The 123,782-nt window shown below is 35.4% G+C and overlaps 1 protein-coding gene across 1 annotated transcript; it reads left to right on the forward strand.

Annotated features, from left to right (window-relative positions):
• Positions 1-51,797: 51,797 nt before the first annotated feature.
• Positions 51,798-120,634, forward strand: LOC309879845 (sodium channel protein type 1 subunit alpha; the record flags this gene model as incomplete). The annotated part of the gene is made up of 26 exons (XM_082764111.1): positions 51,798-52,064; positions 59,461-59,594; positions 63,763-63,843; positions 64,703-64,831; positions 65,537-65,628; positions 66,584-66,856; positions 72,073-72,136; positions 72,813-72,954; positions 73,104-73,310; positions 73,751-74,056; positions 74,813-75,193; positions 76,371-76,503; positions 77,248-77,486; positions 80,004-80,177; positions 80,809-81,165; positions 81,972-82,454; positions 85,702-85,819; positions 86,424-86,578; positions 89,047-89,220; positions 90,310-90,432; positions 102,978-103,259; positions 109,826-109,879; positions 110,248-110,389; positions 117,786-117,910; positions 118,826-119,096; positions 119,466-120,634. 26 exons carry the CDS (start codon positions 51,798-51,800, stop codon positions 120,632-120,634), a joined length of 6,075 nt encoding a protein of 2,024 aa, XP_082620237.1.
• Positions 120,635-123,782: the final 3,148 nt, after the last annotated feature.

The raw sequence follows: 123,782 nt of genomic DNA on the forward strand, positions 1-123,782 counted from the left end.
TTTTAGGATTAATTAGATAATTGGTCACAAGGAATATTGTGTTTGTTCCACATAAAGCTGTAGACCTATGTATGTATTATTCAAAAAAAAACAAATACACAGCACTCAGCCCTCCCCCAAAGGGGTAGAAGACACTCTCAAAGTGATTTAGAACAATTCCGAAACATGATAAAAGTACTGTCTAAAAATGTCCTGTTTACCTGTAAGCAGAAACAGGTAATAGTTCATTCTTAGAGACCAATAAACAACTTACTTCCTACTTGCACTAATACTGTTTTTTTTGTTTTGTTTTGTTTTTATTTTTTGTAAAGAAGTTAGTTCTATTCTTCTAAAACATATACCATCTGACAAAAGTGATAAAGGGTTTTAGACAGTATCTAGCTCATTCATAACCCCTGTGAGAGTTTGTTTATGTTTGGCTGCATTTTGCTAGCAGTTTCTAGAGTGTAGTTAAATTTCAGGATAATTTCAGCTATGATCTTCTCTAACACTTCAAAAATTCTCTTGTGGTGCCAAATAACTTTTCTAAAATCTTGCTGATCACTAAGAGCATGCTCTGAATTTCTGGCTTGTCTGAGTACAGCTGGGATGCTGGTCAGGAAAGCCTTTCTTTGGAGACTACTGGTTGCTGGCCATTCCCATGATGAGGAACCCTGAGGCACCTGTAATGCCAAAAAGCTGCCATATATATATTACCAAGCTAAACTGAAGCTTAGCTGATTCCCTGGATGAGAGTCCAGCTGATTACTTCCTTACTATTCCCAGCCTGTTCATTGAAGTTGCACAGGGTAAGTTATGGCAGCTACCAAGCAGGCAGAGAATTCTGTCTTTCAGCATACCACAAAGAGCACAGCATCTTAATCCTTCATTACATCTGTTTGTTACACAACATTATTAACACAACGGTTAACAACTCATTCCTCCATTCTGCCCACTGTGGTGGAAATCTTGGGTGCAGAACTGGTCAGCTCTGTTGGATAAGGCAGGTTTCTCCATCGTGGTTTTCCTATCTTTACCATTTACCAGGGTATGAGGTGAAGGGAGAAAAAAAAGGTAAGACATGAAAAGGAGGAGAAGCAGCTCCTCAGTTCAGAAAGCTTACAAGGAGGTGGGTGGAGTAGGCATAGACACAAAGGAACAAAATGAAGTGGGGCAGTAACTTCTGTTCCAGACTGTCAAAGACTGAATTAGCTGAACTGGTTTATGACTAGCATTATAGGCAACCCACTGTTTAATTTAGCATTAAGAAAAAAAGAAGCAATAAAATCATGAGTCCACCAGAAAGATGAAAAATTTTCAGCTTCATTTTAAGTAAGGGGATTCTGTAGGACAAGGTCTATTGAGCCATTGCATGTCTCTCCCTTTGTATTTATAAAGCACATATACTTAAGAGTTTCTGGATGCATCTGATCAGATTCTGTATGATTAAGGGATTACTGTAAATTCCCTTAAAATAATCTAGATTGGCAATAATACTGACACATACCATAGACATGATTAATTGCTACCATCACAGATAGTTCAGTGTATTTCCATTAATCTTTCATATCACTACCTTTTCCTAATCTTGGTTGTTCTTACCTGGGAGAGGTGTTGGGTCACCTCACTGATTTTAGCAATGCTCACCCCTATCAATACAAAATTATGCTCTTATTTTATAGACTTGCATCAAATTATTTTCAAGTATTCCAGCTTCCTTCCTTGAAGCTTCATACATTTATCTTGAATCTCCAGATTGTATGAATACAGTATGAACAATACTGATAGCCATAACTTTTATAAAACTAGTTTTCCTACAATCACTGTTTCATTTAAGTGGGTATATTTTATGTACCTGGGGTTTCCTTTACATTCCTTCTTTACATTCTTGAGACCTGTTTAGTGAGTAAGATCTGGTTCTGGTGACTCATTGTGATTTTTGCTTCAGTAGCACTTTTGACAGCTGATTTCTCTGGAAGTATCTCATCCTAACTAATTGTCAAGTAGAAGGCCTAAATTAGGCCGTAGTTTCACAAACATATTTAACTGCCATGATGTAAGTGAAAGAAGCCATGCTCTTCCCTTTCCCCTAGGTTAGCACTACCATTTGTGTTGCTCTGCAACAAACTAGCTTGAAGAACTGAAAACTCTGTGAGAACAGAAGTTGGTATTTAACCTAGATAATTTTCCTACGTAGTTCATCATATGGCCGTAGAAATGCTTTTGACAGGCAAAAGGGAGGTGAGCTGTAGCAGGCAGTGCTGTTTTCGCAAATACCAAATTATTGCAAACTATAGTTCTGGATATCTCCTGGTGGTCCCTCAAGTTTAAGCCTTGGTGTTTTGCTTCCCTGGTAGAAAAGAAAGGAAAGGACAGAGTCAAGAGGGGAAAAAATATCTATGAATTCTCTATTAAGAAAATTAAAAATGACAAATTGGAGCTTATAGTACCCTATACTAAAATAGAAATGCCAATCTAAGGCAAACACAAAGTACTGTGTATGTTCAGTTTACAATGCTACATAGTCTGTTCCTAAAGACTGGAAATCATTAATTAAAATTGGTATCTTTTCACTTTTGTAATATAGATGAAAAATCTGTTTGTCATTCCATTGAACATCATTTGCTGCATAAAATTCATTTTCCCAAAACAGAAATTTTTCCATATCAACAGCCTGATATTCATCAGAATTCTCAAAATACAATACGTTTTGAAATTAGGATATAATTAATTTATTTTCAGTTCATTTATTTAAGATAGTATTCAGTCACTAATCAAATGCACTAGTAGAAAGTAGGATGCAGAAGGTGCTGCAAAGCAATGTTCTCCAAATTCAGTCAAAATATTTAAAATATATTCAGAAGTAGCTTTAGCTTACATAGCTTTATTTTGCATGCCTCCTGTGGTAACTCATTTTATGGCATCAACTGCATGATGCAAAATATTTAAAGTATTTTCTTCAAAGTTTTGTCTAGACAGGAAACTTCTCTTGATCTTTCAGCATCTTAATCCCAATAATCCATACATTTGTCACTTCCAAAATGGACTACTGCATATGTAGCTGCAGATTTATCAGCAAGTAATTTGTCTGCCCATAAGAGAAATAAAAATTGCATAGTCTATCAACTTCATTGACTTCTGAGAGATGTATTTTTGAACCTGGATCCTTTATGGCCCTTCTTGGAAATGACCTCTCCTTACCCAATCTTGCCACAAACAATTAGACAGATGTATGACTGCAGTGAGGTCCATAACTAATTGAGTCTCATAAACATTCAAGTTCAGCGTCATCTTATCTGGAAGCATTTATAATAGACAGTCAATTTGATATGTTTGGTATGTGGTAGTTGTACAAAATTTAGGATGTTATAAGAGGTCATCCATTCAGTGAATTTAATTTACTTTCATGTCAACTTTCATCTTTTGGTTGCATCTTACTGTGTTATCTCCTGACATTCTGTGAATGTTTAGTTATTTAAAAACAAAAAAACAAACAAACAAAGCCTTAGGTTTTCTTTCTGCATTTTAGGCATGCATGAGAAATGATTAGTGAAGACTGCATAGAATCAGGAAATTAATACGATTTCCTCTTTCCTCTTCAGGATTTACATAATTTGGAAGTGCATCATGCATAAGTATATATCACAGCCAGGTTTTCTAGGGATCAGAAGAGATTTTTTTTTTAAAGAGTTTTTATTCAATTAAAGATAAAGACTTTGGATTCTCGAAATCTTATATAGAGCTAAATGTCTCCATGTTTTTTGTTGTTGTTGTTGTTTTGTTTTTTCTTTTTTAAACAAAAGATGTTGTAAACACATTTGTTACGATGCAGTTTGTTTTTATATTTCTCCACTAATTGTTCTTAAGGTATATATAATCAAAAATGTGATTAATCACATCTTAATGCCTGCCAGGTTGTACAATATTATTAAGACAATGTCCAATGGGGGTTATTTTTTTATTATTATTAATTTTTTTACCATCTTGCCACCCCACCTCTAATGGTGGGAGTTTTTATTGCTTTTCACTGCCTCAATTTACCAAGCTGGGAAGTACCACTAGGAAGTAGATTGTACCTAAGCTAAATGCATAGATGCCCAGATAGTGAGTCAACTCAATAGAGATGTATTTTGTTTCACTTTGTTCTTTTGCTCTATGATGAGGAGTCATTTGGTTTCTTCCTTTAACTGAAGAATTAAAATGGCAGTCTGTAGGCAGATCTATATAGTGGCCACTACCATCTAAATCCAACTAGAAAAGTAACATATAACTATCTTACATTTATTAGCAAGGCAGAAATTGTTCCTCCTTCAAAATTCCCCTCAATCATTAAATTTAACAAATTCAGCTTTTTGTAGCAATAAACCTTTTGATAAAGAACATGCAGAAGTCTACTTTGAATAATCATAATTTCTGGTATTCATATCTTAGCCATGCATCTGAATGTATGCATGAGTCTAATATGAATCTAATGATATGAATCTAATAATTACATATGCCCCTTAAAGCAGTAAGAGAATAAAAATATAAAAATAATGTAAATAATATAAAATATAAAAATATATTTTAAATATTAAAATATAAATATAAAAACATTAAAATAAACATAATATAAAATATAAAAATATATATTCTAAGCTTTAAAAAATTTAATCAAAGCAATACTCCCCTACAAATTAATAGAATCATCCTCCCTCATCTTTCAGCTCTCTGCCAAGATTTCTGAGTATGACAAAGAATTAGACTGAAGGCTTTAAAATTAGATCTCACCTGTCTCTCCACAAATGCTAATTAAATAAAAAAAGAAAAAAAGAAAACCACCTCTTTTTCAATGGTATAATCAGTAAATGTATCAAGGCTTTGCAAGCTAAAATGGAGAGTGAGTGGATTAATTCTGCAGCATGTCTGCCAAGCAGGGGTTAAATTTCTGAAGCAGACAGCCAGCATACTCTGCAGTAGTTTGCAGGTGTAGTTAGGACAGCAGCCTTTTGCGGTTGGAGCTCTCAGAAACCCAGTGATTTTGCTGACGCCTTTTAAGGGAATATTGAGAAATTCAATAAAATCCTGGTTCCTTAGAGGCTTATGAGCATAAATGAACAGTATGAAATCGAGAGGCATGGACTGGCTAAAAAGATGTCTTTCTTCTGCACTATACAGATTCAGAAAAGTGTCTGTTATTGTAATAAATAATAAAAAACCTGCTAGTGTTACTGTGTATGTTTGTAGGAACAGAGAATGGTATTAACTTTTTAGCTTTTGTGAGTTTTGTTCCAAGTGCAAAATGTAAACTGATCTAATAATGAATTTCAACTTTAAAAAAAAATGCTAATTTTGTTCACTGTGACAATATTTTGGGGAACTGAGGGGAGCAAAACAGAAACTGTTTTTAGTGTCTGTGAATTTATTTCAAGTTGAATTTTTGATATGTGTTTATTGCATTTTGATTAATTTTTTTAGGTTAAAATTGATGGACTGAAGTGTGATCAAATGAATTGCTAATGTATTGTGACCTGAGGAACAGCCAAGAATGGTAGGAAAAAACTGCAAGCTGATGGCCAGTGACACATGTGAAGTCAGTACTACAGCGGTGTTTGTGCATGACTTTTAAGCCAGCTGCTAACCTCCCAGCCTATAAACAAATCAGTCAGAAGGTACTTTGATCTTTTTTTTTTTTTTATCAACAATTAAAAAAGCAAATCAAATCTAGTTGATTTCTAGAACTCAACTCTAGTTGAGTTCATTTCTATATGCCATATGGTGAGAGAGGCAGGCAGGGTTCAGGAAGCCTAAAAGCCGAAGACTGTGGTAGAGAAAAGGACCCGTTCTTTGGACGGGGCAGCTACTGAAAGGTAGCAAGCAGTGCAAGATTTTTCCTAAAAGCCTTGGTGTCTAGACAAGCACCTTAAACATCTGGTGGTGTAGTTAGACCTAAAAGCGTTTGTGCTATACTATGCCTGAACCCAGAGCCTTCAGAATACACACATGTAGGTCTGCAGGAGTTTGTTGCAGTCAGATTGATGTTATTTACTGCCTCAATATCAGCCCTGTGCCATTTGTTCTCAAAGCAAAAGCAGATGGGTGCCTTCACAGACTGGTATCCTCCTACCCCTGGTTTTTGTTTCATTCTGTTTGTTTGTGTTTTTTTGTTTGTTTGTTTGTTTTTTTTGGTGTGTGTGGTGTTTTGTTTTGTTTTCTTCTCCATTATTTGGATACAGAGAAAGACTTTGATTTTGGCAGGTGTAATGGAGATGAGCCTGATTTGCTGCTGCTGAACTAATTGCAAAGTAACTGATGCAGAGGAAAACCTGTTGTTCATGAAATTTCTTTTTGTTTTCTTCTACACATCATGAAGAAACTCCTAACGTTCCCTAGGTCCAGCAAAGAATTACTGGTAAGTACAATACTGAATGAAATTGCCTTCTGCTTTGTTCAGGATGTCTTTATAAAGCATCAAGTACCAGTATTTTTAATGGGAAGCTCAAGAAGAATAATTAGATATTACCTAAGAATGTTGCCAATTCTCTACCACTTATAGTATAACACTGTGTCTCAGCATTTCAGAAAATGGCAAGACATCCTAACTAAAAATTGTGGGGCTAAAATGCAAATAACTTACTTTTAACTCATATATTAAGAAAACATTATGGTACATAAACAGATGTCTGGCAAATAGTGCTTCCTCTAATGTTAAAATTTAATTTTGCAGTATTTTGGGTTTTATTATTAACCACCAAAATTATCCACTAAAAAAAACAACCTGTGTTTATTGGAGTAGTGTCATTCCAATGGGGAAAAAACAAAACAAAACAAAACAAAAAAAAAAAACAACACTTAATTCTGGTGGTTGATAATAAGATACAAGCCCTGTTTCTGCTTTACGATATGAAGACAGCAGTCTAGATCTCTCTAGGATTTTAGTGACTGTGAGCAGTTACCATTTGATGGCTGTTCAGCACCCTACGTGAAATGCAACGTAAACAAGCCTGTGTAGCCACTCTGCATGTTCTTTGTATAAATAGACAGGAAAATTCTCCAGAGATGTCAGTCTGGCACTTCTCACAAGCTTTGAATTTACTTACGATTTATTATTAATTGTTAAGTGCTTCGACCACACTTGATACTGTGAAAAGTAGAAATATACAGTCTTACCCTGAGCAGCTTACTTTAGAAGATGAGCAAAACCAACTCATTCTTCTTCTGTGCAACAAATACTGTTTTCTTTCTGTTTTGTTGAAATTCTCTAAAACTTTGATAATATGGGCTTCAAAGCAGGTTATATAACATTGCTTTACTGACTTTCAGATTACCAGCTCAGAGAAAGAACAAAACAAAACTATCAGACCATACTTGGCTATGTGCATTGTGACAGGTTTCACTGTTCTTTACAATTAGTCCCAGCTACTCTCATTTCTTATTCAAGGTTTCAAACCATTTTTGAAAGCTATCAAATTACATGTTAAACTCAAATTACATGTTAAGAGAAAGAACAAATCTCTGGGTGGGAAGACAAGCGAGAGTCATCAGATACTGAATAGCAGAAGAGGCATGATACTATCTGTAAGTCTCTGACTTGTGTGTGTTCCCTTCTCCGTAAGGGAAAAGGTTTTGTGATTTTCCTGGGAATAAAAATAAATAAATAAATAAAAAAGAATTAATAGGTTAAGCAAAGGTGGTATTTACTTGAAAAAACAGAAGTATGTACGCTGCCCTATATATGCTGTATTTTGAAACTAGAATGCATATGATTTTATTTTTATAAATTCTCCTCTGTATTAAGGGTACAAGACATATTTGGTATTTTGTGCCTACAGTTATGTTTGCTCAGTCCCATTTATTTCAGAGTCACAAAATTAGTGACCAGTTTTTGGAAGGCTTCACAACTAGTAACAAAGTGCTAAATGTTAATGTGTGGGCCGATGAGAGGGAATTTTGTAACTGAAATGAAAGGACTAAATGGGAACAAATTACAGGAGGTAGGAAAAGGGTGACCTGAAGCATGCATAAAAGAGATGAATAAAAATATTCAAGAAAAAAAGAGAGGTAGAAGAAAAAATGTGATTCAATCATGACAAACATAAAGCATCTCTGTAATATTTTCTGTATTCTATGCGCTCTACTTTTATTGCGCTGGTCTATGAATGAGTTGGTTGCTTTAATTGGACAAGCAGTTATAATGGGGGGAAAAAAAAGTGGGAATTGAAAGCAGTTAGTCTGTGGGCTTCGGACTGGAGGACTGTTAAGGTACCAAGTCAGAACAGATGAGTGAGTGGACTCCTGGCTCAGCTGTTTAAAGCTGTCCCACCAAAGCTAGTGCCTGGAACTTGTTAGGACTACAGGAGCACTGCCTGCAGTGGTAGACTGTCTTTTAAGAGGGGTGGTAGGTGTTTGCAGCTATTCAATTTCCTGTTCAATATATAGAAACCTAGGGCATCTTCAGTTAGTAAGTGTTAGCTAAACAGATACTCTATATAGACTGTTCTGAATATTTTCCCTGTTGGTACCTGATTGTTTCTGTTAAATCAGAGTCATCTGATTTGATGACAGTCTGGTCATCGTCCACTCATGAAATTTCCAACTAGAGGATCTGTAGGTGCCAGTCTTAACTGGAAAAAAAGTAATAAGAATTCAGAAAAATTGGTGGGATAGCTCGCTATCACTTTTTAGGTTAGGATACAACCAGACACTCCTTATTAACATTACAACCCATCCATAAAATCAAGAACCTTTTAAATAGAGGTATTCACGTCAGTATTCAATATCAGTAGTCTATTCTAAATAATCTAAAACCATCACAAATATCAACATATACTTTGCAATAAGTGTGGCCCAAAGGGATCTTGACAAACTCATATTTGTTTTAAACAACAGGCTGAAAGAATACCAAGCTGATCTTGTATAGCTTCTCTCAAAATGTGGATAATGGGAGGTGATCAACAGATGAAAAAGGCCAACTGAACTCTGAAAGTGCATTAGAACAGGCCACAGAAGCAAATAACAGGTTGAGGATCAATATTTCAGACACTTATCAGTAAATTCAAGCAAAACTAACTTAGACACTAAAGACAGCTTCAATGTAATGACACAAACAGAGATAATTGAAAGTATTCTTTGTGTTTGAAGCTCTTGACTACGTGGTCAATTCTGAAATTAAGTATTCTGGATAGCATCTGAGCACAATAAATGGAGAGCAAGGGGAATTAATCTTTAGTTCTAAACATTTAGACAGAGCACTGAAAGGCAATCAACAGCTAAAGAATGCTGGCCAAAAAAAAAAGTTTTGAATTCTTTAGAAGGCGACAATATGTAAAATTAGGCCCAGGCTTAGTTCCAACAAACAAAAATGTTTTTTGTTTTGTTTTGTTTTTTAATTTCCACAGATATTTATGTTGCAAAATGGTTGGAGAAAATAACTTTGGGCATGATGCTCTACCAACAAATTACTTTGTATTTGCTGACTGAGATTTTAAGTAACAATAGTCTAAAATCTTCTGAAACTTCATTTGTTTGGATATTCATATTACAGGGATATACAATGCTTCAATCTTCCTGAAAATAGAAATATTAGATACTAGGCACATTTGAAAAAATAAGAGGTTATTATTACAAAACAGCATATCATGCATATATACTTTCCATTAGAGACTCTTCTGTATAGAAGAGTCTCTAATGGAAAGTATATATGCATGATATGCTTCTGTATAGAAGAGTCTCTATACATGCACAAAATTTCTGTCTCTGATCAGTTCTTATTTCTCGTGATCAAACAAGTTGCCATTCCCAGCATATCTGCTATGCTGGCTTATCCAGATATGGCTTAGACTGGTTTTATCTCCATATCATTTGGGTACAAGCAGCAAGAGATAAGCTGGTAGAAATGCTTTTACTGTTCTTGTGTTGCTACCCTACAGCATCTGCAGGGAAGCCAGGCCTTGCAAGGTTGAACTACAGCATGTAAGCATACAACAGAGAAATGCCTGTTTTTGTTTTGTTTGTTTGTTTGTTTTGTTTTGTTTTGTTTTCCAGTATAATTTGTCCAGTTTGAAATTTCTGCTTGTGGTAGGTATCCATCTCTACTGGTTAAAAAAAATTGTTAATGTAAGCAAAGAAGCATATTTCATTTTGCTTTCTCTGCCAAATTGAAAAAAAATAATTTTAAAAAATTGTGATTGCAATCACTTTATATTTTAGGATGTAAATGCAATCTAATTTCAGCAGTAAAAGCAGTGAAGTAGGCAGCTTCACATGGGTGCATACTATGAATACCTTAAGAAGCAGTTAACATTTCAGTAGCAAAAACTTTGAACCACAGATGAAAACTGAGCCACAGCAATAGAGGAAAAATTCGTACATAGTATTATGCATTTTTTTTTTCAATAGTAAGCTTGGGAATCTTAGTTTACCAAAACCAATAAAATTCTAAGGTTTGTATATCAATAAAAACAAAATCATGTTTTCGTACTGTATTATATATTGCATTTTATTAAACTATTCTATTTTATTTATTATTATTATTATTTAGGGAGGAAAACTAATTCCCCCTAAGTGTTTCAATGAGCAAGATAATGTTCTAGATGAAAGGTTTTATTATCTTTTTTAAAAAAATCATTAGTTTTCTTTCACAAAATTAATCATTTGTTTAACAATATACTTGCAGGATTTTGGTCAAAATTATCTAAGTCAGCTTTAGTAATTATTTTTCTTGTTGTTATTACAAGCTTAAGATCCCTTGGGAGACTGTCACATTATATGTCTATATTTATTTCAATTCCCTCTTGTTTCTTTTCAATAAGAAGCTAAGATCAATAGCTCTTGGCCTGCAATAGCTCTGCAGGCAAGAAATCTCAACCTATATAAACAATGAATTCTTATCACCACAAAAAATGCAGAAAACGCTTTATTCTCCATTTATCCTGTGATTCTGTGATTAATCTTTCCCTAATACTGATATATTCATAGCAGGTAGACTGCAAAGATATATGGAAATAGGAAGGTTATATTCTGGGGAAAATGATGATGGAATCTTGGAAATGTTCCTTAAGTTTAATGTATTCTAGTGACTATTCCTAGTCAAAGAAAATCGTGATTCTAAGACTTCAGGATTCTGTTGGATATAAAGTATGAAAAGCAAGATAGACAAGCATTTGAATTAATGTAAGCATTACCAATGCATCCTAAATAGCTGGAACTGTACTTTTCAGTGTGATGCCATTTAGGAAAGACCATTTTTCATACCGCTCTTGAGTTGTTCCATGAGTTTCAGGCATCTTTGTGGCGCCCTCTGGTTGTGTTTTGGATGTGAAGAGATTCAAAAAATGCTGCTGTTCTGCATCTCCTGGGAGGCACCAAAACCAACCAACCCACCCCTCATTTCATTTATAATTTTATTGCATTGAAAAGCAAATCACAAAAATGAATTTTCTTTCAGACACTTCATCTGCTGCTTATGATGGCAATGTCCAGAACATTAGCTTTCAAGGGTTTATAATAGGACCAGAAAAATATATTTGCATAGTTTTTATGAAAGTAAAACCAGAAGAGAACTTTTCAATTCCAAAAAAAAAAAAAAAATCTTTGCAATTAAAATTTTAAAAGATTTGAAACATTAACAGAATCATTAATACAATTTGGAGAGTAGAGGATCCTTCAGCTCCAAAGTCAGGAGTCACATCTCAGTCGTGTCTGACTTGCGTAGGCCTGCTGCTTCTCCTTGTTTTCATTTTCAGATCTCAATTAAAAGATTGCTAAAAATACAGAAAATGCTTTCCTACTATTGACATTTTAAGAAACTGACATGTTTCACTAAAGGCAATTATGCTATTCCAAATGGGGTGGCATTCAGTGAGCACTCCTGTGACTCACAGAAGGTTTCCTCTATAGATATGTGCCCAAATGATACCAAAAATAAAGTCTGTGATTCCCAAAGACATTTGTGAGCATTTTCAGTGTGGTTCAAAAGTAAGTGTACACTAACAGTAATCCTTGTGAATGTTACGGGCAGATTACATTTTACCGGAATAGCAGAATGCAGTTAAGCAACACATCCTTAACACAAATGAGAAGAAAAGGAGAGCAATATTAAATAATTTTATCTTTGGTATTCTGGACGCTGAATGTTGACATATCAGGTATGGACTCCATTTTATGACTGTATATCAAAAGCTGAAATAAAGAAGATTAAGCACTGAAGGCTTGAAGAACAATATTATTATTCATTAATTATAGCAAGCCCCAGTAACTGTGAAATTTGGAACTACCAATGCAGGATCACCAATCTTACTCCAAATTTATACATTTTAAAAATTACATTTGAAAGAACTGTTGATTAGTTACATGCACATCAATTCTAGGTAAAATACTGAAGAATTTTGGACTTGAGCAAGAAAAAATGTTTAGAGGCTAAAGCTGTAACTACAGTAATCAACATAAAGATAAATCTTGTCAAATTATTATTTTTTGACTAGATCATAGATGTGTTTAAACAGGAAAATGTAGAAGGATAGTTGTTGTTGTTGTTTTAAGGCTCTAAGTATTACCTTGTTAAGCACTTACTTTATTTGAAAATAATAGAGAATATATTATGTGTGCTAAGCCTGGACTGATAAATTTTAAATATTAGTAATGAGAAGATGTAATTAAGTGGTATTTCTAGGAAGGATCCCCCTATGAATAAGTTCTTGATTTGGTTTATTTAGTACTTTTGTCAGTTATATAAACAATGCTGTAATGTTTTTGGTGGTAAAGTTTATAGATGACATGAAAGAAGAACAAGGTCAACCAGGTTGCTATTTCAGAGCAAGCTGGGTAGTCTGCTTTAACAATTTAAGTTAACCACTACGTTTGTGTTTAGCCAAGTGTAAGATACAACAATTGGGACTTCAGAAAGCAGAATAGAAAATTTCATTTTCAAATGGAATGAATAAATAAATAAATAAAATATTCAAAAGACAAAAATGGACTTAAAGTAAATGGTCTGGGAAAGAAGGTTGATGTGATCCTGCGATGAACAGAATGGGAAGCAGTGAGTGGAAGCGGGGACATGAGCATGGTATCAGGTATCAGGCATCCCATCAGGTCTCCTCAGAATATTCTGCATTTTGTTCAAGAAACATTTTGGAGTTCTAATATTTTATGGGGGAGCCACAAAAATGTTTTGAGGTAGTAGCAACGAGATTTATCCAGGATTAAGGAATTAAAATTATGAATTTTCTGAAGAGAAAATTAAAAAGCCCATGTGACTGCTGGAGAATATATTATGCTGGGACTTCTCAGCATGTCTGTCAACGAAGTAATATATAACATAACAGCCAGCAGTTCATTGTAGATATATCCACCTTGTAAAATGCAATTTATTGTAAATAAGTTTTGGAACAGCTTAACACAAAAGGAAATACCACTGGTCTGGGACTTTAATTCACATTCAAAGAAAATAAGGCTTAAGCTGTTCAATTCCACTTTGAAATTTGTTAGCTTAACAATTTTTCAATTCATTTCAACTTAAAAGAATATTTTCTTACAACTAATATGGATAGTTCTGTTTTAAGATGACTGTAATCAAATTGTGTCCTTTAGAGGTCATAAAAGAACTTCTCCCTGATGCACATATTAGTCAGCTGTATTCTATTTTTTCCTTTTTCTCTGAATTCCTTTGAGGCAATATAAATTTGCCACTGGGATTTAGTTTTTGGAATGCACCTGTAGTCTGAAGGAATAGCAGGAATTAGCCAGCTGTACCTTGTTCATGAAATCAGCTTTAAAGTGATTGTCAGGCTTGAAGCTGCAGCTCAGCAGATAAAAGTTTTCAAGGGCATTTCTCTTCCTATCCTGCAGCATAGGACATCTTGATGCCTTTGACCTAGCAATCACTTGCCCTTGGAGGCATTGGCAACATTTCTTTTGCTTCTACTCTGTACCCTGTGTCACACAATTATTTCGTCTCCTCCTGATTTCAGTCAAAAGAAATAAATCCATGGTTTCAGTAGAGAAGTAACTGGGCTAAATCTAGTGGAGTGAAGCTCAGACTAAGCATTCTAGCCTGTGAGGACTGCAGTTCTATGAAACAATGCTGCTTTTATATTTTCAACTTTTATTTTGCTTAAAATAATTTAACTATCTGAAAGTTACTGAAAGTGAGTGAAATCATGAGGAAATAGCATTAATTTCTAGGTTCCTATTAAAAATAATTAAGATTATCTCTTGGTAATGGCAGATTTAAACATATTGTTCCAGTTCCAGACTGGCCTTACTCTACTCTAGCAGACTCTGAGACACACAAGGAGAGGGAAGAAGGAAAACGTCTGTAGACCCTTACAACCAATATCAGAGTAACCCTGCTTAGGCAAGCAGCTACTGCATAGTTAGCATCCTTACAGAAGTCCTATGTTTAAGAAAAAAAAAAGGGGGAGAGGGCAAGAAAAAATGAGTTGATCCTGGTCTCTGAGTGTTGGAGTAGGTTTGTGGAAAATTTAGTGGGAAACCCACTATTTCCAGAAAGACAGTAAATCAAAATAGAAATCCTGGAGGAAGGTTTGAGACCACAGAACTGTGGTTATAGGCAGAGAGTTCTATTAACTTTTCTATTTAAGTATACCACAGGAATCCTCACATCTCTTGTGGGATAGAGCTCAATCTCCTTCCCAAGTGACTCCATTTAGACTTGGAGCTTTTAGCTGGCTTCAGTCAGTTCTTCTGAGATAAGAGAGCAGACAGGTTTGCATTGCTTTACTTCCACCTTTAGACACAAGGATACCAAAATTTGCATTTTGGAAGAAAATGACCCAGAACTGATGTAAATTGAGATACTGGTTTTCAGGAGGAACGTGGTCTCTGACAGGGCTGTAATAGGCACCCTAGTACTGCAATGTGAAGGATGAAGAGGAGAAACTTGTTTTCTCAAGGTCACATTACCACAGGTGCCAATAAAAATAATAAAAAAAAATAATAATAATAATAAAGTTGAAGAACTAACTATGCAATAAATAATTTTGTTTTATTAAAGTGTCATAAATAATAGAAATTGCTGAATTCAGCTGAGGTGATCTGGAAAAAGTAGGCAAAGCATTTTCCTTCGCTGACCTCTAGTTAGTGATTTGAGTATAGCTATAGCTGAATCTTGAAGAGCCACTCAGTAGAAGTGGCTGAGGAAAGGGGAATTTCTGCAACAGATTTTTGTGAGATCTCATTGTTTGAGGGAGTGTTGAATCAATCCAAAAGAGACAAACATAGAATTCTAATGTCGTTAAAACACACAGCTATTTACGTACTGCTTTGGTCAATTTGTTGTTAATTTTATTTTTAGTCTGCCTGACAGCAAACCAAACAGTGGCTCACAAGGACATTCAGTTTACTTTTAAACAAGAGGGAATGAAAAAGAGACAGCTGTGTCAAAAAGATGAGCAAGATAAGCAAAATAATTTAGCTGTCCAAAAATAACACAGAGTTACATGACTCTTTGTCCTGTAAGATTCAAAATACTATTGATGATTATACAATTATCATGTTGATTTTAGTTTAGCATTTACATAAATGGAGGTATTATTCAGGTAACAAAGGTTTAAAAAAGAAGGCGTTCTAGGAGTAACTGAATTTTCTTTAGATTAAACAGAGTTGAAATCCTTCTTAAAGCTTATATGTAGTGCTCATAAGCACAAGACATGGGGCCATTTAAGCTGTAAGTGAAATGTGTATACAAGCCTGACTCTATAAAGAAATGTCATGCTATATAAATAAATAATACAATGCATATAGGTCAGCCAAGGACTGACCTCAGAACCTGGGCTTTGCAGGGTATAACAGCACCCTAAATCCTCCTGCTCTGGAAGGCTTTCTCACAACTTACAAAGATTTGGAATATCTGGCATTTTGGATCATTATCTCTTGGTATGGATACAGGTTTCATGTTTAGGCAAAAGGTTTTTACCTGAAAGACTTGTCTTGTTCTTACTAGTCTTTTTCTCTGGGTTGATGGAGAAGAACTAAAGACAGAGTCATGCTCTGACCTAGAGACCTGTACATCATCTGCATTTATCCTTTTTATCCATTTAACCTTTTTATCACTGGATAAAAAGGCTGAATGGTAACTGCAGTGTGCATGTTGAAAGTTTGGATGTGGAATATACATCCTGAAAAGCTCTGATTAGTGCTCAGTAAGTCCTCTATTGAAAACAGCTGCAGATGCCAGAGACACAGGCTTTTTAAGGCAATTTTGAGCTATTATAGATTGAGCTATGCTCAATTAACTATCAATCTCCTGGGATTAAAAGAAAGAAATCAAAGAGAATTCATCTTCTGGCAGCATCCAAATGATGGATATAGGAGGAACAGAATCCAGGAGTAGGAACATCATCTTTGGTGGGAACATTTACATATTTTGAAAGCACATGACTAGTCACCCACACCCTTGCTACCTTATTAACTACAGTTAATAAGCAGATTTCTAAAATCTCAGGCAAAGTACAACACAAAAAGTATCACTTTTCTATAAAGAACCAGATATGAATTCTACTCTTTTTTTTCTAGAACTGTAAGTATTTCTAAGAACTAAAAGAGATTAAAACCTAACACAGGCCTAAATATAGTTTCCTTGACAGGCCTTCCCTGTCAACTGAAGAACTTTAAAAATTAGCTACTTGGATTCAGAATTACATTGATCTTTCTATGTCTTTTGCAGTTTGCATGTTGATAGAGGGTATGGCCTTTCTTGTGAACTTGTTCATGTATAGAAAAGTTTTTGTGGATGACTTACAATTTTTAGTTTCCAAAACTACATGTGTATTATTACTTACTATTCAGCTTACAGGAACTAGTTTAGGGAGTTTTATTTAAAAACAAAACAAAACAAAACAAACAAACAAAACATAAAAATGCAAAACAGCAGAGGGGTTTTTTTGTGTGTGTCTGTGTGTGTTTTGTTTTTGTTTTGGTTTGGTTTTTAATGAGTTAAGTACAAAAACAGTGGCCTTGGAAATCAGTGCATATATATACTTTCGGGGGTATAATAAACAGCCCTATAAATCTTACCAAAATCTGGGAAAGAAATTTAAAAGGCTATCATACCTAGTCTTATTGGCAGAGCAAAAGATGCTGAAGAGAAGTCAAAGAATAATGTGTGACCATTAAGATTACAGTGACCTTGACCTACTCAATGCTCATAGCACTGAATTTTTGAACTTTTTTATTTATTATTATTTGGTTTATATTTTATTCAGTTATATTTTAGGATTATGTATAATGTTAAATATCTGAAACTGCATGTATGTAGAAAATTATATTATTGGTGATACCTATTTGAAGAATTTGCACTGAATATGGGGATTCAGTTTTCACCTATTATTCACCAGAATACTCAAACATTTGGAGGAAAATCAGGGATCTTTTTGTAAATATGTAGAATACTAAACAAACAGAATAGTCCAGAAAGGAGACTTGAAAACATTAACACATTTCATATTTAAAACGTAGTAGTTAATATGTCTGGAAATATTAGTGCTTTTTAAAATACTTTGTAATATAGTCTCAAGAATGGTAAGGTATCTGAGGAAAAAAAAAATATATATATATTTAAAATTGTACTTCTGCCTATTCAGGTACTGGTTCTAGTCAGACCCTCCATGAAGTTTAGTCAAGTAATGGAGAAGAAACTTCCTTTTTCATTAGCCTGCCAATGATCGTTATTGTGATATGACTGGATCAAATCATAAAAAGTATATGCAAAGTAGATTTAGCATGCTGTTTGATGGTCTTGACCTGTTAGGTACTGTTCAAAGAAACAAATTAAAAGCTTTTGCTACCTAGTTCAAAAAAACAAGTGCATTTATTGTTTTTGTTTGTTTGTTTGTTTTTGTTTGTTTTGTTTTGTTTTGTTTTTTCTAACTGAAGTAGCACATACATTAAAATAAAATTTCCAATGATATCAGAGAGACTGGGATAATGGACTATTGTATACGGAAAAAAAAAATCAGTCTATTGATAAGAGTACATGAGATCAGGTCTAAATACAGTTTCATTGTGGTATTGGGTTTTATTTTTTGAAAACTATGATCCACTGTTTACACATTTCAGCTTGAATCACTTGTGAAAGTTGTTCAAAAACACAAGGGAGAAATTATTTTGAGAAAAGAAAGCAAGGTCAGTGAAGGATAGTGGTGGTGGTGGAGAACCAAAAAACTGCACCTCAAGATATTGTAGAAGTCTCTCCAGTCAGTGATACTGGAGCATTTTAATGTTTTACCAAATCCCAAAGGGAATCTATCTTAGTATGAGCAAACCTCAAGTAATGATTTATTTATGCACCAAGCATCTTAAAAGCAAGGTGTCTAAAAAAAATCGTCCTGTTTACTCAAGGTTGTTGGCAGGAATAATGTCTGTGAGATACTGCTTCCCTCATTTCAGCATGCAATAGAACCCTGTTGAAGTAAACTCAGCCAGTAAGGATAATGTTAGAGATGAGCATTGTTAACTTCTGACAAATTTTACATAAAAGGAAAAATCCTGAATTTATTCCGTAAGGTTACAGTTTTCTGTGATACTAGCAGTATCTTTATAAGACGTGCTATAGCTGAAGTTAAGATTGTTTTGTACCTACAACTCATATGTTACACTCTCAAACATTTATATTTTTATCTCTGCTCATGCATGATAGGCAATCTAATCCATTCTTTTCCAATCTAACCATTTTACAAATGACTGTCCTACAGTCATTTGTATCCTTTTGCAGAATACAATTTAGAAAATATTTTTTTCCTTTTAAACTGTTCTTACTTACTTTGACAGAAATCTTTCTGGTACTGAGACACTAGAATAATGTAGTTTGGAGACTGATATAAAAGACTTATTTTCTTGCTGCTGTCAAGCATTACACTCTACCACTCACATTATCAGTGCAGCTGGCTCAGAAAGAGTTGTTCATTAACAGCCCTATATGAAAGCAGTTATTGTATTAATTTGTATTAAGATATTCTTGACTTGCCAGCACAAGATCAGGCCAAGTTAATCCAGAGCAAAAATGCTTGTAAGAACTATTATAAATCAAGAAGTTTTGTAGCCCAATAGCAGAACAACTTAGATAAATCCTGAGTGAGGTAAATGATTTTTATGCTTCAGACAGAAACTATGGTTTGCAGGTGAATTATAATAATTTAATTTTTACGAGTGATTGCTTTGTATTTTACTTGTCCTTGTTATGAAGAAGTATGATGAATCTAAGTAATCGTTCTGCAATTAGATATATAGGTTGTAGGCAATATCATGGAAAATAATTCTGGAAAAGCTTTATCTGATACATCATTTTGCCAGAGATGGAATCAGCTGTATCAACCTTGTCTAACAGATATTTGCCTAAACTGGAACATCAAACAAACTACTTATTGTTTTTGTAATGCTGACAGTCAAGTTTGCTAGTCTGTTCATTTAGATAGCATGATTGCAATTCCTGTGCGTTGGGTTTGTTTACCTATAATTTATTCCATAAAATTTATTTATTTTTCTATCTGATGCAGTCAACTTTTCATTTTCTGTAGGCAGATAACTGGGTTGATATCTTAACTATGCCATGGCTGTGGAGGCATCTGAGCTGTCTTTTGTAGAGTAGTTTGGCTGCTTTGTAGTTCTGAGTGCCATGATCAGCGAACTCACCAAGTTTTGCAGTTCAAGGAAGCCCTCATTCTATGTTCCCATAGCCTAATACAGGTCTTGATATTTTGATCTCTTGATTAACCTGGGTCCAATGTGTAAACAGTTTTCTTGTTTTTCTAGTACACTTTTCTAACAAATGCAACACTAAAAGTAATGGCTTTTGAATTTATAAAAAGTTTTAATAGGTAACCCTCAGAAGCCAATACTAATGCATGAAAGAATAAATACACCAAAGTATTTTTGATATTATTTGCTGATATGGTTAGATAAAAAGTTACTGATTTCAAATACGACAATGATTGTTTAAAAAATCAGTCTCAAATGATATGTCCCTTGCTTTTCTTTTTGTTTGTTTCCAAATAATAATTTAGCTGCACAGTTAGTATATTGAGTGATCTATCTTTACTGATTTTCCTTTTTTTTTTTTTTTTTTTTTTGATATTCTCAAGAAAGCAAAGAAAATCATATTACACAATGGACTAATGAAAGATATATTTCAAGAAAAAAAAAATGTTTAACTTGATCACATTTGGTGGAAAAGCTATAGTATGCTTATTTAGAAAAGAGAAATTATAATTAAAATAGATCTTTTTAATTTATTTATTTTTATCCCTTTCACCTTCACCTTGCTTTTCCCATTTCAGATGAAATCGTGTTTACTCTGCTAATGGCATAACTACGTGTAATACTCCCTGTACCTAAACTAACTTCTGCAAATTCCAGTCAGTGTTCCCCATCTTATTATTTTAAGGCAGGAATAATTTTATACGGGTGCTTTGTGATATTACAACTTTTGCTGAGTTCAGCAATGTGTCTTTTGGTGTTGCCACAATGTTGTTGCTGAGCTCCTTTCTCTAGCATTTAATGAAGCCTGTGGCAAGTTTCAGAGCTTTATGGAAAATTATGTCCATTATTTAATCAATTCACCCCAATCACATCTACTTTAAAAAAGGAGGCGCATCAAATTTGCTTTCATAAGTACTGTTTCATGGAAAGTACTTTCATAAAATGACATTAAGTATTATTAAGTCATACTTTCTTTTATTCTGCAGGTAACATATTCTTTGTCAACACCATACTGATCTGTGATTTTAGAAATTTACATCCAGTTTCAATTACTTTTGATCATGCCTAATACAACTGTTTCAAATATAACTAGAAAATATAAGATGTACTATCCTAGTGAAACCTTTCCCTCTTTTATGAGGACAAACTATACCACTCAAACTATTCATTCAACAATAATTTATATATGCATTATTAGAGTTTAAGGCTCTTTACTTACTATTAAAATATTCAAACAAAATATGAAATACAAGTTATAAGCAATGATTTTCGTTAATATAAAGCTGCTTTTTCTAGACAACAAAGTTGTGTAGGTTTCTAACTGCTGGCTAAGCCTGGATACTTTTTTCTCCTCTTGTGCCCACCACAGAGGAAGTACTAATATGTTTCAAGCAATAATAAACTAGAAAATATCCCAGGATTTCTTCCTGGAAAATATATAAAAGAACTGTAAACATCTTCACAATCAGGAATGTATCTTACCCATCATTTTCTTGAACACATCAAAATCTCTCTAGAGTAAGCAGTTTAACCTCTGTAACACCAGGTGAAACAGATATCAAATGGCTGTTTCCCCAGAAACTAACTTACTTGCATGCAGATAGATTTATGTAAAGGAACAGAACTTCCTATTGGAAATTTATCCTAGTACTTTATCTTATACCAATACTTTTCTTTTACTCACCACAATGAGTAATATACAGACAAACGTCTGCAGCAGCAGTCTGTGTCTCTCCTCTCTCCTTTCTTATTTTGCCTTGCTGTTGCTCTCCTATTAGCTGTAGCTATGCAATCCTGTAGACAACGTGAGAGGAGCTCTGTTACCTTGATAGTAAGTACAGATGCAGCTTTTGCACTTGCTCTCTGCCTCACATTTGTAACACCCTCAGTCCTTCCGGTCATTCGTTCCAGGGGAGGAATGACACCAGCATTTCTGAGCTGTTCCTGTGCTTTCTTCCAGAGCAGTCAGGGAAAGCAGACTTCGTGATCTCCATGCTAACTACCAGCCTGCCTGCTGCCAGTTCTCCCTACTTCTGCCAGTGATGACATTCAGCTTGCTCCTCCACACAGGATACAGCACTGATTCCTCATTATGTAAGGCAGTCTAGGTCAAGTGTAGGAGAGACACTGCTGGCCCGAGCAAGCTAGTGGATTGTTCTCTCAGCTTCATGCTTCATGGGGTCTGGAAGCTGGATCCTGATCTTTGCTACATCTTCTTGGGTAAATGTTTTTGCATGATTTAAATGGTTACTGTGCTATTTTTCTATGCAGATAGCTGTCAGCCATACTGTGAATTGCAGAGAGAATTTGCTAGGTGAAACCAGCTCTGTCAGCATGATTGAATTATCAGAATAGTAGCTCTTCTAAGCATCTCAGCTTTAAGACAATTTACAAATAAATAAATCATAAATTAGGTTTCTTTAACAAACATCTTTTCTAGCCATATGGGGATTATTGTTGATTTCACTGATTAAACAGTGAATGAAAGCCATTTGCTTAAAGGTGGTGTTTGGAACCATTATTGGATACAGCTATCAGCTCTGAGAGCTTTACTGCAGTTCTTGGCTATTGCATTGTTTTACACTTCAAAATAAAAATACGCTTTTATTTATTAAACGAAAAGGAAAAAATGCATTAAATTTTCTTGCACTCTTTGGTTATTTTTGAATGTAGTAGTTAAATCCAGGATTCTGTTTCCTATTTACTGCATTAATGCACGAACCTATATGCCTCTGAAATGCATAAGACAAATACTGCAGATAAAATTACATCAAGTGACTGCTCTGCAGAATGCCAGGATAGTATGTTAGCTAGATTTATGTTAGAGGGTAGCTTTTTCACATGTACCATACAGAATTCAAAGATCTATATATATTTACATGTAGTTGAATACTAGTCTGTAGTGAAAGATTTTTTTCAGACGGATTATACATACAGAGCATTGCTGGGTGCTGGAACGTGTGATTATACTGGAATGCAGCAGAAGAGGCCCTGGAAAGTAACAGCATAGCACTGATACTGCAGTATTATGTAGGGAATTTCAACAAGGATAGCTTGCTTGCTAAGGACACTTAGAATTAAATACATTCAAAAATATTTTTGATGTATTTGAAAGAGTAATTAGAAAATTCATGTTTTTGTACAGTACCTTGGACAGCAACTTTTTTCCTCCCCTAGTACTGCAGAAGCTTCTTCATGGCAGCTGGGAACTTGTAAAAATTAAACATTACAAATGTAAGACTCATTAAGGAACTCTGAAATATAGGGAAATAATACAGTTACCTGAGATGAAGTTTAGTCAATATGTATATCAGTTATATTAACAGTTTGCTAACAAGATTTCATTTATTATGTTAATGGCTGTCAAAACAGAAAAATAAAAAAAAATAATAAAAAAAAAATATTTTCTATCGACTACATGGTATTTACAGAATTTTCATGTCTAATAGGTACTTGTTCATTCTAGGAATAAATATGAAGGTCTTTTCTTAAATTGAAATGAGGTTGAATATTAATATAAGATTATATGAATATAAGATTTCAATGGGAACAGTGGAATTAATTTAAATACGCCATGTTGTCCCGCTCACTCTAACCTCCACCCCTCCCCCCCCAAAAAAAAGTGGTTCTTCATATTGTTCTAGAAATAACTGATAGAATTCAATTTTAGCACTTGTTTATAAATAATTTTTATTTAATTATTACAAAATAATATTTTATTTTTTAATCATTTGCTAATCATATTTAAGAGCTTTCTTTTTCTGGAAGAGAACTGCCATTTCTGATAAAGAGAACTTTCTCTTCATCAGTTACTTAATCACTTTTTACTTTTTTGTTTTTTTAGTAACAGGTAGATCTATTTTGTGATTTAGTAGAAACACCAGGCCAGTTTATAAACTACTCTCAGAGAGAAGTTAGCTTCAAGAAAATATGATATCCTTTTGGTATTTTGAAATTTATATTATATATATTTATTATAATATACATATATATATAATATATGTATTTATATATATATATGTATTATAATATATTGCAATGCAATATATTACACCAGATAATATTTTATAGACAACATTTTATAGTTCAGAATACAGAAGTATGTCTTGCAAACAAACTCAAAATAAAAGTATATTATAGGAGCTTAGAACAAAACTGGTAGGCACTATGCGTTATTGTAATGATGTACTTCACGTTCTTTGTTTCTTGCTGCCTGAAGTGTTTTAAAATAGTTTTCTATTGTATTTTAGTATGTTGTCCTGTTTCAAGAGTGGGAGCTTTTTCTTATTTGTTTAAAGAATCTATTTAAAACAAACAAACAAACAAAACCACAAAACATTGTCTTTAAATGTATGGTGTTTTTCTGGAAATGTTATTTTTATTTTTTGCACAGTTCATATCAGGACAGGCAAAGTGTCTCTCAGCACAAAAAGCTTCAGGTGCTGGAACTGGGATACTAAGAAAATGGTGTTTCCTGCGTGTACTTAAGTATACTATATTCTGGTATATCACTTTATGGCTGAAAAATTGATTCTGATCTGTATGGTATGTTATGAACCCACTATTATACAGGATATGGACCATTAGTGGTCACTGCCTCCTCCTGGTATTTTCCTGTGGTTTTATGGTATTGCCCAATTCATGGCTACATCAGTAGCTTGCTTTTGATATCTTGCATATTCCTGCACATGACAATATGCAGCTGGAGTTTCTAACAAACGTTTATCTCCACTTTTCCTCACAGTACCAGTGTTTTCTGATCTACAAGGGACTGTACTTCCTTCATAGTCATGGAAATGCCACTTAAACTGAGGAGCATGGAAACAATATGGAGGAGTGTGAATTAAAGTATTTTAGAAATGTGTTTAGCATAAACAATGGGAATACCACTTTTTTATGATCCACCACATAGGCAAATTAGACTATTAGTTTCTATAAATAAATTTATATCTCAGACGATTTCTGCCTACTTTGAGTAGTTGATATATATATATATATATGTTGTGATGACAAATGTATGTCGTTAGTGCTAATTTGAAAAAGAAAGACTGCAAACTGCATTTATCTGATGTAACATCTAAATTTAAGTCTGTAACACTATGATTCACAAGCTTTCCATGTAAGTTTGAACTCTCAGAAATTCAGATACTTCACGGTCCAAAAGTGCCCACTTTTATTTGAATTTAGTAGAGAAAAACATTAGAATTGTGACAAAAACCAGTTGCTATAGAAATGGACTGTATTTATCTCTTTTGAAGATCCTTTTTCAGCATCTGACAGATGTGCTCTCTTACTTTGGCAAACAGCTATTAGTCTTTAATTAAAATAATTTCTCTAGTTTTCATTGAAATAAGTTGGAAGCAATCTTCTATTCAGTACTGCTATAATCTGTATAATTTTTGCAGATACTGGCTCTCTATGACTGGCTCTCTATGACAATATTCTTGATTGTATCACAGCTTTTCTGTGATTGCAGTACATTGCGTTCACATAGTTTTGAAACAACAAAAGCCTCCTGGATCATCCTGTTCACCTGCTTCTCTATGGAGGATCTTGGATGGCTCTTTCCTTATATATTAGATGGATTACTCCATTACCCAATTTCTACATACACTGCAATTTCCAGAAATCATTCCCAGAAATAGAAACAGTTACTGTGAATACTGTGAAGAATCGAGGGAAATTTCTTAATGCATAGGCAAATAAAATGTTCCTCAGACATTGTTATTTCAGAAAGAAAATATTGCTCCTAGCCCTTTATTAACTATGTATATAGAACACACTTTTGCTTTGTTGATTTCATGGTTTGCCACCATGGTTGCACACCTAAGCTTTTAAAAGTTAATTTTAAAGATTTCTTTATGTTAAAAAGAACTGTAATTGTTGCAACATAGAAGCTGAAATAGGATAGTCTCAAAAAAAACTATATTCTTTTATTTTAATCTGGACTTCGTATGTCCGTGTCAGAGAGGAAGAAGAAAACAAACAAACAAACAAACAAAAAACTGTGCTGCGAAGGATAACCAGAGAAGGACTTCCAGATGAATCCTTTCATCTGCTGAAGTAAACCAGAATGCCCCATTGCCTGGTGATCACTAAGGTTGGGCACTTTGTGGCACTTGAGCCAAAACCTTACTGTGCTGTTCTTCACCAGTTCTGTTAAATATTTGCACATTTGAGGGAGAACCAAGAGTAGAACTGGTCAAAACTTGTAGGAGGGTATGTGAACCACAAACCTGCATTAAAGCAAAGTTATCAGTTCTGCAGAACCTGAAATCTCCAAGATTGCAAACTCAAGGCTGAAGTAATGGAAATTTGCCTGACAACCATGTCCATGCTCTGCAGGTTGTGTAGGTGCTCTCCTTTGGTTCTGTTGGGTGGCCGCTTCAGCCCATGTCCATTAAGGTGATTGCTTCTACTGTACTCAGAACAGAAGAAATTGTAACAGTACCTGCAGGGAGAAGTGATCAAAAGTTTATGAAGTAAATGCAATTATCGTAGACTTTCTTAGTTTAGAAAATTGTTTTATTTTACTAGCTATCTAATGTCTTATTTGTTCAGACAGTAAAAACGGCAGAATCACAGAATCACAGAATTTCTAGGTTGGAAGAGACCTCAAGATCATCGAGTCCAACCTCTGACCTAACGCTAGCAGTCCCCACTAAACCATATCCCTAAGCTCTACATCTAAACAGGTTGCATTTCGAGGGGAAGAGGGCAGGGAGATCATGTTTATTAATTTTCACTTTATCGTAGAGTCAAAGCAGCTAATGTGATAGAGAAATCTATACTTTTCATTTGATTATTTTCTGCAATTGTGGTATAACATGTAAGTTTAAAACATTAAAATTATAAGCGATCAAGGGATTTAGCACTTTAGCTGTTAGAAGGAAGATGCTGTTGTGTTGATAAACTCTTCTGACTCTCTCAAACCCTGTATCAGATGACTTGCTGTGGTTCAAGGAGCCATGAAAGGATCTTTTTAAGATAACCACAAATATTAATTTTCCTGACACCAAATACTGGTGGAGCTGAACCTGAGCACTTGGTAATACCAGTGTGTCCAGTGAAATCTGAGCTGAAGGAAATGTTACCTGAAAAAGCCTTCAGTATTTTTGCTAAAGATATTTGAAGATTTCTTGAAGTCAGTGGCTATATTAAGCATCTTATTCTGCACCTCTAGTGATACTTAAAGAAGGTCCTTTTAGGACTTCTGTAAACTGCATGCTTTCATGATACACGGAAATTATTATTAAGCTGGAGAGAAACTTAATATGTTCAGTGTTATGTTCAGGACTAAACCTGTAGACACCTAAGTGTACCTAAAAGACTTTTACTACACTATATTTATTGTTTAAGCTATCCAGATTCTAGTTTTTTTTTTTTTTTTCATTTTGGTGTTCAGCTGATTTCAAAAGGGAACATCTTGCAGGAGCTATGCCTGTAAAATATCAAATATGCCCAAACTGTAGCCAATACTGGAGGAATTCATATTAAAATTCCAAGCTGAGGTGTAACTATTCTGCCTTTTAACCTAGTGATAAGTCTGTATTTATAAGCATCTAACAATTCACCATTTCCAGAAATATCCTCCATGAATGGAAAGATTTCTGGGAATGATCAGTTGGAATCAGCAATGATTTCTTAACATCTCTTTAGTATTTCAAATTTTAAGGATGATTTTGAGTCAGAAGTGCTACTGTCACTACCAAGTAATTTGTCACCTGCAAGTAATTTGTCACCTGTCTTTGTGAACCTGAAGAACTTTGCAAGGATATGAAAAAATATATATATTGCACAGCTTTTATAATTATATCCAACTAAGAATTCAAGAGCCTGTTGGCTGATAATAATAATAAGATAAAGGTTTATGACTCTTCATACCTTAGGGTCATAGAATGGAATCACACATAGGTAGTGGGGACGTGCCTGTACTATTTAGTAGCCTACCAGTACTGCCAGCATGAAAGCTAAATTCAAAACTGGTGATAGCATGACAGCAGTGCTGGAAAGCATGTAAAGTCTTTCTAGATCAGTGGTAAGACACATTTAAAGGATAAAAGCTGCATGGTTGTTTACAGCTTGGTCTTTTTCTGTGCAGAGGACATATGAAAGGTGATAAGTTTTCATAGCATGCTTTATAAAAATGCAAAAATATCGCCCACCACACCACCACATTTTTTTTCTATTGATATTAACCTTTTCAGAAACGATAGTATTTTTATTAAACTTGCCGTTAGAGATGTAGGCTATACAACTTTTTTCTCAGTATCTGACTGTTACTGGATGTATGATGGTGTATTTTAACTAAATATTTAGTGTCTTGAGGTTGCTTGCTGTGTTCTTTTAATCACTGTAATATTTGCACAGAAAATATTTAAAAATTTTTGAGATTAGACTTCATTGTTCTTGTTAGAACGACATTTCTATTGATAAACCTAAATTGCAAGTTAGGTTTATCAAACCTACTTGCAAATTAGTTATTATACTAAGAGACTCCAAGTGTTTGTGGTAAAGGGCCAAGAGTGTCAAGCCACAACCTGGAGTTAGAGAAATTTACATAATTTAGATTCAGACAAAATTTAAGCAATCAAAACTTCAAGATATACAAATACTTAAAATGAACAAATCAGAACAATACTGAATCTGAATCTATGGGATCAAATTCACAATATCTGCCTGGATCACTGAACTGCAGGTTATGTTATAATATCTGTAAGTATCTGTTATATCACAGATGACAGCCTTGTTGCATGAAGGTATTAATTTGTTTTATTTTGTTCTATCTTTACATTCCAAAAATGAAATAATGAAAAATTGTCTTTTTATTTTTGGCCCCTCTACTGTGCACCTTCCACCTTCTCAGTGACTGCCCAGCATCTTTTTCCAGCATGAGTGAATCTATGGTTTTCAAGTGCTTTCTGAAAGCCATCCCAGTTCCACTTTTTGTCAAGGAAGAAAAGCTGGAAATGTATAATGCTGTCTGATTTAGCTCAAAACTGAGACTGATCCAGCACAGCTGCAGTTTGCTGTATTAGTATTTACTGTTATTTAGGAGTCTGAATTTTAAAAAGAAGCCTTTTTTGTTTAGATTCCAGATCTGGCTGCCCAGCTGCCATCTGAAAACACTGTAATGTATAGATCTGATACTGACAAGGTAGTCATGTACCAGGCTGGGAAACTGGCAATGCAGTCTGTAATAGATGGAAATATCATATGACTCTACCAAAAGAACCTTTTTCCTTTTTATTTATTTATTTATGTATTGGGTTGAAACCATGACTAAACATGTTGAATCTACCTCTGCTACTCTGTGGAGAACTGTAGAATAAGACAAGGATAAGTAGCACTTAGCGGTGGCAGAGGCTGGTCTGAAAAGTTTTTTGGTGCTTTTGTAATGGAATACCTGTACCCAATTTCCATCTCACATTTCAGAGGCAAATAATTAACGGAAAAGAATGAAAACTAGTAAGAATTTTTACTTGTTTAACAGTAGATGAGGAAATCTACTTCTCAGCACAATCCTTGCCCCCTTGCTGAAAGAACACAGAGCTGTAGATTTTGTTAGCCACTTAAAAAGCTGCTGGTAACAGCCGATTCACGGCTTTTGCCGGTAGATGGGGCTGTCCTTCAAGGTGATGTCTCTATCCCCTGACGGTCTCTCTCCATCCTCCCCCTATCCACCACCCCCCCCTTTTTTTTTTTTTTTTTTTTTTTTTTTTTTTTTTTTTTTTTTTTTATTCTGGCCTGCTATTTGCTGATTTGTATTAGGTATAACAGAGTGAGTGAGCCAAGAACAGGAAGCTGAGGATGAAGCAGAGAGGATACTGCAGAGTGTTTTTTTTTTTTTTTTTTTTTCTCTTCCCAGTGCGAGTGCAATGCAGCAATTTGTGAATACTTGGTAATCTTTTGGAACTGGGAATCTGAACACGTTTATTAGAGAGAATTTCATCACTGCTATATCTTGGGGTTTTATTTTTCTTTTTCCTCATAATACATTTGAAATTCATGTTTTATCAGGTAAGCCAGCAGGACATGAAATCCTAGACCTCAGTTTACTTACATTGTCTGTTCATATGGGGTCCACCCAACTTTTTTTTTTTTTATTTTAATATCATATTCAAATGTTTGCTTTGTAGTTAATGCTAAGCATATAAGTAAGGAGCAATACAGTTTGGTGGTTTTAAAAATGATTTTAAAGCTGCAGTCAGGTGTGTTTAGCAGTACAATATTCTGTTACAAGATGGATTTCACTGGACTTATGTATTTGAATTCTTGCCGTTTTGTTTGTTTGTGTTTTTTTTTGTTTGTTTTTTTGCCTGTTTGTTTTTTGAATTTTATTATTCAAGATTTTTCCCCTAAACTGTTTAGAAGTTACAGAGGTTATGTTGTTCCTTCACATGGAAAACATACAAAGGGCTGACCTTAGCTTTGCAGGAGTGTACAGCTTTCCTTCCCATGGAGAAGCTCTTCTTTAAGGCTAAATCCAAATGGTTGGGGTTTATTGAAGGTGGAAGGGGCTCCCTCCTCTTCCCCCCCCCCACCCCCCCTTCTTTCCACATCTACCTCTTCCTCCAGCCTTTCTGATTCTGTACTTTGCTAGAAAACCTTGTTTTTATTTACATACAGATCAAGACTGATTGTACTGCTATAAATATAATTCGGTTCATAATCTGAACCGTCTTGCTTTTTCAAACAGCACAAGAAATTTGCCAGGTGGACATCAAGCTCTTTCAGCATCTTTTCTAAAATGGATTTCTTCTCTGCTGCTTGTCTGAGGTATGTGCTTAACACACTCCCACTGAATTAATTTCTTTTGGATTGGGCTGGCTGCTGCATCCCCTCTTTGAAAAAGTTGTGGTTGCTCATTCTGCAGCATTTGAAAATGGATTTGTGTTTTGCTGTCACTGTTAAAAATCTATCCAAACTTACTTATCACAGAAATGCTTATTTTGTAGTTATGATGTTGAACTTGTGAGTTGTATTGCCTGATGTTAGTACTGCATTCTTGAAACACACCTGCTTTTTCTATGTTTTTCAAGCTTGACCCTTCTGTTAATATAAAGTACAAAGGAAAAAAGACTAAAATTGTGCTAAAAATGACTCAGAGAATTAATGTGAAGCAATAACAGGATGATTGTTGTCAAGACTGACACCCTGTTAGTTTATTCTTTTGAGCCTAATTTGTGTGATCTTGAATATTTGCTGAAATATTTAGACAGAAGAAAACAAGTTAGAGGAAGTCAGCCTTAATCTGATTGTCCTCAGTTAGTCAAGTAGAGTCACAAATAGTTTTCATTATGTTAAAGGAAGTAAACATGATGGGAGGGAAGGGGAAAAGTCAAGTTTTTATTTTATAAGGAACCAGAATCATATAATCTAAACAATTCTAGGGAAATTTTAGGTAAACGAGCAATTTGCATGGTATCGTTTTAGAAAAAAATACATATATGAAGCATGACTATAATGACTTTCAGGAAAATGGTGTAGATGTGTATAATAGAATCCTATATCCTAAAAGCTGTTAGCAACACTACTTTATATCAATGGTAAGAGTACTTTACTATGGATCATTGAAATCTATATTTAAATTGTTATATTAGAACCTTAACTTGCTTTGAAGTTTCTGGAGTTAAGAATCTTCAAGATCTGTCAAGAGTTGGGAAGCTAAAGCAAATGATCGATTATTGCATTTTAAAAACTAAGGTGGCCTTGAAGTAGAAAGCCTTTTGAATGTCAGTGAATATGACTCTTCTCAATGCATTATCCCAATGCCAAGGACTTTAAAGGACAGGTGATTGTTGACTTTTAAAGGTGATATCACTGCTACTATCTGTATCACACCACAGCCTGCCCTCTTTTCAACATTTGGGCTCCTATTCTAGAAGTTTTATATGTTACTAAGAGAAGCAAATGCGTTCAGGTAGAAAAGCCTAGTACTGAATGGAAAAGCTTAGTACTGGATTTTTTCCCTTAAATGGTATTTTTTGATCCGTTTGGCTAACTTAAATTGAAGAACTAAGATTAAATTGTGAAGATTGCTCTGCTCTTGGTTATGAGAAATTGTCTGGCAGTACTAGGAAGAAGTGGGTACTTCTTTGCAAATATTTTTTGAAAAGTGGCACATGCTTGGTCTAATTTTGTGTATGTAGTTAGAACTGTGTTCGATACTCCTCTAGATATATATGTTTTTTTCATTTTATTCATTTTCTCGAATCCAGTACCAATTTACCTGCGGGAAAACATGCTGGGTCTTTTGGGCAAAATATTATGAATAGATTTGTTGATTCTCTTGCAATTGCAGAAGCAAATCCTTCTGTTTCTCCAATGAAGACAGATGATACATATCGGAGGCAGTAGGATTCCACAAGAGTAAGAGAGAGCTGTATTTGGCCTGTAGACTTTGTGTTGATGCCAGAAGAAACACAGCAAAACACAAACCAAACTTCCTTTGCTGGCAGATGTATTAAAAATTGAACAATATATATCCACACTTGTAAACTGAGAAAAAATATGATGGCATCAGTAAGACATATTAGATAAGGAATACCATTAGACTTTTTCTAGCAGAATAATTCAGAACACTTAAGAGACCAAGTTGCTCAAAGGGAAAAATTGTAAAGCTGGACTATGTTAAAATGGAAAAAAGAACCTTTGGGTAACTTTTACCCATTAAAAGCTACAGATGATGTTTCCGAGTGAGCTGATTATTGTAGGGAGATTGGCGGTATCATGCAAAATCTCCAAATGTTTTTCCCAAAGGTGAATAGTTCTGGTATATGTCACTTCCATTTTTTCTAGTTGTAGGTTTATTCTCAATGGATTTCATTCAATGAAAACTTCCAAAAGTTTTATGGAAACATTTGAAAATTTGGTATAGGTGATGTAATCAGTTAAATTTCAAATACAGACTGAGAAAATGTAGTGTGTTCTGTAGCCAGGTTAGTCCAATTTCTGTAAAATATACTGATCATTTTTATTCAATTAGTAATATTTATTTAAAGAATTACAGTAATGTCTTAATGAATACATGGGTGTTCAATCTTTTCATGTCCCCTGTCTCTTACAGATTTTTGTGTCACCTTTTCTCTCTCTTCCATTTCCACCATTGTGTGTCATTCCAGGGCCCCTTTCAGTCTTCTAATGTGCTATTTAGCACTGGAAAAAATATAATTGATTTTATTTTAAGCCTATTACCAAAATTCTGGGTAGCACCCAGCCATATTAAATATCACTTGAAATACCACATTTCTGACTCAGATCCCATTTTACTTATTGTCTGCATTTATCAGCCCCAGAAGCTTTCTGTCTCCTTCCTCTGTGCTTGGAAATTCTGATTATATTGCTTTTTCTATACATAAGTTTTTATCACTTTCTGTCTCAGCAGTGCATTTCTGTCTTTCCAGTGTTCTATTTTAAAGTGTCTCTATCCTCCTTTTTTACTTGTTTCCCCATTTTTTTACAAGTCTCTGAGAAAAAGAGGACATGACCCCTCCATTTTTGGTCTCAAAAACATCCAGATCAGTTTGTGCTTTTCCCCATCTCATTCCATCTATCTTGCTAACAAGGTATTGAAATAAATTATCATGTGGATCAATCTCCTTCATCTTACTTCTACTCCTTAAACAGATTCTCTAATTTGCTTATAGAATTTTCTTTTTAAAAATTACTTCATAATGCAATTCATAACACTAAAGATCATCATGCTAAACAACAACAACAAACAAATCCTGTCAAGGTCAGCAAGAAAAAAATAGGAATAAATCTTGTGGGACTCTAATAGGCTTTTTTAATAGTGGTTTTGGTCAAAGATGACAAAGCTAAGCAGCAACTATGCTACTTTTTAACTGAAGTAATGGATTTGAAGGAAGCTTTCAAATGTTTGGTTATTTACATGTAAGTGCATTTTAAGCAAGTGACTTGATGGTGTTCCAGATGTACTGGCCTGCAACGCTTCCATCCTCTCATCCCTCCCTGGACTCCATTTTCTACTTAGTCTTTAATAGCGTTTCCTTCAGAGGTTTTTCATTTTATTTAATGTTTTAAAGTATCTGACTGTTTTGTTTCAAAGTATTATCACATTTACTTGCCAATAGGAAATCATGACTGAGATCTTTCTGAGGAAGATGAGAGGTGCTGCTTGAAAGAATGCCTCAATAGGGCTCTTATGGAAGCTTGGAAAGGATTTCTTGAGTAAGTCTAGAAATGAAAATGGAATGAAAGAGGCAAGTGGGTGGTTAAAAGCTGAATATTGGAGGTGATTTTTGTTCTCTGCATCCATAGCAGGTAGGACAAGAAAGAAAGACTGCAGAAATAGACTCATCCAGATGAGATACTGTGAGGAATTTTGTAAGAGTGAGGATGGCAAACAGTTCTAAGAGAGTGTCAGGGGAAGCTCTGAAATCAGTCATGAAGGTCTGTAGGAAGAGGCTAGATGAAACATATGTCGGGAAATAGGTTTAGTGATTTGACTTGGGCAGGGAGGTGTAGTAGAGGGGCCTCTGATAATTGTTTCTGACCTTATTTTTCTGTAAATCTACAAAGAGGTAGATACCCAAGGAACAACACCCTTCCAGAAAGATACAAAAAATATTTCAGAAACAGACATCCTAAAGATATCTTAATTAAGATTTAATTTAGGATCTTAAAGTACGTAAGCCACTGATACTAAATGGAAAAAATAAGTTATCCTCAATTAAAATAAACAAATAAATGCATTCTTAAAGCTTAACTATGTGATCCAGATGTTATATGGAAATCTTACCTCAAAATAATAATGCTTTCAGATCAACTTATTTTCTCTTTAGACACACCAGGGGAGATGGATCAGAAAGGATGACCCTTTACCATATTTTCAGGACTTCATACTGTCTCAAAACAGGAATACTTACAGACCTACTATTCTGAATTATCAATGATACCTGCACTTCAAGGAAAATGGTCTGATTTTATTAGATATTTTGGCTCCCTCTATGCCAAGACAAAGTGACACGAGATACTCTGTTTCTTCAAAGTGTCTTGTCCTTAAAAATCTAGTGACCATATGCACCCTGTCTACAGGGAATGACTTCTCATGTGAGCATAACTCATGTAAGTTATGTCCTGAAATTCTTTGGGAAACTACCAACTAAAATGAGTGAAATCTGTGCCAGGGTCAGCTGTATTTAATGAGAGGTGCTTGTGTCTCAGGATCCAGGAGTATTTCTTTCCATTGATTAATGGCTCTTAAGCTACAGAGGAAACAAAAGAAATATTTTTATATAAATATGTATATTAATATATATATATATATATATATTTAGGAAGAGGTAATAAGATTTTATTGTGCAGAATAATTATTTAGAGTATAACTTTAAAATAGCCTAAATAAATTCACAAACTGGAATAACATGGTAATAAGGTAGAGATACAATATTTTAACTTTTGAATTAACTATTGAAAAGGAAACAAAACAATATTGTCTGGAATGTCCTTTAGAAACTTTATACTTACAAACAAATAAATTTGAACTGTATAGCTTCCCTTTTTTTTTTTTTTTTTTTTTTTTAATCTATGACAGTTATAGAGGGACACATCTTCACATAGATTGCTTAATACTAATTTTAAAAAATAAATTGAAGTCTGGAAGATTGTTAATCAATGCTTATAAGAAATGCAAGACCAATTTAGAAAGTATCTAGTGAAATCAGATGCCTAACTGGACTAAATCAACCCCAGACCTGTTTTATTTCTTTTTATTAATTCTGAAAACTTACATGAAAAAGTGTACACAAATACATTTCCGTTTAGTGGCAAAATAAATTGATTTTGTTTAACTTTATTGATTAATCTTGTTTTTTAACTGTTTTGATATTGATTTTGTTTTACGTTATAAGTAAGACTTATGCAGGGTGTGAGAAAAGAAAGCTACACTCAATATACATAAAACATGATGGAAAATACTTCAGCTCCTGTTACTATTTCCTGGTACTGGGGAGCTTTACAAAACTTTTGCTGACACACATAGATAGGGAAGGCTTGCAAGATATCACTTCAGGATGTTGTGTTGTCTGCTTTTTGATGGGCAAGTGCAAAACTTGTTGTAGAATTGTACAGAAACAGAATTTATGTTTGGGCTATAAAAGTGTAAGAAAATTTTCTGAAATAACTTTATTATACTACAAAAGCATATTTTGAAAGAAAAAAAATAAAATTTGTAAGTCTGGTAAAGATAATGAAAACAAACAAGTGATTTGCAATAGTAGTGTCAGGTTTCCATACTATTCCTGGTAGAGTAGGAAACTTAATGATCTTATATACTTCAAAGGACCACTAATTTTTCAAAATTACACTGTAACTAATTCTATCTGGCAATTCAAAGGGTATTTCATATCAAAGAGTTTCTGAACAGTTACAGATAAATCTTGTATACTGTGCGACAGTTAACCTTTAAAAAATGAGGAAAACAGAGACATGTTTGTTCCAGTCACTGGGCAAAGTTCTCCAGGTAGAGAGTCTCCATTGATGGACATACTCAAAGCTTGATTGCATGTAGCCCTGAGCAACATGCCCAGGGTGGGTTGGGGTGGCCAATCTCCAGAGGTGACTTCCTACCTCAGCCAGTCTCTGAGTCTAATACAAAAGCAACATTTTAGGAGTGTACAGTGGAAGATGTCCATAGCCTAGCCACCTGTAATAAGTGGCAACTATACAATAAAATATAAGAAAGTAGGCTACAAACACAGTCTTGTGTTATCAGGTATGAGGACTGTCCCTGCTTTGAAGTTTCATAAATGGGACATAAAGTAGACAGTAGTTTGCAGTTTCATTGATATATTTATGAGCAATGATGCTATCAAAATAAAATAAAATAAGACTTAATTACTTTAAGTACCTTTTAAGTAGAATTTCAATCAAAAAATATTTTATTCAAATGATGTTTTTAGTCTTTTCATTCTTAATTATTTGAAAGTGGTATTTTGCAACACTGACCATACAAACTAGAAGGAACCATAGCATCCTTTGGTTTGCTAACAGCAACATCTGCTTTAGTTATCACTAAAGTTGAAAAGGAGTAACAGTTTAGAAAGGCCTACACATTTTGGACTTCTTTAAAAAACCTCTACTTATTATATCTAATGCCAGTCCAGGAATTCTTACAGTTTATGGGAGTCCTACATCTGCAGTCTGGTAGAAGATTCTCATATCTCTTAGATAGTATGTCTGGTAATTTTGACTCTAGGTTATATCCTGTCTAGCCTGTCTGTGAGTCTGTCAGTCACTTATGGGCATTGACTTCAGACATGCCCTCTTCTTTCCCCTTAAGAGGTTTCTGTACATCTGTGAAGCCTAAGTTCAGGTTAACCCTGAACCAATACTAAGTAATATTTAATGGCTCTGCTGGGAGAGACTAAAATGCATACTTCTCAATAGCAGGAAATAATAAATTACCAGACATGCTACCACAGTAAAAGTAAATTAGGTGATAGAGTACCCCCGTCTTATGTCCATCTGCCTAATTCCTAGCCAATAGCTAGCACTGTCTTGACCAAAAAAAAAAAAAAAAAAAAAAAAAAAAAAGACAAAAAAAATGTTGTCCATCAATTAATAAAAAAAAAAATGCAGTGGAGTAATAAATATTCATTTTTATTTTTAAAAGCTACTTCTCTGTTCCAAAACAGATAAACACATCTCTCTTCAGTACATGTCTTCTAGTAGTAAATGTCTTTTAATAAAGATTTTATCTCCCATTTTCCCATTCTCTTTGGCCTCTTTGACCATAGGATTTCTATGGGCATCTCATCAGTGACATTTTTTCAGGGTCATATGCTTAGCAGGATTCTGAAATGCTGGTTATGGTCTATTTTGGCTTTTTTTTTTCTTCTCCAGTGACTAAAGATTGACTATGAGCTAGAGCTAAAATTTCATAAGATAGGTCAAAGCTTACATGTCTACGTCTATATTTATGTGCTTAGACAGGAAAATACAATGTCCAAAACAGTGTGACAAGAATTTCTTATTGACTTCTGTGTGAATTCTTGATTGCTTAGCATTTTGGAAAAGAATGGCTTATGCCTTTTGCTGTCTGTTCAGAAAAATTCCTGATATGAAATATGAGCCATTTGTTCTCTTTCGTGTGAAAGATTGTGAATGGCTAAATAATGACTGTGGGTAGTAAAATTGTGATTAGCACTTTTCTGAAATCTACAAAATAAGCAAGTTACCCTTCTCTTTAGTGGTCTGCAGGTCTGATTTCTCTGCATAATGATTCTGATTCAGGTGGCTCTCCCAAAGCAGTAATTATCTTTAACTTTCAGGGATCATAAATATATAAATATATATATATTTTTATATATATTATTTTTGTTTCTTGAGATGTTGATGAGTTATCTCAATTCAAATTCTGCATTGAAGATATGTAGGGCATATTTTTACCTCTGGAATTTTCAGAGACTTTGTTCTTAAAAACTTTGTGCTTTCTGGCTGTCAGGCTCTGCTACTGAATGCAGTCCATCATATCGATTCTCCAAACTACACAATTTTAATACTTCTTAAATTCCAGATTCTTACCTGGAAATTCTTCTACCTCAGTTTGCGCCCATGTTACCTGTTGTCTTGCATACATATGGATATTTTTGTGTAGCTATTAAAAGTAAGGGTTCTTCCATGGAATCTAAGAAACAAATCTGTATGTACTACTCGAATATGGGAAGAAAGTGAATTACTGCCCAACACAGCATGTTATATAAGTGCACTGAAAAATGTTATATGGCACAGACAGAAATAAGACATTTAAGGTGAAGTTGTTTTGGTAGGTGATCAGCCAAATCACAAGAGAGTTTTGGAAGATATCTTGAAATATAATAGATTAAGAAGACAATAATGAGAAAGCTTTGCAGATATTTTTTTCTGCTAAATGTGACTGGGAGCCTTCTTCAAAAGCACAGTGTTAATGTAAATTGAAAATTGACCAATGGAGTTGACATCTAAAAAAGGTATTTGTCATAATGAAGAAACAGGCTGCAAAGACCCTCTGAGAAGGGGTCCTATATTTTCTGAGAATGGATACAGCAGGATGACATGACCTAAAGTCACCCTGCATCTCGTTTGATAAGGCCAAGGAAACTTTCATTCTCCTAAGCTTAATAGAAAACAAAGAGAGACTTAGACATTTATTACCTTGTGGATGTATAAGAAAGATTCTGTCTCAGATATGTATGGAAAAAAATACATTAAGATTTAGGTATAGTCTGGCTCCAAAACTTAGACAAGGACTCATGAAACATATAAGAGTTGGTTTTATTGTGAGTGCTAGTAGTATAGACACCACTAACCTTGGCAGCCTTTAGGTTTGGTTGCTCACCTTTCATGTGCCAAGCTACTGCATTAAGTATTGGTAGACTGGGACGTATCACTACACATAGAATTTGCAAACACTTTGTACCTGCAGAGGTGGTGTAAAGAAGTCTCAGGTAATTAAAACATGGGTCAGCAGGGCTTCATATATGCTGCTGAATAGGATGTTTCTGAACGGAGCTTGGAGACTAAAATAGCTACATCTGTATATTCTGCCTGCATTCTTCAGTATGACTGCATCTTGGCTGTCTGCTGTTCAGGTACAAAAGCACAATTGTACCCTGAACAGGGTACATCTGCCTAAAGGTACTTGCTGCTGCAAACTTGAAGATCTGCAAGCAACCAGCTTCCCAAATCCAGATGGAGTTCCTATAAAAGGCAATATAGACAGATACGTATTTTGTCAGGAGAAGCTTGTGACAGAATGCAGATTCGGCTGCACTCTGTAAAATATAGTACAGAAGTAGCCTGAGAAAAATAAGTTGAAAAATTAAATATATTTTAAAAATAAGCATATTAAGATTTGATGCTGTAATATAGCCCACATTTTCACCGAGGTCCCTTCTTAGAGGTCATAGTTTCTTCAGTTTCTGGGACAGGCTGTGTAAGGTACCTATTCACATTCTTGTGCTTTGGCCATCTGTTATGTATCAGACCATCGTGTTCTCACTGAAAAAATACCTCCTGTTCTACACTCTCATAACCACCACTATTACCTTTAATAGTTACTAAAACATGTAAGGATTATGCAGGTGTTTATTCAGCAGCTTTTTTTCCCCACTCCCTCTTCTAGTTTCACTAAATTCAGTATCAGGTTTATATTATTACAAAGGTACCTGAACTTGGAGATGTATTCTATCTTTTTAGTCTTGGAATGTGCTGATGAGCAGTAGGATGGTAGCAGAGACCATGCTGAGAGAGCACAGTTCAGCCAGTGCACTATTTATTCAGCATTTTGGACACCACAGTTCCATAAAAGAATTTGTGATGTACTGAGTGTTCTATCACGCAGTACAGGCTCAGCATTGGTTTTAGACATGTTGGTAGACAGCTTTGCCAAATATCACAGTCCTGTGGCCTATTTTGTGTGAACAGCTCTATCACAACAAAAGTGAAAAAGACTGAGAATTACTACCTCCTCTCCTTTCACATAATTATTAAGCAATCATGGTAAACCATGAAGTCTTTTACAATGGTGGTAGTTTTGATCTTGGCCTTTATTGGTTTGGGAATATTTTGGCTACATTCAACTCTGTCCCCACTTTCTGGCTTTCTCCAAGCTTCTGCTGTCAACCTGTAGTTCACTCAAGAACTCCCTTGCCACCCAGCCCAGTGGAAAACCTATCTTCAGAACCTGAAAACCCTGAACTGCTCCTCACAAGCCCCAAATTACCCCCACCTAGCATTCGGCTTCCAGAAAGCCTGGCTACCTGGGAAGATGAAAGTAGACAGGGAGTGAGGGAGCACAGCTACACCTCACTCCCTAGAACCTGTTTACTTAAAGAAAATATTTGTTTCAAGATCCTCATGGACTTGACAGAAAGGTGAAAAAAAAAAAAATCAGGAGGTGAGAGGGAGAGTTTGATTTAAAAAAAAAAAAAAAAAAAAAAAAAAAGAAGAAGAGGAAAAAGGGAGAGAGAAAATTTAGATACAGTTTTCATATATTTTCTTATGACTTTCCCCAGACTAAATCCATGCCACCATCCTCAAGCTTTCCCACTCTGACAATCACTTTTACAAAATCTATTTCCATTGACATTGTATGTCATATGGCTTCTAACGTCATATGTGAAAAGCATTTTACCAACCCACAACTTAAAGCCTGAGAACTAATTCACACTAGAAAGAGGACCTCCACGATAATGATTTTATAAACACTAAATTTTACTAAAAAGTTACTAAATGATGGGTATGTATATTTACGTAATTTGCAATAGTGCTTTTATCAATACAAGTATCTTGCAATTATTTTTAATCCCTTAGTCCTACAGCACTGAAATATCAAAATACGTTCAGAAAAAGAAACTGCATTGTATCAAATATAAATGTCTGGTGGTAAAATTTCGTTATGTAAAAGAAAGCTAAAGGGAGGTATTGCTACAGGTTAATGTGCATCTACTTTAAGGTAAGTCAAAGAGTTTGAATTGAAATAACATTTTTATATAGCATAAATCAGAATTTTTCTTCAAGATAAAATTTAAATATATCAATCAGGTGATAAAACTTAGTTGCATGAATGAAGTCAATAGAATGTTTTGAGAACAGCTTCAATAGGATCAAGAGTTCATCTGTTATCTCATAAAAATGAGAATGTTAAGAGCAATAAATATGGAAAAGTGGATAAAAAGGAGTAACAAACCAACTCTTATTCAAAATTTCTGAACCCAGAGAAATCTGTTTTATCTATAACTTTTAATGACTTTTTCCTCAAAAATAGATTGTTTGATGTAATTTCCACTTATTAATATATGCATATAATAGTATATGAAGTCCCCCATTAATCCCAGCCTCAGTCAAGGTAACAAGATCATTTCTTATCTTCTTAATTGTACCTGTTTCCCTCAGCCTTAAATGCCCTTCCATTCTTTAGGGCCATGACCTACACGTGCATTCATTTCTTCTCTGACAGTGTTCATTGTTCACATACCAAAGACTTTATCTTCATAACTGGATATTATCATTTATGTAATGAATTTATTTCCATTATTTTTCCTGATCTTAAACACATGTAGAAATTCTTTAAAACAAACAAACAAACAAACAACAACAAAACCCACCTTTGGCTTCTCACTGGTTTATACACATGCAACAAGGTGGTATCTGTGACATCTGCAGAAACATTATTCAACTCTGTGTCTGGCACAAAATTGCGCTCTGCCTTCAAATGCATTGATCAGGCAGCAAGAATGACATGCTGAGGAATGCCTCCAGGCATTGTTTCTCAGCTGGCTGTATTGTAAATCGATACCTTACCCTGGGAATGGCTGAAGCTTTCTCTCATCTAGGCAGACTAGAATTAGCTTTCATGCTGTTAGCAGAGTAAAGAGTTCTGGGAGAACAATGACAAATCCTCTCATTTACATGTATCTTAAAACCATTTAAGATATTGAATGACCATAAGATATTATAACTCGCTATGCTAACTTAAAAATCACTATTTAGAAAAAAAAAAAAATATATATATATTCCAAAACACTGTAACCTCAATTACAACATTAAAAAATAGTTTAGAAACAGCAAGAAGCTGTTTAAATCACAAATGCAGCAGTTAATTAAAATCATTAAAAAGACAAATGTTTATTTGGAATTATAAGAAAAGCTGAAAAGCATTTTAATCATCAATCTCAAATCCTTTAAAACGGGTAGTGTGTCATTTCCCCCAACAGAAAAGCTGAATTTGTGAGATGTAGTTGCCTTTAGTTAGAGCTGCCATTGTGTGCAATGTTCTCCACTGTACCATGTCACTGCTCTTATCTGAGCTCTTATTCACATGAGCAGAAAAACATGAAACAGGTCTTATATCAATTTCAGTTCAACGGCAACAATTTTTATTACTTCATTAGTTTCTTTTAAATAATTTGACTGCACAATTTATGTGCATTGAATTGTATTTATAGGAACTGCAGATCTTTCCTATTTCTGTACCTATATTTGAGAAGGGTTTCTTTGCAAAATAATCACTAAATATGCACTACAACCATATTTTTAACCACACAGTTAAGAACTTATTTGATAAAGTAAGTGTAGCCTGCTTTTTAGTAGATGATCTGGTCTTTCTGGAAGTAGCAGAAATGGTTCAGAATTTCAATGACTGAGTGTGTTGCTCCAAAATTTAGTGTAATTTATGCTATTTTTAAGTATCTAGCTGTATTCCAGAACTTTCTAATTAATGGTCTTCTGCTTTGAGTATTGTATCACATTTTGGTATAATGTGGTATTTACTCATTTCTGCTTTTTTTTTTTTTTTTTTTTTTTTTTTTAACTCTTTTGTCACCCTCAATATACATTTTGCCTGTTTTCTCAGTACACTTATTGCAAAATTAATGAATTTAATACTACTTTTCTGTGCTGCTAAACATTTAATGCCTCTGTACTGCACATATACATTATGATTTATTTTAAAGAAGAACATTTCTCTAATTTTAGGATTAACTTTAGGATTAAAAAATAGCAAAAAAAAAAAAAAAAAAAAAAAAAAAAAAAGATACAAATACCAGTAGATTTCATAGTCTATAATTGTATCACTTGCAGCTTCTGACTGTATTATTATTTATCTTTAAATTTTAAATTTTCAAAATAAAATTAGCATCCTGAATATTTATTGAAGGGTTAGAATATAAAATATTAAATCACTGGAAACTCACCAGCACCTTAAAAGAAAAAAAGGTGAAATCTTTGCTTTTAAATAAAAGTCAGTGTGGCTAACAGTCTTCATACAATGGGTTTCAAACCACTGCTTCTGCAGAAATACTAGTTCCCAGGCTCTGCCTTTCTTTGCAAGTCTAATGCTTTTCATAATAAGGCTTTGTTCAAAGGGTGTGGCGGAGGCAGCAGATGCTGTTGCTGCTGCCTGTAGTTAACCATTTAATAGCAAAAGAGATTTCATTGCTGCTAGTAATTTTTGAGATTTTTTTTCCTTTATGAAACTGAAATTATCATGAGTACAGAATAGGGTCTTTTCAGATCTCACAGAAGCTTAACACTGGAGGAAATAAATGAGAATTAAAAAACAACAACAACAAAACTGGGAAATAAATCTTGAGAAATGATTGGAGAATGTTAATACACAAAGCCCAGTGCAGCTGGGTTTCTTAAACCCAACTGTGATTATTTGGAGTCATGTGTTACAGCCAGTAATTCCTATATAGTTCCTTCTCTGTGTGCCTCAAACCTTATAATTATTACAAGCATATTCTAATGCATGCTTCTTGGGCTAAGATACTTCACGTCTATGCAAAACACCCTCACAAATTATGATGAGTCAGCTTCTATGGGAGATGGCAGTTTGTAGGTGAATGATAGTACTGACCAAGACTATTGATCTGAATTCAGGCTTCTTGCAAATCCCTAGGCATCTTCTGGGAATTAATGTAGGCCTTTCTCTCTCTCTTCAACACCAGCTTCATGGAATATCACAAGAGCAGATATGGATGGATGGGGTGAGTTAAATATGCTCAGGACCCATCCACACAGGAAGTCAACTTACCATTTCATGTCACCTAGACTTAACTCATTTTCAGTAATTCTTTCTGTGGGTACACCAGATGGCTCACCCCACCATCAGCTTCCTGGTTGCTGCACAGGGAAGCTGCACAAGCAGAAAGCAAATCTGACCTTTAGCCTTGGATTTAGTATTGCTTCAGTAAAAAAATCAAGATGTAATCACAGGATGACAATTGGCACGTTAGTGAAAGGGAGATGACCAAGAAAATTCATTCTGGTAAGTGGGATGATAACTAAACAGCAGATTAGTGGATGGATTTTAATGAGCTGATGGCAATGACCAGGTGGTCTCCTGATGCAGGAGCTGGGAGTAATAAAACCAAAGGTTTATTTATTACCTGGCCATTTTGAGAAAAGCTGTGTGCAAGAGAGAGAGCTTGAATGAGTCAGGCCAAAGCGCAAAATTTAAGCTAAGAGTCAGTAAGAAATTCAGAGAGATAGCAGTGGAGGTCTGTTTTACTTTTTCTATTTTTGTTTTTCTCTTGTTTACTCTCTTCAGAGTAAAGCATAATGGTATTAATGACTTCTGCAAAGTCTCCGTGTCTCTTGCTTTGAATGCTGTTTTTTTCTGAATCACATGGCTCAGCTGCTGTTTTCCCGAGTGAGCTGCACACCAGTGTCAGAAGTATGGTGTTTTGGGATGAATCTGTTAAGACACAAGTGAGTGTGGGAATAAGCACTGGTGCTGGGATTTTATGAGGCCTGTTGAAACATAGGTGCCATTTGTAGTAAAGGAAGCAGACAGGCTTTGTCTAGAAGGTGTGCCAGAGGGACTTATCAAGGAAATGCGTAGCCTGGAGGGAGTACATCATATCAATTGCAACACAAAGTTGAGCTACAGAAACCAGCTCTAAACGTGTACAATTGCTTGTGTACTAGCTGCAATAATTCATAGTTGTTAGTGTAAATAATTTATTTAATATTCACTAGGGTAGATTAACTGCACAGTTATACTGCTTCTAGGGCACAGGATGGTAGGGCTTGAGTGATGTCAGGTCTTAAGACTACTGACCTGTGTAGGGGTGCCTGGACATAAGACTGAGACATAGTGGTCTGATGAATGTCCGTTTGATGGGAGCTTGTGCAAAATGGCATTAGACTAGCATTGTTAACTCAAATTCTATTGGAAAACTATTCAAAACTAATCAGAAAACAGGTGAGATTTTCTTACTTTTTTATCTTTGACCTAGCCTATGTACTGAAAAAAGTTTGTTTCTTTTTTTTAAAGTCACAATGATGAGATAATTTTTTATTAATTGTAAGAAATTTTCAGAGATGCAAATCATCTGAAAAAAAAAGGAAACTGTGACATTTATATAACTTGTACTGCATAGCCTACATTGCTTTGTTTATTTATTTTTTTAACCAAAGAAAGGCACTATTATGTTTGCTACGATAAATGGAGGAAAACATTTCATACATTGCTTGAGAAAATTATTATTAAAATGGTGATGTTGATTCTCAATAGGAGGGAGTCCCTTTACTGATCAAATGAAAAAAAGCAGAAAGGCCGCTTCTCTGCACTCTGTACTGCAGCTATTTGTTGCACAAGGTACACTGCAGGAACAAAATACACATGGAATTCATTCAGCTTGGTAGCACTCCAGTAGTTCTAAACTATTAAATGTATTTGCTCTGATGGAGTAGTAATCCAGATGCCCTGTGATTTGTCCCTTTAATTATTTTTTTCTTTCTATGGATCTGCATAACCAATTTTTTTCAGCTTTCTAAAATAGAAATGACTCTGTTGCAGTTAATGGAATTAAGCTATCAAAGCAGAAAGCAGAAGCAAGCTCTTTATTTTTAATCTAAAGCAAAGCACAGTAGCTATAGAGATACATTGCTTAAATTTAAAAATGTAATGAGAAGTCCAATGGCAATCAAACCAATGCATACACGTATATAAAATTAACAGTGATGAACAAAATGCTGTGTCCACATCATGTGGTCATTTGATTTACTCTAAATGACAAACATGGATAAGGACTAACAATATACATGTTTGAGGGGAGGTAGGAGTGGAGGAGTGAAAACTGCAACTAAACCCTCTTTTCTATTAGATATTCTTAATTTTTTTCTCAACTATTATTCTCACCTCCAGCAATATTAAACCAATTTCTCAAGTGAATTTATTGGATACAATAGGGAAATAGCTTTGGGAGCAGGGATCAGAAGCCATGACTGCCTTCCCAAATGAAGGCTTACCATTAAGTTGCCAAGTTCATGTTTTCTTGAGGGCTTCCTTTCTGTACCAGTAAATCTTGATTTCATCCTGCATAGTGATGGCACTATGAGTACTGCAAAGACAGATCAGATGGTCTGCTGCCTGTGGTAGTGTAAGTGTTTTGCTGATTGGTGGAAAATCGTGGCTCTGAATTCTGAGAGCTGATGGGGGAGTTAAATATAAATACTCATGTAATGAGATGTAAACTAAGCAATTATACAAAAGTGTGGATATCACAGACATTAACTGCATTTCCTCTCTTTGTCTTCTGCTTTCTGGCTGTTGGGCAGTCTAGACTGAGGCACTAAACTGCCTTCCTAAATCACATAGCTACCCTTAATTATTTGCAACTCTGTGGCAAATAGTGATCCACTCTGCTCATTGCTCCCCTTCTATGTTTCTTTTCCTGTGCCAGTATCTTTGCTGGGTATCAGCTTATATAATGGAAATACCTAGCTGCAAAGCACAGATGTTTACTTGAGCAAATATATGTTATTTTATTGCTTTCAGTATTTCAGATAATTCGCTTATTTGTCAATGCATAAGTATGTGCCTTGTTCTGATACCATTCTACTTCTGATACTATACTAGAATACTATTATCAGACTGATAATATGCATGTTTCCTTTATAAATCTGTTCATTAGAATTGAATTTAATTTTATATATGAGCTACAGGGAGTCATAAAAAATTGTGCAGTCTTAAGAACCTAATCTGATTTCTGTTCTTCTGCTAAGTGTGTTGCTTTGGATAAGCTACCTAATTTCAGAGCTACCTGTAGTAGCCCTAAAATGGAGATAAACAGGCCAGATATAGGCTCGTCTTCTGTGAAGACAGGAAGAAGGTCTACTCCTCAGCTCTACTCCTCGCATATAAAGCCATAATAGTTGGCAACACGTCCCCACTTCTCCTCCCAAAAATCTACACTTTGCGGAAGGTTATTCAATTTTATTCTGTGTTCTGAAGGCATGAATCATAATGACTAGTTGATAATTCAGAAATACAGAGAAACTCTGCCAATAAACAATAAGAAGCAAAGTTCCATAGAGATTTGTGCTGTGTGAATTCACATGTAGATTCACTTATCTACCTTGATTTGTAGTAGCTGTGATTTGTTATGTTGTGCCTTGAATCAGCCAGGTGACAATACCTGTGCATATCACTGATAACCTTACTAATATACTGATAGTTGAAATGAAAGTGAAGTTACCAATGTCATCTTATTGCAATTCAAAGTATTAATGCTAGTCTTTATGATGATGCTTTTTTTTTTTAATAGTAAAATGTATGATTTTTTTAAAAAATTGATTTGTTAGTTTATGCCAAAAGCAAAAACATAATGTATGTCACAAGGCAAGGGCAAAGTGAACGGCAAAGATTAAATTCTGCTTAGTCTAGCAGAATGCTCTTGTCTGTTTTCCCTTAGCAATCAGTTTCACAGTACTGGATAGTATGAGGAAACAGCAGTGTGTACAGACATTTAAGGGTAGCTTTCTGAAATTCAAAGGAAGGTTAACCAGACAATGAAACAGTCCAGTTTCATTTGCTAATCACTTAATATTTCATTTGATGCTATTTTTATTTTCTATTAGTGGTGATAGATTACTTGTTTCTTACATCACTAAGTGTAAAAAATCTTATTTTGGGGTGTATATAATGAAGAGTCCTGTGAGTCATTAATTCTGCAAGTAACAGTGCAAAAGAGTATGTGATGCATTTGTTGAAAGACTCAAGTACCTTTCCTTTTGCACTCATCTTTCCGCTTCATCTTGGAAATACATTCACCCATGATGAACTAGAGCTGCACCATCTCATATTGCACTGTGGAAGGGTACAAATCTAGTCTCACCATCAGTTCACCCAAACTGAGAAACTGGAGAATACAGCTGAATATAGTAGGGTGGGGGAGGCAGAGGTATTAATCCACTGGTACTTCAGATGCATGCAATGTTTTACCCCCAAAAGGTACATAAGTTATTCTCTAATTCATGCTTGCTTGCTGCATGTTCCGTTGTGCCTGACATGGCTATGTCAACTGAAAAACAAAAATACCATTCTTGTCTGTTCACCGTGTCTACACACCTGCAGCATTAACCATGGGAGAAAGTTAATATCTATGTAGTTCTAGATATGTATGTAGATAAGCATGGCACACAGCACATTGCTATACAGTAAATCTGAGAAGCTACAGCTTTTTTAAAGTTAATCATACTTCTATGCTTATTGAGTAAAATTAATGCTAACTAATATTAAAAGTTATATTGCTGAGAATTTTGGCACCTCAAAGGGTGGGAGAAGCAGGAAGAGTTTTTGTTTGGTTTTGTTAGAGGTTAGGTTTCATCTCAGCATTCTGACAGAAAAGTGATCGTGGAAGACTTTATGTAGGTGTTTCTGTAGGTGAAAGTATGAATGAAACCTGTTGTATCATAAGTGTTGTTTAAACTTGTCTGTTACGATCAAAATCCTACATTTCTATCACATAGGGTCCACTGGAACTTCAACGTCTCAACATTCATTAAATTATATGGCAAATGGATGATGAATTTAAATGTAGGGGTGTCGTCACAGAAGATCAAATATAGAAGCACACTATTATGGCTCATAAATCAATTACAGAAATAAATTAGCTTACTAAAGTTCAGGTATTTGCAGTATTGCAGTATGCCAAGATCATCCTGAGCAAATTCTCTGGAAACTTTTGTTACTGTTAGTTATTACGGCAATGAAGATCATGAAAGCAGCTAATGGCAAACAGCTAATGTTTTTCAGATTAGAAAAAAAACCTTGTCAAAACCTGCCTCTTTTTCAGAGAGTTAAGTATAGTCTAATTGACTTCCACATAGGCCAGCATGCAACTGTTTTGGCATCACTTTTAGATGAGACACCATTTCTCCATCTATCTGCTGACAAGTCCCTTCATTTTGCCTAGTAAATTTACCTAGGTGAAACTTAAAGACTAGATTTTTTTAAAGCTCTGTGGATATTTGATCTGGAGTTATTCCATAAGCATGCATAGATTTATGACTATGTAAGGTGTACAGTAAATCAGATCCATCATGGAAGTGCTGAATTAATTGCATGTATATTGCCCAGATGGTCGTTGTGTGAGTAGCTAATCCAGTGCAGCTCTAGATGCTTCAGACTTAATATGCATGGGCAGATCAACATTGTGCAATAGCACAGATGCAACTGAACAACTTCAGACTTCTGAATGTGGTTTACAGATGGTCTGTGCACAGAGTATATTGAGTGTGCTCTGGAATTAACTGTCTTAAAACAATCCATACACTGCAAAGTATATACAAATATATGTCACCGGGGAAAATTCAGAAGAAACACAATGATTCTATTCTATAAAAATTCCAAGTACCTTGTTTTACAGAATTTGAAATGTTTTGCCTACCAATACATTGCACATCAGAAAGTCAATGAAACACAAATGAAGATGTAGAAGAGAAAAAAAAAAATCTCTGATACATCATTCACTCCAGAGGGAGAGAAGTTGGTAAGAAATCCGTCCCTTTGTCCCTTCCTTTTTAAAATAAACTGAGAAGAGAAAAGCCTGATTGTAGGTTTTTATGTTTCTTTCTCAATAGCAACAGTGTGTTTCTGAATATTAGAAACTAATCACAGAGCATGCAAACTGTATGTCTGTAATTGTTCAGTAATTAGGGGCTTGAATTTTTGATTCCCAGAAGTAAACCTAACCATAAAACGGGGAGCTGAGGAATATCTGGAGAATGGCTGGAGAATGCTATTTATGTAGAGGAAGAGAAGGTTTTAAATCCTTATTGCTTCAGGTACACTTGTATCCATTTTACCCTTAATGGAGAAAGAAGAAGGAAGATGCTGATTCCTTCTAGGATTAGAAATGAGGTTCAGAGGTTTAAAGAGGTTAGGTCTTTTAGGTTTAGAGAACTGATTCTGGATACAGTCTGCATGGGTTAATACCTTGGGTTCGAGTAGATCAGCACCTTTTTAATTTTTTTACAAAGACAAATCTTATTTCTTTAGAATCTCTTCCTCTGATTGTGGCTAATGATTGTATACACCTCGGTAAAATATGGGTTGCAGATTCCATAACTATTTTGACCCCTCTTTCATAATTTATCTACTGCGTTCCACTGCTGAATACATCTGTTCTGTGTGTTTAAGATGGTTGTGCTCACCCTGGCATTAATGATCTACAGGATTTGGGGGCTTATTACTTACTACTTGACAATTTTTCTTTGTTTTCATCTCTACATTTTTTTTATACTTATTATCTTCCATTCTCCCTAATTTTTCCATTGCACATTCTTCACTCTCCTAATTCTTTCTACACTGATATGCTGTCTCCTCTTTTTTCCATTTATGTCCTATTTTCTTTTTTTTTTTTTTCAGCTTCTTTCTCTAACTTCTGTTTTTATTTATCTTGTTTTTATTTGTGTCAATATGAACCCCTCCCAGCCACATCTTTTATTCTTACTTCTCTGTCATTCTACATCCCTTGCTTATTTTGAAGTGTACTGACCTGCATTGATCCTTCACTCTCCTGAAAGGTTGACTAATCATTTTTCAAACACCCCAGCAATGGGTAGAGAGTGAAGTCACCTCATGAAATTCAGGCATGAGAAATATACTCCATTGTGTGCCCAAATACGCATTTCATCTCTATGTCTGATGTCATCAGAAAATTTTCAGCAGCATGAAAGATGTTGGATCTGTTATTTTTAACAGGATTTTTTTTTTCTCTCATCAGGTTTATTCTTTTCAGCTGCAATGTATTTCAGCTGCAATGTACACATCACCCTCTGAGTAAAGAATTTCTCCTTAATATCTAATCTAAGCCTCCCTTTTTTTAGTTTAAAACCATTCTCCCTTACAGGCCCAGCTTTCCTGTAGGGCCCCTTTAGGTGTGCTGGAAGGCCACTGTAAAGTCTTCCCAGAGTCTTCCCTTTTCCAGGCTGAACAGCCCCAACTCACTCAGCCTGTTTCCACAGGATAGATGCTCCAGCCCTCCGATCATCTTTGTGGCTTCATTGGCCACGTTCAAACACATTCTGGACTCATTCAAACTGGTTCATGTCATTCTTTTACTGGGGGGTTCATGAGAGTGAAGTAGAGAGGGAGAAACACCTCTCTCACCCTGCTGGCCGTGCTTCTTTTGATGCAGCCCCAGATACAGTCAGCTTTCTGGGCTACAAGCACACATTGCATAAACAAAAGCATTTCAAAATAAATGTAATATCTTTCTTACTCAGTGATTGTAACATGTTTGTTTAAATTTTATTTTCTGCCTTCTTTTAGAATTTTCCTATGCAGAAGAGTGAATGCTAATTAAAATGTGCAGGATGAAAAGATGGAGCAGCCAGTGCTTGTACCACCAGGACCAGACAGCTTCCAATACTTCACTAGAGAGTCTCTTGCAGCTATTGAACAACGTATTGCTGCAGAAAAAGCTAAGAATTCCAAACAAGATCGTAAAGACAATGATGATGAAAATGGGCCAAAGCCAAACAGTGACTTGGAAGCAGGAAAAACACTTCCATTTATATATGGTGACATACCTCCAGGAATGGTGTCAGAGCCCTTGGAAGACATGGACCCATATTATATCAATAAAAAAGTGAGTCTAATATCAATCCTGTTCATATGACAATGTTTGGAATGCTTCATCATGTTTATTTCATTTACTTACAGTGGATAATACAGTTTGTTTCTTCATCTGTTAACTGACAACCATGTAGGAAAATGCCATTCTAATAATGCAGAAACAGCTGAGCATTGTTAAAAGGGCTAGATATACAATAGCAGAAAGTGTTAGATGCCAGTGGCATATACATGTTCCACCTTCCAGAAAGGTGGTAATAAATATTTAATATCTTGTTATACAAAGTTGTTTTAGCTAATGCATGCTTTAGAACAAATTTAGCCTCATGTGCCCTTCATGCATGAGTCCTCTACAGAAGGATGCATTTTAAAAAGTATGATTTTTAACATCGAATTTATCAAATGGCACTAAATGTAACATGATGACTGACTGCATAATTTGGTTAAACAATAGGGTATAAATAAATAGAATTTAAATCTATTCTCCTGTACACTGATCTCTAAATCAGTAGCAAAGTGCCCACTGTCCCCTATGGCACAGGACACAACCCATCTCCTTAGTGGTTATTAACCATTCATTGTTTTCTTTTAGTTTACATCAAAATTTATACAGATTTATATCCTTTGATATAATTGAATTAATATGAACATCAAAACTGAAACATACTAAATAGTCTTTGGTTTTGAATAAATGTAAGGATTCTAAGTGTAATAATATAGTATGTACAAAAAAGTGCATATATTATAAATGAAATACTTTGCAAACTTAAAAAAAAGTAAGGAGTTATTTAAACTAAGTACAGGGTTACACACTTTCTCTGAGGTTCTTTATATTTAAAAATGACAGCATGAACCAATCTATAATACAATTTGGTCCCAGGATTCTGCTTTGGTAGCAAATTCTAGGGAAATATATGGAATCAGAGAAGTGCAAGGATAAGTGGGAAATATCATAAGGAGAATGTAAAGCTGCTTTTAAAGTTTCTGTTGTAACTGGCCTTGAACAACTCTGCAGTCCTTCCAGGATGATTCTGTTACAGTCTGTGTACAGCAGAAAAGCTTTACAGCTCATAGTGATAGCTAGCTTGGGTGATAGTTTAATTATTAGATACTGTGGTTATGAAAACTCTATAAATATCAAGACAGGAGTTATTTTGATTTGCACAGTGTGCTGTATTCTAAGTGTCTTTTAGCGTGCTAAATTTTATGTGATTTATGAGTCCTGTTTTGACAAGAGAGAAAATACTATGTGAAAGAACAATATTTTTATCTTTATTATTTGATGCCTCTGAAAGTGCCTTTATCTGCCATTCACAGTGTACGAAGTTTTATCTTTAAATCACAGCTCTACTTTTACAAAGATAAAAGATCTGTTTCTGTAAAAGCAGGCCTTGTGGAGTTCCATACTAATTGTGTCTGACTGTTTATGATACAAAAATCATGCATCATTATATCCCTACCTGCCCACAGTGCATCCTGGACCTTTACAGTCAAATCAACCAGTCCTCTGTGTCTTACACAGGGGAAGACATGCTTGGTATGACCAACAGGTATGTCTCTTGAGCCCTTAGAAACTGAAGACCTGTTCAGTCCTTTCATGGATGGAGGTGAAAAGCTATTGTATTAGGCAGGTCTGACAGGGTGCAAGAAATGAAGCAAAACTATCTGAACATATTCAATCAAGTTTCTAGATCTTGCCTATGTGGAATGAAGAATCTTTTAATTTGCACACTAAATAAATTTTGTCAGCAAATAACACATACAGTAATTCCTGCTGGGATTCTCTCATTCTGGTCTGCACATCCACTTCCACTAGGCACATTCCACTATGTGCTTCAGTCTTCTATCGTATAGGAAAAGAAACAGATCTTTCATTCAAAGACATGAAAAAACTTTCTCACCCACTAGAAATTCCTCCCTTCCTCCTTCCTTCAATAGGAGGAAAATAGATTTTCCTAACAAAAATTCCAACAGCTATTTCAATTTTACATCAATAATTTGATTTTAAAATATCTACTTCCTGTATTTTCTTACATAGTTATATGTGAATTCTGGAAAGACTTTTGTCTTGCTTCACTTGTCTTTTGAGAGTCTTGGTAGCAGCTGATGCTCCTCCAAGCCTCAGAAGGAGAAATAGTTTGAGAAAAGCCTGAAGCAGTAGGGAACATCTCCATGAAGAATCAAAAGACTCTTAATGCACAGTGCATTCACCTTCATACCATTTTACAGATTTCTTTTTACCCCTCTCTGAATTCCATCTTCTAAAGCCAAGGAGTCAGTCAGCACAAAGTATGCCAATGTAACAGTCTGACAGCTGCTGCCTGATGATTAGAGATTAGAAACTGCTGCCTGGGGAAGCTATCTGAAATTATAATGGTCTAAAGAGAAACTAGAGAATGAAGGAAATATGTATTTGCAAGAAATATTTAAGACAAGTGTATGGATTAGCAGATGCCACTGTTGCTTCACAACTCTGTTAACATATATCATATACAATATCTGATTTATCTGCAGAACCTATATAAGTTTGGCTTCCAAACTTGCAAATAGGGTATAAAAATGGTTAACTACAGCGGGGGAGGGGGGTTGGTTTCTTGTTTGCTTTTGTTTATTTGTTTCTTGGGTTTTGGGTTGTTGGTTGTTTTTTGCTTGTTTGTTTGTTGTTTTTTTCCTGTTTTCAGGATATCATGGGCCAGCAGAGCTGAGCTGTTGCCAAAAGCTCTAAGTTCTGTGGAATCACCACTTTTTTTCCAATGTCAGTGGAATGTTTTTTTTTTTTTTTTCAAAAATGAGTGTCCCTCCTTACTTAATGTTGAAAGCTGCCATTTGAAAATGCATTCTTCCAGATCATCTCCTTACACTGTAAGAGTAGTGAGGTTCAAATGTGTCAACAGCAATTTTCAATTTTGTAGCAAGATTGAACAAATTCACTATTATTTTTTTCATGCATTGGAATTTGAAGCATCTAGAATGTTTCACATTTCATCTTTGGGACTCTTTTCTTAAGCAATAGGTTTGTACATGTCATGATTTTATATAAGCTAATCCACAATTAGACAGGAATAAATAACTGTGTTGAGCTGGTATGAGAGCCTTAATTTTTGGATAAGGTAGTCTTTGATTAGAAATGGGAAAACCTGTTAATAGAAATAAACAGATAGGTGTGCTAGCATTCTGTTTGGGTATGTAAAACCTACAACCAAAGAGGATGTATTCATGCCCAATATTAATTTGAAGTTGAAAGGCAAAAACAAAAAATCTGTCAAAACAGACAACCTCTGTTTGACAACAGAACAGCCTATTATAGCAATGTCACACACCTGATAGTAGTATAGATTTACACTGTATTCCAGATAGCCTGAATGTCAGCAACTGTACCCTGGGAACATAATTCTTCTATTATAATATAATATCTGTTCTTATATTCTTATGATTTTACTATAATTAAACGCTATTGACCATGGTGCTCAGTAATGCCTATTGTTAGAACTGTTAAGTTTAGCATTCTAAGTCATTGCAATACTCTTTATTTTGTCTAAAATAGAGCAAAAATGAACCTGAGTTTTACCTGCTTTTTACATTCCTCTTCTGTTTAAGAGCAAATCTGTGTGTTCCTGGTACAATGGTGACTGCCTGTCCATGCTCAAGCTGCCATCACAAAGGATCAAGGAGGTTCACACTGCTATCTATAGAGAAAAGATCAGCTGGAATCCCTGAAGATCTGACCAACAGGCATGCATCAAAATCTGGTCCACTTAGTTCCCTACTTTAAGGGCAGGCTATTTTGTCTTTAAGCTAGGCTGACACATTAAAGAGGAGGGAAATGATAGTTGGAATTAAATGGGAATTACTTCACTTTCTTCCTTCTGTAATGTAGATTTAGCATTGCTGCTGATTGCCACTGCATGCCCTGCCTCTTGCCGGAAGGATGTTGATTGATATCTGTCAGAAGAGGTGTCGCCTTTTGTCCTGGCACTTGGTGATATCAGTCACCTAATCTGATCAAACCACTAGCTCCTGGGAGTCCCAGACTTGTCTTGACTTGCAGAATCAAAGAACCTGTAAAACCACTTAACTTCATTACGTCAGAAAATGTGAAAGCACTAATGATTTTAGATATTGTAGATGGCTTTAATTGAAATAATTTTGAATTGAAAAGTTCTAGCAAAGCAAAAAATAAAAATAAAATAAGGTCTATATAGAATAAAATTGTTTGAAAAGATAAAAACAAAACAAGAAAATGCCAATTTCAAATATGCCATGAGTCTTTTGTTCTAGCTGTCCCTAGGGCTTTCCCCAGGAAACCATTTGCTGTGAATCTAAGTTACCAGCACAACAATATGTCACCACTTGCCTTTCAGAAGGTGCTATGAGTTTTTAGATGGTGTTTATCTAACCGTGGGAAGTGGAAATGCAATGCATTAGCACTCAGCCTTTCAGAAACTACTTTTGAAGTCAACCAGGGGGAAGGAAAGGAGAAATAAGGTTTAAAGAACTCTCTGTCCTGAAAGGTTCTCAGAGTCTATGTTTTTGTTCAGTGTGGATTCTTTCCTCTTAGCTGTATCTTGTCAAAATACTCTTCCTCTTTCTTTGCCCTGCAAAGAATGCAGTGTCTGGGTTCAGATCAAATATGACAGAAGTTACAGAGCTGGGGCCCAGGTTACAGACACAAAAGCTGCATATTGGACACTTCTCTTTAGGGATTTCACTGAATTAATATCCACACTGGCATACTTTGAGTGTGAGCAGGCTCTCTGCCTTTATAAAATCATTAAAGCACTTTATAAAACCTAAGCCCTAGAAAGTATACATAATCCTTAATGTACGGATCTTAATCTTATAATTTATTTAGAATTTATTTAGCTTTTCTCGGTATATGCCTGCTTTGTATTGGCAGCTTTGGGTGCAATGCTTCATGTTCATCCACAATGCCTACACACTGGCTTGCATCTGGGCTGGGACTGGGGTGCCATATCACAGACTCACTAGGGAAGCTTACACAGGGATTGGATGTTAGCTGTTACCTGCATGTTTTAGGAAAATTCTCCGTCAGAGATGAGATACAATTTTAGTTCGTGTTTAAGGCTACAAATCAGAGGACCAACAGAATCATTCTCAAGGGTCCCATCACAGAGATGTTTTGGGTGAAGAATCAGAACTGAGATAAGAAATTTAAGGCTTGTTGGTTCTGCTTATGCAGGGCAGCAGAAAGTAGAACAGCTAAAATAGCAGCAGCTTCCGACTGAAACTGGAGCAGTGCCAGCATGCTGTTATTTTCCATAAGGCATGTTAGAAAAGAGATGTATGTTTAATATGCTTGTGTTCAAAGATTTTTAAAAAGATGTAGGTTGACTAAATGTAGGTGGTGTAGTTTTAGATGCAAAGTTGGTAGGGTGTGTGATTTTTAGTGCTTTTTGTCAACTACCTCATAGCTATGGAAGCTGGGAGCATGAGCTGTGAGCTCTGGGGGCCGGAGACAGACCTGAGAGGGGAAATTTGCCTCCCCTCAGAATATTGTACCAAAGAATTCATCTGCTTGGTTACTTCAATATTTAAAATGAAATCTTCAGTTAAGGTCAAACCCTGTTACCCTTGAAAGGTCGTTGTTATCTGTAACTGGAAATATAATTTAGGAACATCAGCTCGAGCTTTATCCCATTGCTGTCAGTTTCATATGCAAATTCTCCATTTCTGTGCAGAAGCAGAGAAAACAAATACACCTCTTAATCTTTCCTACAGATTTTTAGCTTGTACTTGTGAAGATTAAGGACCCTTACTATTAAGGGATTTGGTCTTTATTGGAAGGTGTGCTGTGCAGACCCAGGACAGAGAATCAGCTCAGGGAAGAATCCAGCAAGTTGGGCTAACTTTTCCTCAGGGATTATCCCTGATTTCTCTGCTTTCAGTACTTGGTACCCACCACAGACTGTTAGAAACCCCTATCTCCCTCCATCTTCTGGATGCTCCTAGAGATTGGTATCCATACTTCACGGTCCATAAATACTAAATTTCCCAAATATAAGCAGACTAAAGAATCATCCTTCTTGAACCTCCTTGGTATATTTTCTCGGTGTAATGGCCTTCCCAGAAATAGTTTTGTAATCCACTTGCCTATGGTCTTAAAGTGGAACTTGACCTCACAGATACCAAAAAAGATCAAAATATCCTTTCCCACATTTCCACTGGCATCCTAGTTTACAGCTCACTTCTTCAGCAACGTAATGATAAAAAGGAGGCTTTATCATAGCTGATCCAAGAAACGTACAACTCTGACAAAACATAAAAAGCAATTTTAGACTTTTTTTCTTTGTCAGATTCTTCAATACCTGAATTTAGGCCATAATCCTTGCATCATCCCTTCCACAGCATGCAGATCTCTTCCAACTTACTGATCCTTCCCTCTGCAGTGTTTTTCATTCTCTTTTGATTGATCATGCAACTGAAGAGCACTTGAGCATCAAAAAGAAACCTGACAGTCCACATTTCCAGTGCTGTATTGTTAATGTTGTTGCGGCCATGATGGACTGCAGTGTAAGCAAAGCAATGTCTGTAGGGTTTGCCTTCAAGTATTTCATATTTGGATCATGGATTTATTTGAGAAAAACATACAAGCTTTTAGGCCCACAAAGTCGTCATCAGTTCTTTGAAGCAAGGCTTGCATGCTTTCATGTTTCTCTAAATTTGATAGGCTCTTTAGCTGTTAAAATTAAATTTCACAAGTTCTGTGTGTTCTGGGGAAGATTCACACCTTCAAACCACAATTTTGCAGAGAGGTCATCTGGGATGTGTCTCTTATTCTCCTCTGGTAAGGTGCATTCAGATGTCCACAGTCCTCAGAGCTCTGCCTAGTCATGACTAGATGTCTTATTGCTATTTCCCTCTTTAGCACAAAGACCAAGAAACAGAATAGAATTAAAAAAAAAAAAAAAAAAAAAAAAGAGAGAGAGAGAGAAGGAATGGGCAGTCTACTAAACCAGTTTGTATAAAGAATTCTCTTATTAACACCTCATTGATATCCACAGGTAAAGTTTCCCTGTTTATGGTATTTTGAACAGGAAGAGAGAGGTTTTGATGGGAAACCAAAACCCAAAATTACAATTATAATTTTAGTTAATTGTTTCTGCATCTTTTTTACAAGAAACAGATCATGTAAATATATCATATACTGAGGATGTTAAACAAAGCAGTATTACAGAAATGTTAATGAATTAAATATTTTGTATTTAAAATTATATTTTTGTACATCAGGTAAGTACAGGAAATAAGCCTTATTTTGAAAATGACTCATTTTTGGTGTACTGGCTATTCAAAAAATTATAATTTTGGTGATTGTCATTAGGAAAGGTTTTTAAATGAGCATTTACATTGAATATAAAATGTCTTATAAAATGTCTTTTCTTCCTCTTTTTCAGACCTTTATAGTATTGAATAAAGGGAAGGCAATCTTCCGATTCAGTGCCACCTCTGCCCTGTACATTTTAACTCCCTTCAATCCTCTTAGAAAAATAGCTATTAAAATTTTGGTACATTCATATCCTTTTCAATAGTGGTTCAAAATGTTACACAAAAAGAAAAAAACATATCTCTTTCTATTTCATTGTAAATAAAAGTTTTCCATAAGCTTTTAATTTTAATTTTATTTTACAGTGTAAGTCTTATGTTAAGTTTCTATAAATACTAGGAAATTTCCATATATCATATAGATATACTTTAGCTATCCTGTAGAATTTCAATACTTCTGCTGTTGAAATTTACAGGTGGATTTGAGATACCACTGATCTTTTAATTTTCAAATCTTTTTCATTTTTTTTAAACATTCTTGTCATAGACGATTTGAATTTACAAGAATTTTTCAGAAAAGTTTCTTCAGATTAACTTTAATATTAAATGCTTCTGACTCTTTTTTGTGCTATGAAGCTTATCCATAATATATGTATATATATGTGTATTAAAAAACTATTTGTGCTCACAAATTCCAGAAAAGCTTTTGCTGGAAAATAGGTAAATAAATAGCTGCTCAGGAATAGCTATCTCAGGTCTAAGTTTTTCCTACCTTTTAAGAGTCTTTCTAAGGCCATCTGGATAAACAGCTTTAATCTCTGTTGCAGTAGCATGCCTGGAAGCCTGGTTCTCACCAGGCTTCTCACACTTACAAACTTGCCCAGTTGCACTATATGCTTCTGCCAAATTTCATACACTGCCAGAAAGCATAGGTAGCTATCCAGCAAGCAGTTTGCAGTGCATTTGTATGTGCAGCTGGTGGACAGATTGGGGGACCATAACTGATGGGACAGTGCACAAGATTAGGTTTTAGTCTGGCATGTGAGATTGGTGCCTGATGTTTATAACAGTTGATACATGTTTCTAGAGAGTGATGTTTTGCTGAAACTTTCTTGCAAAACTCTAGGACTGGGAAAAGTAGCCACCAAATGAAAACTTCAATATGATAGTAAAACTTTTAACAGCGAGCGCTTAGTCAAAGGCAGAAGTCTTGTTCTAGAGACTGCTGGTGGAGTCTTGTAGGTATTTGGGAAACAGTAAGAAACAAGGCTGACTGCTCATGAGACCTTTACCTCTGAGCTCTCTGGAAGTTAAAGCAGTGAGAGGAGGAGAGGAGTGAGGGAGCAGCTGGGGACAGTAAGGGACCTGACAGACCTGAGGACACAGTGGCGGTGATGGTGAGAAAATGCAGCCAAACACTATCAAATTGAAGGTATTTTTATTTTAATTAGAGAAATAGATTTTTTTTTTTCTCTTACATAGAAGGATGGATGCATAGTTTTTTTCCTTTTTATTTATTTATTTATTTATTTATTTATTTTAGTTCAGTGTAGTGCAAACACTGCAACTATTAATGTGTTTAACCACTTAATATGTTCTATGATAACGTTTGAATTTCAAATGTTCATATTTTGTCAAGGTTAGTTTATAAGAAAAAGATTAGAGGGTAGTGTGGGTTACTATTTTTAATAATCTTGTGAGGTTTATCAATAATAATCCCCCTGCCCTGATGTTTTGAGGAAGAGGCATTGTGGCCTCTGTAAAAGATCTGTGCCTTTTGCTTTCAACAAGAAAGATGTTTTGAGCATAGTGAAATGGGCACATCTTGGAGAACCTCCATCTGCATGTCCTCCAAATTCTCTGAACCTCTGTGTATGGTGCTCTGATGACATGTGCCCACACACATGGCCAGATGTTGCTGTCCCAGCGCAGAAGCACAGTGTGTCTCTCCCCAGTGTTCAGAGACTTCTGCAATTGTTCTTCTTCACTGTTGGTATTCATTGTAACACAGGAAGTGGTAACAGCATGAATTTCTCTGCTGACTCACCTCCTGGTATGTCACCTTTTTTATTCTTCTCTTCTTGCCTGCCTGACTCAAGTCAAGGTAGAGTGTGCAACTGAGAGGGCAATGCAAGAGTGATGGAGGATGGCCAGACTTTTGCAATGAATAGGAAAGGATGAAAAGGTTAGAATGGGGGGGGGGGGGGAGGTGGTGGTTGTTGCAGACAAAGAAGGCAGGCAGCAGTGGCTGGAACTGCAGAGTGCAAGGAGTGTTAGAAAGGAACAAGGAGATGCTCAAGTGAAAAAGTGGTACCTTGCTAAGTACTCCTATGATAGCCTCTGCAACATGAAATTACTGTGTTACTCAGCATTTCATGACTGCCAGCAGCTGTCTGTGAAACCAATGGGTAATATCTTTTTTTTCCAATCTCCATCTCCCAAAAAGTCCACACAGCTGATAGGAGACTTCAGCTGCTGCAGTAACTGATTAGCGCAAGGCTGTGCAGTGGTTTTAACACTAATCCTTGCTTGTATAAGACGAGTGTGAAAAATACATTTCCATGAAGAAGCCACCATAAATCAGAATTGTTTACATATGTGTATTGGTAAATTCTTACATAATTTTTACATATACAACATAAAATATTAAATTAATGGAAGGTTGAGGTAATAAGTCAAATATTCCAAATGTAGGAGAAAAGGGAAGAGTGGCACAGACATTGAATGTACCAGTTACTTTGGAGATTCAAATGTGGGAAAGCCTGGTAAGAGTTAGGATTTCAAAGTATGTTTGTTTTGAGAGAGAATAGCACTTTGACCATGCAGCAGACACACATGGTGAGTTATGTACAGAGAGTGAGCGACATGCAAAAACCTGCCTGTGGCCTTCGTTATGAATGATAGATAGCTGTAAACATACAATACACTACACAGGGCTAGAATTGCGGCTCTCCTAAGAGGACATTCAAATGCTTTAACTGCTAAGATTATCTCCCAACCTTGTTCTTGGAATTCATAAGGATTCGGTGAATAATTTTTGAAGGTACTTCATTTGCTACATACCTGGAGGATATAGGATGAAGAAGGAAGAGATCCTACAGACAAATCTAATTTGTTGCGTGTTTCTGGTTTGTTCAGAGAGCATTGTCCACCCTGTCCACTAAATGAGTTGTATAGGCCCTCTTTAGTCTAGACTTCTGAATGCCGGCCATTTGTGACTTAACATTATTTTAAATTAGTTTTTGTGGTATGTGATATATATGGTGGTAGAGGTTTTTTGTCTAGCCCTGTAAGAATCATGATATCCTTCTTTTTAGTTCAGCATCAAACATATATGTTTATCACCAAAAATATAACCTGAATGGATAGTATTTATTCCACCAATTCGTTTTGAGGTTTCTGTTATTTTTTTCACATAGTAATTACTGATACATTATTCTTAAGAACATTCCAAAAGTGAGAATACTGTTTTTTATTTACCAGAGTGTAATATATCAAATTGCATTTTATGTATTTTGTTTTATGAGACAACAGAAGCGACAGACAGGCATCTTCAAGTTTTTCCACTACCAAAATGAACTCTCTTTCTATAATGGAATTTCCCAACTATCTTAATTCAGAATCTTGAATGCTGTCTGTGGACTGTGTGGACAGGCACTTCAGGGCATTGTAATTAATTATTCTAAGCCACAGAACAGTGATTTTTACTATTCAGAGCTTGTATGGCAACATGATCTTCAACATGAGTTAAGTCACTTAAATAAAGATATCACAGTGTTCACTGCTTGTTCAGCAATTTAGACAAAGGTCACCAGCATATCTATGTGAATCAGGAAGGTGAATCCTTCCCTGTGATTTCAATGTTGAGTCAAAATATATGTTCTATTTGGAATCGTTCAGCAGCTTTAAGCAATGATCTTAATGGTAGCACCACTTTTCTGTAAAATTTAGGCTGAGCTCTTACTTCTCCTATTCCTCTTTCACCTATAGTGAAGCTTGTGTGGTTTGTTTTTAGTTTTTGTTGTTGCTGTTTTTTGGGTTTTGTCCAAACTATGAAAAAGTATGAAAATATACCTCAAACCACAAAATACTATCTACTTAATTTTGTAAAAGATATTTTAAAATTCTGGGCTTTTATATACAACTTATGTATCTGTAAACTGCTTTCTTTAGTTTAAACTATCTTCTGTTGCTACTGTTTTTAAAGAACACATCATTTAGAGAGATGCCTAGAGGAAAAATTAATCGTTTGGCAAAAATGGGTTGTATTACTTAGTTTTTGCTGCCCTCATGTGGCTATTTTGAGTCAGTTTTTGACCTACGCAGGCTAGCATAAATGGCAATATTTTGCTGTACTTAAAATGGATGATGGCTGATATGATATTGCACATATTACTATTGTGTTTTCCTTAACTATTACCTACATTATTCAGCATGCTTATCATGTGCACTATTTTGACCAACTGCGTATTTATGACCATGAGTAACCCTCCGGACTGGACAAAGAATGTAGAGTAAGTTGCATATATTATTTAAAGATAGCCATATCTCTGTTCCTCAGGGACACGATATACCAATAACTGCAGCCATGTGTGCTGGCTGGAAATATCATGAGGTACTGTTTCATTTCTCAGCTACGTAGTAATGTTGAATAATTATTCAAAACTCCATCTGGAGAACATTTGGGTAGAAAAAAAAAAAAAAAAAAAAAAAAAAAAGAAGAAAAATGATAGTTATTTACAGATACTGTTGTACTTGGATTCCACTAGTTCTCTCATGTTTTAGCATCTTCTCTTCATCTCTTCATCATGTTCTCTGCATGCTTTAGCATCTACCCCACATTTTTACACCACTGCATTAATAACAGAACCATGTCTGTCTATTTGTAGATGTCAGTTAAGGACAGCATTTAAGCAAAAGTATTCCTAAAATAAGACTTCAGTGCATGATTGTATTCTTCCTTTTCTAGACTTACTACTAGATGGTTTAGACGTTAGTGATTCTGACAGTATCCAGTATCTTATGTTCAAAACATTCTTGGGTTACAGTAACATATCTAGCATTGTATAATTTTAAACCATGTCACAGATAAATTTTTAATATATGTCATTTATTTGGTAGTTTTATTTCTTTTGATTTATGCACAAGATCAGGACCACTGTCCTGAACATGTCAACATGTCACAAATAATCCATATAAATACAGAAATACGTACAATGAATATAATGTATTTTTGAAGAAACTGCTTATTTACTGCTTTCTTTTCCAGTTTTGAAACTAAAAAAAAAAAAAAATTCATTTGATTTTAATATTTCTAGCAGAATGCGAATATAAAATGCTGTTACTTAAATTAAATTTTCTAATATTTTCCAGGTACACGTTCACTGGAATATATACATTTGAGTCACTCATAAAAATCATTGCAAGGGGCTTTTGCTTAGAAGATTTTACTTTTCTTCGAGATCCATGGAACTGGCTTGATTTCACTGTCATTACCTTTGCGTAAGTGTTTGTTTTTTGCTTTTTTTCTGAAAGTGAAGGCCAAAAAGGGCATGAAATTAGTATCAATACATATCAATTTTGTCAAATGGAAATTCTTGTACAGATTTACTTTATCTAAAACAATTTTAACATTCTGATATGCATATTTTGATGTAAACATAAATACTGCAGAAGCCATTAGTCCAGTTAGTATTAGAGAGGCTAATTTCATGTCCTGCATTTTTTCCTGAGCAGAAAAGGATCATCCCTTTGTCTTCATTCTACAAATTTACCAATCTAGTTTAGATAAAATTTAGGCTTTCAAAGTTAAATCACTGTGATTCACTTCAGAGACATTTAACTTAACTGAAGGCTCTGAAAGCATATTAATGAAAGGCAAACTGCAGTGAAAGGTAAACCTCTGACTGTTGCTATTTAATTTTTTGCTAAAAACGCCAAAACGGTCTTGATGAAAGACCCAAGTAAGTAGCATAAACTTTGCCTAAATTCTGAATAACTGTGATTTAATCCTACAGGTATGTAACAGAATTTGTAAACCTAGGCAATGTTTCAGCTCTTCGAACTTTCAGAGTATTGAGAGCTTTGAAAACTATTTCTGTAATCCCAGGTAAGAAGTAACTGGTGTAAGGTGTTAGGCCCCTTGTACCTCCCAACTGTTCCTTTTTATCCTGTCATTGTGTTTGTGTGTGAACTCCCCTATTACAGATATGTGACAGAGTTTGTGGACCTGGGCAATGTCTCAGCGTTGAGAACATTCAGAGTTCTCCGAGCTTTGAAAACAATATCAGTCATTCCAGGTGAGAGCTAGGTTAAACACTGAGGCTGAATTTAATTCACTGAATTCATATTTTCTAAACATAAGCCTTATTTCCACAAAAAAAAAAAAAAAAAAAAAAAAAAAAAAAAAAAAAAAAAAAAAAAGCAGGAATCAGAAGATATTGGAATTCACTGAGATCTCTGATTCATTGCTTTTTAACATGAGCTCTTTCCTTTTGAAATCAGCCTTTGAGTTTAACAGATTCTTGCATGAGACATTGCAGTACACAGCGTGTGTGGTTTGCATCTTACGAAGTCAAGCTTTCTTCTCCACATTCAACGAATATCAGTTACCCTGAAGTTTTCTTACCCATGTGTATTTTACCTACATGATGTTATGTGGTACTTGTTGTGAATCTTTGTGTGTATAAAATAGAACTGTTTTAAATGTTGATTTAGTAATGAAGAGAAAGGAATAAGATAATAAAGAATAGCATGGGCATTGCATGGGGGATTTATTATCTTAAAATTCTGCAATTTTCCAAACCATCTCCAGTTTTATAGCATTAAATTTTTGATAGTATTTCTTGATAAACAGGATCTTTAGTACTGTATTCTAAATCTAGTATGTTATAAAACTGTTAATAGCAAAGGTTTGGGGCAAGAGGTATTGACAAAAAAAAAAAAAAAAAAAAAAAAAAGACTTCTATGTGAGATTCACATACAGCATGAATAACAAAGTCACTTGTTTTAGTATTAAAACAAGTATTTTGAAATATATGCAACTCATTCCATTCACAGTTTCAAATGAACATGAACTTCAGCTATTTATTCATCTTCACAAGTGAAAAAGCTCTTCACAAAAGTGTTATTTCACAGACATTACAGTCATTTACTTGGGCTTCTGCATGAAATCTATAACTTTACTAGGAGATGTCATTTTTATGCTTTAAAAATGTTGTGAATATCAGAATAAAAATTCCTTTACATTTACAGGTTTGAAGACTATCGTGGGAGCCCTAATTCAGTCTGTGAAGAAGCTCTCGGATGTTATGATCCTGACTGTGTTTTGTCTGAGTGTATTTGCACTAATAGGGCTGCAGCTGTTCATGGGCAACTTGAGGAATAAATGCCTGCAGTGGCCTCCAGAAAATTTTACTCTGGAAACAAATATTACTTCCCAGCTCAACAACACCATTGGTGAAAATGGGACATTGGTTAATTCAACAGTGGCTCCATTTGACTGGAAGGGATACATTGAGGATGAAAGTAAGTATTGTCAGCATAATTCTTATTCAAATGTTCTGTGGCTGACTCAGTTCTTAGAAGGAGAAGGAAGTATGATACCTTTAGTTAGAAAGGATTTAGTTAGAAGTATTTTCTCTTTCTCATCAACCTGCTCCAGTGGCTGGCAGGGAAGTGGAAAGGAAGAGCACAGTCTCTCTCGTTGATACAGCTTTTTCTCAGATCTCTCTGCTAAATCTACACTTTCCCTGGGAGAGACAGAGGTCCCAATGAGTTCCTGAAAGAAGAGTCTTAAGCATTTTATATACCCCAAAACAAGTTCAGCATGTGTCATTTCTGACAGATGTCAGAGAGTACTGACATCCAGTGAGGAATCCAGAAGAGGAGTCTTCAGTATTACCACCATATATCCATTCTTGTGCTTCTCTATCCTCATTATTAAAAAAATTGTTTAAGGTCTAACATAAATCTTTCTGCTACAATCTAAGCTAATTGTTCTTATGAACTTCACCACAGGCCTGAAAAACAAATTATTCTCCATCATTAATCGATGTCTCAAAGGTATTTAGAGACTATTTGCATGTTCCCATTCCCTGTTCTCTCCTCTTTCAGTCTTTTTTCTATCACCCTTTTCTCCTAGGATTTATTTCCTAGACCTAGATCTCTCTTCTGGATCCTTCTTGTTTGTAAACATTCTTTATAAAAGTGCAGTACCCACATCCAGGCTTTTCACCTCCACATGAGGCCTGCTAAGTGGATTAGATTGCTAAAAGGAGAAGGATTGCACATAGGAATACAACTTTTGCTTTGTATATCCTAGGCTAGTGCTTGTCTTTGTTTACAATTGCAACATCATTAAATCATGTTTAGTCTGTGGCCTACCTGTCTCCTGAATCTTTTACAGGCATTAACCTCATTAGGTTCCCACTTTGTATTTGCACAGATCATTGTTCCAGCCTGACTAGCACCCTAATTTTACTCACCATCTCTCCAACTGTCCTGAATCTTTTAAATGTTGCCATCTTCCTCAAACTCACCTGCCACCCTTATGATATCAGTATCATGCACAAGCAGACTTCCATCCTCTAGATTAGTTAAAATCTTCAGTAGTGGAAGACTCAGAGAAACCTCCTCAGTAGTCATTCTGATGCATTTTTCCATTTTGATAAATTCCCATCACACAATTTTCTAAACAGTTCTGCTGATACAGAGCCGCTTGGCAAACTGAGAATAGACAAACAAATGTACTTCAACACAGTTAAATGTGAGGTGGCAAACCTAAGTTCCCTGTCCTAAGTCAGTGCTGGACAATTCATGTCGAGACAGGTTCACATGCACCAGACTGTAGCTGGTGGCATACATCGTCTCTTAACAGTGAAAGAACTGAATGGGAGAGAGAAAAAGAAAAGGGAGAGGGAAAAGGAAAACTGAAAACAGTGAAGAGAAGTGTTGGGGTTCCCAGTTGAGTCTCTTCCCCTGGGTGTCCTTTCTAGTGCAGCAGGTGATTGCCACATAATGCTTTTACCATAGTAACCATATACATATTTATATTTTTTTTTATCAGGATTTGCTCTAACTCCCTAGATATTTTTCCTGCTTATGGAGCTATTAGCACTAATTGGAACATGCTTTTGATAAGGGCAGGTGCTGCATGGCTGGTTCATTTTTATGCTCATACATGCATGTTATTAGGTCACCTAATATAAACCAAAAGCTACAAGCAAGAATAGGCTGGGGAGAAGAGGGGTGGTTCTCACACAGGGGCAATTGCTTCCCATGAGTACATGCTGTAGCAACAGTGTTAACAGGTACTAACCATAAGAATAAAAACACGTTAAAAAATAAATAAATAAATAAATAAATAATAATTAAAAAAAAAAAAAAAAAAAAAAAAACAGGAGAACAAAGAAAACTGTAAAACACTGTCAAAGCAGCTTGCATGAAGTGTTGCAGAGCTGCAATGAAGGCAAGATAGAAATGCAGTTGGAAGGCCTTCAGCAAAGCACCTAAGATGCTTTGGAGCAGCCAGGACTCTGAAAAATTAAAACTAAAACTCTACAGCCAAAAAGCTAAATAGTATCCTGTTTGCATAAATAAATTATTGACTAGGAGGCAGTGTTACTCCTGTATTTAGCACCACTGGAATACTATAAAAAGTTCAATTTAGATGGCATGTTAAAAAAATTGAGAATGTGCAGAAAAGAGTAGAATGATTAAAGGGTTGGAAAACATGCTTTATGCCAAGATAGACCAGGAGCTCAACCTACTTAACATATCAAAGAGAAGGTTTAAGGGGTGATTTGATTACAGTTGAAAAAAAACTCATGGGGATCAGAAATTTCATCATAGACATACCTTTGATCTAGTAGGCAAAGATATAATGGGTTCAATACCTGTAAGTCAAAGACAGAAAAATTTCAAATGGAAGTAATTCTAACCATGATCACACACCTGATCAATGACTGTGATTGATTTCTATCTTAATTTCTGAAGTCAAGATGTAATCTTTTTGTGGAATCCACTTTACTTAAACGCTTGAATTTGGAGAGATCTCATAACACGGTGTACAACAAAGGTTAAGCAAGGTCTTCAGGGTCAAACTTCATTTTCTGTGTTTTGGTTTTGTTTGTTTGTTTGTCTGTTTTTTAACAACTCAATCTCTGATTTCAGTTGACTTCAAGGAGACCTGTAGAACCTGAAAAATCATGCTGCATTAGTTACAGAATATACTCTAATGAATGGATGCTTCAACCTTTTGTATATTTATACACAAGTTATATACATCTATTATGAAGTTACGAGTCTTACTATGACGTTAATAAGCCTGTCCTTGCTTACAGGCATTTTCACAAAGAAAAATGATCTTCTCAGAGCTTCCTGTTCTCTTTTTCTGGGTGGGCTCCTACTTTCGTTTGTGCTGGGTTTCACAGAGGTTTCATCTTTGTCCTACGTACTGGGTCTTGCTCATAACTATTCACTTAGGAAGCACTCAGTGTGAAACATCTCAGTGTCTGTTTCATGTAATAACAATTATGCTCAGTCATTACCCTAAGCTTATGCAGCCAACTGTAAATTCCCTTAAAGTGAAGTACTTGCCCATCAGGGATTTTTTCATATTTCCGAGTCGAAGAAAATGAAGCCAACCATATGTCTTGAATTTAGTAATAAACTCCTCACATTACATTGGCAAAATACCTTTCTGAATTTTGCATCTATTAGGGGCTTATGCCATTCAGATTGAGTTGTTTTAAAAAATTTCCTGTTGTGCTATTTTGAACTTTTGTATCTGCCATCCTGCTAAACATGGTTGCACTAGAGTATTCAGAGAAAGCCTGTGTGGCTATTGCCTGTGGAGCTGGCAAGACCACCATGCTCCATGCCGTATCTTGGATAAACCTCAGAACTTTAACACAAGCCCTATTTCAGCAGTTCAGCTCAGCTGCAGCAGTGCTGATTGTGACTGACTGCCCCACGTATAATGCAGTCAGGTTTGCATTATTCCCAACCAGCTGTTACGTTCCAGCATGTTTTAATCATGATTAGCTGACATCATGCAGAATAAGGTTTCTTTCATATGGGTCAGCTGTGGACAGCATCAAGTCAGCTAACTTTGCTGTTTATAGCTGGGTTTCAGCACAGTGCAGTTCTGCATACCAGCCCAGCATGACAGCAGCAGCCCACAGGGTTTTGCACTTTGCGCAGCACAGAAGATTGTACCCTGTATGCATGATTGGATACTGAAACTGAGTCCTTCACAGACTGTCAAACAAAATCTATGTGCAGCTGAAAAACCTAACTTGTCCAAATGGCGAATTTTGCTAACAGGATGAGAAAGATAAGAGATGCAGCTGGCCTGGGTATGGTGTACCTCTTGCAGCAAACCACCATGCTGAGCCAGTGACTTCTGACACCTCTTCACACCCAGAACTCATTAGTTTCTGTAGTGACCATGCTTCAGCAGCACAGCATGTGCAGCCACATGCAAATCAAAGCTCAGCTACACCAACAGCATTTCAGATGAGATCAGTTTAAGGGAGACTAGCAGGCCAGTTCAATGGAGCAGAAATCCAATAGGCGTTTAAAATTTCCTCACAAAGCAAAAAAGGAAACACCCGAACTCTGAAGCAGCCATGTTTCAGAAGCACTGGAAGGAAGCTGGGAGGGTGCTCAGGGGAGTAGCACTATGTCTCTGGCCTGTGATTGCAGACTTCCTCAGGCAGCACTTCTGGTCTGTGCTGGAAATGGGACACTGGGCTGTGTGGTCTGACTGTACAAATTGTGTCCTGCCTGTGGCTAAATGGGAAGCTTTGCTACAGGAGGAAGTTCCTTCTGTGATGAGTATTTTGAAATAAAGAGCTTAGCTACTGTGGAAGTCTGCTTTGAGAGGAAAAGGACAAATTCAAGGATACAGTGAAAGTACATATTAATATATACAACTTGTTTTCCTACCATCTCTTTATTCTTCTAAAAATGGACAGGTTGATGTTGTTGCCTAAACCATCCAAAAAGTCTCTTAAAAAAATACAGGATTACTATACAGTTTATGGGCTGGTTAGCTACTGGGTGATTTGGTAGAATATATCCAGTTTCTCTTTCCTAAAGTGATCAATAATCATCATATCATATACTCCTAAAACCCTTCTTGCACAAGTCAGTGACTGTTGCTATTACTCAGTTTAGATGTGTACGAGAGCCCTCATACCAGTCAGCAAGCTAATTGCAGTGTGTAAGCACCTGTAACAGTTGGAGCCATTGGCAGCCATGTGGTTTTTTACAGAACTCACATAACTGTCACAAGCATTTGTAAGTGGCAAACTGGAACCCTTGGCAATGTTGATCAGAAAGTTTCCCTCCTTAAAATAAATTATCAGTAACTTTTTTTTTTTTCAAGTACAATTTAATTATTGTAATAAATAAGTGTAAAGTATGATTTCACAAAGTGTGACTTAGTTCAGTGATCAGTCTGAAAGGAAAACAGTGCGTATCACCTTCACAAAGCAGCACTTGTCAGGATTTTTAGTACATTTTGGCATTTTAACAGAAGGCTTTGAGAGATGGCACTTACTACAATTCATAGTGGCATTTACTCTGAAGTTACAATCCTGCTGAAAAAAATAATATGAGATGTTTAAAATTGCATCTGAAATCACCTTAATGCTTTTAGATCTGGATTATTTATTTCAGGGAGCTGTAGTTAAAAATAATAATAATAATTTTTTTTGAAATTCTTTTCTAAACAGGTCATTTTTATTTTCTGGAAGGGCAAAATGATGCTCTGCTTTGTGGAAATAGCTCTGATGCTGGGTAAGACCATATTTCACAGTATTATTTCACAGTGTTCAAGTTAAATCTGTCTTCAGATGTGCATGGTGGGATGCGGGAGCGTTATATTTTGAGTTATTACATTCTTTCACATAAGAAGTAATATATGATTTTTACACCAGACTGTGGATTTGGATCTCCAATTGCAATGGAATCGGTGGATTTCATTGACCTCGCTGGATTAGTTAATGATGTTAGTATTTGCATGGCTGAATTAGAAATCTGATATTAGTGTATCTCCTGCCAGTATGTAAAGTAACAGATACCACAGCTAGAAAACGTGCTATTTTCCAGCTCCAGTTGCACATGGGAGTACTAACAGGTTCAAGAACAGTAGAAAGTAGTGACATTAGTTACAACATTAAGAATTAATTATTTGGACTATGTTTTAGAAGCTTGAACTTTTCGCAGTAGGGTTTTGCTTTGATTTGGTTTTATGTGCTTCTCCCACTTAATTTTTCTAGTATTCTTTAAAATAATTTTCTATTAAAAGTTACAAATTCTATGATATATATAGTCTGATCCACTATACAAGAACAATTCACTTTTTAATCCTAATCTTCTTCTGGACATTCCAAATATACGAAATTAGTATATTTAGGACATTCCAAATATACGAAAATACCTATGTAAGGTAACACCCAGTTTGTCTTTGCAGGCAGTGCCCAGAAGGGTATACATGTGTGAAAGCTGGTAGAAACCCCAATTATGGCTACACAAGTTTTGACACCTTCAGCTGGGCTTTCTTGTCACTGTTTCGCCTGATGACCCAAGACTTCTGGGAAAATCTTTATCAACTGGTGAGAATTTTTTTATGGATAATAGACTAAATATGTTTGCAGCAGTAATGCAAGAAAATCAAGTATCTTATATTAGCTTAATTTTCACAGTATGAAGAACAGAACTGTTGTTATCTTGTTCTTGCTTATAAATGTATTCTTACTTCCAGACTCTACGTGCTGCTGGGAAAACATACATGATATTTTTTGTTCTGGTGATTTTTCTGGGCTCATTCTACCTGATTAATTTGATTCTGGCTGTGGTTGCCATGGCCTATGAAGAGCAGAATCAAGCAACCATGGAAGAAGCAGAACAGAAAGAGGCAGAATTTCAACAGATGCTGGAACAGCTGAAGAAGCAACAAGAAGCGGCTCAGGTATACCTTATGGTGCAATACAAAAGAATATCAAAGAAAATTTTCTAGAGATATTGAACCCCTGTTTTCTGAATTTGGAGACAGAAACTGCCCTGCTGGGTATTCAACATCAGAGTTAGCTCCGAGATTTTCTCTTCCGAAATATAGGCTTTTTACTGAAAACAGTTGAGGCATAATCAAGAAGAAATATTCAAAACTAGGAATACATTGTTCATTATGTTTTTATTTAGTCTGACATCATCAATACAGTGTATTAGACTTCTGCATTTTAAAGCTATTCACAAAAGGTGGAGGAAGGCTAGCACCAAAGGCTATGACCATATTTTTAGAATATTATATGAAAAGACTTAAGGGAGTTGGACTAAAAATTCCATATAAGTAAAATTTTAAAGACTGTCTTGATTTGCTTAATGACACAAATTAATTCTGCAATGTGGCAGGCAGCAGCAGTGGCAGCAGCAGCAGTAACAGCATCTGCCGAGTCCAGGGAGCCCAGTGCTGCAGAAGGAGCTGGTGGGCTCTCAGAAAGTTCCTCAGAGGCATCCAAATTGAGCTCAAAGAGTGCAAAAGAGAGAAGAAATAGAAGGAAAAAAAGAAAACAGAAAGAACAATCTGGAGGAGAAGAAAAAGAAGAAGATGAATTTCACAAGTCTGAATCAGAAGACAGCATAAGAAGGAAAGGTTTCCGATTATCTATTGAAGGCAATAGACTGACATATGAAAAGAAATACTCTTCTCCACACCAGGTACTGCATATAGATATTTTTAGTAGCAGCATATCTTTAAAGTGTCACAGGCTGTTACACAACTACTTTAGTTTTCCTGGTATAGTAATATGACCCCACTGCTTAAAGAAGGGAAACATTGAGATTTTCATTAAATTTTAGTATCGTTTTCAGTGTCTGACTGAAAGTGCAGTAGCTGCTTGGCCAACCTAAAAAAAAAAAAAAAAAAAAAAAAAAGAATGAAATGTAACTTCATCACTTCATCTTCATATCCCTACTCTTGTAAAAGCATTATTCAAAAATCATATTAAAAGTATTCTCTAGTTGATTCTGTGGGTTTTTTTTTTTGAGTGATTATACCTCATCTATACTTATTAAACGTTAACAGTGTTTTTTTATTATGATAGCTTCACCTTTTCCTCGTGCTTTAATGATGTTCGAGTTTGGTTTAATATGTGAAGGTTACTGCATGTAAAGAAGCATGTTCATATTTTTACTTTTTGCTTGATGGGTATTGTGCAACTACTCAGTAACTTTAATGATATTAATAACATTAAGAGGAAGGAGTGATCAAAACTGTTTTTGTCTTAACAATCCATGAGCAGAGAGGTATATAAAATATAATGAAAATTATATAATGAAATACATACAGATGTTTCACAGCAGCATTTATCTTATGGAAAACATTTTAAATAAAACAAAAAACCTATGTGATACTAATAACAATGCTAAGTTTGAAGATTTCAGCTGATAATTACAAATTTTGTTTGCCTGCAGTCTTTGCTGAGCATCCGCGGCTCCCTGTTTTCTCCAAGGCGCAACAGCAGAACAAGTCTTTTCAGTTTCAGAGGTAGAGCAAAGGATATAGGATCAGAAAATGACTTTGCTGATGATGAGCACAGCACTTTTGAAGACAACGATAGCAGAAGAGATTCTCTCTTTGTGCCGCGCAGACACGGTGAACGGCGCAACAGTAACATTAGTCAGGCCAGTAGGTCATCCAGGATGCTGGCAGTGTTTCCAGTGAATGGGAAGATGCACAGCACTGTGGATTGCAATGGGGTGGTTTCCCTGGTTGGTGGACCATCTGTTCCTACATCGCCTGTTGGACAGCTTCTGCCAGAGGTGATAATAGATAAACCAGCTACTGATGACAATGTAAGAAAGTTTTAAATAGCTTAGGCATCATGGCTTTTTCTTACTGCACCAGCCAGTGTTATCTACAGAATGGAATCCTTGGCAATGCTTCCTGGTTGGTCAAGCTGTGAATGCTCCTGCATCTTGTAAAATCTTTAATAAGTAAAACAGATAAGATAGGTTTGCAACTCAAGCTTTTTTCTTTTTTTTTTTTTTTTTCTTACTAAAATTCTCATAACTAACAAATGCTATTTGCAGTTTCCACACACTGAAATATTAACTTCTACATTCACAAAAGCACTATACTACATTACTGTGCTATACTTTATTTTTGCTGCTATAAAGGTCTATGGCTATAGTCCACAAAATCAAAGTTACTATACAATTGAAAATTGTACACAAAAATGCTATCATATGTCTACAAAAAATATGACACTGCTACTACCACTTTATCAAAATTAGCATTATCAGTTAATTTTGATAACACGCTTCTGTATCAGCCCACTAAAATATAAGAAAGTAGTCAATTCTTTACTATCATTCATTCTTTTATATTTCCATCCTTTGCTGGTGGAGTTCAGTAGTTTAGACAACAAGTAGCTCATTGGAAAATCACGTTTCTACACACACCACAAAAAAAAAAAAAAGTGTCTGTGTGAACATATGAGCAGCACATTTTGCTGTCACTGTGTATATACATGCAGGTAAGAGAAGAGGTCTCTAAGTGTCTTGCTTAGTTCAAAATTGTCTACTAACATTAATTAGAAATATAATAGCATGAGGAAGCATGAGGAAGTCATACTTTTCTTGCTACAGTTTGTCTAATGTGAAAGACTAGTATGTTATAGGAAGCTGAATTCTGTCAGCAAGAGTAAGGAAAAAATACAGTTTGCAAAAATTTTATACAATCTTTTGAATTCAGTCCTTTTCCATTTGTTTAAACAATTTTTCAAAGATCAAAGGAAAGAAATGCAAAAATTAAGTGAATAAACTCTTGCTAACTCTTGAGCAGTAGGTAACTATTGCCTAATATATATTTTTAATTATTTTTAACATACTAAAAAGTAAGAAAAGTCTGACATTATAAAAATTGAAGTGCACGAAGCACGCATACATGCATATTAATGATAGGGTTTTATACAATATGTACTTATTTTATTACTGAAATATGGTCTGACTTATTTTTTTTTATTTGTAGGGCACCACTACAGAAACTGAAATAAGGAAAAGAATATCAAGCTCTTTCCATGTTTCTATGGACTTTCTGGAAGATCCAGCTTTAAGAGAAAGAGCAATGAGCATTGCTAGCATTCTTACAAACACAGTGGAAGGTGTGTGCTACTCATAGCTTAATACCTGTTTTTTTCAATAAACATCTGAAAATATGAGTTGAAACATTAAAAATTATTTAAAATATCTCAATGAATAGATACTGTTCCACAAACCAACAAATATTTATCAAAGCTCTACATACATTGAGTTTATTACACAAATAAGCATTTATAGTTCACTGTTTTGCAATCAAATACCTTGTGGTCATTAGGACTACAGCGTTGTGTCTGATGGTCATAACTAAGAGGATGCTTACTCATATTAATTAAAGAATTGTTGGACACAAAAAGACCACTGAACATTATTCATATATATGTTACCATTGCTAAACTATATGCATATTTTAGCATATATATTTATTCAATTACTCTTTAAAGAAGTGCTACTACAGGTGATAAAGTTTTCGGTTTTGTTTTTTTTCTTGAACTAGGAATGAAAATTATGTTGAAAAATTTTACTTTACTACCACAGTTTTGAAAGTAAAATATTTACATAATAGAATGGCAAGTTTGATGAACAGTCTGAATCAAGGAACAATAAAATACATAATATATAAATTGCTACTGATGTGAATAGTGATTGAAATATAAAGAATTTGTGCTTATAGGGGGTTAATTGATAACATTACAGATGGTAATTAACTTGACAGATACAAGTAATATAGGCTTGAGATGTAGATTAGAGCAGTCACATACTTACTGCTGTGAACTTTGAATTTTTTTGTGAACTTTGATTTCCCACAGAACTTGAAGAATCAAGGCAGAAATGCCCACCATGTTGGTATAAATTTGCAAATATTTTCTTGATCTGGGACTGCAGTCCGCATTGGTTAAAAGTAAAGCATATCGTCAACTTAGTGGTAATGGATCCATTTGTTGACTTGGCGATTACTATTTGCATTGTTTTAAATACACTTTTTATGGCCATGGAACATTATCCGATGACTGATGAATTCAATAACGTACTTTCAGTTGGAAATCTGGTAAGTCTTTTTATGTTTATAATTTTAAAGAAAGTATGTCTGAAATAACTGAAAGGAGTTTAAGTTTGTTGTGTTATTGCTGTTGTTGTTTTTTACCTCTTTAGAAAGTGAATTTAATGTCCATCTATTGCTCTCCAGATAAAATACAACATTTTTGTAAATTTCACTGTCAACCCTGGGTCATGTAACTTAGGATTCTGTAAAATCAATATTTTCCAGTGTTCCACAAAACCAGATTAAATATTTAAAAAGGGGCCCCAATGCTACATTAAGTAAAGTCTATATTAAATAGAAGTTGATTTATCTAACTACTAAACCAGGAAATGCATTACTTCCATGAAAAGGACACCATGGAAATAAATGTAGTGTTTCATTTTCAATCAATACAATACAAAAGTGTAAATTATGAATGTGTTTTTAATTGCTTTCCTCCTTTTACTCTGTTTCCTGAGTACAGGTCTACAATCATTAGAAGAGCCATTTAAAGGCATTTCTAGAATTTTCCAGGCTAAATGACTTTTTATGTGGATATGCGGATTGGTTTCTTTATATGTTTTATGCAAAACTATGAAAAATATCCCACAGCACTTTTTCCTCTCATAGTCTTTACATTTTTTAGAATCAGATAATTAGTAAGGTATCTTTTTGTCATGTTGTCAACTATATTTTCTCCCTTCTACTTCAAAAAGATAAATTATTAAAGAATTCAGGAGTTAATTTTCTGTAGCTCTGATGCTTTTGAACTGACAGGTTTGATCACAGCAAAGCATCTGCAGCTGTAGTCCTACTTATTCTCTTATTTTAAGAATGGATTTCTTACAATGTGATTTTTAATAATCCTTGTTTTGTAATGAAGAAAAAATAACTCAGATCATGTAAATAACTACAGGATTCAGATAGGAGAATTAACAGACAAATATAGCTGGTTTTCTTGTATTTAAAATAAGGGATATGAGTTCCCTAGTAAAATGAAAAATCTTGTGTTGAAGCAAGTTATAGTCTTTTTCCAAACAAACAAATATATATATATATAAATTTTGGTGAATATCAGACTACAAAGAGAGTTTCCTATCAATACATGCCCTGAAAAATAGTCCCTCCCCAGCTTTCCTGTAGTGCCCTTTTAGGTGTACTTGAAGGCCACTATAAAAACCTTGCCAGTACCTTCTCTTCTTGAGGCTGAACAACCACAGCCCCCTCAGCCTGTCTCCTCAGGAGAGGTGCTACAAACCTCCGGTCATTCTTGTGCTCCTCCTATGGACTTGCTCCAACAGGTTCATGTTCTTCATAGACTGGCGGCCCCAGAGCTGAATGCAGTACTCCAGGTGGGGAGTATTCCTCAAGAACCTCACCATCCTGATGGTTAAGAACCTTATTCATATTTTCATGCAGTATTTATTCATTCCCACCTTTTACATGTTTGTTTTAATCCTCTTTCTTAAAAACTAGTAACTTTTCCCTCTTTAGTGTTTGTATCTGTGATGTGTATCTGTATTTAAAAGCAGTAGTAAAATCTATCTTGAGCATTGATGTTCCTAGGCAGAGCAAGTCAGAATCTGGTCCATCTCATGATTATCCCAGTTAGATTATATTCTATTTAACTGCTCCACTTTCTATTCAGGCTTCCTGAAAATGGATTATCAAAAACAAGAGGAGAGGAGAAAGAAGCATTTCAGACCAGGGTTCAGCCAGCCTTTAAAAGTGGCTTCAGTACTTTCCTTTTCTATAGGATTTTTTTTTTTTCTAATACTCAGAATCACAACAGCTCTCTCTCAAAGCTGCTCAGAGTTGCTACTTTAGCAACACCTAAATATGATTTCTGCTTCATTCAGAATATTTCATTTCACAATAAGATACAATTACCAGGAATATCATGTTTAAAATGTACTCTTAAATGTTATTTTATTTCTGACATTAAAGTGATTGAACCAACGAGCTTCACTAAACTTACTGGCAACACCTATGTAGAAGTTTCTCAGCTTTTTCAAGTTGTATCTCAGCTGATTCCCAGCTGTTATTAATAACCTTATCTGTATTGAACTGAATGGGATTCTTGCAGGCTGGAGGAGCAGTGGAGCTCTATCAGGAGTCAGATTTGGCCTCATTCATGCTGCTGTATAATGTAATTAGTATACTAAAAATGATGTTATGCCATGTAATTTCTTGGAAAGCGTTCTGGTTTATGTCGTGAAAATCAAATTAGGGATATTGTTTGTGCAGTACAAACTATATCCTTGAGAAAGTCCATATCCTGACAGAGTTGAAATTGGATTCTAAATGTTATAAAACAGAAGTTTATGTAATTTCTTCAGTGTCTAATTCAATTAATTGAAAAAAAAAATTACTTGGTTTGTATGGCCTTGTTTAAGGTAAGGTGGTCATAATAAATCACTATAGGGAACCATTTTTAAGTATCAGTTTTGGATGAGGCTAATTGCAGTTAGGTAGCTCAAACATCAGCTAAACCTGTAATATTATATTTCACAAAAAAAATAACCAACTGCATTCTGAATTCAGGTCTTCACTGGAATCTTCACAGCAGAAATGTTTCTCAAGATAATTGCAATGGATCCTTACTATTATTTCCAGGAAGGCTGGAATATTTTTGATGGTTTTATTGTAACCCTTAGCTTGGTTGAACTTGGTCTTGCAGATGTGGAAGGACTCTCAGTTCTTCGATCATTCAGATTGGTAAATATACATCAATTGCACTGATGTTTCAATGGGGTTTCATTATTTTTTTTCCTTAAAAATGTGCACAGCTTGCCATGGCACTAAGCCTTAAGTCTCTTTCATTATTACAAATCCGTATTAGTCGTAGTATCTTACTGTCCTCAGTGGGAATTTATAGACATCAAGACAAACAGATAGCAATGGGTGTCTAAGCCTAATTCCAATTTATTTATTATATATACATATTTTAAATATCCTGCTATGCAGAAACAAATAGATTCACTAGATAGATGTGTTGTGCTCTGATTAACATCATGGGAAAAGATCTACTCTGCAAATACTTGTAGAAAAATAGCCTAGTCGATTTTAGGAGATAAGCAACAGATTTTAAATTCACTTTGGTTGGTAATTTCTTGAGCCTTGGATAAAAACTATGCTTTGAGGATATCCAGCTCTAACTTTGCAAAATTTGTGACTGACCCTTCTATCATCACACATTTAGAAAAGAGGATAACCTATCAACAGTCATACTCAAGGCATATTTTGCAGTAATATCTTTCCGTAAATTATCTCTTAATATCTTTGTGTCTTTCTTACTCATCCTAACATTCTTTTTTTTTCTTTTTCTTTTTTTTTTTTTTCCTTCCAGTTACGAGTTTTCAAATTAGCAAAATCTTGGCCAACACTAAATATGCTAATAAAAATTATCGGTAACTCTGTGGGAGCTCTGGGAAATTTGACGCTGGTGCTGGCTATCATTGTGTTCATTTTTGCTGTGGTTGGGATGCAGCTGTTTGGGAAAAACTACAAGGAATGTGTCTGTAAAATCGCAAGTGACTGTGTACTTCCACGCTGGCACATGCAAGATTTTTTTCACTCTTTTTTGATTGTATTTCGAGTACTGTGTGGAGAATGGATAGAAACAATGTGGGACTGCATGGAGGTCGCTGGCCAAGCCATGTGCCTTACTGTCTTCATGATGGTCATGGTTATTGGAAACCTAGTGGTACGTAATCAAAACATTAACAAAAAATTATTCAGCAACAGTATGTTCAATTCTGAAGTGAACTAAGTGCTCTGGCTCTGCTTCAACAAAACACTTAAGGAGGTGGTTTCAAGTGATGCTTAAAGTTAATTTTAAGAGCTTTTCTGGATTGAGAACAAAGTATTCTGCACCTTACAACATCAAAAGTCTAAGATGTAATATTAGAGTGAGCACTTAGTCACCTCTTAATCTGTCTTTTGGCTTTTTTGTAAATATTTTCTGCTTCAAATAAATTTAGATTATGGTCTCTTTATAAACCATTTTCTGTATTTTATTATTATTATTATTATTATTATTTATCACATATGATTAGTCACCTAAATCTAATTACTGCTGTGTGATGGAAGTGATGGAATAAGTTAATTAAAAAAAAATACATATATATATATATATATATGTATACATATATATATATATATATATACATGCTGAATAGCAAATTTGTTATCTCCACTTTTGGGTTGTAAGGGTTTTCCACCAAAATGTTTTTTTACTATCTGGATTTAAAAACACATTTATAGATATTAGTCAGTTGTAGTAATATTTTTGAATAGTGAACAGAACCCAAACAAAAAAACAAACAAACAAAACACTTAGTTTTCCACAGAGAATATAAATAGTTTTGAAGGTGCTTTTATTTGGTTATGGGGAATTATTGTGACATCAGTCTTCAATGTCACTAATATGAGCCTTTTTATTTCTTTTTAATAAAGTACATGTTCTTTGTTGGGATAAACTCTAGAATGTCCTTTCTTATTTTTCTGCAGGTACTGAACCTATTTTTGGCCTTGCTATTGAGTTCTTTTAGTGCAGACAACCTTGCTGTGACAGATGATGATAATGAAATGAATAATCTCCAAATTGCTGTTGCAAGAATGCAGAAGGGCATGGATTATGTGAAAAGAAAAGCACGTGAATTCATCCAAAAAGCTTTTGTTAAAAAGCAAAAAGCTTTAGATGAAATCAAACCACTTGAAGATTTGAACAACAAAAATAGTTGTATTTCCAACCATACAACTGTCGAACTAAGCAAGGACCATGACTATATTAAAGATGCAAATGGAACAACTAGTGGCATAGGCACAGGCAGCAGTGTGGAAAAATACATAATTGACGAAAGTGATTACATGTCGTTCATAAACAACCCAAGCCTGACTGTGACAGTGCCCATTGCTGTGGGTGAATCTGACTTTGAAAATTTAAATACAGAGGAATTTAGTAGTGAATCAGACCTGGAAGAAAGCAAAGAGGTATGTAGATACTTTGTGCATTTCTCTGTGATATTTTGCATGTTTTTATTTTTTTCAGAGAAAAAAAAAAAAAAGTGTATTCATCATTTGTTATTTTGTCGCTTCTTTGTACAAAAGCAGAAGTGTATAAAGGAGGGTTTAATTCTTGATGAATGAGAGGGTTAAAAAGTTACAGTAGTTCCAAAAGAAGATAGGATGTCAGGGAATGAGGGACCAAAATAATCCATAAAGACTCCTTATGGCCCGTATTTTGTAATTGCAACAACTGGTGGATCAGGGTATTGCCTTAGCTACATGCTTATTCCACCAGAAACTTTTGTTTGCACCCTGTAACAAGGATCCCATTAGAAGTAACACGCACATTCTCTCTGCCACTCAAAGAAAATGCTCCTCTACGTGTTTGTGTTTTTTTGTTTGTTTGTTTGTTTGTTTTGTGAGCAGGAATAAACCAGAAAACATAAAAATAGCTAGACTACTGTTTCCTTTAGACAATGGAATTTAGATTTTAAAATTGTCAACTCTTTAGACCAATAAAAAGATTGCAATAAAAGATTCAACCATAGACGTTTCTATATACTTCAAATGATCTTGAGGTCTCTTCCAACCTAGAGATTCTGTGATTCTGTGAAATCCCTTTAGTTGTTAAGACTGAAAAATGGTATCAGCAGACTAAAACATCTTATGTTCCTAATGGAATGTCAAAGCATGCTAGAGATATAAAATTTTGTTGAGATCTGTATTTAAAAAACAAACAAACAAACAAACAAAAACATATTACAGATGTAACCATTCTTTTACATAACTTCTTTGTGGCTATTTTAACAAAATAATTTCCATTGATATACTAACATGCAAAACAACTACACCCTCAGCAAATTCAAGTGCTGATATTTTAGTCAAAACAGAAAATTATCTTTCCAGACATTTAAGAAGAATAACTTTCTTACTTAAGGAACTTTAAACTAACTTCCTTAAGGAACCTTAAGCTAACTTTCATTCAGTTAGCAATCCTGTTTTTTTGGGGGGATACCAGACACTGTTGTATTGCTTCAACATTGTAGTACTTCAGACACTCAGTTTTAGGCTAGCTGAGTTTTATGCTGCTGTCACTTTGGTGTACCTAACCCCTCTAGTGTTCTCTACAAAAATCTATTGCTAAACTAAGAGCTATCCTTAGATCCTCTCTAAGAAAGCAGACTAGCACAAAACCACCTCTTCCCTTGGGAACCTATTTCAGAGCATTGTTCCAATTTCCCATTGAATATCTGAAGCATTAATATTTCTTTTCCTATTAAATATTTCCTAAAATGTCCTATAGGACATAATAGACTTTGATTCAAGCTTCTGAATTGCTGCCACAATAGATGTTATAAAAATTCCTTTGAGCACACTATCCAGAACTTGCCCCAGCTGAAAGAATTTCTAAATAGAACAAAATTTAAGCAAAGACTCATTGGAGAAAAACGACTACTGGTCATCTACTCTCCCCATAACTGCCTTAATGCTGGCTCGTCCAGTCTTCCAAACCTTCAGAGGGCAGATGGTCAAATGAAGGAACACAAGCTGTTTTATGACTGATCAATGGTAAATACACTCAGGTCAGGAAAGCTTTAGGTAAGTGTACTACCTAATCATCCCCTTGCAAGATAGCAAGAGAAGTAGAGGGAATGCTGCCTGTAGGACCAGCCTTATCTTTCATTCCTTTGAGAAAGCACCATGACATTTCTGATTTTTCCCACAGAAAATTATGAAAGAACAACTCTGTTACGTAGTCTTCTATGGGAAGAACATTCAGCATTGCTGTTTTGGATTTGAGTCCAACTCCTTATTTTATATTGACTGTTAGTAAAAAAGAACTGTAAAAGAGATGAACACTAGAACAGCTTTCTTTGGCAGCCTTTGAATTAGCTGAGTTTTAGATGAGAACCCACTTAGAAAAGACTATATGCACTTCCAGGGCCAGTGGGAACAATCAGAGGAGTTCCAACCGGCTTCAGAACATATTGAGCTCTTCAGCACCATTCCTGGAGTTTTAGAGTGCTGGCCAGGATCCCTTTTTCCTGACTGAATTAGCTCTAAAAGCTTGTCTCTTCCTTCCCTCCTTCCTTCCCTCCTTCCTTTTCCCTCCAGCTGTGTAACCTCTTTTTCTTTAGCAAACTAACAACTTAATTATCTTAAAAGTATAAATCACACCATTAATTTCAAAGAGCTTAGTTTTTAAACTGGAGTGAGTTTGTAAGGTAAGGACAGTAAATCTAATCACAGAATTTCCTAGGTTGGAAGAGACCTCAAGGTCATCGAGTCCAACCTCCAACCTAACGCTAACAGCCCTCCACTAAACCATATCCCTAAGCTGAATCTACTGTTACCCTGCTTTGCAGGATTAAGTCAATGTCTTAATTTTTACATCTTGTACTGTTTTTCATCCCCATTTTAGACCTCCTCTTTCCTTGTCCCAGTTTCAATTCAGTCAACTGATCAGGCCTCCTAAATTTTCATCAGCATATTTCATTTCCTCCAAAGATGCCACAAGATGCCACAAGTCAGCGGGGAAAAAAATTAACGTTAACCCCAATTCATCTGTGAGGAACTTTGTCATTAACTTTCCCCCATCTTAATAGTTCCCTTTTTCCAATTTTGTATTAATTTTATACGTTTTATACAAATGTGCATCACCTCAGCTTGAACTAAGAATTTCAAATGTAGCAGTTTTGCCACATTTTATTGAAATTCACATTGATTTCTTTGCCTAGGAAAAAAAAGACTTTTAATCTGGACTTGCACTAAAATACAACTTTTTCTGTGCTTTTTTCCCTCATTCCTTTGAGCTCCAACCTTATTTAGATAGTTATATTTAAGCTCTTACCTGCTTTTCAGTAGAGACTGCAGATTGCTGCAGATATATTTAAGCTTTATTAAATCTATCCAACAGATCATTGCCACTTATGGTTAGCTGTGGTCATACATGTAAGTCCTTGAAGGCTTAGAGCCATCATTCATACTTTTTAGTTTGAAACTTAATTTTCTTTGAATATTATTTATCAGTGATACAGCTTCTATTTAACATATCCATACAAGGCAAGAGGAAAATTTTTTCAAGTACAAATTTAACATGAGTTGATCAGCAATATACTTACATTGAATACCATAACAAAAGCAGAACTATTTATTTTTTCTGAGGACTACTCATATTTGTGTTAAAAACACTTACTGTGCATTTGTGATCCTTTTTCTTTTTTCTTTACAGAAGCTAAATATGTCCAGTTCATCTGAAGGTAGCACAGTTGACATTGGACTCCCTGCAGAAGAGCAACCAGAAGCTGAACCTGAGGAAGCTATGGAGCCAGAGGCTTGCTTCACTGAAGGTGTTTGGGATGAAAAAATATAATAATAATAAAAATAATAATAATAACAAAAAAACACTAATTCATGAATAATTAATTGTTTTAACTAATTATTAATATTTGTTTTTAATTATTTACTCTTTTGTTATTGTTTAAACAATGATTAGAAGCAGTAATACTTTTAGACCAAAATTTAACATATGGATAGTGAATTTAATATCCCAAGCAATAGAAAGTACAATGTAATAACACTTGCCCATATGCTACTACATAAACTTACCTTAAACTTGAATGAATTAATATATTTTCATCTCTTACATTGCATTCTGTAATGTGGCTTCATGTTGAATGGACTTTTATCTTTATGTGCATAGTGTATTGAGCACTTAGTTCTTGATAAATGATAAATACTTTTTTCTTATCTGTTCATTGATTTGTAAATTTCAGTCATCTCAGTAATAAATCTACTTGTTTTGGAGAGGAAAGAGATCATCTAGGTGAAACTCTATTGAGTTTTTACTAAATAACACATCTTCTAGAAATATAGTGCTGTGCCACTGTGCAGTCAAAATTAATGAAATTCAACAAAATTTCTCATTTTCTCAATACATACATTGTTTTAAAGGTTGTGTACGGCGTTTCAAGTGCTGTCAAGTAAGTGTAGAAGAAGGGAGAGGAAAGCAGTGGTGGAACCTTAGAAAGACCTGCTTCAGGATTGTTGAGCACAACTGGTTTGAGACTTTCATTGTCTTTATGATTCTCCTCAGTAGTGGAGCTTTGGTGAGTAAAACATGAAGAGAGTGTCATAACTGTGTCAGAAAACATTGTTTTATTTAGTTGTCTCTTCCAGAAAAATTCCATGACTTCAAAGGATCACCAAATTTTAGTCAGGACTTGAAAAAAAAAATGCTGAAAATGGCTCTTCTCAATAATGTCCAAAAAAGAACAGACAAAATCGATTAGAGAGGGCTTAACTCCATTGCTGAAAGTGATATGTCTGAACGTGGGAGAGGGAGAACATGTGAAGAAAACACATTTAACTTCATTATTTGGGTTTGTCTCTAGTTTTACTGGTGTTTACTGATATATCTCAGGAAAAGAACTGCCCTCTCTTTGAATAAGAATGTATTGTTTATGCTTCTAGTTCAGCCTCTTACAGATTTATGTCTGGGATATCTTTAGAAAGATAAATTTTCCAATCACCATGCTGTAAGTTTAACAAGCATATGGGGACAAAATAAAGAGAAGCCAACCATCATGTAAGTCTATAACAAAAAAGAAAAAAGAAACAAAACCATTACAAAAAACAACATCAACAAAACAAAATAATATATCATTTTACAAATATAAATAATGATGAATAATATAGAAAATTGAAATTAGCTGTTAAATAAAGCTGAACCTGGATTAGTTGAGCCTGAACTGAAGTTTCTTAGGCAAACTGTTTGCCCCGAGATTTCCTAGAGCATATCTGGCATCTGTGCAGGTAAATGTAATTACCATTCAGTAAATTACCTAAGTTTCTGCATCATTAAACAAAATTACTTTGCAAAAGTCTATTAGAAACTCTTTAGGCCACTCCCAAATCTTTAAAATACACTTAATGGCTAGCAGTTTACCATTATGCCTATCATGAGTCTTGGTTAAATCTGTAAGTATTCTGGTTGTCTTTGGTCTAATATCAAAATAACAATCAAATAAGCAACTTTTACACAACACAATGTGACAAGTTTCCTGTGTCACAGGAAAAAAAAACTCATAGACTCATATCTACAGTATTGATGATACCGATTGGGGAAAACCCTTAGCAACATGAATTTAAATGAAAGAAAAGTAGTGGCAGGAGACTGCTTAAAAGTCAATTTCCATCATTGTGTTTAGAGGAAGTTTGGGATGAAATGCAACTTAGCACCTCATGCTTCTGAAACTCAGGTGTATGTCATCCACAGAACATTTACCTTGGGAGAATGCCACACAGATCAGGGCATTAGCTTAATACCCTAGAGATGTGAGACAGCTCTTCGTGACAGCGAAAAGTTCCCCTCAGACCTGCCAACACTGTATTCTAATGTTTATCCCAAGGTCACACTTGAGACAAGTCTCACTGTCATTACAGATGGAAAATCAGGCAGGCATAAGCTCCAGGATGCTTGCAAAGCCCAGCTGCAGGCACATGCAGGCAGGGAGAAGCTTAGCCTTTAGCATAGTCTGATTCATGAAATGGAATTGGTACATGCCAACTCTTCCCAATATTGTGAGCTAAAGCTGCTAGTGTATCAAAGTACATGAGCATCCAAAACTACTGATACACAGATACCAATTGGATGATTGGTAGAGAAACACTAATCATTTGAACTGACAGAAGTGTTTCAAAATCAGACTGGGTCAAAATGAATGTTAGTATTGATAAATACCCAAATCTTTGCAAGCTTACAGATCATTCCAGCTCTTTCACTCCAATAAAACCAATAACTCGTATATGAAATAGTAGTATAATTACAATTTAAAAGTGACTAAAGGGAAAATTTCTTAGAGGACAGAAATAATTACTGAAAAGCAGACATTATATGTTTGAACATCATTTGTCAAACTTCTAAAAAAAAATTAAGATACACGGAACATGTAAATAAATTTAAAAGGATCATAAGAAATTTTATGTATCTAATAAAATGTGAATAATACAGTAGAGAGGGTATTTGATTTAGATTTTTTTTTAAGAAAAGAATAACTTGTTTTATGATTTATGGCTTAAATTTTTCAAAAACTAACAGGACTTAAAAGCATAAGATCAACTGCATTGTCATTTTACTGAAAATTTTACAGCTATGGCCTTGGATTTTGAAAATGGATCTACCTACATACAAACTAAATTATAAATTACTCAGCATAATTCGGTTCACTTCCATCACTTTGCAGAATCAAAAAAAATTTGTAAGTACTGAAAATGATCTGAGTATAATAATTGACCAGCAGCAATGAATAAATAAAGATCTCTGTCCAGTGAAGAAGTTGTTGCTGTGTAATATCTGCTTCTCTATCCTGTAAGGAAGAAAATATAGTTCCATAGGCTAAGAACAGATATATGCAGTTAGCAGAAAAGGAACCTTGAGACAAAACTGAAAATCACATGCCTGTTCTTGAAGAAAGGTTTGCCTTTTTTTTTTTTTTTTTTCCCTACCTTTGTTGTTTCTGTTATAACTTAAATTGTATGGCAACAAAAGGGAACAACCAGTATGTTTTTCTCATAGGCTTTTGAAGATATATATATTGAACAGCGTAAAACTATCAAGACCATGCTGGAATATGCTGATAAGGTCTTCACTTACATCTTCATTCTGGAAATGCTGCTGAAGTGGGTGGCCTATGGCTATCAAACATACTTTACTAATGCTTGGTGCTGGCTGGACTTCCTGATTGTTGATGTATGTAGTGCTTTTCCTTTTGTGCTACTTTTATATTAATTTTATCTGGTGTTTGATTTTGGGTTTTGTTTGTTTGTTTTGTTTTGTTTTTCATTTGTTTATTTTTCATTACTTGCTCTATGAACATAATATCTATGTATGCCAACTAGTTTATTTTTCATTTTAAAATGAAGGTATAGAATAGTATAGAAGATCAGAAGAATAGGTCAGAAGAACAGATCAGAAGATGAGAAGAATAGTATATGAGATCATTATACCATTATTTGTGCAATAAATAGTTAAGAAATTAGAGTAATGGAGGAGCATTCGGGGGAAATGGAAAGAAAACTGAAGGTCTTATATTGGTCAGGAGCCATAGCATGTGGAGGAAGAATATGGCATTTCTCATCGACAAAATGCAGGGATGTAGAATATATGGATATGAGACTTTATTAGTTCTGCAGAAACTGTGGAAATATTTTTGTAATGTATTTTCAGAAACAGCAAAATCCAGGATTGTCCAGGTTAATGTCAATGTAGAAAGTACATAAATTCAGTATTTAGCCAAAAGTTTTTTTCAGTGTAACCAAATATAAAAAAATTAATCCTTTCTACCAATTTCCAGACAAACAATGTTGCTCTGTGACCCATCTGTTAATTCAAAACAGGCTTCAATCATTTCCTTTCCAGTTGTGGGCAAACGAATGGGCATTATCAACAGTAATTATTGATCCCAACAGCACTGTAAAACAGATAAAAATGGAAAACAATGCTTAAATTGGTAAAAAGGAGAGATTAATTTTTTTTTTGAGTGTGTGTTTGTGGTTTTAAATGTCCTCAAATCATTAGTGCAATATGAAATACCTAATTATTAATGCTTCCAGATATTAATTAACTGTTACCATATGGTACTTCTGTTTATTTATTCACCTGTCATACTCTTCTTTCTTATTACTTTTTTTTTTTTTTTTTTTTTAATTTAAAAGACTTCGTATTCCCGAAGAAAGTGGTCCAAAATTAGATTCTTCTAAAGGAGTTTATAGCTCACATCTATGGTATGTAAAGTAGTATTTACAATATAATAATTTCTACTTTCCTGTTTTCATATAGGTCTCTTTGGTTAGCTTAACAGCAAATGCATTGGGTTACTCTGAACTTGGTGCCATTAAGTCCCTTAGGACACTAAGAGCTTTGAGACCTCTAAGAGCTTTGTCACGATTTGAAGGCATGAGGGTAAGAAAAAATGAAAGAATCTGAAACTATGCATGCATACAAAGGATTCATGCATGCAGAATAAGGAATGATAAGTCCATGCAGAAAGGCTGCATTGCCTTTTTATCTATTGCATATCTTTTACTAACAGATAAGCAAAAAGCTTCATCAATTCACCTAAATCCATATGCAGTATCACATAGAAGTTATGTTCATTAAAGTTACTTTACTTTCTAGCCAATCTCAGGAGTTTTCTGTTTAATGCTTTGAAACTGCTGACTATGAGCTCTCTCAACAGACTCTTAACAAGGAATAAAATGAAGCAGGTTTTTATTAATTTTTACTGATAAGCATATTATTATATTTATACAAGGATCAAATTTAGCTTTAGTTAATAAAACTATTTTCTGTTATCAGTTGAAATTCTTCATTTTTCTTCATATCTGATAAACCAACTTTGGTCTAGCCCCACAGAATTTTACTAGATCATAACAGAGTTATATTCATATCAGCTAGTCGAGTTGTTTAAATATATTTCTGAGTTTGGCTGGCTTTTGAAATAAAAACAAATAAAACTATTTGATTTCTCTATGAAATTAGTCTTTTTGTAAGGCAAATTCAACACAATATACATAAGGTTATTTCACACTTAATCCAAGTAATTTAGAGGTCCTGCTTACTATACATCTCACTCAAGGAAGCATTTTAAATTTTTTTTTCATCCGTTTATGCTTACTTTTCCTTAAAGCCACTGAATACAAACTAACTCTATATGCATGTCATTGAAGTATGTTTTAAGAGAATGCTTTTCACTACTTCATGGAAACATGAGAGAAATATTGTGCTAATGAATTTCATGTCAATTGTAAAATACTGAAATAGCCTAGAATATACTGTCTGAACAGCCTTTAGATACAAATCTAAGCTTAAGGAAGTCAAATCTCTGAATTCTGTTCCTTAAATTGTATTCCTCAGGCTACATATGTCTACTTCATAAAGAATCAGAAAAAAATACTGCTAACCAATGATTGCTAGATTAATAAATTTCAATTTCATGTTACAGTTTTACTATTAGCAGTTTTCTCATCATTTGAAATTTGTGAATTGATAACTCAGCAGGGTAAGAGCTGGTCAAATACTACAGAGTATGAGTTTTCACCTAGGTTTAGAAAGACTATTTCATTTAGCAATTTTCACTTTGACTTTCTTTGTACTTATTGCTCATGACCATTCAGATAAATGTGTTTTTGTGCAGACAAATGCTAGAAAATTGCTCTGAGCTTTATTTTCTTAATATTATTATTTTCAGCTGCAGGAGGACTGGGAGATTAGTTTAGAAGTTATACGGGGAAAAGAAACGTAGCTCCTTAGATGATGCTGGGGGGGGGAAAGATCATTACTGGAAAGATAATGTTGAAATTAATAGCTATATGTTTTATTTCATTTTTATGTATCCTTATGATTGCCTTAGGAAATTTCCCATTTAAAACATTTAGGATGTTCATGGTCTAAGAAAAGTACCTGTTATTTGGAATCTGTTTACTGCTTTCCCTTATTTTTCACTGTAAAACTATGAAATTATGCCAGAAGCACGATCATATGGTGGAATTTCAGATACATAAGATGAATAATTCATGAGTAACTTACTGTGTAGGAATCACAGAGAAGCCTGGAAAAGCAAAAAAGGTTATAGCTTCAATATTAATGACAGTCAATAAAGTACCTTATTCCAGTCACTTAGCAAATTTGACTGGTCAAATGCATAGTCCTTATCTTCACTATTAGTTACATGCACTTCTGAAAGTGTGTTTTTTTTTCCAAAGAGTTTGGCAAGTGTTCACAGTAACAGCTCATTGATAGATATAAGCATTACTTTATGAATGACTCACAAACAGTAAAAAGATTCAAATAACAAATAATTGACCAGCTCGTTATAGACTATAGCCATGTCAAATTACAGTTGTCTCAGAAATTGAGTTCATTTTGTAAAAATCCATTAAAGCTTTTTTTTTTTTTAAATCTGCCATCAGGAAGTAAAAATAATCTAACCCTCCTTGCTTTTTTATATTGCTTATACACTGACCTACAAGCTGAGGTTTTTTTTTTTAAAGTATGTATTTATAATTTTAATGTTTTCCCCCATTTTCAAAATTAGGTAAAATTTGCCTTGAAAATAAGATCAAATGTATTTCATAGGACCCTTATGTTTAAGAAGCTTTGTATAATTTTGGAAAACAAGCTGCCAAAACAAGCTAAGCTACTTTAAATTGATCTTTTTTTCTTAAATAAGCTTAACATCCTGGTGAATTGGCATAATGCAGCATTTTGCAGTCATTAAATACTAATAGCTATTTTGTTATCTCGAAATATCAAACATACTTCACTCTTTAAGTCATGTTATATTCTGTGGTTACAACTTAAATTTGTAATTATGCTGTTTCATAAGTGGGATAGATAAATTCTCTTGGCAAAGTGAACATAAGATTATGAATCTCTTGTGACAAAATAGCTTACAAGTGGCTCACAGCCTGTGCTTGCCTCAAGCACAGAAGTGAATGGTGCCATATTAAGGCATTTAAAATATCTACTAGTACACTGCAGTCTGAGAAATTTTAATACTTCCTTCAGTGAATCTCAAAACCAACTCCACCCAGATGCTGGAAGGCAAAGTAAATAATTGTTTTAATTTAATTTAAATTTCTGTCATAGGGTTCATATTCTCATCTCAATTATTATATGTACCGAGCAGAAGTATCTGCAAAATGAGATTTGAATATACCCATTGCTTTTTGTTTAGCTTTTTAGTACTTGCGATATAATGCTTTTGCGCTAGTTCTGAATTGGTATGCTACTTGTAAACGTAGAATACTGAGTACACATTGCTTTGCTAAGATAGATGATTAAGTGACAATAAAGCATGCATTTGTGTCTAATTTCACAAATAAAGCATGTCATGCCGTGCTTGATTTATATATTAGAGAAATAGTAGAAGGCAGCAAACAATCTGAAAACTACTTGCACTTTCAGTTTTGCATGCCTTATGCATATTTCTGGCTGATGGCTTTAAACATTTACTGTATTTCAAATTTCCAGTCCAATTTCATAACATGTAAAAATAAATCAGAGTATTTTATGTCTTTGATATCCTCTAAAATTCAATGGCTATTCCTTAGATTCCCTTACCAATAAAGAGATAATGAGACATTTCCAAGAGTACTCCAAACTTCATTAGTAGAAAGAAAGAGTTTCTCATATGACTGAGTTATAAAACACAGCATCAAGTGTCTGTCATTACAGATTCACAACTAATAACAGGCTATATATTTCTATTTCATATAGGATAACCTATCTTCAGCTTGGATGGGGTGGAGCACTGGTTCCTCCCCTTATCTGTATTATGGGTACAGTATTTCCCACTTTTCTACCCTTAACAATTACAGTGTGACTGATCACTGCATTGTATATTTAAGGTTGGAAGGAAGGAGAATATCATTTGAGAATCTTAGTAGCAGCACTACCATATTATACATATTCACTCTACATCCCCTTCTTAATTGCTTTAAATATTTGGAAATAATTGTTTGAAATTTCTGATGTTATGGATATAACATGAAAACTTTTGAGAAAATCAGTATCATTATTTAGAATTATCTGAGTTCTTTTTGCAAGAGAAAGGCTCTTCAGTTATTTTTTAGATTTTGAGATTTTTTTTTCACTGAGATTAAAAAATGGCTTTCTTTAAAAATTCCTTTACATTGTTTTGGAAAGATCTCTGCTTTACTTTGTTACTCAGTTTACAGCTACATACGTTCCAAAAAAAAAATCCCATAGAATGAGTTTTGAGCATTACTTATGATAAAATAAACATTACAGTCTGAATACTCACAAATATAAATATTTCCATAATAGCAGTTTACATTTTTGAAGAATTTTTAAACTCATATGTTACATCAGTAGATTATTCCAAGTGTATATAGATAACATGAGACATCATATAACATATATATTCATTTCCTGGAAAACCTGAATTCAGTATTCATTGCAGTAGAAACTGGTCTCTGTTGGAAACTACTTTTTATAATTTTCATAAAATGCTAATAATTGTGTTCATAATTATTTTGTACTATCCCCTGGAGTTTAGAAATGTTCTACAGGAAACATGTCAATGATGCAAAAAATTTGCATTTACTGTCAGGTCCTTAGTAAATGCTTGATCTTTGACTATTACAACCACTAATTGTTGGAGGTTATAATTTCTGCAGGTTTTTTTATAGCTTCAGTGGAAAGGGTAAATCAACACAAACTGCATTTGCTGTAGTTTTAGCATCTTATCTTACACATAAGAATTGTATACTCAGTTACAAGAAAGTATATTCACTACCTTTTTCAAATTTCCCTTAAATATAGAGGAATTTTCAGTGAGGGATTTTTTTAAGAACTACAATCTTATTTACTGAGTTTTAAGGAGAGTCTATTCAAAGTGCAATGTCTCCCGAAACACAGTTGAAACTTTACAAAATTCAGTGTAAGAAGAGTCTGTGTTTAGAGTCATAAAACATACAGGAAATATCTTTAGTATTTTGTTTCTTAGACTATAATTCTACAGTTGGAAAAGAGCTTTTAAAGGAGTTGTTTATATCACTGAAAATGGTATGATTGTTGTTTGGATTTGTGTTTGCTCTGTCTTGAAGAAAATACTGTTAGGATCTTGATTCAATTAAATATAAAGGGCAATAACAATACATTTATGTCACAACAAAAGCAAATTCTTCTTTTTATTTTTATTTTTTCTTTCACTAGATCTGGTGAATTTCAAAGATACCATTTCCACTTCAACTAATTATTCTGCTTTCATGCTTGTATATATTTACAATATTTACCTGCTCTTAAACAAGTGCAGCCATGTGATTTATTGCTTGACAGATAATTATTGTGTTTCATCACACAGTATGTTAAATCATATTTTCTCCATGTTATGTCTTCAAAAGTATTCTGCCCTATGCTTGATCTGTAGTGAGAAACAGAATCAAAGCTGCTATGGGAACCCCAGTATTTTATTAAATCCAACAGTACAGCTTGTTTCTAATAGACTGTAACAAGTATAAGAAATGCTTCTGTTGTTACTTTAACTAAGTTACATTTTGTTATGAAAGCTGTCCTAGAATTGCAGACCTGTTGAAGTTAGAAGTGACATCAGACATCTTGGTTGAACCTCCCTGCTACCAGTTCAAATATTCCAAGATGCAAACTCACCACCCAATAGCATGAAATTTCCACAGCACAGTGTTTTCCTTTCTTTGAAGATAAAAATCAATACCAGAACCATTTTTCAGTCAGCTGAAAAGGAAAGTAAGAAAAGGAAAAGCAGAAATGACAGCATTAGCTTGCTAAGAGAGTAAATTTATTTTCGTCTGATATCTTTTGTCTTTTGCTTCAACTTTGTTTGTTCATTACTGTTAAGATTAAGACTTAGTTATGTCTCCTTGTCAGGTCTCTCTCTGATCCTTTCCATCTGCCTGTCTTCTCTTTGCATGCTTCAGTTGAATCCAAACTTTTCTTTACAACTGCTGCTCTAAATGGTAGATTTGTAAGTCTTCACCCTGTATCCTCAATGCAGTCTTCATTTTACCTAGAAAACTGCAGCCCTTCTCACAAATATTGTAATTTTGTACTTAATTTTTCCCATTGTTTCACAGGAGACAATTCACATGCTATTTATAACACTGACAAAACACATTCATTTCTTTCATGATCTTTTGCACATAGCAACCATTTGTTCTTCTCTGCTTGATTAAATAAATTTCTAGTCTCTCTATTGGAATTCACTTTTATGTATTTTCTATTTTCTACTTTGTAGTGATCCTGAATCAAGGATAAGAATTAATCTGCTACAAGAAGAAAATTATTTTATTTTTTTCCCTTGCTTCTAATTTTTTAAGCCCTTTTCAAAATGTTACTTTTTTCTGAACATCATAATTATAGCTTATGTAGTTAAAAATAAGTTATATGTACATGCATGCATTAAGGCAAACTGTGTAGCTAAGGTGAATTCCTGATGATATCCTAGGCCTTTTACTACCAAATATGTTCTAAATTGTTTAGGATTAGAAGGGTTTACATAAAGCTTAATGTTAAGATGATAGATATTAGAAAAAAAAAAAAAAAAGTTTTCTTGTGCATGCATGTGTATATTTATGTAAAATCATTTTATTTGGAGTATAGCATCAGCAGAAATATTGCTTTTTACAGCTACAGTTCACTCTTTCTTAACTTCAAGCTCACGTCCTACTCAATGAAAAACCTCTGCCTATAAGGAAGAATGAGGCCTATTTTGTTAGAGACTCTGTTTACATTAATTAGGGATAACAGAAGATTCTCATAAAAAAATGAACATCTAGTATCAAATGGATCATATTCCAATGGAATTATTTTAAGGATTTCACAATTTTTATCTGGTTTATTTAAGTGTTTAAGTTCATCTTCACCATCGTTAGTCTTTGCAAAACTTGGATATTAGAAAATCACTGTAACATCACTGTAGTCCTGGATGATCTCATAATTGATGAAAATTGCATTTGCTGAGATGTTTGTTTGTTTGTTGATTTTGTTTGCTGATTAAGACTTTATCATCACTGATTACCCTGCAGGTCCATGTACTTCCTATTTTTACCTGATAAACCAAACAAGAACTTTGAAGAAATTGTACATGTCTCTTAAGGTACTTCTCTTCTAGAAATAAAATGCCTTGTTTTATATCACATTACATATCTACAAGGTTGCAGATTATGTATACAAACCAAGTATTGAAAAGCCAGTAACTGCCATCTTATAAATACCAAGCAACCTATGAACACTGAAGTGTAAAAAGATAGCTAAGATATACTCTACAATAAATTCTCTATTCTTCATAGACTTGTGCATCTATGGACATGCACCAGTCTTCGGAAAATACATATTTTAATGTAAAATGTGAAAATTCATATATAGAAAAGTACATATTTTATATTTCTGACTTGTCTCATAGGAACATCAGATAGTATTCCATGATAGTTAAACTAGGAAATGCATAGTATACATATCATAGATCTAGTGACAGTGAAAAAGCAATTGGTTAAAGGTACACGAAGGGCAACTATACAATGATTTCAAACTGCTGGACAGCATATTGTAGTCCAGTAGTATACTTATGCTGCCATAATATAAATAAATCAGCTGATGCACAGGTCTACTTAAGCTGTTGGTTCACAAATGCCAGGATCAAGGAATGATACTTTTTAGGACTAAGCCTTTTTCCAATGATACCTTGCCCTGGACATTGCCTATAGGCAATGCTAATATTTTTGACTCAGGTATGAGCTTTCTTTGTGGTCTCTCTCCGACCTCTGACTTTGATCCTCTGACTGGGAAAGTTACTGTATTCCTTATGTCTTTTCCTCCCTTTCCTCCACGGTTTAAGAGAGAATACACCTGATACCTCCTGCTCAAGTCAGTGTGGTTTCAGCATCTTCTAGCCTTTGTTGTGGAAATTCCTCAAAGTCCTGTGTTATAAGAACATTCTTAACTCAGATCATATATGTCACCTGAGCCTCCATTCCTGTCCACCCATGGCACACCTACCTGTTCATTCCATTAATCTTCCATTAATCCTCTCTGGTGGACCAAGCATCTAAACCAACAGCTGCTTGTTCACTTCATCATCTTTCATTGCTCTCTGTTAAATTTGTGTACATCTGGACTTTGGCCAGGAGAGCAGGGGAGATTCATGATCTTATGACAGGTGTTCTTACATCATATCTGTTCAAGACAAAGCAATACTCATAGTTTACTCTCAAATCCTGCCCTAAGTCATTTCAGTATTTCATTTGAGCCATGAATTAATTTTCCTTTTTTTTTTTTTTCTGATGTGGCTTATGCTATGTATACTGCTGCTCATCTCTCTCTGCATGCTGCTGCCTTTGAACTACTGTCTCTTCAATCTTTGTACTGCTAAGAGAGAGATGAATGGCTTTTTGTATAAAGCCCTTTCTGAAGTCTATTACTGCATGACTATACAGTCACAGAAATTATTCATCTTTAGATACGTGTATTCAAGCCTATTCCTTGTTCTTCTTCCTTGGAGTTCCTGAAGGTTTCCTCAGGCTTTCCCAGCTTTCAAGGGACTGAGTATGGGAGGAACATGTCTTATACTTGTTACAGCCATTTGTCAAGCATGCATAGAAAATAAGGTTTGATTTCATCCATAAGGGTATTGGTGAAGTAAGAGTTATTTAGCTTTCTGCATTTCTATGTGTGAATCTTATGTGAGAATGTACATGCAGGAAAAAAAAAAAAAAAAAAAAAAAAAAAAGAGAGAGAGAACAATTAAATAACCACTATAGCTTTCAAACGACTCAGATATGAGATGAGGAATATCAAATCTTTGAGGAAATTTTCCTGTTTAAGTCTAAAAACACTAAGTTGATGACTCCCAAAAAAAATTCTTTGTCATTTTCAGTAGGAAGAATGTTCCAGACATAATCATATAATATTCCTCTTCATCAGGGAGTTTGGAACTTCTTAAAAAAAAGCTACAACTTTTATGGATAAAGTTGTTAAGTACTATTTAAGATTTTTCCTTGTTTGTTTACAGTTACAGGAGGCCCTGGTCTCATGTAGGAATTCCTAGAAATTCTGCGGCTGCTGAGATGCAATGATCTATTGAAGCTATTTTGCTGTGAGAACTGTAATACATTTATATCTATGAGAATCTCTATGTGTTTGAGATCCTATGCCACAACAAGGCTGTATCTAATAAAGCTTATATTCTATTCCAATAGGGATAAGCTGTTACTTTATAATCTTCATTCTGTATGTATATATGGCTCTGGTAGCAAAACTGATCTTTTCCTGCCCAGTTCCATTTTGCTGTCTTTGGTCTGTAGTCAAAAAATAAAACATAACAAAACAAAACAACCACAAACAAACAACAACAACCAGCGATAACAACAACAACAACAAAATTTACTGCTAATTTGTACTGACATACCTTCATATCAGCCAGAAGATAAGATAGATAATTAGCATTGTAGTAATTCTTTTATTTTAAGTGCATAACTGATGCTGGAGGTTAAACATTTGATGAAAATATAAACATGACAAGAATTCTGTGTATATGAAATACTGCTTTCTTCAGAGGAGTCATTATTATTTCCCATGATGATTTTTTTTTTTCTTAACTGGATGAATATCAACTAAGATGTAAGATGGTCTAGAGTCCATTTGTCCTTGTAGGTGTCAGGTGCTGCTTCCTGCTTTTACTTATTGCCATTCCACCCACCTGAGGCCTACCTATGACCAAGCAGAATCAGCCTGGGCTTTTGCAGCTTGCTTACTGGAATCAGCCTGACCCACAACATCCCTCTTGATGAAATACATAGGTAACTTAAAAAAATAACTACACTGTCGGCATCTTTTCCCAACTTGTTGACATTACATTCTGGACTATAAAGGAATAATAGAAAATAGACCCAAGAGAACAGCCTCTTTCAAAATAAAAACTACATTTAAAATCACACAGATCTGCTCTAGTTTTGAAGAAAGAACAAAAGAGCTTTAGTAGCCAACATTCTGTTAACCCACTACAGATTATATCCAACAAGAAGTAACTGACAATTTTTTATTTGTTAGATTTTTAACTGATTAAGAAATGCTTCTTGATCCCTCTTCTGCATTCAGTTCATTTTAATTGCTTCTCTTTTTTGTGTCTATTTGACGTAACTCATGTCCAGGTGTTATGTGTGTATTTTGGGTGCCAACCTGGATATATATTATGTAAAATAAGGTCCTGGTTATCCTAATATACCTCAGTTACTCCCAAAGCAAACACAAGAGAAGTAAATGGGAGGGGAAAAACAAAAACATATATATGTATATACACAGTTGCCTCCAACTGTATGTGTCAAAGAATTTAAAGACTTCCTTTACAGTCAGACTGGTATCTGACCAGCATGAAAAATCCCGTTATATGTTATACATAGTATAGGACAAAGACTCAACACTGTTGAAAAAAAAAATAATCAAACAACAGCAACAACAAAAAAATACAATCAGAAAACAACTTCTAAAAGTTTTAATTTTGTTTTCTTCTTTTCTTAAAAAACCTTCCAGGGGGACTGGATAGCTCAAAGGGTTGGTAATAGGATACAGAGCCTTTCATCTCTAGGTCACCAGTTCGCATCCAGGCCAGGTCAGTAGTGACCAAAAATTGTTACCATTTGATGGGTTTTCAGTGACGTATATGAAATACGTTGTTGGAACTGTTGTTGGAACAGTTGCTGGATGCTGTTGAGTTCTTATTCAAGAACGTGGCTGGTCTGTTGACAGTCACAGCAGCAAGACTGCCTTACCTGTTCATCTAAAGATGTGAGATACTTGATGGCCTTTTGGAGAAATCTTTTTACAACTATTATGAATTCATAATTGTTGCAACGATTACACAATTACTGTAGCAGTTAGTATTCTGCTGCCTGTTCTGGATCTGTGCTGTGGTCCAATGGATCTCTAGGTTGTTAAAAAGGTAACTGCTACAGGCACTTAGTTCATACAAAATCCTTCTTTCCTGTGAACCTTAATATATTTGAGTTGCTGAAATAAATTCCCTCTTCCTTTATTGACATCTCTATTTTCAGGTTTTTCACAGATTAATTCAATCAGTATAGCACATCCAGAACATTTTTATGGGGAGGAAAAAAAAAAGGAAAAAAAATATATATATATATATGGACAGTAGCTGGCCTAGAAATTCAATCAAAAATACCTTAATACAGTGTTCTAGAACAGGTCTGAATTGGAATAAATTCCAAAATAATTTCATTCCTGATTGAAATGTTGTTCTCAATTCCATCAACTTAAGTAGTAACAGCGTTGTTCTCCCTGCAGGATAGTAAAACAACATTTCTCTTACTCCTTTGAAAATGGCTTATTGTGTTCAGATTATTACTGGGACCCTGTTAGACTTTTTAAACATATTTTTTTTTAAACAGTAGTTTATGCTTACATCACCTAGATACTTCACATTTTCTGTAATAGAAATCTCAAGACTTAAGTGTACTTCTTTTAAAGTTAGCACCAAAAACAGAAGCTGCCAAGAAAAGCTAAATTTTCAAAAAATCTTGGTTTTATACATGACAGTGATAATTTTGCTAAAGAAAGTTCCAATTTTTACCATCCAGTGGAGGAAGGCCTTAAAATGAGAAGAAAATATGCCCTGAAAATAACATTTCTACCTAAGATCTCTAAACAGGTCCTAATTCCTGGCCATAACTTTTGGGAGGAGGAGGGTGCTGAGTGACGAGTAGCACAGCCACAACACTCTGCTTCCAAAGGCCTTCAAGAGGCTGTGCAATACAGGTAGTAAGATGGAGCAGCTCTGAGTTTGCTCAAAATTATGTCGGTAGTGGGGAAGATTCCTTTATGTTGCAGAAATTAAGGAACAAAGATAGATTTAATACATCCCAAGTTTCCACACCAATCCTTTCCTGTCTTACTGCAGGAATTGGATTACTAAGAATCAGATTCCTACTATATATTTTGTTTTACCTTTCCAGAAGGTCCTAAAAGTTTTTCAGAGAAAATAATAAAATTTAAAATAATATGCACTTTGTAAATGAGGTCTGGTATTCGATACTCAAGTAGAAGTGATTGCTCAGTTATTCAGCCAAACAAATATTGCAGAAGTTTTAGGAGCTTTGACAGACACATTTCTTAAACTTATATTATATATCAGAAAACTATAATTTTTTCTACATAAATAACTATTGATGTCTTGCCTACAAGGAGCTAAACAGGCAACTGGCCAAAAGCAAATTAAAATGCCAAATCAAAACCCCTAAATATGTCCTTGATATATGTCCTTCTTTAGATAAATGAAGGGTATGAATGACAAACTCAATACATGAAACCATAAGACTGGAGCTTGAAATAAATTTTGTTGATTCAAGTAGACACATATTGCAAAACTGTCTTGCTTTTCTATACAAAGAAATTAATCTTTGTTATATTCTTGCATGGAACAATAAGGCAATAAAGATATGTATATAATTCCTGCATAATCCTTTTAATGTAGAGCTTAGTTTCTAGATTCATGGCATTTTTTGTGTTTTCACATTAAATTTCAAAGTTATGTTAATTGAATTTACAGGTTGCCTTTTTTCTTTAGACATTTTAAGCTATAATTTGATGCATTTTTAGAATTTTCTTATGTCTGTATTTACATTCAACATGTATATCTTTTTTTTTTTATATAGAACATACCAGTGTCAGGCTTCATCTTACTACCACTAGGTCTTATATTTTGTTTTTCTTTTAACTATTTTAATTTTCTCACTTATTTTCATTTCATTACATGTACTCATTTTAAGTATTTAAAAAGAAATAGTGCAATGTTACAGCTATTAATGTACTACAATAACATATATAGTGTTAGTTTCTGAACAAGCATTTATTAAGAATTGGTAAAACAGTATACAAAACTGCTGTTGTAAATACTCTTACACTCTTTTCTTTTTCCCCCTGTATTTGTGTACTAGGTGGTTGTGAATGCCCTTTTAGGAGCAATTCCATCCATCATGAACGTGCTTCTCGTTTGTCTTATATTCTGGCTAATTTTCAGCATCATGGGAGTAAATCTGTTTGCTGGGAAGTTCTACTACTGTGTTAACACCACAACTGATGAAAGGTTTGAAGTCGACCAAATCAACAATTTTAGTCAGTGCGAGGAACTCATAAAAAACAATCAAAGTGCCCGATGGAAAAACGTGAAAGTAAACTTTGATAATGTAGGATTCGGGTATCTTTCTTTACTTCAAGTAGTAAGTTATCACTCTTTATATACCTCTTATTATTTATATGTAATAGTGAAAAGCAATTCTAGAAACAAAAGCAGAAAACATATTTACCTGATGATTTTTATCTGTGGCTTAGTGACATTACTGCACTTATAATTGACTACTCCTTTCATAATAAGCAGCAAATAGAGCCTACTCAGAAGAATTAAGAATTTTTATATCTGACAGAACAGTTGTTATTCTTCCTATTCATAGCTCCCTCAATTCTCCAGTCTTTCTAACTGTAAATGTTTCTAGAAGTACCTAGGGCTGGCATTCTGAATATTTTAAGGTTTACCATTGCTGAAAAACAAAAATCCACATTGGTGTAATTAAGTCATTGAAAATAATTCCAGGTGGGAAACCCCCTCTCAGTGATATGGCTGCCACCACTGCAGTCTGAGGTGATCAATTACTATGGGAGCAGTTTCCATCCAGAAGAGAAACAAAAGAAAACTACTATTAGACAGTACAATCTATGGAATATTTTCCCTGCTATTTCTGTGCATAAGCACCTAGTGGCTGTTTAGCAAAAACTGAAGGAAGAAAGGAAAGATGACTATATTTGCAAAAATATACTACATGCTTATGCTTTCACTGTCAAAAATTGTGTCCACAGAACATGAACTGTGTATTTTGTCACAGCTAACAATCTGACCCAACTTTAGTTAGAAAAATGCAGGAGTTTTTCTCCTGCATTGGCAACAGGCAACCTCTATGGCTTTTTGAGATCACTGCCTAATTCTGCAGAAAGAATTTTCATTTTTATAGTTTAAAGTAAGCATCTATCTCTTCTGTTGGCATAAGAAGTCTTGTTAATGCAAACACTTAAAATGATGCAATAGTATCGACATGGGCCTGCACAGGGTCTAAAACATTAATTTTGAGCACAGGTAAATGTGCCTCCTCGTGAACAGAGCATGTCACTGAGAGACTCTGATAACTCTGAAGATTTAAAATTCATTATGATTAATTATTTACTGTCATGCTAGGGAAGAGCAGAGAGGGACCAACAAAATTAAAGAAACTGCTGAATATAATTTGATTTTGGTAACAAAATTGGATTGCAGTAGAAAGACCTTGAATACTTATTTTCTCTGACTGTTGTCAGATGTAGATGCTTAGGGATATGGTTTAGTGGGGACTGCTAGCGTTAGGTCAGAGGTTGGACTTGATGATCTTGAGGTCTCTTCCAACCTAGAAATTCTGTGATTCTGTGTGATTCTGTGATTTTTGAAACCCATTGACCTAGAATCACCTTTATGGAGGGGAGGCTCAGTGTACCCATGTGCAGGTGAAAAAAATGTTAACAGGTACATTTTTTCCTGACATTGTGGCTACAAACACCACCCCGCCAATATTTGCTGGGTCGTATGTATTCCAGTGTCTCAGCTATGCATAGGTTATTTCATCTCCACTGAAAAGCAGAGAATTTTTTTTTCTCCAAAAAATATTTCTTAAATGAAATTTTAGATTCTTAGAGTACTGCATTGCTCTGGAAAGCAAATTGGGAGAAATATGCCAGCCACTAACACCCATGCTTCCAAAGGAAAAAATAGTCTAGGCCTACCAAGGAGGGCCATAGCTCTCACAGAAGAAGATGCCAGTTGTTTTTAAAATATCTACAACAACTAGATTTCACACAGGTATGAAATGCTTGCCTAGTCGATGGAGTTTGTTTCGTCAGTAGATTTTTTATATTTTTATTTTTTTCTGTACTCTTAAAATTCATGAAAAAGTGTGAGAGATTTTCTGTTTCACATACCAGAAAAAACAAGACACTTCTGTCATTCCATGAAACGAACACTTGACCCTACATCTTTTAGGGTTTGGTAAGTAAGCCACCAGCAGTGATTTTGCAGTTGTAGAATGATACTTTGTATACTAAGTAGCTTAGTTTTCAACTAATGTTTTAAAATTTGCAGAGTCTATTTTTTTTTTCACCTTTATGAACTCAATGAAGGCCACAATTCATAAATGTTTGAGATCCTTACATCACTTCCTCAAGAAGATATTTATAAGGTGATTTTCTATTTGATTTTTAAAGTACTTTGGATGAGATGTAGTAAAAGATTCTAAGGCCATCATGTTCTGAAGAAACACAAGTAGATAAATATGTCTTAACTCCATATTTACTTAACCTTCCTAATCAGTTTGCAGTAATAGGAAGACTAAATACTAAGAATCACTTTGAGAGATCCATAAGTATGTCAAACAAAAAAAAGATAAAGCTTGAAACTTGGGTGTTTGATCCTAAATAAGGTATCAAGCTTGAAAATCTGACTAAAAAATCATTATTGCTAGTAGAAAAGATTTCTCTGCACCCAATGTGCCAATTAAGGCACTTAATCTTTTACACCTTAGTGGTTAGTTGAAAAGTCTACTGAAGTCATTTGATTCTTCACCTTAGCAGCCACAAGCACAGACTTGTTTAGATTGTGATGGTCCTGAGAAAACAACCTCAGAGAGGTGTGTATAATTTTTTCTAATGATAAGCTCAGTGATAAGTGCCAATGGATGAATTACAGATATAAGGTCCTTTTGCAGGAGACTAGAAAGTATGGAAAACTTTTACAGTCTAGTATTTTTTCTGTTATCCATCCTACTCTCTGACTCATGCCTTCTGACCCAGTCCAAGAAGATTGTTTTTCTGGGTTATAGGTAATACAACATAATATATTGTTATAGGTAATAGTAATATAGTTTATAGGTAATACAACATGGGTTATAGGTAATACAACATAAACCTTTATTTTTTTTTTTTTCATCACTGATGTTTTCTGTCTCAAGTGAATATTACTAGAAGAAACATTTTAGTATATTTTAAAAAGAAATAGTGTGGTAGTCCCCCCCACAAAAAAAAAAAAAAAAAAAAAAAAATCCACTGAAAATCTTTAGTATTGATAACAAAGTTTTAATACTTTCTTGCCCAAAAATACAGGCTAACAATATGTGCCATTGATACTACCAAATTTTGTAGAATTTTTTGATCAGACTGAGAAAATTTTCCAAAAATTTTACATAATTTGAAGTTGGAGTGTAAATATCCTTGCCATTGATCATTATAAGCACAGATTCTCTCTGTAAGAAATACTTACTTCTGTGATCCAGCACAGCTCACGTTGTCTGTGGAGATCTGCAAACTTTTTTTATTGTTTGTTTTGTGTTTTGGTCTGATCTTGTTAGAGTATTTCTCTGTCCCTGAAGAAAAACATCAAAGCAGAGACAGTCTTGCTGGAGAAACTCCCTTCACAACTTTCACACTTCAGTGAGTAAAGAGAAACAGGCTGGTGTACGCAAAGAGATATGTCATCTGCCTTGATAACTTTATGGCATTATGCCTTTTCAACTTAAACCTCGTGTTTGGGTTCTTTGGTCAGTAGATCTGGAGGCCTGTTTATATCCAACATAATATGTGGCAAAATTCTAGGTCTCTAGTATTACATTATTCTGCTCTTACCAATATAAGGAAGAAAACAGATCTTGATAAATGTAAGGTATAAAATCAAGAAGATGAAGTCAAGGGCTATAAGAGAGATTAGGATGGCTTCAAAGGTACGACAGGCTAGTATTTTAAAAAATCAGGGCCAAAGTTTATCTCCAAAAGGGCATAAGAACGTTCCTGATGATTATTTCTGGTAAGGAAATAGAGGGGTGCAACTTCAGCTGTACTTCTAACTTCAATGGAAATTAATCATCAGGAGAAAATATTTATGTACCTCGAACAACAGAAAAGCAGTTTGGGAGATTTTTGTTTTTCTATGTTTGAATCTGCATTTGAATCTGTCTTTCAAATTTCTTTGGGGAAAAACATTTGGAATAGATATAATCTTTGAAATCATGACTTACTCCTGATTTAGTGTCACTAAGAATATACAACATATTTGTATATTTGAGTACAGAAGGATGAAACTAAGATTTTGGGCTCTTTGTCATATATGGATTGTTTTATATTCAGTATGCACAAATGCCCAAATACCTTATTTCTGCTGAAGAAAATCTGTTGCTGATAAATGTAAGCCTAACAAAAAGAGGCCTAAGTTTCTACTGAATGCGGCAGAAACAGTGCTATTTGATGCTTTGATACTGAACCATTGGTTCAATTATTTGCTCAGGCAACATTTAAAAATTAGAAATTCTCCTACTGAGCTGAGTCTTCTGCTATAGAAATTACAGAATCAATTTTTTTTCACAACTAAATTCTTGACTAATGTTTTTGCATAATGATGCAAAGTGACTACAGTCACTGTTTCCTAATGATTTGTAGAAGGAATTAAGAAGGAAAATAATATGATGAGGGAACGTATTACTGAAAATTAATTAATGTGGGGGATTTTTTTTCTCACTTCTTCAAGAATGGTAAAATCTTATGGTTTTGTGAATGTGAGTTGTTGAAAGCACAGATTTTATTTTAGAAAGGTTGAACTGCAAGAAAGTAATGCCATCCTCATAGTTTTCCCTCTCTACAGTCGTTTCAAGTTGCCTTCTTAATAATAAAAAGGAGTATACAACAGCTCTGATAATTCTTCAGATCTTTTTCCTAGCTCTGACTGACACATATTGTTTGAGTTCTTTACTAATGATGACGCAACTTGATATTTTAAAATTAGTCTTTTTTTTTTTTTTTTCCTTTGCACTCTAGTTATTCTAGGCCACACTGATTAATTTACAAAAAAAAAAAAAAAAATCAGTTTGCCTGGAGAGCCACTCTATCACTTGTGTCATCTTTCCTGTATAAAAATATGCCTATTATTTCCATTTAGTGTTTCAGGTCAAAGTGCTGATTTCAACCAAACTCATTACATTCCAAGAAATGCAAATGATATACCAAGACAGAAACAAAAGTAGTGTCTGTAAAACATATGAATTAATCATCCTGACTTCTTTAGATCTAATAAGACCTCATCTAAAATTCTGAGTCCATGTTTGGCTACCATTTCAAGAGATGAACTTAAAGACAGCCCAGAGGAAAATGAATGATCTGAGTTTTGGAAACTAAGATCTACATGAAAAGATGGAAGGAAGACTGAAGATTATTCAACCTAAAGAAGAAAGGCAGCAATAATCAGTTTGCAAAGAAGTAAAAGGTGGTGCACAAAGGATGATTAATTCTTCACATCCGTAAGGGTTATTAGAAGTTACAGCCCTAACTGGCAACAGGAGGATTTAGATATTTGGAAACAATAAAGACAAGTGGTGGAATATTTTTGATAAGGTTGTGGATCATTGAAAGTCTTTGAGAACAAGTTAAACATCTGTTAGGAATTACATAAACAAAACTGATCCTACCACTCGCAATCCCTTGCAATTTGAATATTCCACATGGACTTTACATTCTTCAGTTATATAACGCTTTTTTCAGATGTACTGGTCCACCAACACTACATTTTGATTTCACCATTGCACTGTAAATTGCCTGAATTACTTTTTTTTTTTTTTTTTTTTTGGGGGGGGGGGAGGTGTTTGTTGACCTCCAATGTGGAAGTCATTGTATAGTGAATTTGCAATTTGCACCTCAGGAAAATCATGCTCTTTTTATTATTCTACTATTTTGAAAGAGGCACCTCCTTTCCTTTAAGAAAATAATTCCTTCTCATTTTAAGTTCACTTCAGGGTAATGCTTTGTATGTTGCATAAGCAAAGCGTTTTGAAACCTCTGTTAGAAATGAAACCTGAAGATTATGGAGGTATAGCAATAAACATGAAGAGCATTCCCTTCCAGGCTTGTTTCTGCAACTAACCTCTATGGAAAGGAATATGAAGGAACCAATGATCTGCAGCCTCAGGCTGCAAACACAACTGAGAAAATAAGTTTCTATTTCAAACACTCAGATGAAGCAATCTACAACTAGTTGTCAAATATAAAAATGTACAGATTTGGGGCAAAGGAAATAGCTGTAAAAGTTCACTCAGTGCTGCCACCTATAAGGCATATGAAGCCTGTGATGCACAGAAAACACATCCTGTTTTTAATGGATCATTTTGAAACATCTAAGGGATACAGCCTCTATAAAAAAAAAAATAAAATGTATGAAAAGTGAAAATAGGATTACTATATAAGATAATTTTTAAAGTAGATAAAAATCAAAATTCTCATTGATAGTAACATAAAATTCTTATTTTTTCTGAGCTGATCAAATCTTTGTTTCCTACCTTTCTAACTGGTTTGAGGGGGAGGAACTACACATCAGTATTCATTGGTGTCAAATGTGTTATAAAAGGCTATTTCTCAGCTGTATATAGCCTATCCCATTGATCTGACTGATAAGCATTTAATCCACTAAAATGGTACTGCAGAATGATACTTCATTCTATCATTTGTAATAAATAATTAAAAGTAACCTAATTACATTTACTGCTTAAAATGGGAGTGGGAGGGGGGAATAAACAGCAGTGTATTTTATAAGCACCTCTGAAGAAAACCAGGAGACAATATTATTGAGAAATTGTATGTTATACTAGTTATATCCTGGTATTGTACTCAGTTGCCGGTAATAGTTATATGATTTTTCTTAAAGTTATATGCCTAAATAGGTGTGTACTGTTCACAGGCTACATTTAAAGGCTGGATGGATATTATGTATGCAGCTATTGACTCAAGAGATGTAAGTACTCCAAATATTTTAAAGTATCTTTTTGTTTGTTTGTTTGTTTTGTTTTGTTTTTTTTTTTTCTAAAGGTCTGCCTATTAGCAAACGTATATGTATCTTCCAAAAGCAATTAATATCTATACAATAGAATTAAACAAATTTAAATAAACTAATATGAGATTCTGCTGTAGCAAATTGTGGTAGCAAAATGAATGCAAACTGCCAGATATTGTCAGTAATAGATGGAATGGACAAAAATACATTGGTGTTAAGTGACAAGGATATAAAGGATATTTTGTCCAAGACTGATGCTTGTTCAGTTGGAATTTTCTACAGAAACTGTAAGAATTATATATATATATATATATATTGTTTTTCCTCAGGTATTACAGCAACCCAAGTATGAAGACAACCTGTATATGTATTTATATTTTGTCATCTTTATCATCTTTGGGTCATTTTTCACGCTGAACCTGTTCATTGGTGTCATTATTGATAACTTCAATCAGCAAAAAAAGAAGATAAGTATTGTTTCATTTCTCTTCTAAATATAGTACAGAATATTGCCTTTCAGCAGGTGCATGATACATAGAATGTACACATAAGGTTTGTTCAAAATTTTAAAAGCTGAGGAATACTGGGGTATAAAAGATGTTGTATACATTCACTTTGTAAGATTTTACACTGTAGTGAATCAGACATACCCTTCTGTTTTCAATGCCCAGTTTAGTCTTCCTCAAGTCATCTTCTTTTTCTTGCCTAAACAAATAAAATATCGTTATGGGATCAATCCCCTGATTTAGGCCTCTACATTAAAGCATTCATAATTTCTTCCTTTATTTATTTATTTTTTTTTCCATGATTTGTAGAGATTTCATCAGCACACAAAAAGTGGCTTCTTAGTTGTGAAAAATAAAGCATAATTTAATCACACTACTGCAGGTGCTGTTTTAATGATCCCGACTATTCAATGGCTCACACAAGTTCTGTTTTGTGGCACTGAACAATCTGAAACTACACATTAGAGGAGTGATTTATAACCGCCTCAGGGCATTTTTTAACTTTTTCATAATTCAGGTTTGAATAATCTCACTGCTTATCTTTAAAATCAACTTCTTGGATAAATGTCTACATCACAGACACCTACATTTGATAACTATGACATTTTTCCCAATTCTATCTTCTTGATTTTTAGAAAATGTCTGCCTATGCCAAAATTCTCCATCTTCCAGGTTACATTTGAAATTGTTCTGTAGCTCAAAACCGTGATATTTGTTATCTTTGTCTCTATTAATGTATTAACTCTGTGAAGGTTAGCTTTATCTCAGGACTGATCATAAGGCAATGGGACCTAGATGACATTTTCTGTCAGTTCCATAAATTACAGACACTTTAGATATTGAGTGAACTTTTAACATTACTCATCTGCAGTACTTCCATGTGATGTGGAAAGACTAAGCAAATACAAGAGCTACAAAATCAGGCAGGATTCAAGTTGAGTATACACCTAATATTTATCAAATAATCGATTGGCGATCGGCTCCAGGGCAGAGGCATAATGCATCGGAGCAGGTGATCGGACAGGCAGGGCTAATTTTTCCAGCACCGAGCCCACTTGAGGGAGCTGCCAGCCCTCGAGATGGCGGTGAATGAGGCAAGAAGGAGGTGTAGGCGGAGCCACCAGCGCCCCCTCTCTGGCCATTCAAAAGCCGCCCCTAGGGAGCGCGAGCGACCAGGAGCACGGCGAACAGGACTGGCAAACAGGGCGTGGCGTGTCAGTTAGGGCGTGGCATGTCAGTTAGGGCGTGGCGCGGCAGTTCACACAGGCAGGGTGAGCAGGAAGGGCAGAGCACTCCCCCCGCCCATACAAACACCTCCTCTAATGGCGATCTACCGCTAGTTCAGCTGCAATGGTGTACACCAGGCACAGTGCGCTCTCCAGGAAGTCTGTACACACCCAGACCGACTGCCTGCTGAAAACTGCAGCAGTTCAGGTCTCCGGGTGCAGGGAGTGCCTGAGCCTGTTGCTACCACCTGTGAGGGACAAAGAGACTGTGTGTGTGAGACGCAAGCAGGTGGATGACCTGGTCCACCTCGTGGCAGAACTCAAGGAGAAGGTCGAGAGGTTGAGGGATATCAGGGAGTGTGAGCGCGAGATAGACTTGTGGAGCGACTCCCTGTGCGGCCTGAAGGACAGGCACCGGGGTGAGACACCCCAAATGGGGGTGGACCCCCTGCGCTGTTGCTGTCGGGCAGAGACAGGGGACCCAGGAGCTGAGGAGGAATGGAGACAGGTCCCTGATCAACATCGCAGGCAATGCCACCCCCCACCGGCCCCACCGGCCCAGGTGCCCTTACGCAACACATTTGAGGCCCTGGAGCTTGAGAGACCGGTAGCTGAGGAAGAGGTAGAAAGTCTACCCAGGAGGATGCCTAGGGCGAGGAAGTCAACTCCACACCTCAGGACTGCCTCCACCAGGACAGAAAGAAGGGTGATTGTTGTGGGCGACTCCCTTCTCAGGGGAACAGAGGGACCTATTTGACGGCCTGACCCTACCCGTAGGGAAGTCTGCTGCCTCCCTGGGGCCAGGGTCAGGGAAATTGCCAGAAAGCTTCCCAACCTGGTTTGCCCCTCTGACTATTATCCTCTTTTAATAGTCCAGGCTGGCAGTGATGACATTGAAGAGAGAAGCCTGAAGACCATAAAACGGGACTTTAGGGGACTGGGACGGAGCGGGAGTGCAGGTGGTGTATCCCTACGGTATGCAGGTGGTCCATCCCTACGGTGGCAGGGAGGGGTACAGAGAGGACATGGAAAGCCCACCTGATAAACACGTGGCTCAGAGGCTGGTGCCAACACAGAAACTTTGGTTTTTTGACCATGGGGCGCTTTACTCAGCACCCGGCCTGATGGCCGCAGACGGGTCTCTATCTCTAAGGGGAAAATGGATCTAGGGCCAGGAGCTGGCAGGACTCATTGAGAGGGCTTTAAACTAGGTGAGAAGGGGGACCGGGCTGAAACAAGGCTTGTTAGAGCTGTGCCAGGGGGAACAATGGCAAGGCTGGGAGAGAAGGCAATGACCCAACTGAAGTACATCTACACTAATGGACGCAGCATGGGTAACAAACAGGAAGAGCTGGAAGCCATCATGCAGCAGGCAGGCTATGACTTGGTTGCCATCACGGAAACGTAGTGGGACCACTCTCATGACTGGAGTGCTGCAATGTCTGGCTATAGGCTCTTCAGAAGGAACAGGCAGCAAGGAAGGGGTGGCTCTCTATATCAGAGGGAGTTTTGATGTCGCAGAACTTGAGGCTGGGAATGATAAGGTTGAGTCACTATGGGTTAGGATCAGTGGGAAGGCCAACAAGGGAAGCATCCTGGTGGGGGTCTGTTATAGACTGCCAAACCAGGATGAGGAGACTGATGAGGAGTTCTACAGGCAACTGACAAAAGTTGCGAAATCGTCAGTGCTTGTTCTTGTGGGGGACTTCAACTTCCCAGATATATCCTGGAAGCACAACACAGCTCAGAGAAAGCAGTCTAAGAGGTTTCTGGAGAGCGTGGAAGATAGCTTCCTGACGCAGCTGGTTAGTGAGCCTACCAGGGGAGATGCCCTGCTAGACCTTCTCTTCACAAACAGAGAAGGACTGGTGGGAGATGTGGTGGTTTGAAACTGTCTTGGGCAGAATGACCATGAAATGGTGGAGTTCTCCATTCTTGGAGAAGCCAGAAAGGGGACCAGTAAAACCGCTGTATTGGACTTCCGGAGGGCTGACTTTGAACTGTTCAGGACACTGGTTGGTAGAGTCCCTTGGGACGTGGTTCTGAAGGGCAGAGAAGTCCAGGAAGGCTGGGCGCTCTTCAAGAAGGAAATCTTAATGGCTCAGGAGCGGTCTGTCCTCACGTGCCCAAAGATGAGCCGGCGGGGAAGAAGACCGGCCTGGCTGAACAGAGAATTGTGGCTTGAGCTTAGCAGGAAAAAGAGAGTTTACAATCTTTAGAAAAAAGGGCAGGCCACTCGGGAGGACTATAAGGATGTTGCGAGGCAGTGCAGGGACAAAATTAGAAAGGCCAAAGCTCATCTGGAGCTCAGTCTGGCTACTGCTGTCAAAGACAACAAAAAATGTCTTTACAAATACATTAATGCAAAACAGAGGACTAAGGAGAATCTCCAGCCTTTACTGGATGCGGGGGGAACTTAGTTACGACAGATGAGGAAAAGGCGGAGGTGCTTAATGCCTTCTTTGCCTCAGTCTTTAGTGGCAAAACCAGTTGCTCTCTGGATACCCAGTACCCTGAACTGGTGGAAGGGGATGGGGAGCAGAATGTGGCCCTCACTGTCCATGAGGAAATGGTTGGTGACCTCCTATGGCACTTGGATGTACAGAAGTCGATGGGGACAGATGGGATCCACCCGAGGATACTAAGATAACTGGCGGAGGAGCTGGCCAAGCCGCTTACCATCATTTATCAGCAGTCCTGGCTATCGGGGGAGGTCCCAGTCAACTGGCGGCTAGCAAATGTGACGCCCATCTACAAGAAGGGCCAGAGGGCAGACCAGGGAAACTATAGGCCTGTCAGTTTGACCTCAGTGCCAGGGAAACTCATGGAGCAGATTATCTTGAGTGTCATCACGCAGCACTTACAGGGCAACCAGGTGATCAGGCCCAGTCAGCATGGGTTTATGAAAGGCAGGTCCTGCTTGACGAACCTGATCTCCTTCCATGACAAAGTGATGCACTTGGTGGATGAGGGAAAGGCTGTGGTTGTGGTCTACCTTGACTTCAACAAGGCTTTTGACACCGTTTCCCACAGCATTCTCCTCAAGAAACTGTCTGCTCATGGCTTGGACTGGCGTATGCTTCATTGGGTTAAAAACTGGCTGGATAACCAGACCCAAAGAGCCGTGGTGAATGGAGTCAAATCCAGCTGGAGGCCGGTCACTAGTGGCGTTCCCCAGGGCTCGGTACTGGGGCTGGTCCTCCTTAATATCTTTACCAATGATCTGGATGAGGGGATCGAGTGCACCCTCAGTGAGTTCACAGATGACACCAAGTTAGGTGTGTGTGTCGACCTGCTCGAGGGTAGGAAGGCTCTGCAGGAGGATCTGGATAGGCTGGACGGATGGGCTGAGGTCAACTGTATGAAGTTCAACAAGGCCAAGTGCCGGGTCCTGCACCTGGGGCGCAATAACAACAATCAGAGCTACAGGCTGGGAGATGAGTGGTTGGAAAGCTGCCTGGCGGAGAAGGACCTGGGAGCATTGGTGGATAGTCGGCTGAATACGAGCCAGCAGTGTGTTCATGTGCCCAAGAAGGCCAACGGCATCCTGGCTTGCATAAGAAGCAGTGTGGCCAGCAGGTCTAGGGAAGTGATTGTCCCCCTGTACTCGGCTCTGGTGAGGCTGCACCTCGAGTACTGTGTTCAGTTTTTGGCCCCTTGCTACAAGAAGGACATGGAGGTGCTTGAAAGCGTCCAGAGAAGGGCGATGAAGCTGGTGAGGGGTCTGGAGAACAAGTCCTACGAGGAGTGGCTGAGGGAGCTGGGATTCTTCAGCCTGGAGAAGAGGAGGCTCGGGGTGACCTTATCACTCTTTATAAGTACATTAAAGGAGGCTGTAGAGAGGTGAGTGTTGATCCTCCCATGTGCCTGGTAACAGGATGAGGGGGAACTGGCTAAAGTTGCACCAGGGGTGTTTTAGGTTGGATATTAGGAAGAACTTCTTTACTGAGAGGGTTGTGAGGCATTGGAATGAGCTGCCCACGGAAGTGGTGGAGTCACCATCCCTGGAGGTCTTTAAGACATTTAGATGTTGAACTTAGCAATATGGTTTAGTGGAGGACTTGTTAGTGTTACGTAAGAGGTTGGACTCGATGATCTTGAGGTCTCTTCCAACCTAGACAATTCTGTGATTCTGTGATTCTGTGAAATGAATCAAGCCTATCCTGTTTTACTTAGAAGAATGATCCTTTGGATCATTGGATGTCAACTCTACCGCAAAGCACATAACCAAAATCATTGTAAAGATGTGTACTTTATCTTTACTCTTATTTTACAAGACAGGTTATCCCTGAGCACCGATGAACATCATCTGTCTTTTGAAATATTTGTGCCACTTGAATTTTCATAAAAGAGAAGCATGCCCAGTCTGATTCTTTAAGGGATATAAACATTACTTAACAACCTCTGAATTCTCTGAAGACATTATGATCTAGTCAGATTATCTTTAAACACTGCCTGTCTTAGTTCTGAATGTTTCAGTTTCAGAATCCATCAGAAATCTTTTCCACACTTAAAAAATCACAATATTGGAATTTTATCCAATCATGTGGAAAAGGATTGGCAGGGATTAGTGTAAGGTACCATTTTTCTCATTGAATCTTCTTGCAGGTTACCTGGAGTATTTGGGGCATTTTAACCATCAAGACAATCATGATAACTTCCATGAAAATCCACTTTTTTGTAATATAAGCACATCTATCCAAACAACTATGTCTTTAGTCACTAATACCGATTTTCTAAATGACTGACCAACATTTGCCTATTTAATAGTGAATTAGTAACCTATAAGTTACTAATACACAGTACTTTTTATAAACTCTTGAGAGAAGGATGTTCCTTCAGGTTTAACATTTAACAAGACCAACTGCCGGGTCCTACACCTGGGGTGGGGCAACCCTGGCTATATGTACAGACTGGGCAACGAGACACTGAAGAGCAGCCCCGCAGAGAAGGATCTGGGGGTTTTGGTTGATAGCAAGCTGAATATGAGCCAGCAGTGTGTGCCAGCAGCCAGGAGGGCCAACCATATCCTGGGGTGCCTCAAGCACAGCACTGCTAGTTGGTTGAGGGAAGTGAGTGTCCCACTCTGGTCTGCACTGGTGCGGCCTCACCTCAAGCACTGTGTGCAGTTCTGGGCACCACAGTACAAAAAGGATGTGAAACTGTTGGAGAGTATCCAGAGGAGGGCTACAAAGATGGTGAAGGGCCTAGAGGGGAAGATGTATGAAGAGCGGCTGAGGGCACTGGGCCTGTTCAGCCTGGAGAAGAGGAGGCTGAGGGGAGACCTCATCACAGCCTACAGCTTCCTCACAAGGGGGAGTGGAGGGGCAGGCGCTGATCTCTTCTCTTTAGTGACCAGTGATAGGACCCAAGGGAATGGTGTCAAGCTGCGACAGGGGAGGTTCAGGCTGGATATCGTGAAGAGGTTCTTCACTGAGACGGTTGTCCCACACTGGAACAGGCTCCCTAGGGCCGTGGTCATGGCACCAAGCCTGTCGGAGTTTAAGAAGCATTTGGACTGTGCTCTCAGTCATATGGTCTGAATTTTTGGGTAGACCTGTGTGGCCAGGAGTTGGGCTCAATGATCCTTATGGGTCCCTTCCAACTCAGGATATTCTATAAGGTGTGATTTTTAGAAAGTCATTATTAGTTGAATTAGAGTCTGTTTTGGTACAAAAATGACTAGCCCTGGTAAAAAATGTTTGGATTTAGAGGCATTGTGCCAAGAAGCCATTTCAAAACAGTTACAAAAGGGGGTCACCTTCATCAGACATGACACTTCTTAGTCTGTGTCTGGTACTAAAAGTCTGACAAAAAAAAATACTGGGGCCTATGTATGTAATTGAGTTAGATGTCCTATTTATCATTTCTGATGGTGTATGTAGGCCTATCTCCAGATATAATGAAGCTTTAAACTAAAAATTCACTAAATTGTTAACTAAGCTTCATACTACTTCATTAGTATTAACTGAAGATAGCTACTGGTAAGAGCAATTCAAGCTTGTGCATATCATTCTCCTAGTGTCAGTTTATACTTATGCCCTTACAGTAACCCATATATAATAATTATATGTTATTAATCACCTTTCACTTTAAAAAAATTTCAGCACTGAATATAAATGTGATTATAACCAGATTTGATATCATGTTTTTACTTTGGAGGTCAAGACATATTTATGACAGAAGAGCAGAAGAAATACTACAATGCAATGAAAAAGTTGGGATCCAAAAAACCGCAAAAACCTATACCAAGACCAGGGGTAAAATTATTTCTATATATCAGGCCAATTGCTACTTATGAACAGCAAATTTTTACTGATATACAGACAGCCAATTTCTATGCATGTACAAATTACCATTAGCTGGTTTATCAGTCAGGAAAAATGAGTATTTCACTCAGCAAACTATAAGTAACATATCTTCTTTCAAAAATTGTCATTTTAAATTACCTAACACTCTCTTGATTTATGATCCATCAGTCATAATACATTATAAAAGCTCTGTATTTTGAAACCATTTGATGATTTTTTTAATGTATTTGCTGGATTTGCTGTAATGTTTCCTGAAATTTTCAAGCAAAAATGTTCACAGTAAAAAGCAACAGTAAATGTTCACAGTAAATGTTCACAGTAAAAAACAAAAAGTAGCCTGGACTAAGCTAAATGTTTTCCCATTCAATTATTTGAAGTAATTTTAAAAGGAATGGTAAGATAGTAAAGACAAGCAGAAGTTACAACACAAAATTAAAAGTGATCATATGATTTCCATGGATACATTTTCATGGCTATGCTTTAAGGAAGGACCATGTTTAATCACATGATCTCCTTCTCTATTTTTCTGTTAGGGCTCAGTCTTACTTGTTTCACAGAACGGAAAGTGTATGAGGCAAAACCTTGCACAAAAAAAAAAAAAAAAAAAAAAAAAAAAAAAAGGTAACAGTGAAATCAGAACCCAGCAGAGAGAAACTTCATGATTCTGCCAGGTAGCATACAAAAAAAGTAGACTGAACTAAACTGTTGTATTCACTTTGATTTGACTACTCTAGTTAAGTTACCTAGATATATTTTCATAGAAGCTTCACTTTACTACATATATTTTTCTATTTTCTTCTAAAAGGAAAAGAAAAACAATTACAGTTTGTATTGGATTATTTATTTTTTTCTTTTTCTCCTCAGAACAAATTCCAAGGCATGGTCTTTGATTTTGTGACACAACAAGCATTTGACATCAGCATCATGATTCTTATCTGTCTTAACATGGTTACCATGATGGTAGAAACTGATGACCAGAGTAAAGAAATGGAAAATATTTTATACTGGATAAACCTGGTATTTATTGTCCTTTTCACTGGAGAATGTGTCCTGAAATTAATTTCACTCCGACATTATTATTTCACTATAGGCTGGAACATTTTTGATTTTGTAGTTGTCATTCTCTCAATAGTAGGTAAGTTGTATTTATTAACCTAAAAATACAGTCAAATAAATATAATGTGAACTTTTACTCAATAGAGCTATACAGTTGGCTTTTGCCATTGCAAGGTTTATAACTGTCATGCAAGTTTTCATTTTATCTGTTAACGTACCTAATCCAGCTATCATAACTGTAATCATTCAACATATATTGCACAAGCAAATATTAAGTATAACTGGTAACAGAAATTATGCAAGAATACATGGAATATCTTTAACTGGTACACAAAACATCAATTTTAAAACTATTTTTCTAAATTACCACTATAATATGGAGATTAAGTGGTAATATTGGTAATATATGTATGTATTTATTTATTTATTTATTTCCCCCCTATTTTAGGTATGTTCTTAGCTGAGATGATTGAGAAATATTTTGTGTCCCCCACTTTGTTCCGAGTCATCCGACTTGCCAGAATAGGTCGAATCCTGCGTCTCATTAAAGGCGCTAAGGGAATCCGCACTCTGCTCTTTGCTTTGATGATGTCTCTTCCTGCTTTGTTCAACATTGGCCTGCTGCTGTTCCTGGTCATGTTTATCTATGCGATATTTGGCATGTCCAACTTTGCCTATGTTAAGAGGGAAGCTGGGATTGATGACATGTTCAACTTTGAAACATTTGGCAACAGCATGATCTGCCTATTTCAAATCACCACATCTGCTGGCTGGGACGGTTTGTTAGCCCCAATTCTGAACAGTGGGAAGCCAGACTGTGACCCTGAGAAACCTCATCCAGGGAGCTCTGTTAAAGGAGACTGCGGCAACCCTTCCGTTGGGATTTTCTTCTTTGTCAGCTACATCATCATATCCTTTCTGGTAGTGGTGAACATGTACATTGCTGTGATTCTGGAGAACTTTGGTGTTGCCACTGAAGAAAGTGCTGAGCCCCTGAGTGAGGATGACTTTGAGATGTTCTATGAAGTCTGGGAGAAGTTTGATCCAGATGCAACACAATTTATGGAATTTGAGAAACTGTCTGATTTTGCAGCAGCACTTGATCCACCTCTTCACCTACCCAAACCAAACAAAGTCCAGCTTATTGCAATGGATCTGCCCATGGTAAGCGGTGACAGAATTCACTGCCTTGACATCTTGTTTGCTTTCACAAAGCGTGTCCTGGGGGAAAGTGGGGAGATGGATGCCCTCAGAATACAAATGGAAGACCGATTTATGGCATCAAACCCTTCAAAAGCTTCCTATGAACCAATTACAACAACATTAAAAAGAAAACAAGAAGAAGTATCTGCTGTCATTATTCAGCGTGCTTACAGACGTCACCTTTTAAAACGAACAGTAAAACAAGCTTCCTTTATCTATAACAAAAACAAAATGGAAGGAGGAGCTGGTCAGGGTATGAAAGATGAAACCCTTATTGACAAGTTAAATGAAAACTCATTTACAGAGAAAACTGATATAACCGCATCAACAGCAGTTTGTCCACCTTCTTATGATCGTGTAACAAGGCTAGTCAAAGAAAAGCATGAAAAGGAAGACAAAGATGTTCAGAAATAAAAATAAATAGCAAGCAAAATCATCTATGTACAAAACAGTTCATAGCCTGTAAGGGTACTGTGTTTGTGTCAACAGGACTCCTGCTGGAGGTCTATGCCAAACTGACAATTTTTACAAATATACTGTACATTAAAGGTCAGTGCCTATTAAAAGACAGTGACCCCTCGTCAGTAACTGTGACCATGACATGGGGAAACAACCTTGACAGGAGGTTACTGTTTTCACTACCAGCTGACACTGCTGAAGAGGAGAGAAAAAATGGCTACTCAGACTGTAGGGACCAGCTAAAGGGGTGCAAACCAAGTAGTTGTGTATTTAGCATAAAACAATACAATAACTATATCCACTGTTTGCATTTCAACTGCCACATATGTCATATTTTTACAAATCTGTGTTGGTGGATTCATCTTTTTTTTATTCATATGTTGTGACTATTTTTGTAAATGGGGCTTCTGTTGGGGAAGGAGGTCAAGCACTACTTTACAGGTATAAGAGCCAGGTGTTCTACTATGCGACTGATATACACACAGAAATGATTTGCATGAAGGCATGCTGCACTTATAGATCATGCATGAAAATAACATTAAGTCACAAAGAACAACTGATTTTAGCTCAGTGTTTCTGGAAAGGAATAATAAATTCTGAGGTGCTTAATTAATGTATTCATGTTGTATCACATCCAAACCAGTCTTGGTATGCTTGTAAAGTCCCCTGTAACTCACAAGAACAGTAAAGCCAGATTTTTTTTTTATTTTTTTTTTCACAGACCATTAAGTTTCAGACAATGCAAACTTCTTTCTAGGTCTGGAGTCACAGATTCTGTATTTGTCAAATGTCCTTCTGCATACAAAATGAACCTGCCCTCAAATCGCAGAAATAATAAGAAAGAGCCCTTTGTAATGTTGTTCTGCTTTATCCTGCAGTATTGTTTAGCCATCTTCAGCTCTCAGTAAGGTTGATGTTGTGTATGTTAAAGAAAAGCCCTCTGCTATGTAAATAGTAATTTTTAACCTGTGGTGCATGTTTGAGCAAACAGATAATGATGACCTGAGCACATTTATTGCATCAAATATGTACCACAATAAGTGTAGCCTGCAAGCTTTCAACAGGTTAAACTACGTATTATCTACCATTATAGATAGTTTGGATGCTATCAGTGCATGTTTATATTGCCTATGCTGCTGTTCCTTTGACCGTCCAGGATTCTTAAATATGGGAAGCCATACATCAGAACTAAATGAAATAAACTATTCAATGAGACCTCATTCCTCCATACCATTAAGCAATATTTTGCAGCTGTTTAGGAGCTTATTTGGTTTACATTTTTGAATTTTCAGTGAAAAGCATATAGTGTATATCCAAACTGTACAGATGTTTAAAAATACTAAACCTGTTGAAAATAATATTAGAATTTTATAAGCAAATATAAATACTGTAAAAATCATTTTATTTTATTTTTCAGCGTTATGTACATAAAACAAGAACTGAATTTTATCTTCAGGTTGATGACACACCATTTTTTTTTTTTACTTTCTGTCGATACCACTTTTCCACAGAAGAACTCCAGAGAACAAGATGTGACTAAGAAAACAGATAGCTGTCTTATTTTTTTTTACTGTATTTGAAAACTTGTCAATACTTTCTGCAAAATAAGTTCATAGTTTGCTTTTAAAACTCTAAGTTTTTGGTGTTTTTTTGTTGTTGTTGTTGTTTTTCAGTTGAAAAAAGATGTGAAGTTTTAATTGAATGTCTAAGCAGTGCCTGCATCACAAGTTTTCAGATACACTCTTCCTTTCACAGAATCTTTTTTTTTCCTCGTATTTACTCACCTATGTTTTTATTATTATTATTCACACTGCACTAGAACAGTTCTAAATGTTATCTTGGGTCCACAGTATTTTTTCACAAGGAGAAAGTAGCAAAATTGTATAATCAAACACATCAGGACATTTTATGTTTCTTACACAGGAAAATTAAATATAGATTACTTTTACTAAGATTATTGACTAATACTATATTAGTGAACTGCATGCAGGAAAATGCTACTATTACCCTAACTGATGCTAAATAACATCATTAATGCGCCAAAATAATAAAGATTACATTTTTTATTGTATGTTCCTTTTGTCTTTATTATCTGACATTAATTTTAAAAAGGTATGTTTCCAAAAATTTCTAATTTTGCATGTTAGACACTGAATACGATGATTCTGCATATTTCTGTAATACTGCAGAGATTAAGTCCATGAGTGAACGGAGCCACTCCATGCACTGGAGTCATCAACAGCCAAATATTAGAGCTGTCCTGAATGCATCCTAGGAGGCTCACAGCATTTACAGGAATGTGAAAAACTGAGCATTCTTGAACTTACAAAGAGAAAACGAGGACTGAAAATAGTACTAGATACAAGGTATTCCCAACTTTGGCCCTGAGAACCAATTTATTCTTGCTAACGGCTGTCCACAGACAGGACACAGAAGATCTCATATTCAAGAACATTTCTGAAAAAGGTGAACCAGCATTGTAGTAAATGACCTTTTTTTTTTTTTTTTTTTTTCCTCATATTTTATTAAAGAACCTTTCTGAACCATTGTTTTCCTAGAAGATGTTGTCTGTGATATTTCAGTCATCATCATTTCAATACTCATATTAACAAAAGCAAATGCAGCTGCGAAGTGGGGCTGTCACTTATTCCTTATCAATTGCTTCAGTGAATTTATGAAGACATTAATTTTATATGCTTACATTATTTTATATTGCATCCTCCTACATGTTACAATGAAAAAAGTCAGTGTTGAACACTGAACTTAGTATAAAACCAGTCTGTGAGCTATCATAATCCACATGCCTGAGTTATTAACATGGAAATAAAATTTCATCTTTCCTGAAACTTGTTACAGGTCTTTTGAGGGAATAAAAAAAAAAAGTGTTTCTCCCATGTACATAATTCAATTTCTCCTTAAAGTTGTTCTCAAATTAATTATGAATAAAAAAGTCTAAAACTTTGGCAGAAAAGCTTATCCAAGTAAAAAAAAATAAAAAAAATAAAATATATATATATATATTCAGATTGAGATGTAGACAAAATATGTTTTAAAAAGTTACCTTGGACAGTATGTAAATTATCCACAAACCAACAAGAACAGA

Source organism: Aythya marila (genome assembly GCF_965140915.1).
Source record: "Aythya marila genome assembly, chromosome: 6".
Lineage (NCBI taxonomy): Eukaryota > Metazoa > Chordata > Aves > Anseriformes > Anatidae > Aythya > Aythya marila.